The sequence below is a fragment of the Pituophis catenifer genome, unplaced genomic scaffold (assembly GCF_029215685.1).
Source record: "Pituophis catenifer annectens isolate HBS135680 unplaced genomic scaffold, rPitCat1.0.hap2 SCAF_13, whole genome shotgun sequence".
NCBI lineage: Eukaryota > Metazoa > Chordata > Lepidosauria > Squamata > Colubridae > Pituophis > Pituophis catenifer.
This window is the reverse complement of record NW_027256893.1, coordinates 17725225-17868157: the sequence shown is the minus strand read 5'-3', so window position 1 is coordinate 17868157 and position 142933 is coordinate 17725225. Positions and strand designations below refer to the sequence as shown.

The window sequence follows — 142933 nt, the reverse complement described above, 5'->3', positions numbered from 1 at the left end:
GATATAAAGATAGATGATAGATGATAGATGATAGATAGAAGATAGGTAGATGATAGAAAGATAGATAGATAGATAGATAGATAGATAGATAGATAGATGAAAGAAAGAAAGAAAGAAAGAAAGAAAGAAAGAAAGAAAGAAAGAAAGGAAGGAAGGAAGGAAGGAAGGAAGGAAGGAAGGAAGGAAGGAAGGAAGGATGGAAGGAAGGAAGAAAGAAAGAAAGAAAGAAAGAAGGAAAGAAAGAAAGAAAGAAAGAAAGAAAGAAAGAAAGAAAGAAAGGAAGGAAGGAAGGAAGGAAGGAAGGAAGGAAGGAAGAAAGAAAGAAAGAAAGAAAGAAAGAAAGAAAGAAAGAAAGAAAGAAAGAAAGAAAGAAAGAAAGAAAGAAAGAAAGAAAGAATTCTTTATTGGCCAAGTGTGATTGGACACACAAGGAATTTGTCTTTGGTGCATGTGCTCTCAGTGTACATAAAAGGAAAAGATAAGTTCATCAAGAATCATAAGGTACAACACTTAATGATAGTCACAGGGTACAAATAAGCAATCGAATCATACTAGGAAACAATCCTAGATTAATAACAAACAACAAAGATTAAAAGGCAATGTCGCCTCTGCCACGAAAAACCAGGGCTGCAGACAACCATGCCCACTTTTAAGACGCCTGGACTTCAATTCCCAGAATTCCCCAGCTAGCCAACGTTAAGAAATATTCCTTTAGGGCAGTGTTTCTCAACCTTGGTAGCTTGAAGATGGGTGGACTTCAACTCCCAGAATCCCCCAGCCGGCTGGGGGATTCTGGGAGTTGAAGTCCACCCATCTTCAAGCTACCAAGGTTGAGAAACACTGCTTTAGGGCTTCTATGATAAAGCTGAGGTGGGGAACGTTGGCCCCTTCATGACTTGCGGACTTCAACTCCCAGAATCCCTGAGCCCAGCATGAAAGTCCCACTGTCTACCTCAACGTACCGTGTAATTTCACTCGCTCCGCACTTCGTTCTTATTGGCGGCTTTCTTGCCTCCGCCTCTCTTCCCCTCTAAGCCTATCGGAGAGCGGCGGCCACGCATGCGCCTTTCATTTTACTTCGTGAAGCGGACAGGCGAGGGAGAGGCTCTTCAGCCGGGGGCTGATTCCGGCTTTTTTTTCGCGTTTTAGGATAAAATTTTTGACGGAGATGGAGAGTAAGTCTTTGCGGGAGCCTAAATTCGTGGCCTGTTCCTTTCTGTGCCGGCGTGCGCAGAGGGTAGCCCTTAATCCCAATTAATTAATTAATCCGAAGTGACTCCGGTTTGGGTTTAGGAGGCGCCTTTTTGGGGAAGTGGAGCCTCGTTTCTAGCAAGGGATGCAAAGATGATCCCTTTAACAGGGTTGAGCCAGGATTGGGTTGGGTGGATTTTTTGGGAGGGTTTTTTTGCCCCTTATTTAAGCAGTCTTAATCCGATTTAACTGACTTTGCAAATGTAATTTTTGGAACCAGATTCTTTCCAGGGGCTAATTAAGTGGGAAGGGAAAATTAGGGGAGAATTAGGATTAGGGAATCTCCAGGCACGTGTTTGGTCTGGAAGAAGGCACCACCTGAGACTGGAGAATCAGATCTTGTTAGCACGGGGATGGGGCACCACTTGGAAAGCCCAGGGCTCAGCAGGTTCTGGAGAACCGGTAGCGGAAATTTTGAGTAGTTTGGAGAACCAGCAAATACCACCAGTAAAATCTCCATTCCCGCCCCGAGAGTGGGGTGGGAATGGAGATTTTACAATATCCTTCCCCTGCCGCGCCCACCAAGCCACGCCCACGGAACAATTTTGGGAAAAATTTTGGATTTTACCCCTGCCAGGGCTACTCAGAAGAAAGAGGTGGCAAACCGTTTTTGTCCTGTTTTTGTACAGGTAATCCTCAATTTATGACCCCAATGGAGCCCAAAATTTCTTGTTGTTGAGTTCAGACAGTTGTTAAGGGAGTTTTGCCCCCTTTGGTGACTTTTCTTGCCACAGTTGCTAAAGTGAATCGTTGCAGTTGATAAGTTAGTGACCCTTTTTGTTAAGTGAATCTGGCTTCCCTATTGATTTTGCTTGTCCAAAGGTCGCAAAAGGGGACCACGTGTCCTTGGGACACAGCAACGGTCATAAGTATGAACCAGTTGCCGAGCATCTGAATTTTGATCAAGTTTTCATGGGGATGCTGCAACGATCGTAACTATGAAAAGTCAGAAAGAGAGAGAAAGAAAGAAAGAGAGAGAAGAGAGGGAGAAAGAGAAAGAAAAGAGAAAAGAAAAGGAAGGAAAAGAAAAAGGAAAGAAAGAAAGAAAAAGAAAGAAAGAAAGAAAGAAAGAAAGAAAGAAAGAAAGAAAGAAAGAAAGAAAGAAAGAAAGATGGATAGATGAGGCTATTGGAGATTACTGTGAATAAAATTATCACCTCCTGGATGCTAGAATATTGCTAGAAGAGTATTAAATGTAAAAAGAGAAAGCAATGGTGAAATCCAAATTCTTTTACTACCGGTTCCTTGGGCGTGGCTTGGTGGGCATGGCTTGATGGCCATGGCAGGGGGAGGATACTGCAAAATCCCCATTCCCTCCCCACTCCTGGGGGAAGGATATTGCAAAATCTCCATTCCCACCCCACTCTGGGGCCAGCCAGAGGTGATATTTGCCGGTTCTCCGAACTGCTCAAAATTTCCGCTACCGGTTCTCCAGAACCTGTCAGAACCTGCTGGATTTTACCCCTGGAGAGAAGGCAGTAGATTAGCAGTAGTCATTTTCCCAATTGAATTTTTTTTTTTTTTTTTTGCTACAATTTTACAAGTTACTTTTTATGGAGTAACTTTTCAACTCAAACAATAAAGTTGCCATTTTTGTTTGTTTAGCCTGTTTTGAAGAAGTATTTGTGTTGCAACCTACAGAAACAAAAAATGAATGTATGGCAGGAAGCATCTTTGTACAAAAACAATCAGCTTAGGCCTTAGGCCAATAGTCATTTTCCCAATTGATTTTTTTTTTTTTTGCTACAATTTTACAAGTTACTTTTTATGGAGTAACTTTTCAACTCAAACAATAAAGTTGCCATTTTTGTTTGTTTAGCCTGTTTTGAAGAAGTATTTGTGTTGCAACCTACAGGAACAAAAAATGAATGTGTGGAGGAAGCATCTTTGTACAAAAATAATCAGCTTAGGCCTTGTAACAAAATACATACTCTGAGTTGGCTTTGGCAGGCGTGCCTCATCTTGAAAAGTCCGGCATCAAATACAACCTGGATTGAGCGTGTTGGATGTCATACACCATAAGAGCAAAAACTCATGTTCCCTAATTGTTCTGTCTTTATAGCAACATAGTTTAGATCTCTGTTGTTTCATAACTTCAAACATCCCCTGGAAAAAGATGGACATATCCCTGAAACAATATACTTTGCTTTGTTTTTAAAGTTTTTAAAGTAAACACTATATTTTATTTTCCAGAAGTGTTATATAAGAAGCTGCCCGAGTCAACAGCAAAACTCGTGGACATTCAGGTATTTTTATCTTATGGTATTTATTAATTAGGGGACGTGGTGGCTCAATAGTTAAGACGCTGAGCTTGTCGATCGAAAGGTCGGCAGTTCAGCGGTTCGAATCCCTAGTGCTACGTAACAGGGGTGAGCTCCCGTTACTTGTCCCAGCTTCTGCCAATCTAACAGTTTGAAAGCACGTAAAAAAATGTTTATTTGTCCTCATCTCGTTCCCTCACCTAAAATGTCCTGCAAATGCAATGGTGAAGGACAACTGTGTGTAATTTCTACTGTGGACTCGGGTTAGGGTAGCTGTGGAACCCGTGCTCAGTTTTAATCATTAGGGTTGCTAATGAGTCCAGGCAATCAATATGGTTTCAATATTGATAATATTGGGACCTGAGCAACACGGTGGCCTATTGGTGGAGCTCTCGTCTCACAATCAAGAGGCTGTGAGTTCGATCCTAGGCAGCGGCAGATATTTCTCTCTCTGGATGCAATAAGTTATTGTCTTCTCTAAACTCTGCATAGGCGTCAGGAAGGTCATCCGGCCAGTAAATGCTCTAGCTCCCTTCAGTTCTCCCCTCCCCCCCATTCCACACCGATGCAGAGGATTTACAGGGTCATTAATAGAAAAAAAATGATAATATTGGACCTATTATTCACCGCCTGGAGTCTTCTTGGAGTTAGCAGCCTTAAACAAATCTAATAAATAAAATATTTCCATGGGGTGGGGGGTAAAGAATAACCTAATCCCCAAATTAGAATTTGAGCTTTGTTCAAGATGCTTCTTTCCTTTCTCTTTCTCAGCCACAAGCATCCAACAAGGCGGAGGCCTTTGTTAAGGCCTTTCTGAAACGCAGCATGCCCGGGAAGAGCGAGGAGGACATTGAGAAACACTTAAACCACAAAGTGGTCGTCCTTGAGCACCCGCAACCGAGGAGGACCCGGCAGAAGGTCAAACGGAGGAAAGGGTTATCGGCCAAACAGAGGCGAGAAATGCGTCTCTTTGAGATTGCTCCAGAACAGCAGAGGTGAGAAAGGCAAGCTGGCTCTCCTGCGATTCGGTTGGAGTGATTGATGATTGATTGATTGATTTGATTGTTTGGGTGATTTCATTCCCTCTGGGATTGCAAGAGCCGGGATCGGCTGTAATGATAAGTGGTTACCTTGGGAGACAGGAAGAAGAGCTACAGGCAGGAGAGTGGTCAGATAAGAAGCAGCTGAGCCCACAGAAAAGAAACAGGCATGGCAAATGTCTCAGAAGGGATCCGAGAGAGAGAGAGAGAGAGAGAGAGAGAGAGAGAGAGAGAGAGAGAGAGAGAGAGGGGTAGATAGATAGATAGATAGATAGATAGATAGATAGATAGATAGATAGATATAGCGATCGATCAATCGATAGATTAGAGAGAGAGAGGGAGAGAGAGGGAGCGAGAGAAAGAGAGATAGATAGATAGATATAGCGATAGATAGAGAGATATAGCGATCGATCAATCGATAGATTAGAGAGAGAGAGAGAGAGAGAGAGAGATAAGATAGGTAAGTAGGTAGATAGAGCGATAGATAGATTAGATAGAAAGATAGAATGAAAGAAAAAGAAAAAGAAGAAAAAGAAAATGAATTCTTTATTGGCCAAGTGTGATTGGACACACAAGGAATTTGTCTTTGGTGCGTATGCTCTCAGTGTACATAAAAAGTCAAGATACATTCGGCAAGTCTGTTGGGTAAGCTGCCTCTTATCCAACTGTTTTCCTCCCTGTCACTTTTCCTCCTATCTCCCAAGGTCGCGAGAGTGAAAAAAGTGCACCACCACCCCAAGTACATGAATGGGCCTTTGCGGGTTCTTAAACCCCTTTTGACCTCTTCGTATCCAAATATGGCACACCTTTCTTGGGGAATCCCTGCTATAAACCGTCCCCATATATAGCTGTTTTCTGGTAAACCCCTAATCTGTGATGGCTCATTTTGGGGGTTATTTTCTGGAATGGTAGTTCACCACAAGAGGGCAGTAGGTTATTTTTTTTTTTTAATTATTACTTAAGCTGCCTTCTTTTAAAGCTGTGACTGTTTTTGCTTTGTTGAAAGATTTAAAGAGGTTTGAAGTGTAGTTTAACGGCCTGCACTTGGCTGAATTTAGAAAGGAAGAAGAAGCTGGAAGCCTATCGCTGTGGATTGAGCCCCCCCTCCCCCCAACAGTCAACACTGCAGGGAGCAAGTTAGGTCTAATAGAAAAAGAAAAGGAGTCCAGAAGCAACATTAGCAGATAATTACCCTGTTTCCCCCAAAATAAGACATCCCCTGATAATAAGCCCAATCGGGCTTTTGAGCGCATGGCAATAAGGGCAAGCGCTTATTTCAGGGTTCAAAAAAATATAAGACGGGATCTTATTTTCGCTGAAACACGGTAGCTCAATTGCCATAGAGTTAGAATAGGTCTAAGGCAGGGGTCAGCAACCTGCAGCTCTGGAGCCGCATGTGGCTCTTTCACCCCTCTGCTGCGGCTCCCTGTCACGCAAAATATGCATCCCAACCGCCAATGTGCGACACCTGCCGGCACGCAATTTATTGAGCTTTTCAACTCCTGATAGGCCAACCATGGATAAATCCAAGAAAAGAAAAGTTTTAGAAGAAAACAGAACGTTTAATTCAACTACATGTGCTAGTTTAGTGGGCGCTCAAGAAATAGTCAGGAGAGGAAGGGTTTTGTGGCTCCCGGTGTTTTTTTTTCCTGTGGGAAACAGGTCCTAATGGCTCTTTGAGTATTTAAGGTTGCAGACCCCTGGTCTAAGATGTCAAGCAGCCTAAATTTTAAAAGGAAAATTAAAAGCCACCATTAGCAACATTGATTATGGGGCTGGTGGGATGCTACAATAGTCATAGGTGCAAAGATCAGTCACAAGTCACTTTTTGCAGTGCCATTGTGACTCGGTTATAAGTCAAGGGCTATTGTTAGTTAAACCAGGAACAAATTCCGTTCCAATGAAATACTTTACAGAGGCGCTGGACAATTGTCACATATGGTCCTTGCTTTTTTTTGCTTATTTTGCAGATACGAGATATTTATCCCATTGCATGAGCTTTGGAAACAGTACATTAGAGAACTCTGCAACGGATTGAAACCCGATGCGTAAGTTCAGTTCTTTTCATTCATTCATTCTTTTTTGTTGTTGTTGTTGTTGTTGTTGTTGGAAAAAATATCCTTCTGGGTTCAGTTCCAAGTAGGGAAAAAGACACTGGAGTCATGGAAGTTGCTTAGAAAGAAGGTTTTATTGATGAACAGGATCACATGGCTTGAGTTCCTGAGCAGAAAAAGGGCTGAGATGCTGAGAGTGCCTTGGTTTTATGCCCTCTGTTGGGCCCTGAACTTGAGCTTGTATTCTGATTGGTTGTCAAACTCCCATGGGGCCATGCAGGGGCAAGTCTGTAGGTTGTCTTTTGAGTCCCAAGCTTGGTTGAGCCTTGCTGGGTGATGTAATCTCCCCAGGTGCCATGTGGTGAGTTCTGTTGCTAGGTGGGTAGAGGGCTAATGCTACCTTTGTTGGGTCTTGGGTGAGGGCATTTGCCTATGAATAGACCTGGCTATCTCTTTATCTCTTAAGTGTGGACAACTTCTGTGGGCTATTGAGGAAGATGGGGCTATTAAGAGTGAGTCTGCTTCCTGCCTAAAAACATGTTTCTCCATTTCTCATCCAGGGAAATATAATATTCTGCCTTTTTAATATTTCCTAGAATATTTCATTTTCCTAGGAGAGGGTGGGTGCTAACTTCCTACATTGCAAACTGGTTGCGTATTTAGTGGGGATGGAGGCCATCCCTCAGAAGGCTGGCGATCTCTTCTCTGGTGGGGAAAAAAAAAAACACCTTTCAATAAGACCAAATGGCATTCTAGAATTGTTCCGTTTCAGAGCTTGAGAAAGGAAAAGTTTATAACGAGGTTTTTAAACCCTTTTAAAACTTTTTTAAAGTTTAAAAAGACGGCCATTGAACATCTTTTTTTAAAAAACACACACAAACACATTCACACACACACACGTGTGTTCCTGGAGTCTCTACAGAACTGGCTGTATTTGAGCGAAGGCCGTCTTGGTGGGAACCTTGCTTTTTGCAATACACATTTTTTAAAAAACCCTTGTCTATGTGAATGCGTCCTTAAGTCAGATTTCTTTTATATGAAAACCCAGCTGATGGGGAAGAGCTGAATCACAGGTTTGTGTGTATAACTATATTATATAGAAGAATATTTAAATCTGGAACCTCTTCATTTAGAATCTGACCTCAAATAGTTTTGGAAGTTTGTTTTATTTCGTCACTGGGTTGGGTTTATGCTCTGTATTAAATCACTACTGTGATCATTGCCGTATTTTCAAGTGAAAATTGCATCTTGTTTACCGTATTTTTCGGACTATAAGACGCACTTTCCCCCCCCCCCCCAAAAGAGGGTGAAAATTTGGGTGCATCTTATACACCGAATGTAGCCTCACCGGCCCCCACCCTTTGGCCTCTGCCTCCCAGCAATTTGCCTCCTTGCAGCAAACAGCAAACAGCCCGTTTCAGCTTCAGCACAGCCTGATTACCACAAGCACCTGATTGTCGATTGGATCGGCCTCCTGACCATCAGCTGTTTCAGGCTGCAGGGATCGCCATTGCCCATTGCCTCACGTCCCATTTGCTGCAAGGGGGAAAATTGCTGGGAGGCAAAGACAGATTTTTTTTTTCTTGTGCTAATCAGGCTGTGCTGAAACTGAAACTGAAACTGAAACTGGCTGTTTGCTGCAAGGAGGCAATTGCTGGGAGGCAGATTTTTTTTTTTCTTGTTTTCCTCCCCAAAAAAGGTAGGTGCGGAGCATCTTATACTCCGAAAAATACGGTAATTGTTTGCGGTGAGCAGTGTAACGTAACTCCAAAATTACATCTTGCACTCTTACCTTCCTTTTGTTTAACTTTCTGGAAGAATTTTTCATCTATTTCTACATGCGTTTTGCAGACAACCACAGATGATTCAAAGCAAGTTGCTTAAAGCAGATTTCCACGGAGCACTCATGACAGGTATTCCTCTGCCTTTTTTTTTTTTTTAATTGAAACTTACACTATACCCCCCAAAAAAATTTAAATCACATTTCCCTCCCCTTAACTTTACGTAGTAGATTTTGTTTGAATTTACTTGCACACCATAGGAAGAAGTTGTTGTTTTTTTGTCTGACCTGTATATCAACTTCATTGAGGATCCCTGTGAAAAGTTCTTACCGTTTATTTATTTTTTTTCTCCACACTGGGGATAATATTACACATCTTGCGGGTACCTTAGAAGTTAGGTTTTACAAGGGTGAGGAGGACAAAGGTCATGTTGAGCCTTGAGAAAGGTTGAAGGGGCAAAAGTTAGTTTTCTGGTATCTCAAAGGGTGTGCCAGGCTGCAGAGAAACCTGTTCTCCATTACTGCATTCCCAGAAACCAACATCTTAAGTTACAGGAAGAGAGAGTCCCCTTGAATGCCAGGAAAATCTTCCTAACAGTGAGCGCAATTTGGCCATATATCATCTTCTTTTAATGACCCCATAATCCCTTGCAGGGTGGAGTCTGGGCAACGGAATGGAGCTGAGAGTTTACTGGCCGGATGCCCTTCCTGTCACCAGTGCGGAGTTTTGTTCAGCAGATATATTCTCATTGTGCCCAGAGAGAGAAATACCTGCCTCTACCTAGGATCGAACTGACAGCCTCCTGATTGTGAGGCGAGAGTTCCACCTCTAGGCCGCCGCACCACTCGAGCAATTTGGTCATATATCCCTTTACCAAAAGAAATAGCGATGGGTTCTCTTTCATTGGATAGTGGCTGGCTAGCCATAGGATTGATATATTTTTATTTATTTTAAAAGATTGATACGGCCACCCATCTGGGGAGGCACAATCCTCAAGGACTAATGGCAGTAATAACAACAGAAATAAAACCATCCCTAATCCAGGAAAAACCCAGCATCCAATCCCTCCTTTTATGCAGTTCTCCAGGCTGCAGTCTTGTTATCCCAGAGAAAATGCCAATTCTCAATGGCTTTCCAGAAAGCTAAAAGGATTTAACTGGATTTCAAGGGGAAGAGTGTTCCCCAGAGCAGGGATCGCTACAGAAAGGTGCTGTCAACTCGCAAAGCATCCCTGGCCTGCTCTCGAGTTGCCATAGGCAAGGGGGGATGGGAAACAGATGATTTATTTTATTTAGCGTATGGCTGGTCACACACAATATTAAAACACTTCATTTTTACAGGTTAAAACAATTAAAACAATTTAAAAAAGAGCAGTAAGAAAACCTAAGAGGAAAATAGAAATAACATTTCAGAGTTTAATGTCGAGTTTGGAGATGCACATTCTAGACTTATCTCTCAAGGCTGTCTCCCAGGGTTACCCACAGCGGCCGGAGGGGAGTGATTTCTACAACCCATGAAATTGCTTCATTGCTGAATGTGATTGATGACACACCCTGGGGGGCGAGGGGGGAAACAGGGTCATGATTGGGGCGTAAATTACGTGGGGTCAGAGCTGGCTTCACTTGGGAACGTGCGGACAAGAAGCTCCTAATATCTGGATTTCTTCTGAAGCTTGGCTCAAAGCTCATGATTTAAGTAGGGCATCCATCAGAACCCTGACAGGTGCCCTACCCCAAGTTAGCATTTGAAGGGAGTGACCTGGATTGTGTCCTCTCTGTCTGATCTCATGGAGCCGATACCCTCAAGGAAAGGCAGTCCCATTGACCTTAATAGAAATTACTTTAATAGGGGTCTCTGTGCTGAACAGGAATTTGGACCCAGCCACACAGAAGACACCTTTCAAAGCTGTGATTCTGGTTTCCATTTTTTTTTTCCCCCGTGCACATATGCACAATCTTACAGTGCATTACAGCAATTGCAACAGGGAGCTCTTTTCAACAGATGGTCCAGTTTGAATGTTAGGACCTTCTCTCTTTTTTTTTTCTTTCTTTCAGTGACCAAATCCAGATGTCCTTCCTACGTTGGCATCACGGGCATTGTTGCCCAGGAAACGAAGTACGTGTTCAAAATTGTCACAAAAGAAGACAGGCTGAAAGGTAGGCAAACCTGACTCGATCAGTGTAGAGCAGTGATGGCTAACCTTTTTGCCGTTGCGTGCCAAAAGCGAAAAGCGGGGGTTGCGTGGGGGGGGGTCGCACGCATGCATGCCCACACCATAATTCAACGCACAGAGAATTTCTCTGTTCGTTCCTTGTAAGACCTGTGCCCTGTGTTAAACCATTTAACCAAAAGGTTAATTTTCTGGACTCCTTTCAGTTATTCCAAAGCGGAACAACATCTTCAGCATTGAAATGGATGGGTTTGTGTCTTACATCTACGGAAGCAGGATCCAGTTCCGAGCGAGTGAGCGTTCTGCGAAAAAGTTCAAGGGGCAAGGGACCATGGACCTGTGATTTTGCTTCTTTTGGTCTGCAAAATTGGAAACTTTGGTTTCCAAGGGTTTCCGAGAGTCCACCACAATCTTTTTTCTTCTAAGAAGAAAATGAGCACAAGAAGCAACAGCAGCAGGAGCAAAGATGATTGCCTCTGTATCCTCACGAACCCAAAGTGGGTTCTTGCTTGTGTTGATTTTGGCTGGCAAAGACTGGCAGTTTTTGAGACTGCAATTCTCCAATTTCCAAGTCTAGTTCTAATTCTACGCTTATGCCATGTCGGGTTTTGCATTATGTTATTGAAAATGTTCTTGTTTGTACTATGGAATGAAAAAATCTTTGATTTTTTTTTTTTAAATGTCCAAAGCAGCAATGGGCGCAGAGTTGGCTATTTCTGGTTTATAGTAAGCATTATACAGTTGGGTCAGGTTTCAGTGGTAAGCATTACACAGTGGCGTCTGGTTTCTAGTTAGACCATACAACAGTTAGACCATACAACAGCTGATCTAACTATGTTGGATTAAATGGCATTCTCATTCTTTGCACAATTGTCCCCGTTACATTGAGACTGATCTAGATAGATGATAGAGATGGATGGATGGATGGATGGATGGATGGATGGATGGATGGATGGATAGATTAGATAGATAGATAGATAGATAGATAGATAGATAGATAGATAGATAGATAGATAGATAGATAGATAGATAGATAGAGATAGACAGACAGACAGACAGACAGAGATAGATAGATAGATAGACAGACAGACAGACAGACAGACAGACAGACAGACAGACAGACAGACAGACAGACAGACAGACAGACAGATACTGGTAGATAGATAGATACCATGTTTCCCCCAAAATAAGACCCTGTCTTATATTTTTTTTGAACTCTGAAATAAGCGCTTGGTCTTATTGCCATGCGCACAAAAGCCCAATTGGGCTTATTATCAGGGGATGTCTTATTTTGGAGGAAACAGGGTTGGTAGATAGATAGATAGATAGATAGATAGATAGATAGATAGATAGATAGATAGAAACCGGTAGATAGATAGATAGATAGATAGATAGATAGATAGATAGATAGATAGATAGATAGATAGATAGATAGATGATAGATAGACAGACACACAGACACACAGACACAGACAGACAGAAATTATAGAGATAGATGGATGGATTTTTTATTCATTTAATTTTTACTAAATTTACATGTTGCTCACCTTGCAATTTGAGATTGATCGATGGAGTCACTTTGAAACGAGATGGGCATCAAATTTAATAATAAAGAGGGAGGGAGGGAGGGAGGGAGGGATGAATAGACAGGTAGATATAGATATGGATGGATAGATAGATACGGATGGATTTTTGTTTAATTTTCATTAAATTTACAGGTTGCCCATCTTGCAGTTTGAGATAGATAGACAAAATAAGTATGTAGTAAGTAGACCTGCTTTAATAGCAAGATTCAATACCGCTTGTTGCCGTCTCTCTTAACTAGTATGCAACCCCCTGACAAATTATTTTGATTGATCTGAGTTTTTGGAAGCCTATCCTGGAAAGGAAAAAAAAATATGTTTCTGTTCTCCGTGTTTCCAATATCTGGGAGAAAAAAAGAATGCCTTTTTCATTCTTTCATGGTAAGCTAGCTGTTTACTAACCGAACATATTTGAGGGCTATCCCAAAGGGAGGGGGGGGAAAAGAAAGATTATGTAAATTGGACTATTTTTCTAAGGTTAGAACATCTCTGGCATGTAACGGGGAGCCTTATAAAATTCAGTGCCTGTCATCCAATTGGTATGAAAAATAAAAACCCAAACTCTCGAGAGGCGTTTATGAAGCAGCCTGGGATGCCCAAAGCTTTGTAATGCAAAGCTCCTTTCTATTGTTTCCTTTCCCCCATGTCAAGGAAAGGAAGGGCGTGTCCCTCTTCGCCAGCATAATTCTCAAGAGGCCATGTGCCTTTCAATGATTAACTGAACCGAAATTTCTAAAAACAAAAAAACAGGATGCACAGTGACATTGAAACGAAAGAGAATACCAGGGCATTCATCAGGGTAGGATTATTTTAAAAAAAAGATATGGCTGAACGCAAGAATTTCTTTGCCGTCAGAGCGCTTCGTGCATAAAAACGTTCCTTTTCAAAGCCTCCCACCTTAAAATATTTTGTGGCCAAAAAGGGAGAGAAAGATGAACTTGGTCTACCATTTATTAAACAGTAACAGAGTTGTAAGGGACCTTGGAGGTCATATAGTCCAACCCCCTGCTCACGCAGGAGACCCGTACTAGGGATTCGAACCGCCAAACTGCCGACCTTTCTGATCAACAAGCTCAGTGTCTTAGCCGCTGAGCCACCTAGTCAGGAGTTATGCTCTTTTGTGCCATCCCCCCAATCTCCACAATGCTTTGTATTTTATTACGGCATATCCTCCACAGATGTCTCTCCAGGCATAACACAGTAAACTAAATTAAAGACCACTTCTGCTGATCACCGGCTGCCAGCAATTTGGCAGATCGAATCTCACCAGGCTCAAGGTTGACTCAGCCTTCCATCCTTCCAAGGCGGGTAAAATGAGGACCCAGATTGTTGGGGAAAATAGGCTGACTCTGTCTTACAGCCCTCTCTATCTTAGAGAGGGCTGTAAAGCACTGTAAAGCAGTATATATGTCTAAGTGCTATTGCTACTATCTATCGATCTTTATCTGTCTGTCAGTCTGTCTGTCTGTCTATCTATCTATCTATCTATCTATCTATCTATCTATCTATCTATCTATCTAATCTATCTATCTATCCAGGAACCCGTGAGTCCTAGTCCCGCATTAGGCCTGAAAGGCAGCTAGATGTCAAGTGTGGGAAATCAGGAAATCCAGGCAGTTCAAATGAATATATGCATTGATTGTATGTTAAAGCTCCCTACAAGAATCTGAACTACTAATGCTCAAAGCAAGTTGGCAGTAGATAGGAGTCAATGGAATTCAAGGTTGGACTTAGATCTCTTTGAGCTTAAGGAACTTAAGTTCTGATGATGCGTTTGACTCCTCCCTCGGGTTCAGCCTGGTCCTCTCCTACACTAGGTGACTTTGGGCCAATCACTTAAGAGTCGGTGAGTGCTAGTCCCGCCTTAGGCATAGAAGTCAGCTGGGTGTCCTTGGGCCAATCACCAGGAGATGGTGAGTTCTAGTCTTGCCTTAGACATGAAAGCTGACTGAGTAACCTTTGGCCAGTCTCTCTTTTCAGCCCGAGCCACCTCACAGGGTCGTTGTGGGGAGAATAGGAGAAGGAAGGAGCATTAGGTATGTTCGCTGCCTTGCGTTATCTATAAAAATAATAAAGGCAGGAAATAAAAGTAGATCCATATTGGTTATAATATCATATATGTATATATAGCACAAACTTCCCTTTGAACAATGACTTGACTCTGATTTACTTCATTCCATGATGTAACATCTAATTAGGACATCTGTTAAATGCCTACCATATTAATTTAATAGGAAGGGCTAATAGAACTTTATTGGCAGAGTCCAGTTAATTAACATTATGGGCCTTTTTAATGGATGTCTTAAATCAACATCGTTAGTGAAGATGCTATCCAAATTAAAGTAAGGACTGTTTCATTGGACTGTGAAGGGCACACCAAGTGAGGTGTGGATGTGCGACTTGGATTTATGCCCAACATGCACATTCTGAAACTTATTCTTCAAGGATATTATTTTAACAATAATTACGTATGGTGCAAGATTTCAGTCACTTCTTAAGATGGTGGTTTTGACAGCGCTGAAATCCCAAGAAAAGTGCAACAGACATCCTCACAGCAGAAAGAGGATACATTTCACAGATTTTTCTCATCTTTCCTGAGAAGCGTTAAACTACTCATGGAGAAGGACAGCTATGGTTCCAGGGGAGGGGTAAAATGAATATTAATAACCCTGGATCCGATCCAGGGTGGGCTTCAGTTGCTTCAGACCTGTTTGGGTAAACCAGATACTAATTTTTTAATTAATTTTTTTAATGTGTTTTTAATTAGGCTGTACACCGCCCTGAGTCCTTCGGGAGAAGGGCGGTATAGAAATAAAATAAATAAATAAATAAAATTTTACATCTGGTTTGCCAAACCGGTAGTTGCAAGGTCTGGCTGGCCCCGCCCCTCCCTCCCCTCCCAGGAGTCTCCATGCAGCCCATTTTGGATGCCAGGTAAGTGCAGGGCCCACGTGGAGGCTCTGGGAGGGCGAAAAACAGGCCTCCCGGAAGTTCTGGAAGTCCAGAAACGGGATCATTTCCGGCCTCCGGAGAGCCTCCAGAGCCCGGCGGAGGCCGTTTTCGCCCTTCCAGAGGCTCAAGGAAAGCCCTCGGAATCTGGGGAGGGCAAAAAAACAGGCCTCCCAGAAATTCTGGAAGTCTGGAAACAGGCCCGTTTCTGGCCTCTGGAGACCCTCATCCCGCCCAGGAATCCCCACGCGGCCTGTTTTGCATGCAGGTAAGTGCAGGTCGCATGCGGAGGCTCGGGGAGGGGAAAAAACAGGCCTACCGGAAGGGGTCTCCGGAGGCCGGAAACGGGCATTCTCAAACTTCCGGTAGGCCCGTTTTCCCCCCCTCCCCGAGCCTCCGCGTGCGACCTGCACTTACCTGCATGCAAAACAGGCCACGTGGGGACTCCTGGGAGGGGTGGGGTGGGGTGGGGAAGGCGTGGCCAGCCAGGAGTGGGATTTGGGGCTTCTCCGAACTGCACAGAATCTTAGCTAGAGGTTCTCCCGAACCCCTGCGAACCCCCAGCAGCCCCACCCCTGGAATTGGGAGGAAATTAATTCAGTCTCCAGAGAGACCACACCGAGCTCCCAATCATGTCAAGCAGGAGAAAAAAAATAACCAGGAGGCAAACCATAATTCATTGCTTCCTTGTTACTTGCCTGGCTAGTCACGTTGGCCGTCTACTGGCTTGTTTCAAAAAATGATGGCCTTGGAACGTTCAAGCCGGATAGCTGGAACCACTCGCGGAAAAATTCCAATGCTGTTGCTGCTTTTGAACACTCCATTAGGTGCCTGCCTAATTAATGTAAATGATCATTATGCCTCTCTCACGGAGGGTTATTTTACTCAGAGGACCACCTACCCGCTGCCACAGTAGCCATCGGAGGGGGTTTTATAGGGAAGCTGGCACGGCGGTTGCCCGTTGAATAAAAGGTAAGGAGCCATCCTAGATAATGCAGATGGAAGGTTTAACGGTCTCCATAACATATTCCGGCAGTTATTTGATTCCAGGAATTAAAGAGTTTGATTGCAGCCCTGCGCTAATGAGGGGGAAGCCGCGTTGGCAAATGGAAAGCTTTCAGCAAGGCTGAATCTGCGAGAAAGGCTCAGGCAGAATATTTTGATAGAGCGGCAAGAAGCAAGGTAAAGGTAAAGGTTCCCCTCGCACATGTGTGCTAGTCGTTCCCGACTCTAGGGGGTGGTGCTCATCTCCGTTTCAAAGCCGAAGAGTCAGCGCTGTCCGAAGACGTCTCCGTGTTCATGTGGCAGGCATGACTCAACGCCAAAGGCGCACGGAACGCTGTTCCCTTCCCACCAAAGGTGGTCCCTATTTTTCTACTTGCATTTTTACGTGCTTTCGAACTGCTAGGTTGGCAGAAGCTGAGACAAGTCACGGGAGCTCACCCCGTTACGTGGCGCTAGGGGTTCGAACCGCTGAACTGCCGACCTTTCGATCGACAAGCTCAGCATCTTAGCCACTGAGCCACTGCGTCCTACACACTGACCCACCATGTCCTACTCATTCTGATTAGTTCTGGCCAAATAGCAATAGCATTTTTTTCTACTTGCATTTTTAACTGCTAGGTTGGCAGAAGCTGGGACAAGTCACGGCAGCTCAGCCCGTTACACGGCACTAGGGGTTCGAACCGCTGAACTGCCGACCTTTCGATCGACAAGCTCAGCGTCTTAGCCACTGAGCCACCGCGTCCCTTACGGCAAGAAACAAAGTGAGCCACAAATCACTTTTGGAACTCAGGTGACACTTCTAAATCAAAGAAAAACAAAATCACACAGCCTATAGACTTTATCTCTTCTTGATATAGGTCTGTGATGGCGAACCTATGGCAGGCATGCCAGAGGTGGCACGCACAGCCCTCTCTTGCTGGCACATGTGCCATCGCCCGAGATCAGATCTCCATGGCATTTCTTTCATGAACTTCTGTTTTCCTGCAAATGACGGAACAGATGCTCGCAAAAGAAAAAGATCTTACCTCTTGCCGCGCTGCTGGTGTTGGGATACCACGCCTCTCGCCAACCAGCTGGTCTTCAGGTCTCTGCTGCACATGCACGCTTGTCTGTACATGTCTGCACATGTGCATGTCCACGCATGTCCCCCAAGCATGTCCATGAATACGAACAACCGTTCACCTTTCAGTTTGGGCATGCATGCGCACGCAGTTTGGGCACTCGGTGCCTAAAAGATTCACCATCACTGATATAGGTTGTCTCAAGTTGGAAAGAACTGGTATTTTGGCTTTGGGGTAAATCAACCGAAGGCAGAGTCACCAAGAACAGATCCATTTTTTATTTTTTTGGCCACTAAAAATGTAGGAATTCTGAAAACAAAGCTGGTCCATCAGCCCCAGCAGGGAGAAGAAGTCAGATCACAATAACCCACAGAAGGGAATATTTGTAGCTCAGGGTTGAATTACAAATAGTTCAATCTCTCGCAGCTTGGTTGTTTGCTTGCAGGCGTTTCATTACCAAACTAGGCAACATCATCAGTGTTAGAAGGGAGCTAGGCAGGGGTGAAATCCAGCAGGTTCTGGAGACCCGGTAGCAGAAATTTTGAGTAGTTCGGAGAACCGGCAAATACCATCTCTGGCTGGCCCCAGAGTGGGGATTTTGCAATCTCCTTCCCCGAGGAGTGGGAAGGGAATGGGGATTTTGCAGTATCCTTCTCCAGGAGTGGGGTAGGAATGGAGATTTTGCAGTATCTTTCCCCTGCCACGCCCACCAAGCCACGCCCACAGAACCAGTAGTAAAAAAAATTTGGATTTCACCACTGGAGCAAGGTTTGTTTATATACAAGCCGCTTGCCTTGACAGCATTGATGAGAGCGGACTTGATGGCTGTTCGAATCGGCTGTTGTTTTACTATTAGCTTGTTTGGCTGAACTGCCAATCAAAGAATCATCAAGATCACTCCCAACCAGGTGATTCTGGGACACTACGAACAGTCATAAATGCCAACCAGTTGCCAAGTGCCTGACATGCAGTCATGTGTCCGTCAGAACTTTGGAACCAGGGCATAAGTATTCCCAATAAGATGCATTGTAACTATAACCAACCAGTTGTAAGCTGAGTAAATTTATGTCATCTGTATTTCATTCTCTGAGTCATGCGGAATCTAATCCACAAAACAAGAAATATTCCTGCTTCCTTTTTATTTAAAGCAAAAACACTTCTACATTATTAGGAATAAAAATGAAGCTTGAGCCAGGTTTATGTAGTGTACAACGCTTATTACTGATACAGGCATCCGTTGAGTTAGATTCTCTCCAAATCTCAAGATTCCAATAATAAAACCGTCTCGAGATTTTTCCCGTCTCCTGCCCAATCGTTTTCTGAAAACCGGGATGTTCCTATTCCTCCCACAAGGGGGCAGAGCATGCTTTCAAAGTCGCTTCCGTGCATCCTCTGAACCTCATCTGCCAGTTCCAGAACGATATTAAAAGGCAATTTTACATATAATTAAACAAGTCACCCAAATAATCGTAGAAGAACCTGGGATGATAAAAAGAGAAATACATCTATTGCTGTGTCGTTGGCTGCGTCTCCTGGAATCTCTCAAAGAAATAGGCCCATTGCACACGGAGAAACCTTTGGAATAAAATTTTTTCTTTAAAAGTCTGCATCTCTCATGCCTCCACTTTCATTCTGCTTAAAGGTAAAAGGTAAAGGTTCCCCTCGCACATATGTGCTAGTTGTTCCTGACTCTAGGGGGCGGTGCTCATCTCTGTTTCAAAGCCAAAGAGCCAGTGCTGTCCGAAGACGTCTCCGTGGTCATATGGCCGGCATGACTCAATGCCAAAGGTGCATGGAACACTGTTACCTTCCCTATTTTTCTACTTGCATTTTTTACATGCTTTCGAACTGCTAGTTTGGCAGAAGCTGGGACAAGTCACGGGAGCTCACCCCATTACGCGGAGCTAGGGATTCGAACCGCTGAACTGCCAACCTTTCAATTGACAAGCTCGGCATCTTAGCCACTGAGCCACTGCGTCCTACACACTGACCCACCATGTCCTACTCATTCTGATTAGTTCTGGCCAAATAGCAATAGCACTTAGACTTATATACTGCTTCATAGTGCTTTTACAGCCCTCTCTAAGCGGTTTTACAGAGTCAGCATCTTGCCCTCAACAATGTGGGACAAAATGGAAAATCCTTGGTCTTGTAAGCACCTAGAAGCCTTACGCATCAGTGTATGGCTGCCAATACTCTAGAAAAAAAAGAAAGGGAAGACTGCGAAGAGCTTAGAGCAGTATCTTTCTCAATCTTGGCAACTTTAAGATGGGTGGACTTCCAACTTCCTGAATTCTCCAGCCAGCAGTCCACACATCTCACAGCTGCCAAGGTTGAGAAAGTCCGACTTGGAGGCTAAGTGTCATATGAAGAACGGTTGAAGAACCTGGGTAACGCTTAGCCTAAAGAAAGGGAAGGTTGAGGAGCAACCCAACGGTCATCTTCCAATTGTTGAAGAGATGTCGCTAAGGAAGAAGGTGGAGATTTCTTCCTCACTAGCTCTCAAGGGTAGGACGAGAACGGTTGGGTGGAAGCATTAAAGAGGGAGATCCGGATTCAAAATCAGATGATAACTTCCCAATGGTGGATCCCGTCGTCCTTGACATTCAACTAAATGTTTGATACTAAGTGATATTATTATTTTATTATTATTTTTATTAATCATATTTCTATGCCGCCCACTCTCCGAGGACTTTGGGCGGCTTACAACAATCGACAGTATACTAAATAGCATATTGCCCCCAACAATCTGGGTCCTCATTTTACCCACCTCGGAAGGATAGAAGGTGAGTCAACCTTGAGCCGGTGAGATTTGATCTGTTGATCTGCTGAACTAGCAGTCAGCTGAAGTAGCTGCAGTACAGCACTCTAACCACTGCGCCACCTCAGCTCTTAAGTGATATCTAAGTGATATCATCGTTTCAACTCCTACCCTCAAAACGACGCTATAGAGCACTGCATACCAGAACAACTAGACACTAGGACAGGTTTTTTCCCGAACGCCATCACGCTGCTAAACAAATAATTCCCTCAACACTGTCAAACTATTTACTAAGTCTGCACTACTATTAATCTTCTTATCATTCCTATCATCCATCTCCTCCCACTTATGACTGTATGACTAACTTGTTGCTGTATCCTTACGATTTATATTGTTTCCTAGTATGATTCGATTGCTTATTTGTACCGTATGACTATCATTAAGTGTTGTACCTTATGATTCTTGACGAACGTATCTTGTCTTTTTATGTACGCTGAGAGCATACGCACCAAAGACAAATTCCTTGTGTGTCCAATCACACTTGGCCAATAAAGAATTCTATCTATCTATCTTAAGCGAATTGTGCTTGATTCTAGGACCTCAAGTTTATTTTTGACTTTTTTTTTCAAGCTAAATAGGCAGCCATGCAGCTCCGGCTTTCCTTACTACTCGAAAAGAGAAAAGAAGTTGGAAGCTGTTCCTTTGATTCATGCTTACTTCTCTCCTCTCCCAGTTGTTTCTTTTTCTTACATTAAAATTGTTTCTTAAAAAATGGTGCCTGCCCCCGGGCACCGCGTCGCCCACCTGTGCCCCTAGCCTCAGCTACCGCTTTCCTTTTTCTTCGTCCCTCCAAGAGATCCTTCGCTTCTTGCCGTTCTTCCTTTCTCGCCATAAGACAAATCTAAGGAAAATGGGAGCTCCAGGGAGCCATCATCGTATCACAATCTGGGGGTGATTTGAAGCCGCTCATCGGAACCAAATGCCTTTCCTAACCTTCGCTAGGGGTGATTTTACTGCATGGCAGGGAGAGCCCATCAAGCCTGATGGCTTAATTAAAAACAAATTCTCCAGCAGTTTACTCCTCCTTTTTTCTCCCAGGGTTCCATAAAACCGTTGCCGCGTGGAGTGCGCCGAAATGCAAATCTGCGGGAACCACAGGCCCAATTCTTTCTCGCTTAGGGTTAAACGGGAAAGCGTTCCCCCATCTCCTGCTCACTGCTGGGACACCCAGAGGACAGGAAAGGAGGAGGCATCGTTCAGTCATGGGGGTTTAGCATGGGGGAGAAGTGAGGATTTCAAGGTTGACTCAGCCTTCCGTCCTTCCGAGGTGGGTCCAATGAGGACCCAGATTGTTGGGGGCAATAGGCTGACTTTGTAAACCACTGAGAGAAGGCTGTAAAGCACTGTGAAGCGGTATATAGGTCTAAGTGCTGCTTGGGAAGGAAGGAAGGGAGAAAGAGGGAAGGAAGGAAGGAAGGAAGGAAGGAAGGAAGGAAGGAAGGAAGGAAGGAAGGAAGGAAGGAAGGAAGGAAGGAAGAAAGGAAAAGATAGAAGGAGGGAGGGAAGGAAAGGAAGGAAGGAAGGAAGGAAGGGCTGTGGTAGCACAGTGATTAGAATACAGTATTGTAGGTTAACACTGCCGACAGCCAGCAGTTCAATCCTCATCCGATCAAGGTTGACTCAGCTTTCCATCCTTCCAAGGTTGATAAAATGAGGGCCCAGATTGTTGGGGGCAATAGGCTGACTCTAAACCACTTAGAGAGGTCTGGAAAGCACTGTGAAGTGATATATAAGTCTAAGTGATACTGCTATTGCTATTTCCTATACAGGGAGCCCTTGAATTATGACCACAATTGAGCCCAAAGTTTCCATTGCTAAGCAAGACAGTTCAGTTGTTCAGTGAATTTTGTTCCATTCTATGGCTTTCCTTGCCGCAGTTGCTGGGTGAAGACCAGGTTAAGAGTGACCAGTCTCAAGGTTGACTCAGCCTTCCATCCTTCCGAGGTGGGTAAAATGAGGACCCAAATTGTTGGGAGAAAGAGGCTGACTCTGTGAACTGCTTAGACAGGGCTGTAAAGCAGTGTGAAGCAGTACATAAGTCTAAGTGCTAGTGCTATTGCAGGCAAAACTCTGCTCACTGCCAGGAGTTCGATCCTGATTGGCTCAAGGTTGACTCAGCCTTCCATCCTTCCGAGGTGGGTAAAATGAGGACCCAAATTGTTGTGAGAAAGAGGCTGACTCTGTAAACCGCTTAGAGAGGGCTGTAAAGCACTGTGAAGCAGTATATAAGTCTAAGTGCTATTGCCATTAATGAGAATACTTCCAATAATATTGGGCATAATCGTAAAAATTAGGGAGACAAAAACCTCCTACAATTTTGGAAGTTGCATTCCATCTGCAAGGTTTCAGGAAGGGAATAACTGTATTTGGTGCTCTGTGCAACTTGGATACTATAAAACAGCTGTTCATGCCACGTGATTTTGGCAGTCTCTTAATCACAAGCCTAAAGTTCCCTTTACCTTTTAATCAAGGCAATTTTTTTTTTTTTGCTACGTACTCCAGTGAAGATTTGTGCCTATCGTGGCGAACACCGTTACAACTTTTTAAATTAACTTATCAAGATCGCACGCTTGTTCCTGGCAATATATTTTTTTTTCCTCCCAGTTCTAATATTTGCACTGGCTAATCTACCTAAGCTTTAGTGTTTGAAATATCTAATCATTTTGTCAGGATCTCCTTTGTACAATAAAAAAAAGAAGAAAAAAAAAGGGCATAAAAGATGGATTTTTAAATAAAACAGGTGCAAGAGAAGAATAAAAATTCGAAAGAGAAAAGTGCGCTCTTCCATAGTAAGGCTAAAGTCAACAAAGGCACAATAAGCGGCTCAGCTGAAGAAAAATGAAACCAGGTTGAAATATTGCTTGCAAACAGGCAGGCCTGGAAATTGATTTTGACACTGTGACAACGTCGGAGATTTACATTACAGAAATACATTTCATCAGCGGGGTGGAAAGCCACAAAGCTTTTGAAAGCTCTCAGCAGATGACTGTCCAACCATTCCTTGGCAACCATTGGTCTGAAATGGTACAGGGCAGCGGTCACCAACCGGTGGTGAGAAAATTTTGGTGGTCCGCAGAAAAATTATTTGCGTTGTTTAAATTGCACTAAATTTAAGGAAGAGCCTTGGTGGCGCAGCGGACTAAACTACTGTTAAAAGTAGCACTTAGCTGCCAGCTGCCTGCAATTACTGCAAATTCAAATCTCACCAGGCTCAAGGTTGACTCAGCCTTCCATCCTTCCGAGGTAGGTAAAATGAGGACCTGGATTGTGGGGGCAATAAGATGACTTTGTATAAAAAAAAAAAGAACACCGCTTGGGGTGGGGGGGCGAAAGCCCTACTAAGCAGGTATATACAAAAGGATGAAGGCTATTGCTTAACGCATTGTAAGCCGCCCTGAGTCTCCGGAGAAGGGCGGCATATAAATCGAACTAATAAAAATAATAATAAAATAAACCAGGGGTCCTCAAACTACAGCCCCTGGGCCGGATACGTGCATTGAAAGTTTATGTTGCTGCAGTGTCTCCCCCTTTGGGGTCTTTTTGTGCGGGTCGGAGGGGGCAGAAATTCCAACTTCAGCCTCCTGGTGTGGGGCTTTGGGCAAAGGCTGGAGGGAAACGCCACTGGTGGCTTGGAAAAGGCCTCCAGAGCCTGGGGAGGGTGAAAAATGGCCCTACTGGAAATCTGGAAATGGGCCCGTTTCCGGCCTCCAGAGGGCCTCCAGAGCCCAGGGGAGGCCATTTTCGCCCTCCCAGAGGCTCGAGAAAAGCCTCCAGAGCCTGGGGAGGGCGAAAAACAGGCCTACCGGAAGTCCAGAAATGGGCCCGTTTTCGGCCTCTGGAGGACCTCTAGAGCCTGGGGGAGGGCGTTTTCGCCCTCCCAGAGGCTTGAGGAAAGCCTCCAGAGCCCAGGGAGGGCGAAAACGCCCCCCCCTCCTGCTGTGTTGCAGGTTGCTAAAATTTTTGAATCCCATCCCTTGCGTGCATGCGTGGGGGTTGCATGCACATGCACGGGGTGGGGTGCATGCATGCAGGGGTGGCACGCATTGCATTATGGGTGCTGGCACGCCCGTGCACTATCACGAGTGTGTGCTTGTGCTTTTGGGCACACGAAGAGAAAAAGGTTAGCCATCACTCCAGTGTTAGAAACCCCCACAACTTCTGGAGGCGGGTTGTTCCACTGAGTAATTGTTCTGACTGTCAGGAAAAAGAGAAGAGGTGGAGAGGACACCACTTCTGGTTCTTGGTCTACTAGATTCTCGCCCTCCTCCCTGTGAAAGTTAATGATTAGTTGAAGTTATCAAGGACATCTTCTCAGTCGGTTGAGATCAGATTAAGGGCATCCCTTATTCTAAACACAGGATGGGACAACTACAATCTTTGGAAGGGACTCCAATCTTCTCTTCTTTTAGGAGATCCATTCACACCTTATTTTTTTGGGTCACTTGACTGAACTTCTGCCTAGGTTTCTCCGCTCCAGATTCTTCCCACCGGAAATCTTTTCTTATTATTTATTTGTTTGTTTGTTTGTCAAACACATATAAGATTGCAGATATAAGTATAAACATGATTATGAATACATAAAATGGATACAAATAAATGGGGACATTAGGACAGGGATGGTAGGCACATTGGTGCGCTTATGCACGCCCCTTACAGACCTCTTAGGAAAGGGGTGAGGTCAACAGTAGACAGTCTAAAATTAAAGTTATGGGGGAAGAAACCACAAGAGTCGGATAGAGCATTCCAGGCATTGACCACTCTGTTGCTGAAGTCGTATTTTCTGCAATCGAGTTGGGAGTGGTTTACCTTGAGTTTGTATCTATTGTGTGCTCGTGTATTATTGCAGTTGAAGCTGAAGTAGTCATTGACAGGTAGGACGTTGTAGCAGATAATTTTATATACTACGCTTAGGTCAGACTGAAGGCGGCGTAGTTCTAAGTTGTCTTAAGCCCCAAATTTCAAGTCTGGTGGCATAAGGGATTCTGTTCTGAGCAGAAGAGTGGAGGACTCTTCTCGTGAAATACCTCTGGACTCACTCAATTGTATTCATGTCCGATATGCAATGCAGGTTCCAGACAGATGAGCTGTATTCGAGAATTGGTCTAGCAAATGTTTTGTATGCTCTAGTTAGTAGTACAATATTACCAGAGAAGAAGCTACGCAAGATTAGGTTTAGAACTCTTAATGAGGACCCAGTTTGTGGGGGCAATAAGCTGACTTTGTATAAATATACAAAAGGATGAAGGTTATTGCTTAACGCATTGTAAGCCGCCCTGAGTCTCCGGAGAAGGGCGGCATATAAATCAATTTTTTTTTAAAAAAAAATGCCTTTTTGGCAATGCCGTTACAGTGGGCTCTGGCACGTAGATCATTAGAGAGGAGTATTCCAAGGTCCTTGACAGAGTAAGGGTCGTCTACAAGGTCCATCCAGCTTGTATTTTATGTTCTGATTTATTTTATTTACTTTGCTTTTTTTTTTAATGTAAACTTCTGCCTAGGTTTCTCCGCACCCCAGATTCTTCCCACTGGAAATCTTTTCTTCTACTACGTGGGCTTCGCTACGTCTCCCGTACTTTGCTGTCACATCTCTGCCCCGACCATCCCCGTGCATCTTTTCCTCCTCCTCCTCCTCCTCCTCCTTTTTCTTCTTTTGTTTCTCACCCGCCCCACCCCAAGTAAACAAACAAATAAATAAATCACCAGGCTCCGATTGTCCCTTTTCTGATTGGTTCCTGTCGTTTTCTTCCTTTCTTTCACGATTGTCCTCTCCTGCTGGGGGCGGGGGGGGGGGCGGGGGGGGCGTGGTTAAAGCGTTGGAACGCTGAGCCTGAGCGTTCCAGAACCGGATGATCTGGCTTCCCAGGCGCCGCGCTGATTGGTTGCTCAAAGCCCCCCCTCCCCACATCAAAGGGAGGGCGTGGAATGTTGGAGAGTCCGAGCGTTCCAAAGATACTTTTTTCCCTTCTAACTTTTTTTTTTCTGGTCTTCTCGCTGCGGAGCTCGCAGAGAACGCGAAAAGAAAGAAAGAATTTTTTTTATTATTTTTATTTTTTTAAAGCAGGCATTTGATCTTGCATCTCTATTGGGATCTACTCCGAAATAAGCCGCCGGGGACTTCACTGGATCTGGTTTCCAGCCGGGTTCCAGTGGATCTCTTTAGTTAGCCACTTCCAAGTCTCAGGGGTTGCCACTTCTCCGCCCTGCTCTTCTGGCTTCCTTCCAAGCGGATTGGAGCGAAGGGAATCTTTGAACTGGACCCTTGGGATCTCAGGGATCGAGAGAGCGGCCGAGGCCGCTTCGGTTTGGAGCGGAGCCAAGGAAGTCACAAGAAAAGGTAGGTTGGGAATTGGGTTTGGCTCGTCCGCCGATCTCCGCCCCGCGGTTTGCTTTCGGAAACGGAGAGGCGCGCGGGTTAAACGGAGTTTTAAACTTTGCACCACCGCTGAAGAAGTTGGACTTGGGGGAAAAATGAGAAAAAGGGATTTAAATACAATGCATTCCAATCCCATCCCTTCCTCCCTCCTCCCGCCCGCTCCCCCATACATAAAGTTCCAACTTCATCAGATGGAATTCTTATGGGTAGCTACTGGCTGACCTGTTGCAAGATTTCCCTCCTTTTCTTTGAAAAAGTACAGAAATAACCGGGATGGGGGCAACCTGAGGGGGTATTGTGTACAGGTATATCCCAAAGGTGCTTTTTTTCAAAAGGCAACTGGACTTCTTGTTTTTTTTTCCTTGAAGATGTTTCGCTTCTCACCCAAGAAGCTTCTTCGGTTCTGACTGAATGGATGCTCCTCCAGCAGTCAAGAAGCGAAGGAAGCTTCTTGGATGAGAAGCGAAACGTCTTCAAGGAAAAAAACAAGAAGTCCAGTTGCCTTTTGAAAAAAGCCTTCTGAAATGGTTTTTTCCCCCCACCTAGCTTGTCATTGTACTGGGGGGGAAATCCCACTTATAGAAAAGTTTAATAGGTTTAGCAGTGATGGTTAACCTTTTTGGTGCCGAGCGGCCAAAGCGCACGCATGCCCGAACCCCCAAAATGCAATGCAAGTGCCCCCCATGCATGCATGCATGCAGCCCAGCCCCCCTGCACCCTGTTTTGGTTTTGGGGCACGTTTTGGGCCTGGAAAGCTTCCTGCACCAACCTGGAAGCCAAAACAGGGTGCAGGTGCACAGCATGAGCCCCCCCCCGCCATGCCCCATTTTGGGCCTGGAAAGCCTCCTGCGCCAACCTGCAACCCCCGCGCGCACGCATGGCAGAGTCCCGAAGACCAGCTGGCTGGAAGGAGGCGCGCGCGCATGCACAGTGGGGCTGGGCTGGGACGATGGCTGGCATGCCCGCAGAGAGGGCTCTATTCGCCATCACGGGGTTATAGTATGAGTGTTTAGATACCTTGTTCAAGTAATGGAAGATAGCTTTTCTCCTCCTGAGGCCCCCTCTAGTTTCTACTTCCATGAAAGAGTGCTGGCTAGGACAGGGGTCTGCAACCTTAAACACTCAAAGAGCCATTTGGACCCGTTTCCCACTGAAAAGAAAACACCGGGAGCCACAAAAACCTTCCCGTGCCTGACGATTTCTTGAGCGGCCACAAAACTAGTTGAATTAAACGTTCTGTTTTCTTCTGAAACTTTTCATTTCTTGGCTTTATCCATGGTTGGCCTACCGGGGGGTTGAAAAGCTCAATAAATCACGTGCCGGCGAGTGTCGCACATTGGTGGTTATGACGCATATTTTGAGTGACAGGGAGCTGCAGCAGAGGGACGAAAAGGCCACATGTGGCTCCAGAGCTGCAGGTTGCTGACTCCTGGGCTAGGAACTGAAGCTTGGAAGATACCAGGCTGAAAATGATCATGTTAGAGATTCTAAGATCTAAAACATCGATAGACCCAAAGCAAAAAACTTGGGTTGCACCCAGTGCCTTCTCAGAAATCAATGATGTTGATCTCGAAGGAGACTTCTGATGAAAGTCCCTGTCATGGAAAGTGATTTCAACTTGATCTCAACTGCAGAGCCAACTTTTTACGCAGCTGGACTTCTCTGCCTTTCACAACAGCCTGAGTCACACAAAGACTCAGATCTTCCCACCAAACTCCGTCATATCCAAGTGCCCAAATAACTGTTTTAAAGGCAGAGACTAGAGCATCACCAACAAAATAGGAACATAACAAGTAATAAAGGCTTCGGCAGCCACTCTGTTGAGATTGAGGGTTAATTTAATGCAGAGGTCTTCAAACTTGGGAGCTTTAAGACTTGTGGACTTCAACTCCCAGAATTCTCCAGCCAGCTATGCTGGCTGGAGAATTCTGGGAATTGAAGTCCACAAGTCTTAAAGCTCCCAAGTTTGAGGACCTCTGCTCTAGAGAAATGGTTGCCCATTTGGGATGAAGATAATTTCTAACAGACCCCATACTTGTACTAAGCTTAGCTTCAGCCTATGTAAAAAAAATACATCATTGGATAAAAATCCCACTAAAATAACCCTGATCTTCCAACCACAGGGCTATTTCCCAAAACCACCTCCATGGTTCCTTACACCCATTTCTTTGAAAACACTACCGCTACCACCAACCCATGTGTGCATTGTTTTGGGTTGGCGGGGGGCGGTCAAAGTCTCCAGCAGATTGCCACGGTCATTTCCAGGGGTGGGATTCAACCAGTTTGGACCGGTTCAGGCGAAGCTGGCTGAGGAATTCTGGGAGTTGAAGTCCACAAGTCTTAAAAAGCTCCCAAGTTTGAAGACCTCTGATTTAATGGGTTCTAGACAACCCTAGATACCTATTTTCCTAAATAGAGAAACAAAATTAACACAGCTGGGCGGAAAAAAAAAAAAGCAGCAGTAACAGGACTGACTTCCGACTTCCTGCTGGCTTGCCCAGTGACGTTCCTTGTAGGAAACTGGCAAGGAACATTGGAAATGTTGACTGGCTGACCACAGCAATGCAACAGCATTTAAAGTGGCCAAAACTTTGCCGCATTTGAATTCTATGGGAGTCATGAGGTTTTGGTCTTTGGGTGCATTCTTTTAAGTTAGTTCATTTGAGGTAAATCGATTCAAAAATGGTTGCCTTAAGATGCATCAGTTATTATTATTTATTATTAGTTCGATTTATATATGCCGCCCTTCTCCGGAGACTCAGGGCGGCTTACAATGCATTAAGTAATAGCCTTCATACTTTTGTATATACCTGCTTAGTAAGGCTTTTTGGCCCTCCCGAGTGGTGTTCTATTTTATACAAAGTCAGCTTATTGCCCCCACAAACCGGGTCCTCATTTTACCTACCTCGAAAGGATGGAAGGCTAAGTTAACCTTATGTCAACTTGCAAAGCTTTCAAGTTTCCATGAGCAGGAGGGAGGGAGAACTGATAGAGCTGATTGATTTCCCTCACTGAAGTGCATTCCATATATTCTTCCTGACCGCAATCAGAAGGAGGGTGTTGGATTTCACAGCCAGCCAAAGTGGTTAAATGGAGAATGTGATTTATGACATGGCCAGAGAGGAGGGGAGAGACAGGGTCATAGGGGAACGTAAATCTACGTGGGATTAGTTCTAACTGCATCCGAATATTGCCGAAATGGTGCTCCTAATAAATGACTGTATTTCTTTTGAAGTTCGGCTCATGGCTCATGAATTAATTAGGGCATCTTTCGGAAACTTCACACCTTGAGCCTGGTGAGATTTGAACTCGCAGTAATTGCAGGCAGCTGGCAGCTAAGTGCTACTTTAACAGCAGCAGTTTAGTCCACTGTGCCACCAAGGCTCTTTTTTGGTTCCAACGTTCACCAGTTGAAGGTTACAAACAACCAAACGATGCAAGAATGTTGGTGGTACATAGATATTGTGAAGTAGAGAGCTTGCTTTGTGAGTCGCATTCTTCCGTTGGCAGAGAGACGCCAGCAACAAGAGAGTGGGACGAGAAGGGCATACAATGGTTGAATTGACTATGAAATGAAAAAAAAAAAGTGTCAGCTGAGGGAAGATGGACAGAGGAATGGGGTTTTTCATAATCAGAGGGTTAAAATCCAATACCCTGCAAGTCTGAGCTGCGAGAATAAGAATCCCTACCTTTTCTGCCCAATTTAGAGTTACGAACTTCTATTTTTTTTCCCGTCTACTTTTTCCTATTATTTTGAAATAATGGCAGAATTTGACGCAAATAGCTAGGCCTCCGCAGAAAGGGGTTGGGGGCCACTCAAAAAAGGAGGTTTTGCAAGCATTCTCCTTCTTTGCAGCTTTATCTCTGATGAGTCACAAATTACTCTGTAGAGGCTAACCTTTGGCAGATAACCCAGCAGCTCCCATCGATTGGAGGAGAAAGTTCTGGAGAAGTAAGTGGCTTTTTAAGTTAGTTCTAGACCAGGGGTGTCAAACTCGAGGCCTGGGGGCCAGATCCGGCCTGCGGGGTGCTTAGATCTGGCCCACAGGGCCATCCTGGAAACAGTGAAGGACTGGCCTCCAGGATTGCATGCAGCCCTCCCAAGCTCCGTTTTCAACGGCAGAGGGTTGCAGGAGGCCGTTACAGCTGAAAACAGAGCTCGGGAGGGCAGTGGGTGGCCCTCACAAGCTCCGTTTTCACTGGCAGAAGGTTGCAGAAGGCCGTCGCAGCCAAAAACGGAGCTTGCGAGGGCCGCGAGCAGCGCTCCCATTTCTGTTTTCACTGGTTGCAGGAGGCCATCGCAGCCGAAAACGGAGCTCGGGAGCCTGTTTTCGCTGGCAGAGTGCGTGGGCCGTCACCGTGATGTCGAGCTGGCCACACCCACCCTGTCCACGCCCCCCTGCCCTCCGCCCCCCAAGGGCAAACACAAACCCTGATGCAGCCCTCAATGAAATCGACGCTCCCTGTTCTAGACCTTTATTCTAGCGATTCCATCTCAGTGCCGCTTGGCTCGTGAAGTTTCTTCAGAAGCCAGTAGAATGGCAGAGCAGAGAGAAAGGGATTCCCCACCCCACCCGCCACCCACATCCCCAGGGAAGATGGAGTAATAGATACTCTTAGTCATTCTGCCCAAGTGACACGCAGGGAAGCCCGAGCTACGTTTCTTGACTCATCCTCTGATTTCTGAGCTAATAGCAACCACCCTTTTCTCTGGAATTAATTCAAGGATATTATTAAGTGAGGCAAAACAACTAAGGATTTGTTCTGGCCTTCATTTCTGAGTTGGCTTCTTGCACGGGGTATGCTTCAAGCTTGGGTTTTCAAGTCAACCGAGAAGAGTCCTCAGGCTGTTCTCCTGTGGCTCCTTTAGGTAAAGGTAAAAGTTCCCCTCGCACATATGTGCTAGTCGTTCCCGACTCTAGGGGGCGGTGCTCATCTCCGTTTCAAAGCCGAAGAGCCAGCGCTGTTCGAAGACGTCTCCGTGGTCATGTGGCCGGCATGACTCAATGCCAAAGGCGCATGAAACGCTGTTACTTTCCCAGCAAAGATGGTCCCTATTTTTCTACTTGCATTTTTTACGTGCTTTCGAACTGCTAGGTTGGCAGAAGCTGGAACAAGTAACAGGAGCTCACCCCATTAATGCGGCACTAGGGATTCAAACTGCTGAACTGCCAACCTTTCGATCAAAGTTATAACGGTGCTGGAAAAAGTGATTTATGACCATTTTTTTTTATATAGTTACAACCTTTCCAGCATCCCCCAACTCACAGGATTCCCCAGTCAACCAGGCAAGGCTTACTCTGTAATACAGATAGTCCTCGACTTACAACATCCATTTAGTGACCGTTCAAAGTTACGACAGCCCTGAAAAAAGTGACTTACAACCGCTTTTTCATAGTTATGACCATCGTAGCATCCTCACAATAAGATGATCAAAATTCAAACACATGGCAACCGGTTCATACTTATGACCGTTGCTGTGTCCCAAGGTCATGTTTTGGGACCTTCTGACAAGCAGAGTCAGTGGGGATGCCAGGTTCACTTAACCACCGGGTTAGTAACTTAACACCCGCAAGTGATTCACTTACCCACCAAAAAGTCATAAAACGGGGCAAAAGTCACTTAACAAATGTCTCACTCAAGAACAGAATTTTGGGGGTCAATTGTGGTCGTAAGTCGAAGACTATCTGAACAACGTTTTGAATCCAGTGCTGGGGTAAGTGGTGTATATTTAGAAGCTCAAAACATCTCTTTGTCAGGCACAAAGGATGAGGACTCTTCATTAAATTGCAGCTCAGAAGATTTAGTCAAGCTTATTACACAAAAATCTAGTTTGACTCTAATGATAGTTCGGCAAGCCACTGGAATTTGAATGTGCATTTTTTTCCCTTCGTTTGAATATTATGTATTCTTTCAGGTTTCGTTTATAGGCTGCCCTTTGGATGAATGAACCCAGTGTGTTGAAATTGAAATCTAAAGGATGGCTTTGTGTAAATTAGGCTTGGATTATTATTTTGTTCCGCAGGGAGTTGCAAACTTGCAACTCCTTTATCTGCAGATAAGCCTTCTCCCAATCTCAAGAAGATATGAACAGAAAGAAAAAACAAAATCTCTTGTAACTCCTTATCCAAAGGGTGAGATAGCTAGGTGAAATAGTGACCGTATCTGTTCACAAAACAAATAAAACCCAAGTTATTTATCTTACGGTAAAGGTAAAGGTTCCCCTTGCACACATGTGCTAGTCATTCCTGACTCTAGGGGGTGGTGCTCATCTCCGTTTCAAAGCCGAAGAGCCAGCGCTGTCCGAAGACGTCTCCGTGGTCATGTGGCCAGCATGACTAAACGCCAAAGGTGCACGGAGCACTGTTACCTTCCCACCAAATGTCCCTATTTTTCTACTTGCATTTTTTACGTGCTTTCGAACTGCTAGGTTGGCAGAAGCTGGGACAAGTCACGGGAGCTCACCCCGTTATGCGGCACTAGGGATTCGAACCGCTGAACTGCCGACCTTTCGATCGACAAGCTCAGCGTCTTAGCCACTGAGTCACCACGTCCCTTGGGAGGAAGATCTGGAAGTTGAAATTACCAGAGACAAAGGAAGTATACAGTGGGAAAAGCTATACTAAGCCATAGCCTTATAAACTGCAATGCAACTCATGTGCAAACATGTGACTTGAATTTTTCTTCTGCAAAATATATATATATTCTCCTCTTTTACTTTCAAAGCACTCAGTTTTGAAGGGGCTCTGGGTTTTGGGGTTTTGTGGGGGGGGTGTTTGCAGCGTTGGCTGACTCTTCGAACTCAAAGAGAACTAGTTATTGCAAAAGAAAATCTTTCTTACAAAAACCACGCTTTGGATTGGCTGAAGCGATAACAATAGTTCTTGAATTTTGCTCAGCCGATCCATCTGACGAAAGTCGCGATTCTGCAGGCTCTGGGAAGGAAGCCCGGCCGAAGAGGAGAAGCGTTATTTCGAAGAAAGACAATGTAGGGCTCTGTTGTGAAAGAGCCTCTTTTAGCACTTCAAGATCTCTGCAACGGTTCAAGCCAAGGAACGGGCGCTCTCTTGTTTTAAAGTGTACTTTCCAGAAATGTAAATGAAGGTTGAAGTCTTTAAAAAGCACTGTGTGGTGAGGAGAATAATTGCCTGCCCGTAATTGAAGAGCTGGAATTTTTAAGTCAGTTCCTGCAAAGGTGAATAAAATAATTGTCTGCTATGGCTCCTAAATCCTTTTTACAAAATTTCCTTCCTCCCTTCCTCCCTCCCTTCCTCCTTCCCTTTCTTTCTTTTTCTTTCCTTCTTTCTTTCTTTTTCTTTCTCTTTCTTCCTTCCTTCCATCCTTCCTTCCTTTCTCTCTTTCTCTTCCTTCTTCCTTCCTTCTGCTTTCTTTCTTTTCTTTTCTTTCTTTCCCTTCCTTCCTTCTTCCCTCCTTCCTTTCTTTTTCTTTCTTTTTCTCTTCCATCCTTCTTCCTTCCTTCCTCTTCCTCTTTTCTTTCTTTCTTCCTCTTCCTTTCTTTCTTCCTTCCTTCTTCCCTTCTTCCCTCCTTCCTCTTTCTTTCTCTTTCTTTTTCTCTTCCTTCCTTCCTTCTTCCTTCCTTCCCTCCCTCCCTCCCTCCTTCCTTCCTTCCTTTCTTTTTTGCTTCCTTTCTGTTTTTTTTCCTTTTCTAAATTGCCCCAGTATATCCTCTTTGTTGCTCTTCTCTGCACTCTTTCTAGAGTCTCCACATCCTTTTTACATCGTGGCGACCAAAACTGGATGCCGTATTCCAAGTGTGGCCTTACCAAGGCATTGTAAAGTGGTATTAACCCTTCACGTGATCTTGATTCTATCCCTCTGTTTAGGCAGCCTAGAACTGCGTTGGCTTTTTTGGCAGCTGCTGCACACGGCTGGCTCCTATTTAAATGGTTGTCCACTAGGACTCCAAGATCCAAGAGAACGGTATAATTTCTCAATCCCTTGAATCGGTCCCTTTCATGGGACGGAAACCTTCACGTTGCTGGAAAAAACCCCATCAGCAAAAGCGGCCTGTGAGAATCATGAAAGCTTGGCTGCCTTTTACAAGGACAAGTTCCCACTTCAAATGAGCCAAGAGGTTAGAGGTGCTGCCGGTTTTTGGTTTTTTCCATCCTGCTGGAGTGTGTAAAAAAATCATTATAGCTGTAAAGGAAAGAGCAGGAGGGGGAAAAAAAAAAAGGCTTGGCAAGCTTTATTGTGGTTTTTTTTTTGTTTCTCTTGAAATGAACATGATTCTTCTAAATGAGCAAAGGGAAACTCATCAGTCCTGAAAAACAAACTGGTTCTGAAAGCCAATTTGAGCTAGTGGTTAAGGCACCAGGCTGGCTGGGTGATTTTGGGCCATTCTTTTGTCTTTCAGCCCAACCACCTTACAGGGAGAAAAAGGAAGGAAGGAAGGAAAGGAAAGGAAAGGAAGGAAGGAAGGAAAGGAAGGAAGGAAGGAAGGAAGGAAGAAAGGAAAGAAGGAAGGAAGGAAAGGAAAGGAAGGAAGGAAGGAAGGAAGGAAAGGAAGGAAGGAGGAAGAGAAGGAAGGAAGGAAGGAAGGAAAGGGAAGGAAGGAAGGAAGGAAAGGAAAGGAAGGAGGAAGAGAAGGAAGGAAGGAAGGAAGGAAGGAATATTCTGTATTCTATTCGGTAAACTTCAATGCCATGCACCTTCCTCCCTCCCACCTTCTCCTGTTTGAGCGGGGGTTGGACTAGATAACCTACAAGGCCCCTTCCAACTCTTACTCTGGTACAAGTGACTATATTTGTTCCAGCTCTTTTTTTTTTTTTTTGCCAAATTGTGGGTCTTGTGAAAAGTTATGAAAATTAAGAAAGTGTAAGGAGAGCTAAATTCGATTGAATGCCAAATCTGTTGCAACTCGAGACTTTCCACTGCAAATACATTTCTACCCTCCAAGACAAAAGTAAAAGCTGGCTGGCATATGGTTTTGAGCCGGATATAACGAACCACAAGATTGAGATTATGCTGTAGGTTAGCTTTTCTTTGGTTAGAAACTTACTGTTCTGTTTCTTACTTTCTTAAGATGACGATGTCCCTATTACACTCTGTACACTTAAACCACTTAGGGATGTAACATTCATAAAAGTCTCTTCTTTTATATATATATATATAAAAAAACAATGCTTATTTACACACTCATTGTAGATAAGAATCCTGCCCCAATATGACCTTTGTATTTCTTTGTGAAAGACCAAGTTATATTAGCAATTGTATTTGTCTCTGGAAGGAAAATATGGGAACATTCTCTGTGAACTTCAGTTTACTTGGTTGATGAGGAAATGACTCATATATTTTTTTTCCATATCTAAGAGGGTTTTGCTTGAGACCAGCGCTGTTAAGCTTTGTTTAAGCAACCCAAATGTGACATCTAAGTCCCTTGAGCTTGCATATCGGACTACCTAATGAAGTTTGCCGTGGGTCGTATGGGATTCTTAAATGGAAAAATACTATGGAGAGGATCCCATTTTAAAAATCTTATATTGGGGAGGGACAATCTGTGAATGAGCCCTGCTTTTTAAAAACAAGGAACTCTCTCATACCCAAAGGAAAGTAGAACAATGTCTCTTTGCTAATTTTCTGTCTCTGCTGGACGTTCTTGAATCACAGGAAAACATGTAATTTTCCGTCCATAGTCTAGGAAGAGAAACACCAAAAGATACGGGCAAATATGTAGATTTGTTCTATGCAGACTTATGACCACAATTGAGCCCAAAATCCAGATTGCTAAGCAAGAGCGTTGTTGCCCCATTTGCCCCATTTTATGACCTTTCTTGACACAGTTGTTAAATGAATCACTGCAACTATGAAGTTAGTGTCTTGTTAAGTGAATCTGGTTTCCCCATTGACTTTGCTTGTCAGAGGATCACAAAAAGTGATCACATGACCCCAGGTCGCTGCAGCTGTCATAAATATGAACCAGATGCTAAGTGTCCAACTGAAAAACCGTAGTGGCACATGTGGTTAGAATGCAGTATTGCAGGCAAACTCTGAATTCCACTGCCAGCAGTTCAATCCTGATCAGCTCAAGGTTGACTCAGCCTTCCATCCTTCTGAGGTGGGTAAAAAACCCAGATTGTTAGGGGCAATAAACTCTGCAAATCACTTAAACAGGGCTTTAAAGTAGTAGGTTAGTTTACTTTGTTGTCATTGCACACGGTACAACGAAATTAAATGCCATCTTTGGTGTACATTATAACTATAAAAATAAAAACACAAACATACATCCTTTACATTCTGTATAATTGAAATTGAAAACCCAATATTGTACTATACAGTAGAATTCAATATGGTTATTGCCCTGGGATAGAAGCTGTTTTTCAGCCTATTTGTCCTTGTTTTTATTATCCTGTACCGTCTGCCAGATGGTAATAGTACAAAAAAAGGGTGCCCAGGTTGAGATGGATCTTTAAGAATGTTTTGAACTTTCTTAAGGCAGCGGGGGCTATAAAGCTCTTCCAAAGAGGGGAAAGAGCAACTAATGATCCTCTGGGCAATGACGTTGACTCTCTGGAGCCCTCTGGAGCGCTGTCCTATCTGCCACTGTGCAATTGGCAAACCATACACAGGCGCAGGAAGTTAAAATACTCCATGATGCAGCGTTAGAAGTTCACCAGCAGTTTTTCATTCAGTTGTTGCTTCCTGAGAAGTCTCAGGTAGTATAATCTCTACTATGGAACGTTATTAAGCCTTAGTGCTATTGCTGTTTTGTTCACCTGATCACGGGGATGCTGCAATAGTCGTAAGTGTGAAAAACAGTCGTAAGTCACTTTTTTCAGTGCCATTGTAACTTTGGTCACTAAACGAATGGTGGTAAGTTGAGGGCTACCTTGTATAGATTCTGTTCTTGACTTAACCTTAAAAGTTACACTCTAAGGGATGATTCAGGAAAGACTTTCAGTATCGTGTTACTGTAAAAACTGGTTGCTTTTTGAAATCCTGGATCTTGCCCATGGTGAAATCAGCTTTTAAGATCGAGGGGTTTATTTTTCATGGTTTGATGACACTGTAGAACAGGGGTGTCAAACTGGATTTCTTCGCGGGCCAGATCAGGGAGCCTCGATCTTTTGGCTGCAGACCTTGCCAGCCAAAAAGTTGCATGAGAGGGCTGCGTGAGGCCCCCCGGGCCAGTGGTGAAATCTGAACCAGTTTGCCACCAGTTTGCTGGCCGCGCACATGCGCTGCACAACAAATGCTCGCTGTGTGCACATGCGCATTGCGCACCAAACACGTGATGCGCATGTGCACATCCACAGCACAGCAGGATTTCCTGCTTTCTAGCACAGCTAAACTGCGCGGCACAGCTGATCTTCGGAAATACCGGTTCAGAGGAACCGGTTGCTTTTTAAACTACAGATTCGCCCGAACTTGTAGCTTTTTTTTTTTACTACCGGTTCGTCTAAATCGGTAGTTTTTATCACTACAGGTTTGCCCGAACTGGAGCGAACCGGTAGCATTTCACCCCTGCCCTGCGCCCTGTTTTGACCAGCAGAATGTTGCAAGAGGCAGTCCAGGCTGAAAATGGGGCAGCGGGGGGGGGGGGAGAGGGGGGTTAGGCACCACGAGCCGGTCCTTTGCTATTTCCAGGCCAGATTTAAACATCCCGTGGGCCAAATCCAACCCGTGGGCCTTGAGTTTGACACCCCTGCTGTAGAACAAACGGTACCTGGTCTTGTCATTTAATCTTTGGGTTCTCTTGCAGGTGACTTCTCAAGATGGTAGACTACCTGGCTAACACGGAGATCAACAGTCAACGGATTGCGGCAGTGGAAAACTGCTTTGGGACCTCCGGCCAGCCCTTAGCTGTTCCCGGAAGGGTTCTTTTGGGCGAAGGGATTTTGACCAAAGAATGCCGTAAGAAAGCCAAGCCTCGGATTTTCTTCCTTTTCAACGACATCCTGGTGTACGGCAGCATTGTGATCAACAAACGGAAGTACAGCTGCCAACACATCATCCCCCTGGATGAAGTCACTCTGGAGATTCTCCCGGACACCTTGCAGATGAAAAACCGATGGATGATCAAGACCTTCAAAAAATCCTTCGTGGTTTCGGCAGCCTCGCTGACCGAGCGCAAAGAGTGGGTCAGTCACCTGGAAGAATGCATTCGACACCTTTTGTCCAAAACGGGACAGCAGCCCCCGACGGAATACGCAGCCCCTTGGATTCCGGATAAGGCGACGGATATCTGTATGCGTTGCACCCACACCAAGTTCTCGGCACTCATCCGAAGACACCACTGTCGAAAGTGCGGCTTCGTGGTGTGCGGCAACTGTTCCCGCCAGCGTTTTCTCATGCCTCGGCTATCCTCCAAACCGCTGAGGGTTTGCAATCTTTGCTACAAGCAGCTGATGGCCAAAAAGAAGGAATCTGGAGACGAGGCAAAGCCACTTTATTCCCCTCTGCCTGGCTATGAAGTTTCTAGCGGGGATGAGAGTGACAGATCTGACGAAGACAAACTGGAACAGTGGCCAGCCGAGACAGAATTTTACACATCGGATATGAGCTGGTCATCCTTCCACAGTTGATTGCTCCATGGACTTTCTTCTCTTTAAAAGCTGTCGCACTTTTCAAAACGACGGAAAAGATGGTCATTCCTGGACTGGGGAGAGAACTAACTTCGTACTCCGCTTCATCTGTTTTTTGTTTTTAGGAATAACAAAGAAGAACTATCCTCAAGCCAATTTGTAAACTTTTGATCGGGTCCTCTTAAGACTGAGTCATTCTTCTTGGAGCTCCAAATTGGATTAAAATATATATATATATATTGTGTATTTTCGGAAAATGTTGGTCCTCTGTATTTAATTTTGAAGTTAGTCAGCATCCGTACTCATCAAATGTTGAATTTCCATCCTGGGAAATTTTAACAGAACTGTATGTAAAAATATTCCCGAGTTGTGACTCTTGAAGAAATCCAGTTTTTTTAAAAAACCAAAACATGAGTTCTGGCAATCCAGAAATCAAAAGAATAATTTCCAGAAGATCACTCAGCCTTGAAAATTGAGGGTACTTTTTAATGAAGCACTAAATGGAAGTTATTTGATGAAATTTACAATAGTATTACATTTAAAAAAACTGAGCTGCTTATTTAATTTTTTTTAATCAACTTGAGGAGATCAAGAAGAATTAAAAACTGACATTGCTTTGACTGCTTACTTTTGAGTAAATTTAAAAAAACAAGCTTGGGGAACTGGGTTTAGATATTTGGGGTCCTTTTCTAGGTTATGTCCATGCAACCCATGATACTGTGGTTTGTTGAATGAGTTTTTCACTTGGAGTGTTGTTGAACTTAACCAGTAAACCAAAGTTTAGTGCAATTTAGGAATACAACTAGTGACTTGTTTGTGATGAGCAGAGAATTTTGATAACTAATTATCTTTTATCACACGAAGCAGATGTCTTAGAACACTAAAAAAAAAAAAAAGAAGTTGGATGAACAGAAAACTGATTTGTAGGCGGTATTGAATTATATTTATGAGAAAGAGCCAATTATTTTTAATAAGCTGAGTGTATTCTAAATTATGCTTTTAACATATGCTACTTCCTGATAGAATAGTACCTCTCTGAATAGAGTTGTCATTTAAAAAACAACAACAACACACACTCTACATGCCACAGATATGGACTTTGGTGTTAAAGAGATTATTATTGTATGAGTTTACACGTAAAGACCTTAATTTTGCTGATCAGCTGAAAGCACTTTCATCTTTCCAAATTGCAGAGAAATATCAGACGTGGATAGCCAAAGGAAAACAATAGCTCTGACCATCTAGAGCAGGGGTGACAAACTCACGGCGTCATGGCTGCGTCACGTGATGTATCAGGACTTTTTTCCTTCACTAAACAGGGGATGGGTGTGGCCAGCGCGTGACGCATCTGGGCTGCGGGCCTGGGAGTTTGACAGCCCTGATCTAGAGTAGGAATGCATCTGTATGACCTGTGGACTTCGACTCCCAGAATTCCTGAGTCATCCATGCTCAGGAATCAGAGAGAGAGAAAGAGAGAGAGAGAGAGAGAGAGAGAGAGAGAAAGGGAGGAGGGAGAGAAAGAGATATATGATATATAAGATAGAAGATAGATAGATGATAGATAGAGATAGAGAGATAGACTTAGATAGACATTGATAGATGGAGATAGATAGATAGATAGATAGATAGATAGATAGATAGATAGATAGATAGAGACAGACAGACAGACAGACAGACAGACAGACAGACAGACAGGATATACGAACAAGCAGGCAGAGAGAGACAGGCAGGAGAGATAGAGATAGAGATAGATAGATGGATATAGATATAGATGGATATAGATATAGATCAGTAGATATAGAGATAGATAGATAGATACAGACAGACAGACAGACAGGATGGATATACAAACAAGCAGTTAGGCAGAGAGAGTCAGAGGCAGGATAGATAGATAGAGATAGATAGATGGATATAGATATAGAGATATAGCAGTAGATATAGAGATAGATATAGATAGATAGATAGATAGATAGATAGATAGATAGATAGATAGATAGATAGATACAGAAAGACAGACAGACAGACAGAGGATGGATATACAAACAGGCAGTTAGGCAGAGAGAGAGACAGAGGCAGGATAGATAGCTAGAGATAGAGATAGATAGATGGATATAGATATAGATAGATATAGCAGTAGATATAGAGATAGATAGATAGATATAGATAGATAGATAGATAGATAGATAGATAGATAGATAGATAGATACAGAAAGACAGACAGACAGACAGAGGATGGATATACAAACGCAGTTAGGCAGAGAGAGAGACAGAGGCAGGATAGATAGATAGATAGATAGATAGATAGATAGATAGATAGATAGATAGATAGATAGATAGATGATAGATGAGTTGAAGTTCACAGGTCATGAAGGCAAGCAAAAAAAAATAATCATTTTGTCGTAGCTGGTCCTTGCATGCTCCAATTCTCTAAAGCAGCCTTTCCATCTAGATACCCTTCAATTATTATGGGTCTTCCATCCCATAATTGTCACCCTGCTTTACCCATTGCCTCCTTGAACTGTCTGTAGGGAGGTGTTCTCAATCATAAGCCAAGAATCCTAAAGATAAATTAAAAACAGACCATCTTTCCTTTTTCTGATGTCAAAATATTTTTTTTCCCCAACTCAGTCCATAAAATAATAAAAAAAAATATGAAATTTTAATGAGGAACAGAACATCCTGTTCCAATTGCAACAGCATTGGATCAACAACACCAATGAATTCAACAACATTTGTGGGTTTTTTACTTCTTTACCTCCCACCGAGAAGTGAAGAAGATTCTTGGATGAGAAGTGAAGCATTTCCAAAGGGGGGAGGAACCCAAGAAAATTCAGTTGCCTTTTGAAGGAAACCCCCCCCCCAAAACCTTTGGGATGTTCCTAGGATGGTAGAGGGCAAATGCATAAAACTTGGCTCATGCACCCCTTTTGCAAAATCAGGCATTGTCTTACTGAATGCAAGGTACCGTTGTATCTCTTGGAAACCCATTCAAGCCATCTTGTATTTTGCAATGCTGCTTTTTTTTTTTATGTGCCACCCTGCCTGCAGAGCTCAGAGACAGGATCAGGGGTGACACAATCCAGCAAGTTCTGACGAACCGGTAGCAGAAATTTTGAGCAGTTCGGAGAACCAGCAAATAACACCTCTGGCTGGCCCCAGAGTGAGGTGGGAATGGAGATTTTGCAGTATCCTTCCCCTGCCACACCCACCAAGCCACGCCCACAGAACCTGTAAGTAAAAAAATTTGGATTTCACCACTGGATAGGATGATTGCAAGGCACACGTCTGGGGGAAGCTACAGTAAAATTTCTGCTGCCCTGAACGTTCCTAAGAGCTCAGTCGCCTCCATAATTCTCAAACGGAAGACGTTTGGCAAAATCAGGAGTCTTCCATCAGCTGGTCCTCTGCTCAAACTGAGCAATCAGGGGAGGAAGACCTTAGTATGAGAAGGGACCAAGAACCTGATGGTCACCCTGATTAGCTCCAGAGATCCTGTGTGGAGCTGGGACAGTTTTTGCAATGCTGTTTTTTTTTATGGACCACCCTGTGGCAAACCATAGTGGTCAAAAAGGCTTGCCACAGGGTGGCACGTCCCGTGGCTAGCTCTTGCCACGTCAAAGACAAATGCATTGAGGATCCACTCTCTATTCATACTCGATCAAATCATAGAAAAACAGCAGCGCAATTAAGATGAGCATCGGCCCAAAAAAACAAAAAACAAAAAGGGTGATCGTTGGGTAGAAAATGTGGCTTTGTGCAGAACAAAAACCAAAAGAAAAAAAAATTGGAAATCAGCTCTTGAGTTTAAAGGCTGAAGCTACTGATGAAGTGAGGCAGGCATGTGCTCAACTTACCAGTAATCAGATCAGCTAGCCAACACTCTATGCAGCACGCTAAGGCTGAACGGAAAAGAGGTTTCTTTTCTTTTGTGTAGTTTTGAGACATCTTTGGGTTTACACGGTTTGGATGTATTCTGCAAAACCGAAAATGAATTAATTCAGCAACGGGTTTAAAGCTGTGCGGAAATGATTTCACGATGGGTGAAACATAACGGGTAACTGACTTTTTAAAAATCTTTTTAAAGTTAATAATGAGAGTGACAGCTGCCCGGGCCCCAAAGAGCTTGTCATTCTGGATTGTGTCTCCACAATTCTTCTGTCTTTTGAAAAAGGTACCTTGCAGACAGCTGCTGGGGGTTCACCGGGGTTCGTGAGAACCTCTAGCTAAGATTCTGGGCAGTTCGAAGAACCTCCAAATCTCACTCCTGGCTAGTTGGGCAAGATTGTAAAATCAACAAGGATTAAGGTTTCGTTGTTCTCTTGCTAAATAAATGAAGAGACGTTGAAAATGTACTAATGGAAAATAATCAGAAACATAAGACTTTTGTTGGCTTTCTTCTGCTGCAATAAATGTGTTACAGTAACAACTGCTGCTGTGTGTACTACAATACAAACAACCAAAGGTTACACCAAGACATAAACAGGTTCAGGAATTACAGGAAATCTCCTGAAATGTCAGCAAATGAAACTTGGTGTGTATCGAAACAGCAGATTAAAAAAAAAAAATCGATATACAAATTTTAACTACTCTGTTTAAGGAATATAGAACCTCATCAAAGTTGGAAGGGACCTTGGAGGTCATCTAGTCCAACCTTCTGCTTTAGCAGGAGACCCTATATCATTTCAGGCAAATGGTTATCCAGTCTCTTCTTTAAAACCTCCAGTGTTTTAGCACCCACAACTTCTGAAGGCAAGCTGCTTCACTGGTTAATTGTCCTCACCATCAGTAAATTTCTCCTCAGTTCTAGATTGCTTCTCTCCTTGATTAGTTTTCATCCATTGCTTCTTGTCCTGCCTTCAGGTGCTTTGGAGAACAGGCTGACCCTCTCTTCTTTGGGGCAGCCCCTCAAATATTGGAACACTGTTATGTCGTTCCTGGTCCTTCTTTTCACTAGACTCGACGTATCCAATTCCTGCAACTGTTTTTCCTATGTTTTAGGAATGATGCTTAAGACATTTGGAAGGCCATTCCTCCACTGAATGCAGACTTACAACTTACCTCCTGGTACAATGGACTTTAAATAAGATAAAGATACACAATTATTAACTTACCAACCTTGTCACGATGCTTGCTCTCCATTGTACAAAAAGTATTGATTGCGCAACATGCTACCATTCCCCCTTAGTTGCAGCCTTGAAGTCCTTTTCAAAACCGCCTTTCACAGCAATTCCCTTGTTCCTACCGCCAAATTTATCTACAAGGCTACCAACCTCACCTAATGCCCTCTTAATCAGTTTTCAGCGTTTACATTGTCCCATCGTATCTGTCTTTCTGAAGATGTCTTCCCATGCCTCAATTTCTTGTGTGAGACAATGCGAAAGACAATTTTTCATTGCTTGATTTCTATGAGAGGTAGTCTTCGACTTATGACTACAATTGAGCCCAAAGTTTATGTTGCTATAAGTGAATTTTGCTCCATTGTACAGCCTTTCTTGGCACAGTTGTTAAATTAGTAACACGGTTGTTAAGTGAATCTGGCTTCCCAACATTGACTTTGCTTGTCAGAAGGTCACAAAAGATCACATGACTCCGGGACACTGCAATCATCATAAATATAAATCAGTTGCCAAGCATCTGAGTTTAGATCACGTGATGGGGATGCTGCAATGGTCATTCAATGAAAATGGTCATAAGTCACTTTTTCGGTGCCCTCGTAACTTTGAATGGTCACTAAATAAACTGTTGTAAGTCGAGGACTAGCTGTATTTTCATTTGTTTTTTTTTTTAAAAAAACCCAAACTGTAAAACCTGAATGTTGAACTTTTAATATTCTTTGCTACTCCCAGATCTTTCTTCCTTGTCTCCTCCTGTTGAACGTTCTCAACTGAAGGCAACTTAAATTCAAGAAACCCAGTTTGGCATCTCTAAAAGGAAGGGGAATAATGGCCATACAACCTTGGCAGTTCACACATTAAAATTCAGCTTTATTTGCATTTTATCTTCAGGAGAAATACCTAAGGTGAATCATCTGCTACATTTTTGGCTCTGGACTATTTCAACTTTTCACTCCTTCACCGTCTCAAAATTAAGGCAGAAGGAGAAGAATGGATAAGTGAAACCCCCCCCCCATCTGAGAAATTCCAAGTAATTTGACATTGATCATTCTAATGTGGTCAAGAGGACACCACGTAGTTCAACCACAATGCCGTGATCTACATTAGGTTTCTCCAACTTGGCATCCTGAAGATACGTTAACCACCAGCCTGTCTCTCTCTCTCTCAGCCAAAGAACATATTTGGGTAGGACAATTGGTCATAGATCCCACCCTGGGATAAGGCTGATGATACCTGGGCAGTGTATCATGATTCATCTAGAACGATGCACATCAAAGAGCAGCAAATGGTGACGTCATCATAGTGCCAACGCCATGACTTACATCCTTGATCACAATGCAAGGATGCAATGGTGGCACTTTCTTTGATGACGTCACTGTTACAGAAGCCGCTGCTTTAGGAGGTCTGATGAATGAGAGGTACTTACTCGGCAAGGCACTCCAAATCCAGTTTTTGGGGTGGCATAAGTACATTTTTAAATAAATACGGTAAACATTGAGGCTCAAACTGATCCACCCTTGGCTATTGAAATAAGGACTAATTATGAAGAAGAGGAACAACTTTTCCCAAACAGATTATTTGGGGTTAAAGAAAAATGCACAGTTGCCATCTTGTTATTCTTATAAAAACCACGATCTTAAGAAATCTAAAACACCCCAGAGAAAAGGACCAGAAGGGAGTCAAGGACACTCACAACCTCCTGAAACACAAATTGAGTCTAGTTTCCATACTGGATCTCCCCTCGGAGTTCGTTAGTGATATAGCTTGTCAGGACTCCAAGCAATTTCTCTTGAAGGGCCCCGTTGGCCATGACCAAGGCTGTGAGTTGGGCTACGTCGGTCCAGTCCAGATTCTGAATAATGGCACAGACGTTTTCGTAAAGTCGTTGCTGCTCCACAGGAGGCAGTTCCAGGATAATCTGAGGAATGGGCTTGAACTGTCCCGAGGTCATCCAGGCCCCAAGCAAGCCACCAATGGCACCTCCTAGAAAAACAGAACAGATAAGCCAGCTTTCAACTTCGACTGGCAAGCTATCATTGAACGGTAGAATCATTTGCGAAGGAAAGCAGCGTTGTTTTGGATGCAGGTAAGGGTTCTGGGATATATTTAAGTTGCATTGTCCTATTATATATCTATTTAGAACAGCATTCAATGAATTTTTTTACGACTGTAGAAACTTGAAGATTGTGGACTTCAGCTGCCAGGATTTCTCCAGCCGGCATGATTGCTGAGATCCTTATTTAGTATATTAATGAATATCTCTTTTCTATTTTTTTTTATACACAAAGTATACTTCAAATAATGAGTTTGACCCGTAGCATTTTATAGCCTTTAAATTCCCACCGGTTCTATATTTTATATCGTCTATATTTTATACCATTAAATTGTTCTGACCTAGGCCTCCCAAGATCATGAAGCAGACTCCTCATCCTGATAAAACCTCTTTTATTTAGGTTAAAGGGAATTCTTCTCCAGCAAAGTCCCAGCAAACAGTCTTTCATGAGATTTCACAACTACAGACCTTTATCAGGCTTGGAGAGCTGCCAGGCCGATATCTTCCAAACGCCAGCAATTACTTGGCAAGAAGTCAGGAACAGATCTTCACCCTCATGAATTGAACTAATTGTCTCCTGCAAACTCCCCTCCCCTTTCGCTCCTCTTTATTCCCTCTGGGAGGGGCTGTTCACCATATAGCTGTGCCTTTACTCCTGAGTCGGCCCTTGTTCCTTAGCTGTTCCCTTCTCCTGGCAGCTCCGTGCATGCAGACATTGGGAACAGGCTCCAGCTGTTCTTCTGCCCCATTGATATCTGACTCCGAAGGCAGCTGATAACTGTCGGTCGGCTCTGGCCCCATCTCTGCCTTCCCCAGACTCCAGGACTGGCCCATGTTCCTCCCCAACCTTTTCACTGTCCGAGTTTGCTACCAGCTCCACTGGCAGGCCACAACATAAATAATACAAATAGTTATATCACACATATAAATATATGTATTATTTTCGAACTTTACTTTTTTACAATGACTGTGCCCCACCGCTTTATAATCTTGAACGGTAAGAAAGATTGGTTTGACTTTGGAAAGTGGGTTCAATTTAAACTGAATGTAAATGCATTCATTAATGTAATTAACCCAGGGCTCCTTCCCAGTGATGAAATCCAATTTTTTTTTACTACCAGTTCTGTGGGCGCGGCTTGGTGGGCGTGGTAGGGGAAGGATACTGCAAAATCTCCATTCCCTCCCCACTCCAGGGGAAGGATACTGCAAAATCCCCATTCCCGTCCTACTCCTGTGGGAAGGATATCGCAAAATCCCCATTCCCACCTGCTCCAGGGAAAGGATATTGCAAAATCCCCATTCCCAACCCACTCTAGGGAAAGGATACTGCAAATCCCCATTCCCTCCCCACTCCAAGGAGAAGGATATTGCAAAATCCCCATTCCCTTCCTACTCCTGGGGGAAGGATACTGCAAAATCCCCATTCCCTTCCTACTCTTGTGGGAAGGGATATTGCAAAATCCCCATTTCCACCCCACTCCAGGGAAAGGATATTGCAAAATCCCCATTCCCTCCCCACTCCAGGGAGAAGGATATTGCAAAACCCCCATTCCCTTCCTACTCCTGGGGGAAGGATACTGCAAAATCCCCATTCCCACTCCACTCTGGGGCCAGCCAGAGGTGGTATTTGCCGGTTCTCCGAACTACTCAAATTTTCCGCTACCGGTTCGACAGAACCTGTCAGAACCTGCTGGATTTCACCCCTGCTCCTTCCCCTTCTTCAGTATCTCCCACCCCACCTTCCCTGACAGATTTAAAGCTACAATTTGGTGCACCCAAAGCTCCTGGATGCATTTATGCCCATATCCGAAGTATTAATTTACCGACAGCAAGGCCAGGTGGTCCTGCCATCAAACCTCCGAAGAAAGCTGTCGTTCCAACCACCAAGGCACCTCGCCCGGAGTGCTTGAAGGCTGCTTTCATTTTTCGCTCTTCAGAAACATGGCAGAGGAGCTGCATCACGTCTCTGATGTTGACAGGCATGGTGACTTCTCTGGACCTGCAACAGTTGTAAAAGAACCTTAATCCAGCTCTTTCTTTCTTTCTTTCTTTCTTTCTTTCTTTCTTTCTTTCTTTCTTTCTTTCTTTCTTTCTTTCTTTCTTTCTTTCTTTCCTTCCTTCCTTCCTTCCTTCCTTCCTTCCTTCCTTCCTTCCTTTCTTTCTTTCTTTCTTTCTTTCTTTCTTCCTTCCTTCCTTCCTTCCTTCCTTCCTTCCTTCCTTCCTTTTCTTTCTTTCTTTCTTTCTTTCTTCTTCACAGGTAGAGCTTAGAGCTGCTTGTTCATATTTGTAGGTGTGCATAGCAATTCATTCATTCATTCATTCATTCATTCATTCACTCTCTCACTCATACACACATATATGCACACACACAGAGAGAGAGACACTTAATAATCACTAACCAACCCCATGAGCTGTGGCGGCGCAGGGGTTAGAGTGCAGTACTGCAGGCTACTTCTGCCGGCTGCCTGCAATTTGGCAGTTGGAATTGCACCAGGCTCAAGATGGACTCAGCCTTCCATCCTTTTGAGGTGGGTAAAAGGAGGACCCAAATTGTTGGGAGAAAGAGGCTGACTCTGTGAACTGCTTAGACAGGGCTGTAAAGCAGTGTGAAGCAGTACATAAGTCTAAGTGCTAGTGCTATTGCAGGCAAAACTCTGCTCACTGCCAGGAGTTCGATCCTGATTGGCTCAAGATGGACTCAGCCTTCCATCCTTCCGAGGTGGGTAAAAGGAGGACCCAGATTGTTGGGGGCAAGAGGCTGACTCTGTAAACCACTTAGAGAGGGTTGTAAAGCACTGTGAAGCAGTATATAAGTCTAAGTGCTATTGTTTCCTTCCTTCCTTCCTTCCTCCCTCCCTCCCTCCCTCCCTCCCTCCCTCCCTTCTTCCCTTCCCTTCCCTTCCCTTCCCTTCCCTTCCCGTGATTAGACTCACATTGCAGGCTAACTCTGCCCACTGCCAAGCGTTCGATCCTGACTGGCTCAAAGTTGATTCAGTCAACCATCCTTCCGAGGTGGGTCAAATGAGGACCCAGATTGTTGGGGGCAATAGACTGACTCGGTAAACCGCTTAGAGAGGGCTGTAAAGTACCGCGAAGCAGTATAGAAGCCTAAATGCTTATTGCTATTGCTATTACCTGTTGGGTCATCCTTTCAGAGATATTTCCTTGCCAATTCGGAGAAACGGAATAATCAAGGGCAAAAGGAGAAGGGAAGTGACTTCTGACTTCCTGCTGGCTTCCCCACTGATGGCTTCCCCACTGATAGGAAGCTTGGTAGGGAATATTGGAACCGAAAATCACGAGACTGTGGCTCAATACAGCAGGGCAGCAAACTTTGCCAAACTTCAATCCCACAGGAATCATGTCCAGATTCTGTAAGTTAAAACTATTCGAGGCATGTATTGTTGACTCAAAAATTGTTGCCCTGTGATACACTATTTCACCCAAGTGAAATAGTGTATCACATTTAACTGTATTTAAATGTTATCTGTGATATGTATCATTCTTGAATACAAGAACGATACATGCCTAAACAATGAAATCTCCCTCCCTCCCTCCCTCCTTTCCCTTTCGCTTTCCCTTTCTTTTCCTCCCCAGAGTATTCTGGTTTTTTTCTCTTCTAAATTAGCAGGTCTCACAATCGTCCTATCAACAGTCGAAAGATTCTTTCTAGGGGGGGGGAGAAAAGCCCCAAATATCCAAGATTTAAAAAAAAAAAAATCTTAAAAAAGAAAAAAAGAAACAGAACGAGTCATTTCTGTTATGCCCTAACAACCACGGCCAACGACTAGGGAACATGGGATCTGTAGTCCAACTCCCGAAGGGCAGGGCTGCAAGAAGCACTTGGCGAAGTCGTTCCTTATAAAGCGAAGGGACTAGCGCCTTGGAATTCAAATTCTCTGCCGGTTGGGGGTGGGTGGGAGTGAGCCATCTCCTTTCTTTCCCTTTCCCGCAGCTTGCTCTGTTTCTCCAGCCGCCTCCCCCCCCCGCGCTTGGCTTTCCATGCTCCCTACCTCGGGCCGGCGACCCGTGTAGATCCCGGCGCCCGTGCAAGGCCGCGATGCCCGGAGATCCTGCAAACGAGCGCAAAGGGTGGATTTTGCCTTGTTTGGCCGCGGCTGGATCTCGGATGGTGGAAGGGCAGAGCTCCCGGGCCTTTAAACCTCCCTTCCTCGCCGGCTTCCTGCAGGGAGATTTGGCCAGCCTGGCTCCCCTTCAAAGGCGGAAAAACAGGGATTGTCTAGCTGCGCCTTCTGGGTCCAATTCTTTCCTGAAAGAGCGCAGGCGCCTTGCGCAAAGCAGCAAATCTCGTGTATCATCCGCTGGGTAGTCTCGGCGCCCGATAACTCTGTCAATGAGTAACGCTCATCGCTTGATTCCCCGGCCCCCGACAGCTCACAGGTTGCAAGGACCTTTGCCGGGTTGCGTCACGGTGCAAACGGGCGAGTAAACACATTCCGATCCGGGTTTCATATGACCAGCCGGGAAGAGGAGGAGGAAGAGGAGGAGGAGGAGGAGGAGGCGGGGTTGCCTGCTTTGGAAAAGGTGTCTCCCTTCAGGTGGTCCCTGGAAGCCCAGAAGTGTCTCACTGGCGTTTGGGGTTTGCAAAAAGAACCAAATAGGAAAAGAACCATCTGGGGGGGGGAATATAATAATATTCCCACGTTATAACTAGCAAGGTGAATCATAGCTTGTTGCCCCAAAGAAGAGGGAGTCAAGCTATTCTCCAAAGCACCTGAAGGCAGGACAAGAAGCAATGGGTGGAAACTAATCAAGGAGAGAAGCAACTTAGAACTAAGGAACAATTTCCTGACAGAACAATTAATCAGTGGAACAACTTGCCTCCAGAAGTTGTGAATGCTCCAACACTGGAAGTTTTTAAAAAGAGATTGGATAACCATTTGTCTGAAGTGGTGTAGGGCTGATGTCATCCTGGACAAATCCGTGGAGAATGATCCCCTCTCTTGCCTGCGGATATATTCAGGGGTTGCAAATGTCCGCCTTTGAGATACACCGGAGATACATTTTTTATGCCATGCATTTTTTATGAACTACATCTGTAGTTGTGGGCTGTTGTTTTTCTGTATTGTTTTGTTGGGTGAACCAGGCAGGAAACAAGACCGGATGAGCAAAATCTACTTTATTGTGAGGTTATATTCATAGATTCTTGCCAGTCTGAAAGTACAAACTTCCTGCCGCCCCTTTTAACTGCTAGATTCACTAGGGTGGGTCTTTCTTAGGTTTATTTCTCTAACCTAGAAAGAATAAAGTGTTATTCTATAACCATTATGCGACAGTCTGAGGGCTGTCTGATAGTTTCCTAAGGAGGGAGGGTAGGAAAAAGGAAGAAAGGAGGAAAGAAGGAGAAAGAGAGGGGGAAGGAAGGAAGGAAGGAAGGGACTTCATTCTAAAAACAGATTGTTTTGGAGAAAGAAAGGAAGGAAGGAAGGAAGAAGGAAGAAAGGAAAGAAAGAAAGAAACTAAGAAAGGAAGGAAGGAAGATATACTGGGAAATTTAGAAAAGGAAGAAAACAGAAAGGAAGCTAACAAATTTAGGAATGGGGTGAAGAAAAAAGTTTTTTTCAAAGAAAGGAAGGAAGGAAGAAAGGAAAAAAATAGAAGAAAGCCAAATCACATAGGAAAAACTGTTGCAGAAAAAGAAGACACAATGTCTCAGACAATGTCATTTTTATTACACAAAGAGCGCTCTCTTGTGGAAGCCTTAAAGGCAGCCTTATAATGTCTCTGAAACCATTTAAAATACTGTAGATCAGTGGCCCCCCAACCTTTTGGGCACCAGGGACCAGTAAATAACAATCCAGAGTGAATACATACATACATACATACATACATACATACATACATACATACATACGACGGATTGCCGGGATGTTTTAGCAAGCAGACAGACTTAAACGCAGCAATATTGCAGAGACACAAATACGGCATAAGTAAAGAGTTCCTTTGCTGATTGTTTATGCACAAAATTGGAAAGCAGAGAATATATCATCGAAGGGAGAAGTAATTTAAAAACATTTTTAGACTGTGCAGAAATGAATAGATGAACTATGATGATAAAGGAAAGAGAAGATTCAGAATATTTTAAGATATGGAATAAATTTTACTATTGGTTAGAAAAGAGATACAAGTAAGTTTTAAAAGAGATTGAAGCAAAAAAAATGTAATTAGAATATTATATTAATGGAAAAGCTTTGTAATGGATTTGGTGAGATTGAAGACAGAAGAGCAGAAGAATTTTTTTTTTAAGTTTTTTATTTTTATTTTTCATAAACACATCCATATGTACAGTCATTTCCATCATTTTTCATTCATCTTTTCTTTTAACTTTCATTTTTCATTTTTACTTTTTTGGGGCTGCTTTTTTACCCTTTACGTTTACTCCAACCTTTCTTCTTCTCCTCCCCTTCTCTTCCCCTATTTCTCCTACTTCCTTCGTTCTTCCTCTCCTTCTCTTTCCTACTTCCCCTTCTCTTCCCTCACTCCTCCCTTCCTCCCTTCCTTCCTTCCTTCCTTCTAACCTTCTCCTCTACTCCTCTTTCCCCACCCTCTTCTTCCTCTCCTTTTCCCTTTCTTCTTTCTCCAGATGAGAAGACATTTTTGAAGATAACACCGAATTATCACATGGAAGAAATGAATGATGTACTAAACGTTTGTTTGTCTTAAAAAATAAAAAAAAACTTTATTTAAAAAAAAGAAGAAGAGTTCCTCTGCTATCTGTTCAGACAGTAGATGTCTCCCTTTGCTTGCGGCTGTGTGTGTGATACACTTCGCCACGCACACCAGGCAAACATCAACAGGCAATATGAATTATTTTCCTTTTCCAGGCTAACGTTCCCATCATGCTTTGTAGAAAACCCACCAGGGAGAGGAGATAATGTGGAGTACAAGCACCGCAGACACAGCATCATGAAAGCAACAAATTATAACCTTCAGTAAAGAGCAACACACATACACACAAACACACAAACACCCTTCGGTTAGCAGGATCACAAGCCCAGTTCTTGAGTTGGGAGCTCGCTTCTTGCCAGCAGGTTCAAGAGAATCCTTGGCACGACTTAAGTGATTCCTTTCAATCCAAAGATTCTCGTGACAACCTCGAGAGTGACTGAATGGATTACAGGCACAAACGGGGAAGAAATGCAGCTTGAGAATAATGCAGCCGAGATAATAGAGTTACTGTACCGGGTAGCAGAGCAAAATGCGAGGGGAATTGCAATGAAAGGGAAGCAACATAGCTGTAAACCTTGGAGGACTCTTGCACATTGTGAAACTTGGCAGAACTTGGGTTTTGTTTCGTGGCGGCTCTAGTCCTTGAACAATGAGGCTAAAACCCATGTGTGTAAGAGTCAGCGGTGTACTAGCAAACCCCCCCCCCAAAAAAAAACACCCAACCCCAAAACAAAACCCCTTATCTAATCACATTGCATGAAAAATCAGGAGAACAAAAGCGCCATGAACCGTTTTCTCCCAACCCTGGGGAGATATTAAGGATGAATGAAACGCTGGGGGTTTGAACGGAATGTGAAAACCTTAGGAACAATTGTTTTCTTGGAGCGAAAGTGTCCTCCCGTCTGCAAAACTCTTCTGCGAGTAGGGGAAAAAAATAAAATAAATACGCCCTGCATTTAAATAAATGATTTGCATGAGGGTAAAACGTTTTGTTCTGGTTTGCCTAAGCACACAAAGCTGTTCGCGTTATTGGGCACATAATCTGGCATCCATGAAAGAAAGAAAAGAAAAAAAAAAGAGGAAGGGTAGATTTAGAATCTCTTAAGGCGACAAATAAAATAAAATAAAATAAATAAATAAATAAAATAAAAGGGACGTGGTGGCTCAGCGGTTAAGACGCTGAGCTTGTCGATCGAAAGGTCAGCAGTTCAGCGGTTCGAATCCCTAGTGCCGCGTAACAGGGTGAGCTCCTGTTACTTTTCCCAGCTTCTGCCAACCTAGCAGTTCGAAAGCACGAAAAAAATGCCAGTAGAAAAACAGGGACCACCTTTGGTGGGAAGGGAACAGCGTTCCATGCGCTTTTGGCATTGAGTCATGCCGGCCACATGACCACGGAGACGTCTTCCGACAGCGCTGCTCTTCGGCTTTGAAACGGAGATGAGCAGCGCCCCCTAGAGTCAGGAACAACTAGCACAAATGTGCGAGAGGAACCTTTACCTTTAAGGCAACAAAAGACAGCCAGTTTAGTTTAATAGTTATAATGCTGAATTAGGAGACCATGAATTCTAGTCCCACTTTAGACATAAAGCCAGCTGGATAACCTTGGGCCAATGCCTCTCTCTTAGGCCTACGAAGAAGAGTAAGGATATCATGGAGATAGAGAACTATTGAAAAGAAAGGAAAAGATAAGTTTCTCCTGCCCAGTTGTGTCAGACTTAAGGGAATGGTGCTCATCTTTTCTTGGGCAAGGGAGCTGGTGTTGTCCGAAGAAATTTCCGCGTTCATGTGGCCAGCATGGCTATATGCCGACATGCAGGGAATGCTATTTGTACCCTGTGACTATCATTAAGTGTTGTACCTTATGATTCTTGATGAATGTATTTTGTCTTTTATGTACACTGAGAGCATATGCACAAAGACAAATTCCCCAATAAAAAATTCTATTCTATTCTATTCTATAATTTCTTGATATCACTAGAGTGTGCTGCAGTTCACAAAATCTTAAGCGAGCGACGGGGTTCTTAATGAGCCATCTTAGTTAGGCTATTCTGTATTTGAAATTCAGTCAAAACATCTCCAACTGAACAGGCATCTAGGTCTGAAGCCATGCATATTGATGAGAGCCCACGAGCGGAACACAATTGTGTTCATCAACCTGTACTATATTTTAAAAAACACAGCATGTTCAAGTCTCCATAACATTTATATCATCATCATCCTATTTAATCCCATCTGTCCAGTGAGAACTCAAAAGTGGTTTGTGTAGAGAGGGCTCGCCCTAATTTTATACCCAAACAGCAATCCTATGAAGTAGTCTCAACTTTTTTTTTTTTTTAATTTGATTTATATGCCGCCCTTCTCCGGAGACTCAGGGCGGCTTACAATGTGTTAAGCAATAGCCTTCATCCTTTTGTATATTTATACAAAGTCAGCTTATTGCCCCCATAAACTGGGTCCTCATTTAACCTACCTTAGAAAGGATGGAAGGCTGAGTCAACCTTGAGCCTTGGTGAGATTCGAACCTGCAGTAATTGAAGGCAGCTGTGTTAATAACAGGGTGCATTAAACCACTGTACTACCAAGGCTCTTTTCAAACTTTCAGATTGACCCTCTTGGTCAGCTTCGTATTCAAGGAGAGATCAGAACCTGGATCTTTCCAGAGTCCAAAATAGTTCACTACTATAATACATTGCTACACATTCTCTTACGAATGCCTATAAAATCAAATCATGTTGACTATGCAGACTGTCACACTAAACTCTTTAGAATGACCTTATATACGGAGGACCGGATTATGGTATAGATAACATTGCTATTTACGCTTGGTAGATGAAGCAGCAAACATCTGGAGACTTGGTTTTCATTGAAGGATAAACCCAGATCTTATCATTTCAGTCTAAAGATATCCCCTAGGTATAAAATGGAATCATAACATCCTCTAGTTATGGACTTATAGGTTGGAAAAGACCTCAGAAGTATTAAGTTTTCCCTTCCCTCAACCTTCCCTCCCCGCCCTTCCCCTGCCCTTCTTCTGCTCAACACAGGTTCTACAAGATCCAACTCTGACAGATGACCATCCATCTCTCTTGGAAGATCTCTAGCGAAGAGATCTTCTCATTATTCAATTTGGCAGTCTCTGCCATGGTGGCACTTCATATCGTAGGTGTCCTCCTTGAAATGTCTTGGAATCTCCATCCTCATTGGTTCTGTTCTGCATTCTGGGAAAATGGAGAAGGAGTCCACTCCTTCTTCTGCATCATAACGCTTCAAAACAGGCTACAAACTAGGAGACTGGGAGTTCTAGCCCCACCTAAGACCCAACCAACAGCTGGTTGACCCTGGGCCAGTCATTCTCTCACATCTTTAAGAATGAGGCAAAAGCAAAACTTATATGAAATCTTCAAGAAAACTGCATGGATTTGTCCAGTCATCGGGAGTCAAAAACATTCAAAAACACTCCTTCCCCCCCAAATCATACCAGACATCGGTGTGAGGTTACTTAGTTCAAATCCAAAGCTATGGTTAGTAAACTTATACAGCCAGTATGATGTAGTGGTTAAAGCATCAAGCTCGAAGCCAGGAGACTGAGAGTTCTAGTCTCGCCTTTGGCCCAAAGCCAGCTTGACCTAGTCACTTTATCTCAGCCCTGGGAAGGAGGCAATGGCAAACCACTTCTGAAAAAAACCTTGCCAAGAAAACTGCAAGTAGCCTCTGACAATCAGATCTGATTGAAGGGGAGGGGGAAAAAAATAAGTACACCTATACAAACTGGGCATAAGGTGCATTGGCTGAGAGTCAGCCACAACGCAATCTGCTTTAGTGCTGGAAGCGAAGTGTCGAAGGAGACACTTGCAAAGTGTTAAGGACCACTGATCTCCCCTGAGGGGCTTCTACGAAGGGAGAGAAGGACCTCTGCGCCAGAGTAAGGAACGGAGTATAAGTGGTGTAGCTGCTTCAGGCTGGTAAAAGGAACACGCTGCTTTGACTTCCCGATTGAAACAGACCTGCTACTATGCCTCATCCTCTTTGGTCAGCATGTCAACTGTCAAATGTTTTGAGCCTTCTATTAATAGGCAATTAAAATGCATCCCTTTTTCCTCAGGAAAAAAATCCCTTTTAAATTCACGTTATTTTATTTCCTGGCATTTACAGGATGCTCTCCGGTCCTGTTTTCTGAAGCTGGGTCGAAAAGTGAGAAAGAGAAGGCTGTGCGTGCAAAAGAGAGCAAACAGAAGATGGCCACAGTGCCCCATGACCAGGGGTGGGATTCTACCTGTTTGGACGAATTGGTAGCTCCGACGATCAGCTGGGAGCGAACCGGTTTGTTCCCACGATCAGATGGGCCCCCCTGCCCTATTTTCCTACCTTTATCTTTTCAGTGATTTGTGCGGCAGAGCAGATTGCCATGCCTCTGCTGTGTTTTTCCTCTGAAGAAATGTGGAAGTGAAGATTTCTTCAAACTGCGCACTTGTGTGCAAAATCACCGAACCAGTTGTTAAATTGGGAGGATCCCATCATTGCCAGTGACACATGGATTTTGGCCCTTTGAGCAATTGCTTGCACAGATTTAATGGATTACAGATTGGGACATATTATGGGTGGCAATTATACCAATCCAAGACAAAGGTTTGAAACAATGGACAATGTACGCTAAAACGTTTGTTGTCAAGGATGAGACAAGAATTGTGAAAGAAAAACAGCTCATAGGTCCCGAGATACCCCTTATTAATTTTAGGGAACAGTTCCTAGGCTGTGTATTATTTATCACGTCCCATTTTTTGTTAAGATACTGCCTTTCAAACTTAATTTATTGGAAACTAAAGATGTTTTCTAAAAATAACTTTGAAGCTGCTAAAAAATGCAGCTTTCCACTTGTAAGTTTCCACCAGCTGGGCCTGTCTGGTTTAGAACTGACACCCTTGAGAATTCAAAATAAGATTTAAAATTGCAAGGGGCGGGGGAAGCAGAAGGAGGAATGGCTTATGGAAAAAACGATAGATTCTATTATCATCCCATTACCTAAGTATTACCCAGAATCCACTTTACGAACAACTTAGGTGATTTTTCAGTGCTGGGTTAAACAGGGTGATGGAAAGAGGGCTATTGTCAGGCCCAAAGAACCAAGAATGACACAAGGAGTAACTTCTATGGACCGTTGTTTCTTTCAGAACATTATCTGTTTTTGGAGATATTCCACCTTATTTAGGAGAGGAAGGAACACCTGCCATAAGGTATCTTCCGGTGTGACTTACATCTTTAAACCAATATGTTTTGTCCTTGCCGTTGTTTTAGGGTGTGCAAATCTGTGCAAATGATTACTACATTGATATAATTAGTTGGCTAAAATGCTTTTCACAGCATAATCACACTGGTACATGACTACATGAATCCTCACACAGAGCTGTGAAAAGAAAAACAGATTGTGAACGCAACACTCTCTCCGTCACGTAAAGTAATATTGTGCTATTTTTAAGTGCGGGGCAAAACGCTTTAACTAAATAAACACAGATTTTTTTTCCCCAAATCAATTTTTCCTTGTTCATCATCTTCCAAAACATTTTTAGATGTTCCTTACGAATGCGATAGACGTGAAAAAAACTACTTCTAATCTAATCCGAGCAGTTCTCTACGGCATCAACTTTGGTATTGAACAAAAAGAGGAAGATGAAAGTAGAAAATGAAGGGAAAACAGATTCCTGTTCCTTGGCAAAACCCCTTCTGCTTTTCTTCTTCATCGTACAAATAATCCTTGACTTAACGACTCCAATTGAGCTCCAAATTTTAACCACTGAGACAATGGTTAAAAGTGAATTTTACAACCTTTTTTGCCACAGCTGTTAAGTGAATCACTGCGGTTGTTAAAAGTTAGTCACACAGTTGTTAACTAAATCTGGCTTCCCCAATGACTGCGTGTCAGAAGGTCGCAAAAGTACCTTGCTCAATAGTAGAAACTGTGAGAGGGATCTTGGAGTCCTAGTGGACAACCATTTAAATAGGAGCCAGCCGTGTGCAGCAGCTGCCAAAAAAGCCAACACAGTTCTGGGCTGCATTAACAGAGGGATAGAATCAAGATCATGTGATGTGTTAATACCACTTTATAATGCCCTGGTAAGGCCACACTTGGAATACTGCATCCAGTTTTGGTCACCACAATGTAAAGAAGATGTGGAGATTCTAGAAAGAGTGCATAGAAGAGCAACAAAGAAAATTAGGGGACTGGAGGTTAAAACATATAAAGAATGGTTGCAGGAACTTGGTATGTCTGGTTTAATGAAAATAAGGACTAGGGGAGACAGGATAGCAGTGTTCCAGTATCTCAGGGGCTGCCACAAAGCAGAGGGAGTCAAGCTATTCTCCAAAGCACCTGAGGGCAGGACAAGAAGCAATGGGTGGAAACTAATCGAGGAGAGAAGCAACTTAGAACTAAGCAGAAATTTCCTGACAGTTAGAACAATTAATCAGTGGAACAACTTGCCTCCAGAAGTTGTGGATGCTCCAACACTGGAAGTTTTTAAGAAGATGTTGGATAACCATTTGTCTGAAGTGGTGTAGGGTTTCCTGCCTAAGCAGGGGGTTGGACTAGAAGACCTCCAAGGTCCCTTCCAACTCTGTTATTCTGTTCTGTTCTGTTCTGTTCTGTTCTGTTCTGTTCTGTTCTGTTCTGTTCTGTTCTATTCTATAGTGGATCACATGACCGCGGGACACTGCAGCCTTCACAAATACGAGTCAGTGGCCAAGAGTCTGAATTTTGATGACGTGACCATGGGGATGCTATAACAGTCATAAGTCTCTTTTTTTCAGTCTCGTCGTAACTTCAAACAAACAATCATTAAACAAAGGGTTATTGGTCAAGATTACCTGTATGCTTAATTCTCCAACAATTGAGCCTCTACAGGGTGTGATCCATAAAAGTCAGATTGATGGGCATCGTGGCTATAGACTTCCAGGACTATAGGTATTCCTTGACTTACGACTGAAGTTGCAAAATGCCACTTTACAAAACCCTAGTAAGACCACACCTGGAATACTGCAACCAATTTTGGTCACCTTACTACTTAAAAGATGTTGAGACTTTGAAAAAAGTGCAAAGAAGGGCAACTTCTTTTAAATTGGGTTGTTTTAATTTACGGCCAAATATTTAATTATTTTAATACTGTTTTTAAATTTTGTATGCTCTGTTTTTACCTTGGCTGTGCACCGCCCTGAGTCCTATTTGGAGAAGGGCGGTATAGAAATTTAATAAATAAATAAATAAATAAATAAACTAAGACTATCAAAGGCCCGGAGACTAAACCATATGAAGAATGGCTGCAGGATTTGGATTTGGCTAGTGTAAAGAAAAGAAGAATTAGGGATGACAAGATAGCAGTATTCCAGCATTTGAAGGGCTACCACAAAGAAGGGGGCAAATTATTCTCCAAAGCACCAGAGAGCAATGGCATCCTGCAGTAAGACATACTGAAAGTCCTGCGAAGTTCAGTGGTCTCAGCTAATAATGAAAGTAAATCATAGCCATACACCAATTTCCACCAGTCTTACATGGAGTTTAAACCTTCTTCCTACATAAATATTCACCACCGAAATAAATCAGGCCCATTAGCAGGAGGCCTGCCAAATGAAACAGCAGAAGTCTTGACGGTTATCAAGCCAGTTAACAGAATAAACCTATTAAATAAATAAACTCGTTCTCTCTCCCCCCCCCCCAATTTATGGTGGTGCTATACTTAAAATGAAACCTTTTAAATGAACAGATTTACTGTGCCCGGAGATCTCCACGGGGTCTGGATAATTATGCAAAAGCAAGGCGTTACTTTTAAAGAGGGAGGAATAGGGTTGGGTACTTGTCATGATTTACGGTCAGACACCAGAAAAAAATGGTAATGGCACAAAATAAGCTTTTGCAAACCTCTTCTGGCAGACGGAAAATGCTTGATTTACCTAGGGCATCCATCAGGTTCTATATTTTAGATTAAAGCAGATAGATAGCAAGGAAAGTGCGCGTGATTATCCTGCACGAACAGTTGAGGGGTGGTACGGCTTTTGCTGTTCTTATTGGTATGAAGGGGGACTGTGTCTATGGAAGGGAATCAACCGTGATTTTCTAGGCTCCTGGCGTTGGAGAACATGAGCTGTGGTCCATCCTGTACAGTTAAACTTCAGGCCAGTTAGTAGAAGAAGCTGTTAGATGCAAACAACCATATTCATACATGTAAGGTATGCTAACAACTTTATTACATTCTACCTATTATACAGGAATCTTCCCAGACTGGGAATAGCTAGATAAATGTTCTAGAGGGAGCTTCAAGCGGAGATCAGTCCTGGGTCTTTTGCAGCTGCACAAGGATGCCAGGCTAATTTCCTGCTTGAGACTTCCTCCCTCCCTGGTTCGGTGAATAATCTTATTCGATCAATAAATTTGTTCTCACTGATTTGTGGCATTTCCATCGGCACCAACGATGAGTTTTCGGCCTCCTCGTTTCCAGCAGCCCAAGTGGGACATCCCAGGCAGTGACAGAGTTCACTCATGGGGATGTGACATGCCTCTATCTCACCAGCTGCTGCACCATGTGGTTTTTCTGGGAAGATTTCTGAGAATTTTGAGTATATCCATATGGTACCCAAGGGAGCTTCCAATCATGACTTTGTGTAATTGTCCTGCCTAACTCATGGAATTTTACTGGGGGGGGGGCAGGAAAAAAAACCCTTAGGATGAAAGAGGGGGGGAGGGAGAGGGAGAGGGAGGGAGGGAGGGAGAGAGAGAGGGCGGGGGGGAATGAATGAGAATAACTAGTTAACTAGAATAGTTTATCTGTTCTGGAAGTAAAGATTGTACAAAGGTTTTCCCACAATCCAGACGCTTTATTTCCAGCAATTATTGTGCCACATTTTTCAAGGCTAGAAAGAAAAATCCATGCAATTTGGAAGCATGGGAATTTCTGGACTGTACCTAACAGATTTATGTAGCTAAACATGCTAACGTCCTTTGACCTGCTTAGAAATAAATACAGCTGACCAAATTGTCATTTTTATGGATATTTACAGCCAAGTACTTTGTAAACTTAGGAACTAATTTCCCCCAAAGGAAATCTGTACTCTATAACCTTGATAAACTGTCAAAAACTCAAACCATGACTAGACCTGCCATTTCTCTTGCCAACAATGTGCACTTTCCAGAAGCTTATGAAGATTCAGTGGGATGAATGGGTGGGATTAACATCAGTGGTGAAATGTAAAATTTGTTACTACTGGTTCTGTGGGCGTGGCTTGGTGGGGATAATGTAACTGGGTGGGCGTGACCAACTTTTTTTTTCCTTTTAAAAGCATTTTTTCTACAACCTCTTCGGCCAAGAGGTTGTAGGAAAAATGCTTTTAAAAGGCTCTGACGATCCCAGCTGAGTTGCCTGATCGTCAGAGGCTTTTTTTTTTAACTTTTAAAAGCATTTTGAATTCAGAAAAAAAAAAAATCCTCTGTCTTAAGTATAAAAAGACCTGAAAAATTGGGTATGCAGGAACTGGGTATGTCTAGTCTGATGAAAAGAAGGACTAGGGGTGACATGATAGCAGTGTTCCAATATCTCAGGGGTTGCCACAAAGAAGAGGGAGTCAAGCTATTCTCCAAAGCAACCGAGGGCAGGACAAGAAGTAATGGGTGGAAACTAATCAAGGAGAGAAGCAACTCAGAACTAAGGAGAAACTTCCTGACAGAACAATTAATAAGTGGAACAACTTGCCTCCAGAAGTTGTTGATGCCCCAACACTGGAAGTTTTTAAGAAGAGGTTGGATAACCATTTGTCTGAAGTGGTGTAGGGTTTCCTGCCTAAGCAGGGGGTTGGACTAGAAGACCTCCAAGGTCCCTTCCAACTCTGTTATTCTATTCTATTCTATTCTATTCTATTCTATTCTATTCTATTCTATTCTATTCTATTCTATTCTATTCTATTCATTGCAAGATAAAATATTCGGTGCAGTTGCGCTTCAATTGTAAACTCAGAGCAGAAGCAAACAAATTTACACTCTTACTTTCCCAATATAATCCATAAACCTCTTCACCCGATCAAGATCAATGCCATTTGCCCAATGGCCTTCTTTCTTGAAATAGGAACCAATGATCAAGGCATTTGCACTTAAGTAGTCCTTCACATTATCCAAAGTCACACCAGATCCCACCAGTATTGGAATCTTCACCGCAGATCTGACTTCTAGAGAAAGTAAACAAGAAAATTCATAACGGAACTTAATAATAAAATTTGTAAGGGAGACTAATTGAGGTTATAATGACTCTACATCAGGGGTGTCCAACCTGGGCAACTTTTAAGATTTGTGGACTTCAACTCCCAGAATTCCACAGCTGGCTGGGGAATTCTGGGAACTGAAGTCCACAAGTCTTAAAGTTGCCCAGGCTGGACACCCTTGCTCTACCTGTTCCAGCAGTTGCTTTTCTTACCATTCTCTCCTTACACCAAGGAATGACTCTAGTATTTCCCTGATCCTAAGATGATCCTCTTATACAGATAGTCCTTGACTTACAACCATTTGTGTAGTGACCATTCAAAGTTACAACAGCACTGAAAAAGAGGGACTTCTTGTCCCAAAATTTCCTAATCTTAGGACAAGTCCACCACATGTGGTAGAATGTCCCTTGTTTGTGTCCATACCTCCAACAATTCGGATACATCCTGGCCAATCTCGTTGGTGGCAAATGCCATCGGTAGAACATTTTGTAAAGATTTTCTTTATAAGCAGCTGACATCGCTGGCCATTGCAGCATCCCCATGGTCATGTGATCAAAAATTTGGATGCTTGGAAACCGGCATGTATTTGAGACTTTGCAAGCTGGCTTCCGACAAGCAAAGTCATGGGGAAAGCTGGACTCGCTTAATGCCTGCCTGGTTCACTCACTGGCAGCGTTGCAGTTAACAACCATGGCAAAAGGGTCGTAAAATTGGACATGACTCACTTAACAACCCACCTTGCTTAGTAACGGAACTTCCCAAGTGTGATGGTTAAGTCAAGGATTACCTGCAGATCCTTTGCATTCTTCTTGATAACAACAAATATTCAGGAGCAGTCAATCACGGTCAATTTTTTTGTTTTGTTTGTCTTTTAATGACCCCGTAATCAGTGGTGGGATTCGGCTGGTTCTATCCGGATTTGGCGAACCGGTAGTGGCAACTGCGGGAGGCTCCGCCCACCTGCCCAGACGCAATGTGTGAGCAAAAAGCATGCGTGGAAGGCCACATGCATGTGCAGAGGAGGCACGTGTGAGCGAAGCGAACGCGCGCTCACATTTGTGAACTGGTAGGGAAGGTGAGTGAATCCCACCTCTGCCCGTAATCCCTTGTATCAGGGTGGAGTCGGGGCAACTGAATGGAGCTGAGTGATTACTGGCCGGATGCCCTTCCTGTCGCCAATGCGGAGTTCATAGCAAATAGTTTCTCACTGTGCCCATACACACAAAAAAAATGCTGTCTCTTAAACTGCAAATGAAAAGACTGCACTTTTAAGTTATTTCATTAACGTTTTACTCTCTCCAGCAAAACCACCAACAAGAACTCAGGTGCTTTGACTCTTCTGCCCTACGACTAGCGCCAAAAGCAGCATTAGCCATGCTGGAAACGAGATAATATCATCTCCCCCCTTTTCAGCGCAGCTCTCAAAGAGACAAGCACGGAGATCAAAAAAAAAAAAAAAAAAAAAAGCCCATCGGCGTAAGCTGCTCAATGGGCTTATTCGGTTAGATGATGAAAGGAACCCAAACGGTCTACGCTTAAGCAGCTGCAGGGATTCCCAAGGCAGAGTCAGGATCAATTTGCTCGCGTAGAACGATTACATGGCCATTTCTTCTTTTTTTTTTCCTGAAGAAAACCCGGCCCACTAAGCTCTCTCTGATCTATTTTCATTGTACAGAATTGCAGCATTTAGGGTTCCATTTATCTTGGTTACTTGCGTTGTCGCTGAAGAAAGACTGAATGTCCTCAGGCAGATTTAATTTTGTGTGTGTGTGTGTGTGTGTGTGTGTGTGTATCTCTCTCTCTCTTTCTCTTTTCATCTAATTATCTATCTATCTATCTATCATCTATCTATCTATCTATCTATCTATCTATCTATCTATCATCTATCTATCTAATCTATTTATCTATCTATCTATCATCTATCTATCTATCTATCTATCATCTATCTAATCTATCTATCTAATCTATCTATTTGTCTGTCTGTCATCTATCTATCTATCTATCTATCTATCTATCTATCTATCTATCATCTATCTATCTATCTATCTATCTATCTATCTATCTAATCTATCTATCTAATCTATTTGTCTGTCTGTCACCTATCTATCTATCTATCTATCTATCTATCTATCTATCTATCTATCTATCTATCTATCTATCTAATCTATCTATCTATCTATCTATCTATCTATCTATCTATCTATCTATCTATCTATCTATCTATCTATCTATCTAATCTATCTATCTATCTATCTATCTATCTATCTAATCTATCTTTTTGTCTGTCTGTCATCTATCTATCTATCTATCTATCTATCTATCTATCTATCTATCTATCTAATCTATCTATCTATCTATCTATCTATCTATCTATCTATCTATCTAATCTATCTTTTTGTCTGTCTGTCATCTATCTATCTATCTATCTATCTATCTATCTATCTATCTATCTATCTATCTATCTAATCTATCTTTTTGTCTGTCTGTCATCTATCTATCTATCTATCTATCTATCTATCTATCTATCTATCTAATCTATCTATCTATCTATCTATCTATCTATCTATCTATCTATCTATCTATCTATCTATCTATCTATCTATCTATCTATCTATCTAATCTATCTTTTTGTCTGTCTGTCATCTATCTATCTATCTATCTATCTATCTATCTATCTATCTATCTATCTAATCTATCTTTTTGTCTGTCTGTCATCTATCTATCTATCTATCTATCTATCTATCATCTATCTATCTTCTATCTATATATCCATTTTCTCTCCATCCATATATATATACTTACATCTCTCTTTCTCTGCATCTCTCTCTCTAATCTATATATCTAACCATCCATTCTCTCTCTCTCTATATATATATATAGAGAGAGAGAGAGAGATAGATGATAGATAGATATGTGTATATATGTATATGTATATGTATATGAAATAAAATTATTTCTTTATCAGCAAATATAAATTTGGTATAAAATGGTTTGTTGTGAATGCGACTGCTTGAGGGCTCCTGGATTGGAGCTGAAAGGTGAAAGGGAAGCAGTATGCTTTCTCCCACATGTTGGGGTAGACCAGGTGCTTCGACAGGAAAACACACACACACACACACACACACACACACACACGCACGCACGCATGCATATATATAAATTATATACACACGCAGACACATATACACCCCCCCATATCTATCCCCATCTCTCTCTTTCTATGTATCCCCATATCTATCTTCTCCATGCATTTCTCCTAGCCACCTACCTATATCCATCCATCCATCCATCCATCCATGTCTACCTTCCTCCATTTATCTACCTCTATCTCTGTCTGTCTCTATTTCTATCTCTATCCCTGCCCTCAAACAAGCATTTCCCTTGTATTTCTGTTATCCCTTTTTCAACTATTTCAAAAGAAAAATAAAACAAACACAATGATTGAACTTGATCCCCTGGTGTCTAGAGGTTATCGCTGGTGCAACGTTTCTGAAGATGTTGTTTTTCCTAATGGAGCATCCATTTCCAAGCTACTGTATATATACCATTTTCCACCTTCTGCACTTTTAATGTTTTTTTATTAGACAAAACCTTTCAAAAAAAAGGTTTTGAAAAGATCACGAAGAGTGCTGTTATTAATGCCTTACAGCTATTATCAGTAATTAAGCCTTTCTATTCCCCCCTTTTTTATTTAATTAAGAAAAATGGGAAATATATACACTCTATTATACAGTTATATACTTCAAACTAAGTTCAAGCATGTCATGAGATAACTAACACAGCTGCCCTAACTAACTGGTTACGGCCATAAAAGGTGCTAATAATATTTGTTTTTAAATGAGCTACTTAAAGGCAACCTATAAAGAACATGCTCAAGAAATATTTTTCATAGTTGCAGAAATCAGAACCAAAAAATAGCAAATTTAAATTGCAACTGCCAACATTTAATTTAAATAGGAGGAAAATAGTGGAATAGTCTACCTATGGGGGTTGTGGATTCTCTGTTTCTGAGGGTTTTATTTATTTTTATTTATTGATCAAACTTTTAAAACCAACCAACCATCTATCCCACAGAGAGACTCTTAAGCACAGCCTAGTTGTCTATCTCTCACAGATTGGCTTCATCAGTTTTCCTGAATATTGCAGAGGGGTGGACTAGATGATCCTTATGACCGCTTTCTACAATTCTGAGATTAAAATGGATCCAAGTCAAATCACACAGTGGAAGACTCAAGCAGCTCACTATAGTTTATATTTGGATATTTGGAAATATTTTCTTTTTCAGTAAAGATAAGTAGGTAGGTAGATGATAGACTGATAGATAGATAGATAGAAGATAGATAGAATCTGTCTGTCTATCTCTATCATATCTATATCTATCTGTATCATCTATCTATCTCTATCATCTATCTATCTATCTATTTATTTATCTATCTATCTATCTAATCATCTATCTATCTATCTATCTATCTATCTATCTATCTATCTATCTCTATCTATCTATATCATCTATCTATCTATCTCTATCTCTATCATCTATCAAATCTATCATCTCTCTCTCTATCTATCTATCTCTATCTCTACCATATCTATATCTATCTATATCATCTATCTCTATCTATCTCTATCTATCTATCTATCTATCTATCTATCTATCTATCTATCTATCATCTATCTATATCATCTATCTATCTATCTATCTATCATCTATCTATCTATCTATCTATCTATCTATCTATCTATCTATCTATCTATCTATATCATCTATCTATCTATCTATCTATCTATCTATCTATCTATCTATCTATCTATCATCTATCTATCTATCTATCTATCTATCTATCTATCTATCTATCTTTATCTATCTATCTATCTATCTATCTATCTATCATCTATCTACCTATCTACCTATCTACCTATCTACCTAATCTATCATTATCTATCTATCTATCTATCTATCTATCTATCTATCTATCTATCTATCTATCTAGACCAGGGCTGTCAAACTCAAGGCCCGTGGGCCGGATCTGATCCATGGGGTGCTTAGATGTGGCCTACGGGGCCGCCCTGGAAACAGTGATGGACCGGCCCACAGTGCTGCTGTCAGTGAAAACGGAGCTTGGAAGGGCCATGTGTACCCCCAGGCTCCATTTTTGCGGCAGAGGCTTGCAGGAGGCCATCGCGACCAAAAACGGAGCCTCGAAGAGTGTGGTGTGGAGCTGGCCATGATCCCCAGCTCCTTGAGGTCAAACACATCCCTGATGCGGCCCTCAATGAAATCCTGATCTAGACCTTGATCTAGAGAGACAGACAGATTTCAACAGCTCTGAAGAAGGAGCAACTGGATGTTGAAATGTAAGGTATTACAAAGATGACAAAGGCTAATAAACTACGAGAGCAGTGTCTTTTGGAGCAAGGGATATAGAAATGTCTTCATACATAAATAACCAACCAACCAACCAATGGAATCCCTTCGTGTGGCCTTTACAGGTCTTACCTTCTAGTTCTTTGGGATCTGTCTCTGATCCAGTTGCAGTTCCAGTCAACACAACCCCATCAGCAAGAAAGAATTCAGCAGCCTTAGCGGTTTCCGCCACCGTGACGTCAGCTGTCAGCACATGAGCACTGGGGAGAACACCGATACAACCTTTGTAAAGTTATCAGTGGTCATTTTACTCATTAGGTCTCTTCTTATACCAATTCCTTATAATTTCCTTGATTTGATAAACCAGGGACAAGTGCAATGGCATTTGCTGATTAGTCGTTGCCAAAACATAAATAGCCAGAAGGTGCTGGCATGGAAACTAGGAGATAGTGAGTTCTAGGCCTCCCTCGGGTATGAAAGCCGCCATTTCCACCCCACTCCTGAGGGAAGGATATTAGTTTAGTTTAGTTTAGTTTATTTGATTTGTATATCGCCCTACTCCCGAAGGACTCAGGGCGGTGAACAGCCAACAATAAAATACATAAATACAAAAAATTTAAAACCAGATAAAATCAAATTAAATCATTTTGGCCCAGACAGATTAAAACACCCCGATAATTTAAAAACAAAATCTCCATTCCCACCCCACTCTGGGGCCAGCCAGAGGTGGTATAATTTGCCGATTCTCCAAACTACTCAAAATTTCCGCTACCAGTTCTCCAGAACCTGTCAGAACCTGCTGGATTTCACCCCTGGGATAACGTAATAAAAATGAACATTTAAAAGACTTCAGAAATTAAAACCACACCAGTCGGAATGCAGTATCAGGCATCTTGTTTTCAGAAGGGATCCCATTTACCTGTGCTTCTTTTTAACATCAGCAAAAACCTGGATGTGTTCAGCTCCGATTTGCTTGCGGTATCTTAGCAGGTTCCCAGCGCAAGCGTTCAGCATCCCTTCGTCAGCCACATGGGAGAAAACGAAGCCTTCAACTCGAACAAAATCCGCACCTAGAAATAGCAATAAACAAATAAATAATCAGTGCTGTTGATAAAGCTAATTAATTTTGCTTGGTCCTCAATTACGTCTAATTAAGTTTCCCAGATGATGCCCAAAATAAAATAGGTTACGTTAGAAAGACCAATGGAACACAGATAAACATGTTGCGGGAATAAAATGTCAGTTCAATCTTTCTCCTCTTCTTCCCCTTCTTTCTTCTATCTTCTTTTCTTCTTCTTCCCTCTTCTCCCCCCTTCTTCTTTCTTTCTTCTCTTCTTCTTCTTCTTCCCCTTTCTTCTTCTTCCTCTTCTTCCTTCTTCTTCTTCCCCTTTTCTTCTATCTTCTTTTCTTCTTCTTCCCTCTTCTTCTTCTTCCCCCTTCTTCTTTCTTTCTTCTTCTCTTCTTCTTCTTCCTCTTCTTCCTCTTCTTCTTCTTCCCCTTCTTCTTCTTCCTCTTCTTCTTCCCCTTCTTCCTTTCTTCTTCTTCCTTTCTTCTTTGTTCTCCTCCTCCTTCCTCCTCTTTTCTTCTTCCTCTCCTCCCATCTCTTACCACGTAAGGTTGTTTTAAGAATGCATGTGGAAACCTCGCAATTCTGCGTATAATTTTAAAAGAACACCCCAAAAGGAAGACCTTTGCAAAACAAACAGGACCAGGCTGTGTTTCAAGGACACAAACTCAAGAGTGGTCCCTGAAACAAAAGAGAAATTTTGTAGCACAAGGAGATTTTTTTTTTCCAGTAGCGAAGGCTATTCAGGAATGTATCTGGCGTCACCCAATTTAACAAGCCAGGTGTCTCCTCTTTCAGCAGCTTGTATGAACAACAGCTTGCTGTTTTACTTTGCTAAAAAGTTGCTCTTTAGCACAACACTTTACACTGTCAGGTTTCAAGGAAAGGGAGGCCTTGGTGTACTGTAGGCTCAGCAGTCTCATTTGATTACTGGAAACTCTTAGGATCATCGATGAATTTATTTATTTATGGCGCTTTTAAATCCGTTTTGGCCTAGGGCGACTTCAATCCGAGTCTCTGCTGTTTTCAAGTCTCTGCTGTTTTCTTGGCAAGGTTTTCAGAAGTGGTTTTGCCCTTGCCTTTTTCCTGGGGCTGAGTGTGTGTGACTGGCCCAAGGCCATCCAGCTGACTTTATCTCTAAGGTGGGGCTCAGTGGTGAAATGGAAAATTTGTTACTACCGGTTCTGTGGGCATGGGTTGGGGGGTGGTGGTAATGTGACTGAGTGAGCATGGCCAACTTTTTTTTTTTACTTTTAAAACCATTTTTTTACAACCTCTTCGGCTGAAAATATGCTTTTAAAAGCCTCTGACGATCCCGGCTGAGTTGCCTGATCGTCAGAGGCTTTCTTTTCTTTTAAAAACATTTTTTCTACAACCGAAGAGATTGTAGAAAAAATGCTTTTAAAAGCCTCTGACGATCCCAGCTGAGCCGCCCGATCATCAGAGGCTTTTTTTTTACTTTTAAAAGCATTTTTTCGGCCGAAGAGGTTGTAGAAAAAATGCTTTTAAAAATAATAATAATAATAAAAAAAGCCTCTGATGATCGCGCGGCTCAGCTGGGCATGGGGGAGGGCAGGGATTTTTGCTACCGGTTCTCCGAACCACCCGCTGCCATCGCTACTGGATTGGGCGATCCGGTCCGAACCGGAAGCATTTCACCCCTAAAGCTCAGAGTCTCCCAGTTTGTAGCCTGGTGCCTTCATCATTACAGGTAGTCCTTGACTTACGACTGTTCATTTTGCAATGGTTCGAGGTTACAACGGCCTCAGTGACTTCTGGCCTGAAGTTACAGCCACTGCCCCACCCTGATGGTCAAGTGATCGCAATTTGGATGGCAGTGTCTTGTGGGTCATGTGATCCCAACCTGCAACCTTCGAAGCTGACTTCTAACAAGCAAAACTGGTTTAGCCAGATTCGCTTAACAAGCTTGTGCTTTACCGAATGACGCCGATTCCCGTAATCCCCACGGCTGGTCCCTTAATGTCCATAGTAGAAATGGTCATAACATCAGATCTGGTCATGTGATGATTCACTTAACGACCACATTGTTTAGCGACCAAAATTCTAATCCCGATTGTGGTCCTAAGTCAGAAGTGGGTTGCAAATGATTTTTACCACCAGTTCGCCGAGCGCACACATACTCACTTCGTGTGTGCGCCTTCCACGCATGTGCCCTAAACTAGATGAAATGAAATTGGTGACTTTAGATGATGATCACAATGCAGGCATAATCTATAAACTAGATTACCAGCTGCAGAGCATTAGAAGATACAAGTATCGGCTTTTGACTTTAATGTAACATGGTGTAATTTTTCAATTACAACATCAGATAGGAAAGAAACGGAGAAGAGGAGGAGGAGGAGGAAGAACGAACGAACGTGTTTCTAAGAAATGGGACCCGAGTGCTTTTGAGCCCTATCAAGAAGATAATCAAAATAATAGCTGCCGAGCAGAAGACATTTATAGCTGTATCTTTACTGATGCCAGAAATAGTCCACAAGTCAATAACGCACACCCTTCTACGCAGCCTCAAACAGATGTGGTTAATTAAATCGGGAACTCTGCGCAGGAAATTATGCACTGCTGAAAAACACATGGTACACCTGTTAATAATGAAACAGTTGGGAAGACAGCTTGGCAAACGGTTCCAGACCCAGGAGAAACGCTCAACTGTGTTCCCGCTCAGAAACAAGGGGGGAAAAAAATCAAGAGAAAACACACTTCTGGATAAGCCAGTGAAATACAGAACATTTGATATTAAAGACAAATGATTGTTCTTTACAGGCATTTCTCAAATCAAGAAAGAGAATAGGTTGCAGGGATCTGCGCTCCCCCCCCCAAACTGTTTGCCAGTGCAGTAATTGTATAACAGCTGTCCATCCTTATGAGCTCCTTTATTTCTGTTCCTACTCTTCCTAACTGTAGGATTGATCACTTTGTTCAGAAGGGACCTTGGAGGTCTTCTAGTCCAACCCCCATGGAATCCCATGGCACCGGAAGTTTTAGAAATCTTTGTATGTTTCAAAGCTACAGGTATTTGTTGATTTACAACCACAATTGAACCCAAAATTTCTGTTGCTAAGCGAGATATTTGTTCGGTGAATTTTACTCCATTTTACAACCTTTCGTTCCACCATTGTTAAGTGAATCACTGCAGTTCTTAAATTAGTAACACGGTTGTTAAGTGAATCTGGCTTCCCCATTGACTTTGCTTCTCAAAAGGTCACAAAAGGGGATCACATGATCCCGGGACATTGTAACCATCATAAATATATATTTATTTATTTATTTATTTATTTATTTATTTATTTATTTATTTATTTATTTATTTATTAAATTTATATACCGCCCTATTCCTAAGGGACTCAGGGTGGTGAACAGCGAAAGATAAAAATACATGTAATACAAACGTTAATAAAAAAACAATTAAAATATACTAAACACTCTGGTCCTAGATAATTCAAGACATCCCAGTTTAAAATAAAATCAAAAAGCAATATAAAGGGAAAGTTAGGCCAGGCCGGCCTGCTGAAACAGGAATGTTTTGAGGGCACAGCGGAAAGTGCGCAGATCCGGAATCTTCTGTATCTCTGAGGGGAGCTCGTTCCAGATGGTGGGTGCCCCCACAGAGAAGGCTCTCCCCCTGGGGGCCGCCAGTCGACACTGTTTGGCTGACGGCACCCTGAGAAGCCCCTCTCTATGGGAGCGTACTGGGTACATGTAATATGAGTCAGTTGCCAAGTGATTCACATGACCATGGGGATGTTGATCACATGACTCTTCGAGACCGACTTCTGCCACCAACAGCCTCCCACCGGCCAGTTCGCTCCCACAGAGAGGGTCTCCTGAGGGTGCCATCAGCCAAATTATGTCGGCTGGCGACACCCAGGGGGAGGGCCTTCTCTGTGGGAGCCCCTGCCCTGTGGAATGAACTGCCCCCAGAAATGTGTAAGATCTCGACCTCCATGTATTTTGCTATGCCCTCAAGACCCTGCTGTTCTGCCAGGCCGGGCTATCAATGTAATGATTTTTAAATAGGGTGTTTTAAATTTTGGGGGTTTTAAATCTAAGCCGAAATTATGTAATAATTTTAATGTGTCTGTCTTTGTGTTTTTAATAGGCTGTACACTGTCCTGAGTCCTTCGGGAGAAGGGCGGTATAGAAATTAATTAATTTCTAATTAATTAATTAATTTATTTATTTATGACCACGGGGATGTTGATCACATGACCATGGGAATGTTGCAATGGTCGTAAGTGTGAAAAACGATCAGAACTCGCTTTTTTCAATGCCGTTGTAACTTTGAATGGGCACTAAGAGACCGGTTGTAAGTTGAGGACTAAGGTACCTGTACTAGAAATTGCACAAATAGGGAGAAAAATATTCAGAAGTCACCTTAATTCAGAGTAAATGAATACGAAGAGCCATCCCTAGGAAAAAAAAAAAAAGAGCATTTGCATTTAAAGTCTTTTAAAAAATTATAAGAAGAATATGAGAGAAAACAAAACAGCCGAGTTATAAAGTGCATTTTAATATGAAGACGTATCTGCTGCCTAATCAATTCTGCTTATTGACTGAAGTGCCTAATTGTTTAAGTAAAGCGACGCAATCATCTGCAACGCTAAAGGGGGGATAAAAATGGCATTAGCGTTTCTGAAAACAAAATGCAATAGAAAAAGTAGTGCCGAAGCTAAAGAACAGATGTTAGGTATAATGGACAATTCATCCGTCACAGTCAACATCAAGATACATTAAAAAAAAAAGTATAAAAGTAATATAGGTCCTCAATATTAATCATCTTTTATACATACGCCGTATACCGTACAAATGAAACGCTTAAATTTTAATTCACTGTGCCAGCCAAAGCTCTGTGGGTAGAATTTTTTTATTATTAATGCTCCAGCCATAAAGAAAGTCGGCTTCGTTAAAACACGCAGTCATCCTTTCTGTCTGAAATGCACCAAAAGCAAATTAAAATCTAATTACTGGTTCGACAAAGGATGTCTTACTGGAATGGTGCCTTCAAAGGCAGAGTTTTCCGAAGCGCTAAACACAACATATTTCCATCGGACCTACAATAACCCTGTGAAAAAGGTTGGTGATTTATTGTTCCCCTTTTACAAAGACACAAAGGCTAAAAAGTCTATCTGTACCAAAGTCCACCTCATTGGACAGGTTATATCAGGTTATAATGAAATGCAGTCATATGATCCTATGTGCATGTGCGGGTACAGATGTCTGAACTCCAGAACTGGGTCATCAGTGGTTTTCACGGGAATCTTTATAACTTGGAATAACAATAAGCACTTAGACTTATATACTGCTTCATGGTACTTACAGCCCTCTCTAAGTGGTTTACAGAGTCAGCATATTGCCCCCAACAATTTGGGTCCTCAATTTTACCGACCTTGGAAGGATTGAAGGCTGAGTCAAATTGGAGCTGGTCTGGATCGATCTCCTGGCTGTGGGCAGAGTCAGTCTGCAATACTGCATTCTAACCACTGTGCCACAATGGGAAGGAAGGAAGGAAGGAAGGAAGGAAGGAAGGAAGGAAGGAAGGAAGGAAGGAAGGAAGGAAGGCAATAGCCTTAGATTTATATACCGCTTCACTGTGCTTTATTGCCCTAAGCGGTTTACAGAGTCAGCCTATTGCCCCCAACTAATTGGGGGCAATAATTTGGGCCCCGATTAATTGAATTTATTTTTAGTTATCTTAACTTTTATATTGTATGTTATTTTAATTTTCGGCTGTTCACCGCTCTTAGTCCCTTCGGGGAGAAGGGCGGTATATAAATTCAATAAATAAATAAATAAACTATCTGGGTCCTCATTTTACCGACCTCGGAAGGATGGAAGGCTGAGAGACTAAGCAATTGAGTGCGAGTCAAGGACTACCTAAGGTTGGTAAACTGAGGACTCAAGATTGTTGGGGGGCAATATGCTGACTCTGTAAACTGCTTAGACAGGGCTGTAAAGCACTGTGAAGCGGTATATAAGTCTAAGTGCTATTGCTACCTGTACTTGCAAAATACAAGTAGTTCTTGACTCACGACAGTTCACTTAGTGACCTTCATTTGAAGTTACGACGGCACTGAAAATAGTGCCTTAGGACCATTCTTTCACCCTTATGGCCATTGCAGGATCCCCGATGGTCACATGATTTGACATTCAGATGCTTGTCAACGGACTCATCTTTAGGACGTTTGCAGTGTTCAGGGGTCATTTTGTGACCTTCTGACCAGCAAAATCAATGGGGAAGCCAGATTCACTTAACAACCGTGTGACTAATTTAACAACGGCAGTGATTCAACTTAAGCCACGGGGGTGCAGTGGTTAGAGTGCAGTACTGCAGGCTACTTCTCCCGACTGCCTGCAATTTGGCAGTTCAAATCTCACCAGGCTCAAGGTTGACTCAGCCTTCCATCCTTCCGAGGTGGGTAAAATGAGGACCCAGATTGTTGGGGAAAAATAGGCTGACTCTGTAAACCGCTTAGAGAGGGGCTGTAAAGCACTGTGATGTGGTATATGAGATTCAGGTGCTATTCCTATTGCTATTCCTCCCTCCTTCCCTTGGTAGTGCGGTGGTTAGAATGCAGCATTGCAGACTAATTCTGCCGACTGTCAGCAGTTCAATTCTCAATGGCTCAAGGTTGACTCAGCCTTCCGTCCTTCTGAGGTGGGTAAAATGAGGACCCAGATTGTTGGGGGCAGGAGGCAGACTCTGTAAACTGCTTAGAGAGGGCTGTAAAAGCACCGTGAAGCTGTATATAAGTCTAAGTGCTAGTGCTATTAACAACGGGGACAAGTAAAGTCGTAAGACAGGACAAATTTGTTTAAGAATTTTTTTCACTTCACGAGATAAATTTTGGGCTTAATTCAGTGGTGGGTTGCTACCGGTTTGCCTTGGCTCAGACAAACTGGTAGCGTCGTCATCGTCAGGTTCCGCCTACCCACCCAGACGCTTCTGCGCATGTGCAGAAGTATCACATGTACGCACGAGCAAACCAGTAGCAAACTAAATTGAAACCAATTACTGGCTTAATTGTGGTTGTAAGTTGAAGACTACTGTAATGCCTAATTATTTTCCATCCTCAAACGAAGTAAAGAGCTCCATTACATCACAAGTAGCACTCGTGTTAATATTATCCGCGGTCAGCTCTGAAATGCACCAAGAAGAAAGTAACTTTGATGTCCCGATAAGACTTATTTACGTTGAGCTTTCAATCTGCCGCTCATAAAACTCCGCACCAACGAAAGTTGTGCAAAGCGGTGTGCAAGAGGGAAGGAGGAATAGGGCTCAGAAAGCTGATGGCCTAATCCAGGCCTTTGAACTGTGTGCTCCTAGAGCTGATTTTTTTCTCTGATTTTTTTTTTCCTGTAAAGTTAGGAATTATGCCAACATCAGGAGAATACAGAGGCTGGGAAAACGAGCATTAAATAATCACAGAGAGAAAGTCGGGGCTCTCAAGTTGGTGCTATAACATAATTTATTTCATGAAAAGACAGCAAAATGTGTTGCAACTTGTGTCTTTCTCGGGACAAAGTTGATATATTATTTTAAGTGAATTGCTTTTGTTGTGCTGAAAAATAAAAAGGGCTCCGGAAGAAGAAGAAGAAGGGAGGGTAGAAGAAACAAGACAAACAGCAATAATAAATACAACTTTGTAGCTATTCCATCTGTCATTCCTTAATGGATTTTTTTTTTTTTTTTTGCTGGAAATAATAATAAAAAAAGAGACCACAGTGGTAGAAAAACAAAGGTTAGGAAATGAAAAATGACCCTGTTTGCGTCTCTCTTGTGTACCATGCTTGAAGCAAAGCAACTGCTCCATAAAAGCCATAACGAGAAGCATTTGAGTCATATGAAACACTTCTAAGGAAACACACAGTAAAAAATAAATAAATCCAGGCAGTATTTATGAAATCACAAGTTTCCATCATCGGTTGAGATCAGTCAACTCTTTCCCCTTCCAGGTGAGAAAGATAAAACACACATTAGAGATATTCAGAATCAGAATAGAGCTGGAAGGGACCTTGGAGGTCTTCTAGTCCACCCCCCTGCTGAAGCAGGAAACCCTATACCATTTCAGACAAATGGTTGTCCAGTCTCTTCTTCAAAACCTCCAGTGATGGAGCATCCATAACTTCTGCAGGCAAGCTGTTCCACTGATTAATTGTCCTCACTGTTAGGAAGCTTCTCCTCAGTGTCAGGTTGCTTCTCTCCTCCTTCTTCGAGTTACGACCGCTTCGTTCAGCGACCGTTCAACATTATAACGATGCTGAACAAGGAGGAAGGCTTACGACCTGTCCACAAAGTTGCGGTCATCGCACTATCCCTGTGGACTCGTAAGGTTACCATTTGTGACCTTCTCTGGCCACTTCCCAAAAGCAAAGACATTTCAATCCTATGTGACTGGATCCAATTTTACAAGGTTGTTTTTTTGTGGCAGTCATTAAGTGAACACAAATGCTGTGATCATTAAGCAAATGAATGCACTTCTGTGGATGGTTTTTTTTTTTTGCGGAACATTGGAAATTCCAGAAGATGGCACGGAATGTCACAAGTCGCTCCCGTTAGTCGCCTTTGTTTTTTCTTCCAAGGAGCCCCACAAGAGTATGAGACTCCGGGGATGTCATATCCCACAGCACACCTCATCCATGCTCTGTAACGCCCACCTGTCCACAGCACACAGCCCATGCTTATTGTTCTAAGCCAATTCCCCAAACACGACAAACCCTCTCAAGTGAACTCAAAGATTCCTTTATTAGGAGCGCCAGCAGTCCCGGCTAAAAGTTTCTCTCTCAACACAGGCTAACAAGTCTCTCCAGCCGGAAGATGAATAGTTGCCTGCCACATCTATTCAACTCCACCCTCTGCCTTTTATTCCCAGAGCTAGGATGGGGCTGTGCTAGTAGCAGTGACTCTTCCATCCCAAGAATCAGCCCATAGATTTCCACTGCTCTCCTCTCCTCTGCCTTCTGCGCATCTGCGTGTCAGGCACTGGACCCAGCTGTTCCTCCTCTTCCTCATCAGCCACCTCCAGACCTGGGGGCTGTTGATTCTCCATCTGAGGGCTGACAGACAGCCAAGGCTCCATCTCTGTCTCTTTCTCTCTGACAGCTCTATTCCTTCTTCCCACTCAGAGCTCTCAGGTTGCCTTGATGCTGACCCCAACTCCCACCCCTCCTCCTCCTCTGATTTGGCTGCTGGAGGGGCCGGCGGCCGACAGGACACAACACCTATGTTGGTCTGCCCATGTTCCCCATCACATGCCTGAGGCCTTCTCGGGCCTGCCTGTCCTCCCATCCCCTCCTACTCCTTACCCAGAATTCCTGCCTCTTCCTCCTTAACGACCCACATGGTGCTGGGACTAAGATGGCCACTAGGACAGCCAGGATTAAGACTGAGCAAGATGCAGTCTCCAAAAGGTGCTTTGAAGCAAAGCACTGGTCTGCAACTCTTTTAAAGCAGTTGCACCTTTAGACAGAACAGCGATGTTCCAGGAGGAGGCTACATTCATACTCCCATGTTGCACAGCCCATGTGACACTCAGCTGCACAGTCAGGTGGTGTCTATGGAGTTTGTGCTTGAGGTGGGGAAAAAATGAAACTCTGATTTTGGATTTTACCGATTAGATAGGTTTGTTGTTATAGAAATGGCTAGTTTATATTATTATGTACAAGTAAAAAGTTGAGGTTTGATGCTATTACCCTGTTTCCCCCAAAATAAGACATCCCCTGATAATAAGCCCAATCGGGCTTTTGAGCGCATGGCAATAAGGCCAAGCGCTTATTTCAGGGTTCAAAAAAATATAAGACAGGGTCTTATTTTCAGGGAAACACAGTATCTTATTCTACTGCACCAAAGGGAGTTGAAAATCAACAGCTTTTCTTTCTTTCCCCCTTTTTTTTCTGCACTTTTCCCTTCGCTTTTCTCTCCCTTATTTTTCCTATTATTTGCTTTTGTATTTTATATTATAAATTAATAAAGGAGAAGGAGAAGAAAGAGGAGGAGGAGAGGAGGAGGAGGAGGAGGAGGAAGGAAGGAAGGAAGGAAGGAAGGAAGGAAGGAAGGAAGGAAGGAAGGAAGGAAGGAAGAAGAAGAAGAAAAAGAAGAAGGTTCCTTCACTCACCTGAAGCAAGGGCAACAGCTAAAGCTTGCTGATTTGCAGCACATAGTATTTGAACCCCAATGGGGAGCATGGGACACGCCTGTTTTACTGAGGCACAAATCACCGCCATAGCTGCTGTAACCTCTGCACCAACGTCAAATGTGTAAGGCCGGTCATGCATATTTTCAACAATCAAGCCGTCCTGTGGGAATAAATGCAGAAGACGCTGTTCAAGTCAGAAGAGCTTCGGAAAACGGCCGGAGAAAAAAGGAATCAGAACTACTATGAAGCAGATAGGACAGGACAGGTACTTCCTGACTTATGACCGTAATGGAGCCTGCTTGTTGAGTGAATGCGTGATTGTTAAGCAAATGCCACGGTCTTTAAAGCAAAGCCGTTTTTGGCAAAAACAATAATCAATTGTAGTCATGGGACCACCGATGCTGCAAACGGTTGAAAATGCAAACTGGTTGCCGAACTGGATTGCAAGTTCTTTTTGGAGGGGTCTGTCATAACTTTGAATGGTTGCTAAGAAACCAGCTGTAAAGTCTGTAGAGATTCTCAGTCATGCAGGTCATGGTTGTCCCAAATGTGATTTTTCAGGAGGCCACTGGACTTTCTTGTTTTTTTTTCCTTTGAAGACGTTTCGCTTCTCATCCAAGAAGCTTCTTCAGCTCTGATTGGATGGTGGGGAATAGAAGAGCTGAAGAAGCTTCTTAGAATAGAATAGAATTTTTTATTGGCCAAGTGTGATTGGACACACAAGGAATTTGTCTTTGGTGCATACGCTCTCAGTGTACACAAAATAAAAGATACGTTCATCAAGAATCATAAGGTACAACACTTAATGATAGTCGTAGGGTACAAATAAGCAATCAGGAAACAATATCAATATAAATCGTAAGGATACAAGCAACAAAGTTACACTCATACAGTCATAAGTGGAAGGAGATGGGTGATGGGAACGGTGAGAAAATTACTGCCCTTGCTTCAGTAATGCAGACTTACTGAATAGTTTGACAGTGTTGAGGGAATTATTTGTTTAGCAGAGTGATGGCATTCGGGAAGAAACTGTTCTTGTGTCTACTTGTTCTGGTGTACAGTGCTCTATAGCGTCGTTTTGAGGGTAGGAGTTGAAACAGTTTATGTCCAGGATGCGAGGGGTCTGTAGATATTTTCACAGCCCTCTTTTTGACTCGTGCAGTATACAGGTCCTCAATGGAAGGCAGGGTGGTAGCCATTGTTTTTTCTGCAGTTCTAATTATCCTCTGAAGTCTGTGTCTCTCTTGTTGGGTTGCAGAGCCAAACCAGTTATGGAGGTGCAGATGACAGACTCAATAATTCCTCTGTAGAACTGGATCAGCAGCTCCTTGGGCAATTTGAACTTTCTGAGTTGATGCAAAAAGAACATTCTTTGTTGTGCTTTTTTGATGACAATTTTGCTGTTTCTTAGATGAGAAGCGAAACATCTTCAAAGAACGAACAAGAGAGTCCAGTGGCCTCCTGGAAAAGCGCATTTGGGGAAACCAGCTGTAAGTTGGGACTATATTTCTCTGTCTACTCAGAAGCCTAAAGCAACTCTCTGGAAACTCTGTTTTGGCTACCAAAAGTCACACAAAGAGACACATCATCCATTTGGGTGTATGTGGCTAAACTTCTGGATTAATGCTTCTCGAAGGCGTAACTACGAAGACTTCTAGGTCTCTATGTAGGAGAACTCGCAGAAGTTAGCAGCAAAAGCTTACACGATGATGGAGAAGGATATTTTCCCAATATGTTTCAAACAGCTTGCTAAAATGAAAACAGCCACTCGGCTCCCTGTTCAGCAGCCTTCCTTCCACCATCTCATATATCCTATATATCTCATATATTTTCTGGCTGTGTTTGAAGGATCACATCCTAACTTAATAAAGTCTTAATAAAGACTTAATGTGAACAAGTTTTTTTTTTTTTGACTTGTGCACGTTGCTTTTTCTCATTCTTCCTTTCGAGCATGTAATAATTAACCTCTGAAGTTCTCAATTAGCTAAACTTCTTCGTGATGTATGAACTGGGAAACGATGGTTGCTGGTTTCAGAAATAGGTAAAAAGAATTTGGAATCTTCATCTATCTTCCCTGGTTTAAGATCCTAATGCATTTCCCAATTATTTCCCAGTTCAGGCATAACAAGAAAACTATTAATGGAAAGCTCCCTGAATTATTTTAGTCAAATCATGTCTGATTTGGGGGGGGGGGGGAATTAGCTATCGCATGTCAAAAATCATGGGGTGTAGAAATTCTTCTGTTCTCCTCTTCAGCTTTAAATCAAGCATAACAAGAAAGGAAGATTGCTCTTAAATATGGGTGCTCCATCAGTAGAGATTTTTATTTTTATTTTTATTTTTATTTTATTTTGAATTTGTATACCGCCCTTCTCCCTGAGGACTCAGGGCGGTGAACAGCCAAGTAAAAACATCAAGTACAAATATTAAAATACAGTTAAAATATACATATATAAATTTGGCCCCATTAATTAAAAACAATAAACAAAACACTTAAAAACACTTAAAAAAATTAGGCCAGCCCGGCTTGCTGGAAAAGGAAGGTTTTAAGGGCACGGCGGAAGGCACCGAGGTCTTGGATTCTCCTTATCTCTGGGGGCAGCTGATTCCAGAGGGTAGGTGCCCCCACAGAGAAGGCCCTCCCCCTGGGGGTCACCAGCCTGCACTGTTTGGCTGATGGCACCCCGAGGAGGCCCTCTCTGTGGGAGCGCACGGGTCGCTGGGAGATCGTCGGTGGCAGCAGGCGGTCTCGAAGATAGCTAGGCCCTAGGCTCTTTTAAGAAGAGATTGATCTGGAATGGTATAGGGTCTCTGCTTGAGCAGGAGGGTGGACTAGAGACCTCCAAGATTCCTTCCAACTCTCTTATTCTGTATTCTGTAACATTTTCATAGAGGAACTCAATAACAGAGCTTTGGAGGTTAGTATCACTATTAATGAATTGAAAATAATACTAACAACAGACTTAAGATATTAAGGTAATATTAGATAGAGAGAGATATTATATTAGTGTCTGTGTCCCGATCAGAGAAAAGCAGCATATTTAACCCAAATGTCATCAGTAATCCTCATCTTCAAAAATGTAACTTTTACACAAGTAGTCACAATCAATGTGTAAACATAGTGAAGTTCAACACACCAACGCTTATAATTAGGTCAGCCACATCTTTTACAAATCTATCTAACAAAACGAAATTCAATGTAGAGAAAAGTAACGTCCTACACTTGGGCAAGAAAAAACAAAAGTACACATATAGATTGGGGGAAACCAGGCTTAATAGCAGTAACTGTGAGAGGGATCTTAGAGTCTTAGTGGACAACCAGCTAAATATGAGCCAGCGGTGTGCAACAGCTGCCAAAAAAGCCAATGCAATCCTAAACTGCATTAACAGAGGGATACAATCAAGATCAAGTGAGGTCCTAATACCACTCTCTAAAGCCTTAGTAAGACCACACCTAGAATACTGCATCCAGTTTTGGTCACCACACTATAAAAAAGACATTGAGACTCTAGAAAGAGTGAAGAGAAGAGGAACCAGGATGATTAGGGGACTCGAGGATAAAACATACAAAGAACGGTTGCAGGAACTGGGCATGGCTAGTCTAGTGAAGAGAAGGACCAGGGGAGACAGGATAGCAGTATACAATATTTGAGGGGCTGCCACAGAGAGGAGGGGGTCAAGCTGTTTTCCAAGGCACCTGAAGGCCAGATAAGGAATAATGGATGGAAACTGATCAAGAAGAGATTCAACCTAATAAGGAGAAATTTTCTGACAGTGAGAACAATCAACCAATGGAACAATTTGCCTTCAGAAGTGGTGGGAGCTTCATCACTGGAGGTTTTCAAGAAGAGATTGGACTGCCATTTGTCAGAAATGGTGCAGGGTCTCCTACTTGGGCAGGGGGTTGGACTTACAAGATCCCTTCCAACACTGTTAATCTGATCTAAAGAAGTAGCCACAAACAATTCATAAAGATTGTACACTTCAACCCATCGACACTTAATTATATCGCTTGATTCTTCCCAAAGAAGAGGTTAAACTCTGTTGGTCTTGAATGATAGCTGCCATTTTCACTAATAGTAATCCTTTCTCTTTACACTATGGGTAAATTTCAAAGGAAGAATTAGGATTGAATAAAAATGTTTAGGGATGATACATCACCGACATTTGGAGTTATGGATTCTCCAGTAACATTAATGATGAGTTACAGATATTTTACAGACAAATATTAGTAATTCTATAAAAATGCCACTGTCTTTCCACACACACACACACACACACACACACACACACACACACACACACATCCCATTCCTTTTAGAACAACAATATCAGAAACTGGCAAAACTGAGAGAGCTCTAAACTCCTTGGGATCTGTCACCGCATATAATCTTGTCATGGCAATTTTGATTGTGTTTGGCAAAACAAGCACAGAGCAGCTATAATTTTTCAGCACAGATGGCATCATGTCTGAGCATTCACTTGTTTTCATTTATGCGCTCCAACATTATAAATCTTCCATATTTATTACGTTCTTTTTAAAAAGAATCACTAATGCATCAAACGAGGCACCTTAAAAAGAAAAACTGAAGATGTGCTTTCATCAGTCATGTCTGCACACTCTTAAAAAAAAAAAAGCATGATGCACATGTGATTTATTTTTTTGGGGAGGGGCTAGTTATTTTTCTATTTCAGTTTCAGCACTCCTTATCCCAATTAGAGGCTAGGAAAGAGCCCAGGATCGCTGCAAAAAGAAATGGTTATCAACTAAAATGTGATAAAATTGGAGGCAAGCTTTTCAGTTCTCCAGAAAGCCTATAAAGTGTTGTGATCCGCCAGCAGCCTGTGGAGCTGGCAGCAGAGTCGGACAGTGAGGAGTCTGGGGAAGGCTCGGACAAGGGCTCTGCGTCGGAGGCAGAGAAAGGGCCATCTGGGACGTATGTACTGCCTCCAGAGCCTCCAGAGTCAGACATCAGAGAGGCAGAAGAACAGGAGGAGCCTATTCCCAGTGCGCGCATGTGCAGAACTGCCAAAAGGCAAGAACAGCTAAAACAAAAGGGACGACTCAGGAGTAGGGTTGGGAGATGATTGGCCCCTCCCATAAGGCTTAATCAGAAGCAAAGGCACATGGACCTTTGCAGGAAGCAACATTTGTTCATTCAGTTCAGCTTAAAGCCTGAAGCTCTGTTTGATTCTGGATCTGTGTGGCTTTGCCAATTAGGTCTTTGGCAGTGTGTCAAGGGAGATAAAAGTGGGTGATTATCCCGAAGGACTTCTCCCGAAGGAGTCTTTATAACTAATTGGGACTCATCTGTGAATGAACAGAATTCACAGCTGTTTCAATAAAAGAGGCTTTTGGGACTACTTGTGTTTTTTAATGACTCAGGAAGCCTAGATCAGAACATAAAGCTAAATATTAAACAGAACAGAGTTGGGGGAAATATTAAGAATTATGGACTTGCATCCCAAGTCTGCAAATTACAGGTGTCTTATACTGAAATAAGTTAGCAGTTCAGCGGTACGAATCCCTAGTGCCGTGTAATGGGGTGAGCTCCCGTTACTTGTCCCAGCTTCTGCCAACCTAGCAGTTCGAAAGCACGTAAAAAATGCAAGTAGAAAAATAGGGACCACCTTTGGTGGGAAGGTAACAAAGGTTCCCTGCACCTTTGGCATTTAGTCATGCCGGCCACATGACCACGGAGACGTCTTCGGACAGCGCTGGCCAAAGGTGGTCCCTATTTTTCCACTTGCATTTTTTATGTGCTTTTGAACTGCTAGGTTGGCAGAAGCTGGGACAAGTAACGGGAGCTCACTCCAATATGCGGCACTAGGGATTCGAACCGCTGAACTTCCAGATGTTCAACTTCCAGTGACTTCATGTAAGATGTCCATGTGTATTGTTAGCAGCATTGCAAGCATGGTTTGCCAATGTCTTTTTCTAGAATGATTTTTAAACATTTTTTCAACTGCTGAATCACAAGATATGTTGGTAATCCCCAATCTAATCACGATGCTATCTAGCCCTGCATAGCTTCCAAACCAACTCAAATCAGTCAAGCTTTGTTATCCTGAATGCTTTGCACTCACATCTATAAAAGAACTAAGATTAAGAACTAGGAACATTCAAAAACAGGAAAGAAAGTAAAAGAAAGGACTTACGACACCAGCAGCCCTATACATTTCAGCCTCTCCACAGGCTTCTTCAATGATCTGAGCCAAAGGCAATGTACCACATGGTGACCCTGCAAAGATGATATAGACAAGTGCGTTCATTAAACTTTGCCATACTTAAAGACAAGTCTATTCAAAAAGGAATCAAAGAGAATTGGGAAGAGCAACAAAAATGATTAGGGGACTTGAGGATAAAATGTATAAAGAACAGTTGCTGGAATTGGGTAGGTCTAGTTTAATGAAAAGAAGGACTAGGGGTGACATGATAGCAGTGTTCTGATATCTCAGGGGTTGCCACAAAGAAGAGGGAGTCAAGCTGTTCTCCAAAGCACCTGAAAACAAGACAAGAAGCAATGGGTGGAAACTAATCAAGGAGAGAAGCAACTTAGAACTAAGGAGAAATTTCCTGACAGTTAGAACAATGAATCAGTGGAACACCTTGCCTCCAGAAGTTGTGGCTGCTCCAACACTGGAAGTTTTAAAGAAGAGATTGGATAACCATTTGTCTGAAGTGGTGTAGGGTTTCCTGCCTAAGCAGGGGGTTGGACTAGAAGACCTCCAAGGTTCCTTCTAACTCTGTTATTCTAATTACCTAACATCTTCTTTTAAGTCACTTGTATGCTGATTACTTCCTCTAGCATTAAAAAAAACTATATTGGTACATATGGTGGAATAATAGAATATGACTATAAGGATATACCTATTTCTAAAAATGATTAATAATAATGATTGATTTGAAGATACTTGCTGTGTATATACTGTATATATGTAATCGCACGATACCTCAGATGTTACCTGAGATTTGATATTTTATTTTTTTAAAAAAAACCTTTTTTAAAACTCAATAAAGTATATGTTTAAAAAAAAAACTATATTTTATTTATTTGGCCAATTGTGGTGAGACACACAAGGAATTTGTCTCCAGTACAAAAGCACTCAAGTGTATTACTGAACTGAGTTAATTTGATATTACATAATATGATATCCCTATTTCATATTATGTAGACCGCCTTCAGAAATAAATGCAAAGCACCGAGAATGCTCAGAAAGATAAATCTATCTCAGCATCTATTATCGCAGCACCATTGAGAGTGTCCTGACATATGGCATTCTTGTATGGTATGGGAGCAGCTCTGTAGCGAACAAATAAGCTCTACAGAGAATCATTAAAACTGCCCAGAATATCATCGGGCTCCAGCTACCAGCCCTAGATGACATCTTCGAATCTCGCTATTTGAGAAAGTTGCATAACATTCTCAGAGACTCTTCCCATCCTGCTTACCATCTTTTTGGACTGTTGCCTTCTGGCAGAACATACAGAACAATTAAAACTCAGACCACATGTTTTCTGAATAGTTTTTATCCCAGAGCTATAATTGCACTCAAGAATGAACTAAAGGGCCACCATCAGTGAGCTGTTGGACAGCATTACTTGGTCTGTTGTGTGGATGTTTGGGTGGTTCAGGGCCGGGGAATTTGTGGTGGGTGGGGGGTGCGTTTGGGATTGTTTTGTGTGTTGGGCCTGGTCTTTGGGTGTTAAGTGAATTTCGTTGTATGGGTATACTGTGTATACACGTACAATGACAATAAAGTTATTATTATTATTGTTATTATCCTATTTATGAATTTCCTTTCCTTCAATACTAGATCATATAAGTTGATACAGCTTTGGGAGTAAGTTTTAAGGTAGACTTACTCTGTAAACACAGTGGAAGAAGAAAACTTGTTGGAGAAACTGAGGCAAACCAACCTAATGGGCACAGTTCACTATAATGCAAGGATCCAGTGGTATTGTCCATACTTTGCAAACAAAAATTCCCCAATTTGAACTCCAGGTTGGCTGGGAGAGATATTAGACATAAATTTATTGGAGATTTACTTTACATCCACCGAGGTAGGCAGATCAATAGGTTCTACTGGGCCATGAGGGCGCAGTGGTTAGAATGCAGTATTGCAGGTTAACTCTGCCGATTGCCAGCAGTTCGATTCTCACCGGCTCAAAGTTGACTCAGCCTTCCATCCTTCCTAGGTCAGTCAAATGAGGACCCAGATTGTTGGGGGCGATATGCTGACTTTTTAAACTGCTTAGAGAGGGCTGGGAAACACTATGAAGTGTGCTATTGCTACTGAATAGTAGGAAAACTATCTTCTACTTTCCCACCGCTCCTTGGTAATATCCCCATTTTTCCTATGTCTTTTAAAGAGAAACAACAATGAGAAGGCATTTACCTGGCAATGCTCTGACATGCACCATGCCAAGGATGACCGATTTCAGACGCCCAAAAAGCTGCAGGAACTTCTGCATCTGGAGAGAAGAGAAACACATTGAAATCAACTCCTGCCCAGCCAACTGCCTTTAAAGGGTCTATATAAGCAAGAGATTTATCTCCTATTATTACATGCTCTAGTAATACAAAGGGGATATACATGGATATATCAATGTATATCAATATATCAATGTATATTGAATTTGTGAATGTAATATAGGTTTATTAAATACATGCATAGTTGTTTAGGAAGTAAAACACTGCATACTTGATATATAATGAAATAGGAGATATGTAAATGTGTATATAGATCAAGGAACAGATTACTTATTAACTTGATTTAGACGCAAATGTTAGAAACCAGAGACGTTGAGCAATGTTCATTGTTTTACTTTTAAAACTAATGAAATATTTAAAATTAAACAAAAAAACCAACAAAAACAAAGGGGAGGTGCACGCGTGCGTGTGTGCTTGTGTGGGTATATGTGTTCCGCGCACACTCAGAACTTGTTTTCAAGATTTACAACTTTCTAGCACTCTTGTTTCTACTGAGATTTCCCCCCCTGCCCCATCCAGAGTTGGCCACTTGCCTCTGCCAGATGCACCGTCATGAAATTATAATTGATCTAAGAAGTAATTGTCATTTATCGCCCAAAATAATCAGCAGATTTTATTATTGAGCCCACTAGCAAGTGATCCTTTGGACAAAGCTCTTAGGATGATATCCATCCAGCCAAAACCCTGTTTCCCCAAAAATAAGACATCCCCCGATAATAAGCCCAATCAAGCTTTTGAGTGTATACGCTAAAATAACCCCCCCTGAAAATAAGCCCTCCTTGAAAATATTTAAACGCAGAGCTGGAAATCAGGTAAGATAGCAAGAGGAGCCCCATCTTGCTCCAAGCGCCCCCAAATAATAAGACCTCCCCAAAAATAAGGCCAAGCGCTTATTTCAGGGTTCAAAAAAAATATAAGACAGGGTCTTATTTTGGGGGAAACACGGTAATAATAATGTAAATGTAATTTAACGAAGAGCAGTCATGGACAGAATGCAGTACAGGTAATCCTCGACTTACAACAGTTCATTTAGTGACCATTCAAAGTTACAACGGGATTGAAAACAGCGACTTATGTCCTATTTTTCACACTTATGACCCTGAGGTCATGTGATCAAAATTCAGACACTTGGCAACTGGTTCATATTTATGACGGTTGCAGTATCCTGAGGTCCCGCAATCCTCTTTTGTGACCTTCCGACAAGCAAAGTTAATGAGAAAGCCACATGTGCTTAACAACCGGGCTATTAACTTATCAACTGCAGTGATTCAGTTACCAACTGGGGCCAGAAAGGTCATAAAATGGGGCAACACTCACTTAACAAACGTCTCACTTAACCACAGAAATTTGGGACTCAATTGCGGTCATAAATCAAGGATTGCCTGTATAGTAAACATTTGAATTTTAAAACTAACTCAGGCTAGGGGAAAAACCAGACTAGTAAAATATATATACCAGCTGCAGCCTTTAAATATATCGAGGACAATTCATTCCAACCCTGAAAAGGAACCCGGAGCCACTGGTCTATTTTGGGAAAATGATGAGATGCCGCGACGATTTGGCATCTCCCGCCTACAGATGGGCTGGGGGTGCAGCGGTGGGATTCAAGTAATTTAACAACCGGTTCTTTGCCCTAATGATTTCTTCCACAAACCAGCTTGCCAAACTGCTCAGAAAGTTAACCACCGGTTCTCCCGAAGTGGTGCGCACCGGCTGAATCCCACCACTGTGAGGGTGCAATTCCTAAACCCAGTTGAACGGAATTTTCCCATTTTTTTCCCTTTTTTGGAGGGGGCCAAAAAAATTGAAAACTTTTTTTTTTTTGAAAAAAAATTGAAAACTTTTTTTTTTGAAAAAAAATTGAAAACTTTTTTTTTTGAAAAAAAATTGAAAACTTTTTTTTTTTTAATTTTCAGATTTTTGCTGAAAATTTTTTTTTGCAAAGGGAGCACCCGGGATCTCTCCAAAGTCTGCGCCCAGGAATGCATTTTGGCAGCCTCCCCCACTTTTCCCTTCCACGGGATTCCCCCCTCCCCCCCCAAAAAAAAACTGTGGACGCAGTTTCCTCCCACCCACCTTCGGGGATTCCCCACCCCCACCACCACCACCCCCACCCCGTCCTTGGCTCCCACGCGCGCTCGCCCAACGCGGGAGGAACCTCCCCGCCGCCGTCTCCACCGCTCGCTTATTCGCGCTCAGCCCGAGCTTTACGCACTGGCTCCCTTGCGCCCCGCCTCTGCAGAAGCCCCGCCTTTCCCGGGGGGGGGTTTCCCCTCCGCCTTCCCCCCCCTCCCCCCGCGCTCCGGAGCCGTGCGGGCCGGTTCCCCGCGCTCACCTGGATGGGGGTCCCTCCGCCCTCCACCTGCCGGAGCCCCGGCGCGGAGAGGAGGCGCGCGCGGCTGGTTCCACTTGGAGAGACCCGCGGAAGGCTGCGGGCGCTGCGTAAATGCCCTCGCTCGGGGACCTGGGCCCGCCCTGTGCGCCAAAAACCGCGCTTTGCGAGCCGCGCAGGGGACCCGCCGCGCTTGCGAGGAGGCGCCCAAACGCAGGCCCAGACGAGCCCGCCTTCCTGCCTCCTGCCCGCCAGCCAGCCCGCCCGCCAACGCCGCAGGGGCGCACGCCAGCGCCGGCAGCCTAGAAGGGGCCTCCCTTCCCTCCCTGCCGAATTGGGGAAGGGGCTTCTTCGGGGGGGGGCTGTTTGCAAAAGAGGTATCTTTTAAAGAGGGGAAGGGGAGGGGGGGATGGCAGGGCCTGTCCTAGCCATCCAACCCCCCCACCCTTAAATTATTTGCATGGATGGATTAAATGTATTATGCTTGAATAATTGGAGGGGGGGCCTTCCTATCTACCGTCAGTCGCCGGCAGATGTTGGCTGAGCCATATTTGGGGAGAAGGGCTTCATGGGGGTCTTTGCAGAGGTATCTTTATAAAGAGGGGAAGGGGGGATGGCAGGGCCTGTCCTAGCCATCCCCCCTCCCTTAAATTATTGCATTTATGTATTAAATATATTATGCTTGAATAATTGGGGGGGGGCTTCTTATCTACTGTCAGCACATGTTGGCTGAGCCATATTTGGGGAGAAGGGGCTTCATGGGGGGTCTTTGCAGAGGTATTTTTTAAAGAGGGGAAGGGGAGATGGCAGAGCCTGTCCTAGCCACCCCCTCCCTTAAATTACTGCATTTATGTATTAAATACATTATGCTTGAATAATTGGGGAGGGGGCTTCTTATCTACCATCAGCACATGTTGGCTGAGCCATATTGGGAGAAGGGGGTTCATAGGGGGTCTTTGCAGAGGTATCTTTATGAAGCAGGGAAGGGGGATGTCGGGGCCTATCCTAACCCACCCCCTCCCCTTATAAGCATTGCATTTCTTTAGTATGTCTTGTTATATGGTTTTGATTGAAGGCTGGGGAAGGAGAGGTCTTCCTAGCCACCATCAGTGCAGGGCACATGTTGGGGGAGTTGTGGCTGAGCCATATTATTTGGGGGGAGGGGGTTTCTGGGGTTGTGTTTGCAAAGGTATCTTTAAAAGAGGGGAAGGGGATAGTAGGGCCTGTCCTAGCCTCCCTCCCCTTATAACCATTGCATTTATTATGTCTGATATGATAGTCCTTGAAGGCCAGGGAAGGGGTTGTCTTGCTGGCCCCATCAGTCATGGGCACATGTTGGGAGAGTGGTGGCTGAGCCATATTTGGGGAGGGGGGAAGGGGCTTATCTGGGGTGCCTAATTATCTGGGGATCCTGTGGGATTTTGATTGCTTTGGAGGGTGGGTGAACTTACATGGTCCTTGAGGCTTGCTGATTTTTTTAAATACATATATAAATAAGTGTCACATTTTAAATATAGGATACAACGTTTCTGAATGGTTTGTTTTTCTCTTTCTTGTTTTCAGTTCTTTGCTGTTAAAAAGCTTCTGGCTTCTCTTGTTAGGCCATCCATTTTTCTTTTTCTTTTGCTTTCCTAATATATTTTTTTTTCCTCTGGCCATGCTAAGAGTCATATCAGTGGTCTCTCTTTTTAAAAAAAAAATACACCAATCCCTATTCTGGCTTTGCATCTTTGCGTCTAGGAATGATTGTTCTTTCTCTTCCCTTTTTTCCTTTAAAAAAAAAAATCAAGTCGCCTTAATAGCTTGCAATACTTTTACAACTGATTTAGTGAAGAAGAAAAAAAAATCTGCAAACCATTTTTTTTTCCCTTTCAGTTTCTGGCTGGGCCTTATCTTGATTTCTCCAAACCACCATGCCTGGTGAGAGGTGAGTTGCATATTTGTCTATGCTCCACCCTTCCGAAACTTGGTTTCTGAAACTAGGCTCTCCTTTGCTCTCTTCAGTAAATTAGAAAGACATTTTCTGACTCCAATTCAATCATGAAGATTCAGCTTATTGCTAAGTGTGGTTGCTCCTTTTCCTCCTTCCTTCCTTTATTTGACTTTTATCCCACCTTTATTCCTTTATAAGTAACTCAAGGCAGTAGTAGTCCTTCCTCCTCCTATTTTCCCTACAGCAACCCTGTGAGGTGAGAGTTGGGCTGGGAAAGTGATGGGGCCCAGTGGACTTTTATGACTAAAGTGGGACTAGAACTCACCATCTCTGGGTGATTCTCCCAAAGTCACCCATCTGGCTTCCATACATAAGTTAGGACTAGAACTCACCAACGCCTGGTTTCTAGGCCATTGTCTTAACCTTGGTGGACTAGGAGCCTTGGTGGCGCAGCGGACTAAGCTGCTGTTAAAGTAGCACTTAGCTGCCAGCTGCCTGCAATTACTGTGAGTTCAATTCTCACCAGGCTCAAGGTTGACTCAGCCTTCCATCCTTCCGAGGTAGGTAAAATGAGGACCCAGTTTGTGGGGGCAATAAGCTGACTTTGTATAAAAAAGAACACCGCTTAGGGGGGGCCAAAAAAGCCCTACTAAGCAGGTATATACAAAAGTATGAAGGCTATTGCTTAACGCATTGTAAGCCGCCCTGAGTCTCCAGAGAAGGGCGGCCTATAAATCGAAATAATAATAATAATAATAATCATCATCATCATCATCATCATCATCATCATCATCATCCATCACACTAACTATGCTAAGAAGGGAGATGATTAAGTTAGGTCTATTTATTTATAAGGGACGCGGTAGCTCAGTGGCTAAGATGCTGAGCTTGTCGATCGAAAGGTCGGCAGTTCAGCGGTTCAAATCCCTAGTGCTGCGTAACAGGGTGAGTTCGCCTTACTTGTCCCAGCTTCTGCCAACCTAGCAGTTCAAAAGCAGGTAAAAAATGCAAGTAGAAAAATAGGGACCACCTTTGGTGGGAAGGGAACAGCGTTCCGTGCGCCTTTGGTGTTGAGTCATGCCGGCCACATGACCACGGAGCACACGTACCTCCTCCAAGCATGCACAGAACCTTGTGTGCACATGCAGAAGGTCAAAAACAGGACGTGATGTCGTCCAGGCCAGTGGGCAGAGCCTCTGCCGGTGCTACCAGATCATGCGATCCGGATAGAGCCAGCTGAATTTCACCACTGATCTAATGGGAGAGGCAGAAACCACTAGTAGAATGATGGTCTCACAAATAAGCTGGTTCTATGCTATGGAGGACTTTACAAGCGATGACAGCACCTTGAATTATACCTGGGAGCCAATGTAACTTGCAGAAGTTAATGGCATAATGAAAAATACCCAAGACTGCTTACTGCCACATTCTGGACCAACTGCGGCTTCTGAGTGCTCTTCAAGGGCAGGCTCATGTAGAGTGTGTCGTAGTAATCCAAATCTCTCTTGTAGTGACTGCCAGGACAGGAAACTTGAGAAAACTGAGAGGGATGGTGCTCCTGAGTTTGTTGTCCGGACCCGCAAAAGAAAAGCTGACGTCGTAGTAGTAAGTACCCAATTGTAATGGATTGCTCTCTGCTGTAAAATCCCCACGTGGCTGTCCGAGCTGAGTAAGGTGATGGTGTAATCCAACACAACTGGAAGGACGCAGGGCTGATGGAAATGACCGCTGGCTGAAAAATGGCTTCTGATTCCTGGGAGGGAGGGGGTGAAAGAGAGGGAGAGAGAGAGAGAGAGAGAAGGATTTATTGGCCACTAACCACACCAGACCAGGCCTCTCATCTCCCTTATCTGCTCTGTTTTACCCAGAAGGATGCTAAATTCATGGTGGGGAGGAAGGAAGGAAAGAAGGAAGGAGGAAGGGAAGGGAAGGAAGGAAGGAAGGAAGGAAGGAAGGAAGGAAGGAAGGAAAAAGAATAGAGAGAAGAGGGAGAGAGAGAGAGAAGATGATAAAAGTAAACTTTATTTTTAATCATACATTTGACCTGGCAATTACTTGCTCGATATTTAAAAAAAAAAAATGCTACTTGCACAAATGAAAATCTGGGTGAGCTTTGTTTCATTCCTAGCATTTCTCATTATTGTCTCTGCCTGAGATGATTCTACTAGGAGTTGTGACCAATTAGTATTTGGAGCTCCTTAGGTTCTCCTCTAACTTGAGGGTGGGGAGATCTTACTAATCAGTAGAGTTCAAGCAAGAATCTTCTCCAAATATTTCTGGAGATTATACCAGGGATTGGAGGTGAAATCTTTCTGTGTCTCTTTTTACATACACACAGCAAAACTGTTTGACCGCAATCAAAGTTTTTCCTCTTGGCATCCATTTTCCTTGCCGTAGAAATGAAGGGCCTGTTTTCTATCTCCACTGTGTTGATCTATTCTGTGAAGGATTTGATTCCGGTCTAGAAACATTAACTTCTTAACTGCTAATGTTGTTGCTGCAGGCTATTGAGTTTGTTTTTGTATTTAAGAGAAAGTAGCAAGTCATCTGAAGTGAGGCAATACATACCAAAGTAGTAACAATTGAAGTAACTACTTTTTAACTGTGATAACAAGTGGTGTTTCAAAGTCAGCTGAAGGGACTTAACTGTATTTTTTGGAGTATAAGACGCTCCGGATTATAAAATGCACCTACCTTTTTTGATGAGGAAAAGATGAAAAAGAAATCTCCCTCTGCCTCTGAGCAATTTCGTCTCGTTGCAGCAAACAGCCTGCTTTACTTTCATTTTTGTTTTCAGCATAGCTTGATTAGCACAAGGAAAAAAAAAATCTGCTCCAGCAATTTACCTCTTTGCAGCAAGCAGCAGAGGCCCTGTGCAAAACAGCTGAGAGCAAAACAGCTGAGAGTCAGGAGGCTGATCCAATCAACTTGTGCTAATTAGGCTGTGCTGAAGCTGAAAGGAGCTGTTTTTTCTTGCTGTTTGCTGCATGGAGGTAAACTGCTGGGAGGCAGAGGCCAAAGGGTGGGGGCCAATGGGTGGGCGAGACTACATTCAGTGTATAATACGCACCTAAATTTTCACCCCCTTTTAGGGGAGAAAATGGTGAGTCTTATACTCCGAAAAATACGGTAGGACAAGGAGTATACAATCTAATTTCAGTAGTACATCTATCCTATTTTTACACTGCAAATCTTAGTCCTGAATTACTCTTTTCTTTCAGTTTTTACAAGATCCAGATGAAGATACTTCCAGTATAAATACAACCAACAGGAAATCAAATGAAAGTCAGGTAACTTTCGCACTTTCACATCGCCGGACATATTATGACGAAGTTTTCACGAATGGGAAGTTACTTCGTAGGCATGAAACCTGATTCTTTTTCTGTGCATAAATCTGCAAAATAATATTTTTTGTTCAATTTTTGTGTCCGCCATCTTTCTTCTAACGTATCTTGATTGTATGGGTTGGGCATGATGTTTAGGTTATCTTAATTGTTTTTAATTCACATTTTCTCTTACCGGTGGTAAGCTGCCTGGAATCTGCCACGAATTAGGTAGCATGTGATACGGTGGAAAATTAATTAACAAAATGCTCTTACAGCAAAAAAAAAAAAAATGCTTTTGGTTATGGATTGACTTTGATCAGAATAAACTGGTCTAATTGTCAATCAGCCTTTAAAATATTAACTTCTTGAGCTTTCCCAAATGAAAAGAACACTTGCCAATGTTCAGCGCCAAGTAATATAGATTTAATTCTATTTGAAAAGAGGCTGTGAGATATCTTTCATCTGTTCTTTTCCTCCGTCTGGCCTATTTTGCTACTCGTGAAACAGGCATCCTTGTTTCAGTGAATAGAGCCTGAGTGGCGCAGCAGACTAATGCTACTGTTAAAGGTAGTATTTAGCTTCCAGCTGCCTGCAATTACTGCGAGTTCAATTCTCACCAGGCTCAAGGTTGACTTGGCCTTCCATCCTTTCTAAGTAGGTAAAATGAGGACCCGGTTGTGGGGGCAATAAGCTGACTTGGTATAAAATATACAAAAGTATGAAGGCTATTGCTTAACGCATTGTAAGCCGCCCCGAGTCTCCGGAGAAGGGCGGCATATAAATCAAAAATTAAAAAAATAAAATATAATCAACTTGTGTCTTAGTATTACATATTGCTGTGTATCTCAATATTGCAATACTGAAACACAAGTTGCTCCTTTCTCTGTTCCTTACAAAAGGCAATATGTAAGTATGTACAGATCTATACATATGTACAATATATGTATAAGGAACGTGTATTTTAAAAATACAGTATTTTTCGGTGTATAAGACGCACTTCCGCCCTCCCCCCCCACAAAATGGGTGGAAATGTCTGTGCGTCTTATAAAGCAACTGTTGCCGAAGTCCCGCCCACCCACTGGCCCCCACCCTTCAGCCTCTGCCTCCCAGCAATTTGCCTCCTTGCAGCAAACAGCCTGGTCAGCTTCAACACAGCCTGATTTAGCATAAGCAGCTGATCTGCAGTTGGATCTTCCTCCCAGAATGCTGCCTATCAGCTGTTCCAGGCTGTGGGGATCGCCACCACCCATCACCGCTGTCACCGCATGTCATCGCCCATCACTGCTGCCGCCTATCGCTCACTCCCTCTGCGCGCCCCATTTTTGGCCTCCATGCGCCGCATTTTTGGCCCATTCCAGTGGGTGGGGATAGGCGATGGTGATCCCCACCACCTGGAACAGGCCAAAAATGGGATGCACAGAGGCCAAAAATGGAGCACACGGAAGCCAAAAACAGGACATGCAGAGGCGGTGATAGGCGTCAGCAGCAGTAGGTGGCAATGGCAGTGATGGACGGTGGCGAGCCCCGCAGCCTGGAACAGCTGATAGGCTATATTCTGGGAGGCCGATCCAACCGCCAGTCAGCTGCTCATGCTAAATCAGGCTGTGCTGAAGCTGACCAGGCTGTTTGCTGCAAGGAGGCAAATTGCTAGGGATAGAGGGAGATTTTTTTTTCTTGTTTTCCTCCCCAAAAGCGTCTTATAGTCCGGAGCGTCTTATAGTCCAAAAAATACGGTAGCACTGTTTAGGTAGCCGAGTCCTTTGGTGATTACAGCTCATGAATGTTTGCTGCCATATATTATTTCATAGCTTCTTTCAAGTATGTGCCCTTTTAATGATGCTATCATGTATCAAGCAGAACAGTCATTTTCTGGGCTTGCAAAATACTTAGATAATATTTGGCAATTGGAGAAATGGCTTTCATAACTTTTTAGACCTTCCGTTTTCCTTCAGTGTACAATGTACAGAACCAGGGCTTTGCAACTCTTAACAGATTACATGGCATCTTTTCCAATACTTAAAAGTGCTTTGCAGTTAACATGATGTCATCCTGATCACCTCGTACGCTTGTGAAGTCAAAGTTTAGATAGCTTGCTACTCTCTACAGGAATTGCTGCCAGATCCTTGCAAAAATTGAAAAGGCTTTAGAAGAACACATCTGAATTCCAGACTGAAATGCAAGGTTTATTCATTTAGCATGTCTTGCTTGATGGCTTAAGTTTATCAAAAGGCCAATGAAGTGGTCAGTTTCATTGAGTATCTGAAGCGGAATGTTTTGGCAACTTCTCAAATTTTTGTGAAGGTACATAGCAATGATGGCTAACCTTTTTGCTAACCTTTCTAGGAGCCTGGGGAGGGCAAAAACAGCCTTCCCCAACCGCCTGGAAGCCCTCCGGAAGGCCGGAAACGGCCCGTTTACCGACTTCTGGTGGGACTGGAAGGCCCATTTTTCGCTCTCCCCAGGCTCCAGATGCTTTCTAGGAGCCTGGGGAGGGCAAAAACGGCTCCTCCCCCCCCCCGGAGGCCCTCCGGAGGCCAGAAACAGCCTGTTTCCCGACTTCCGGTGGGCCTGGAAGGCTCAAAAATCAGCTGGCTGGCTGCAGCTGAGGTAGGGCCATGCTTGCGTGCCCACCGATATGGCTCCATGGGTATATAGGAGCAGTGCGGCATCCATATTTATAGTGCCTGTAGCAGAAATAATCTTTACCTTGTGAACTGCATCTTTTTTTAAAACTACAATGAGAAGTAGGGGAAGTAGAGTGAATTGACGTGATTTAATTAAAAAGTAAATTATTTTTTGTTTCAGATGGTAGGTGTCGGTGAGGAAACTTCACCAGTCTAAAGAAAGTATTCCTGTTCATATGACTGGCTATCCAATTAAAATACCTTATGCACCAAATGTGAACTGTTCTTTTTTCTTTTAAATAAAAAATTCCTTACAACTTAAATTATCAGGGACTTCTGTGTTTCACTGGGGTCACAAAAGCATCTTAAGTTTATTTAAATCCTTTGCAAGAGTTAAGTCCTTTAACTCTTTGGCATGCTAGTAGCGCATAATGTATTCAGAGCATGTATTTTCAGAATGTAAAGATTAGTGTAGACGCTGGATTACAGTCAGCACCTGCAATTCCTTCGGTACACAGCAGTACTATTATCTTGAGATGGCTAAATTCATATATTTTGTGTCTGGCTTGTACATGCATTGAATGGAAACAATCTTTTTAAAAAAAAAAGAGAGAAGAAGAAATTGTGTTTCTACTCTTTCAAAGTTTATTTACCCTTAAAAATATCAGAAGTAGCAGTTTGGAACTTTCATATGTTTTCTTCCCACCCAAATCCCTCTGTATCTTATTTTTCTCCATCACAACGGAATTTTGCCATCAGATGGAAAATAAACAGATGAGATTCTAAAGCAAAAGTCCTGTTTTCCTTCTGCAGAATATCTTTTTCTCTGGTGAAGCAACTCCAGCATGGCAAGTTCTCTTAACTATATTAGCTCTGCTGACCGTTTTTCTGTTCTCTTGAAGTCACCAAAGTTTTTGTGATGGGAACATAAGCAGAATAAACCCCCTTGTAAATAATCATGTTGGAGAAACAGTTACAGAGTAAAGGGGGGGTGGGGGAATCCCAATCTTTAACTTGTTGGAACTTGTAATCGTTGGAAAATTAATCTGTAGTTCAGTAAACCTTTTTGGAACTTTGGACTTTGACACTCTGCTGTTGTTTTTCTTTCGATAGTCAAATTATGCCACTTGTCCTTATTCGCACTTGCTGATCCCTACACCAGAGAAAGATGAAGAACTTGAGAATGCAAACTTTACAACTTCCAAGCATCAGAGGCTGGTTTCGGCTAAGGAGACACCATTGCCTGTTTTGGGGTAAGTTTCTCACCATTTTGATACATTCTGTGTGTTTTTTTTCCCCCTTGTTATTAAACTGCTTAATTCAGGTGATGAAAAACTGAGCATTTTTACTTTTCATTTTGGTTTGGCATTACGAGAGTGAGCAGGAAGTACATTTTCACGAGGCTTGGGGGGATCGTAAGCTTTTAAATGACCTTAAAAGACTATCTGGTGGCTTGTAAACTGGTTTTGTTTGCCTTTTAAGAATCCATGGCAAATTTTGCTTCCATTCCAGCAATTGGCTGCACTGTCTCAAATTTCTATGAGATGCTGAAGGGGAGATTCAGAAATGGTGGGAAGTTTAATCCAGCTCTGTTTTAATGTTCTTTCTTTTCTTTTGGTAGTTGGGCAAATAGAGATGAACTATGGCAAAACATGCTCAATAAGGAACAGAAGTACGCAAGAGATAAACTTTATATGGAAAAGCATCCGCTCTTGGAACCTAAAATGCGAGTAATTCTCCTAGATTGGCTAATGGAGGTGAGGCATGGTTTTGCTCATGCAAACATACGAGACTGATATAATTGTCTATTTTGGGCTTTTGTCAAGGTCTGTCATTCTCGCCGTATAGTTTTATCTGTGGGGCTTGCTACCTTGTTTAGTTCCCCTTAGGTTGAAAGGTGCATCTAATCAAACCCTTCAGCTGATCAACCTCTTGAGGTGGTTCATTGAACCACAAGCATTTCTTATATGAAACTAGTAACACTATAAATTAGACAAATTCACCTTGACCATTTTAAAGACCTGCGGACTTCCAACACCAAAGAATTCTCCAACAAGCCATGGGAATGCTGGGAGTTGAAGTCCACAAGTCTTAAAGGGGCCACGGTTGCTATAAATGATCATCTCAACAATAATATCATACTCAAGGCTGATTTTTGCTGATGGCTAACAATTTCCATGCAGTGGCTCAGTGGCTAAAACGCTGAGCTTGTGGATCGAGCTTGTCGGTAGTTCAGCGGTTCGAATCCCTAGTGCCGCATAATGGGGTGAGCTCCCGTTACTTGTCCCAGCTTCTGCCAACCTAGCAGTTCGAAAGCAGGTAAAAAATGCAAGTAGAAAAATAGGGACCACCTTTGGTGGGAAGGTAACAGCGTTCCGTGCATCTTTGGCGTTTCGTCATGCCGGCCACATGACCACGGAGACGTCTTCAGACAGCGTTGGCTCTTTGGCTTTGAAACGGAGATGAGCACCGCCCCCTAGAGTCGGGAACGATTAGCACATATGTGTGAGGGGAACCTTTACCTTTACCTAACCATTTCTAATTACCACTTTGTATTCAATCCTTACGTGGATGACTCTCGTAGCATCCCGTGGTCACTATTTGCACCCCATCGGCTTGCAACAAGCAGAATTAATGGAGAAAGAAACACAGAAGTAAAAAAAAAAAATCACAATTTGCGATCACATGATTTTTCTCTTAATGACTGTGATTCTGGGTAGTGGAGTTGCCAGTCCCAATTGTCGCTAAGCAAGGACTCCCTGTATTTCTTTATTTAACTCTGAAAAAAGATAGGCAAGGAACTTTACTATAAAGAATAAATAGCTGCTGGGTTGCAAGAATGTATTTGTGTTACAGAGAAGGCAAGTGTAGATTTAATTTGCTGTCTTAACATGCATTCCTGTGGATTTCTAACCATGGCAGAGTGATGTCAACGTTGTTCATTTGTGTGTTGCAGGTTTGTGAGGTCCACAGACTTCACAGAGAGACGTTTTATTTAGCTCAGGATTTCTTCGATCGGTTCATGGCAACACAACAGAACGTTGTCAAGACTCTCCTTCAGCTGATTGGGATATCGTCTTTATTTATTGCTGCTAAACTGGAGGTAAAGTCTCGCTCCACGGTGCTTGAGCCATGATGTAGAGCAGAGATCTCTAACCTTTCGGACCTCAGGGACCACTAAATTTCATAATTTTAAATCCCACGGACCACTAATATGATCTGCCTAATGACCAGCTAGGTGGGCGTGGCTAGGTGGTCATGTGACTGGGTGGGTGTGGCTGCCTCCCCGCCCGGGCTCCTTAGGGCCCCAACAGGAAGCAGTTGTTGGAGCTAAGCAATCACCATGAGAAAGAGTTAGCAAAACAGCTCAGTTCATATTGGATCACACTGAGAAGGAGGCTCAGCAGAAGCACCTCACTGAGGACTAGGAGCATAGGCTTTCCAAGCAGAGGGAAGACCTGCGGGAGTGCAAGACCAGGCACCGGCGCCTGCAGGCTCAGCAGGCTGAGATGGTCAGCCAATTCCAGGCCATGATGCAGTCCCACTGGAACAAGGTCCTCCAGCTCTTTGCCACCAGCAGCATTTCCCTCCAGCCTTCGCCCAAAGCCCCACACCAGGAGCCTGAAGCAGACCCCAAGTCGGAATTTCTGCCCCCCTCCGACCCCCACAAAAAGACCCTGAAGGGGGAGACTCTCTGCAGCAACACAAACATTCGTTGCATGTGTCCATCCCAGAGGACCCCTGATTTAGTGCAATAATAATTAAAAAGGCAAATAATTTTTCTGCGGACCACCAGAATTTTCTTGCAGACCACCAGTTGGTGACCACTGTTGTAGAGCAGTGTTTTTCAAACTGGCAAAGATAAAACTGGATGGACTTCAATTCCCAGATTTCCCCGAGGAGAAGAAAAGGTAGAAAATACAACCAGTTGAAGAAACCTGCAGGAAAAGAGCAGTGCTGTTTTTTGGTTTAATGGCTTGTTTAACAAAAAAAAAAAAAGATATATCTTGGCTGGCTTTAAGACATTTTTATATCTGGCAAAACCCAGGTTATATAAAGTTGCGATTCTGTGTTATTTGTCATTACGGTTGGCTTTGATGACAGCTCAGAAAAAGTTTAATGGTAAAATGCTAGGGACAGGGTGGCTCAATGGCTAAGACGCTGAGCTTGTTGATCGAAAGGTTGGCAGTTCAGCGGTTCGAATCCCTAGTGCCGTGTAATGGAGTGAGCTCCCGTTACTTGTCCCAGCTTCTGCCAACCGAGCAGTTCGAAAGCACGTAAAAAATGCAAGTAGAAAAACAGGGACCACCTTTAGTGGGGAGGTAGCAGCGTTCCGTGCACCTTTGGTGTTGAGTCATGCCGGCCACATGATCACGGAGACATTTTCGGACAGCGCTGGCTCTTCAGCTTTGAAACAGAGATGAGCACTGCCCCCTAGAGTCGGGAACAACTAGCACACATGTGCAAGGGGAACCTTTACCTTTTTAATGTTAAAATAGTTTCATTATACAAAATGTAAATCCGTGAGAGTTATTCGTCTGGCTTGCTGTCTTTTCAGACTACCGAATGGGCCAGTGTATTGATTCTCTTCTCTGTTGCAGGAGATCTACCCGCCAAAGCTTCATCAGTTCGCCTACGTCACTGATGGTGCTTGCACAGAAGACGACATTATTAGCATGGAACTCATTATTATGAAGGTTGGTAGGACTATATGTGCGCTTTTGAAAGAAATGAAGAAAAGCAACTGTACCGATAGAATATTTTGTAGCTCAGGTTGAACTGTGGGATCCTTGGTGCTCTCTGAGCTTGGCTGCTTTCTTGCAGACATTTCATTACCCAGCTAGGTAACATAATCAGTGTTAGGGTTTGCTCTTATTTTTACAGTATATACTAGTGGCTTACCCTGTCAGTGTTGACGCAACTGTGCAAAGATAACTTGTTTCAGTGTTGGTGCAACTGTGCAAAGATAATTTGTTTCGAAAAGTTTTATCCTGCAACACAGAAAGAATGAGAAAACTCACTCCAAAGAATTGCTTTCAAGGTTGCCTCTCCAAATTCCGCCTTTACATACATGCACATTCCACTTTAATGTGCGGCCCTCCTGAGCTCCATTTTCGCTGGCAGAGGGTTGCAGGCAGGGGTGGGCTGCTGGGGGTTCGCAGGGGTTCGGCAGAACCTCTAGGTAAGATTCTGTGCAGTTCAGAGAATCCCCAAATCCCACTACTGGCTGGCCCTGCCCACCCCACCCCGCCTCTCCCAGGAGTCCCCACGTGGCCTTTTTTGGATGCAGGCAAGTGCCGGGCATGTGTGGAGGCTCAGGGAGGGCAAACAACGGGCCTACCAGAAGTTCGAGAAGGCCAGAAATGGGCCCGTTTCTGGCCTCCAGAGGGCCTCTGGAGCCTGGGGAGGCCGATTTTGCCCTCCCGGAAGCTTGAGGAAAGGCTCCAGAAACCGGGGAGGGCAAAAACGCGCCCCCCCGGCCGTGGTGCAGGAGGCTGACTAGGCCACACCCACTATGGCCACGCCCACTCAGCAGCCGGGCAGAGAACCCCTTGCTAAAATTTTTGAAGCCACCCCTGGTTGCAGGAAGCCATTCCAGCAAAAAAAGAGAGCTCGGGAGCCCATTTTCACTGGCAGAGCACTCGGGCCACCACAGCCCCCCCCCAACATGAGTGACGCCCACCATAGCCACGCCCACTCCAGCCCCCCAAGGTCAAACACAACCCTGATGCGGCCCTCAGTGAAATCGAGTTTGACACCCCCGATAGAGAGCGTGTCCACCTTGCCCCAGCATATCTTTTCTTCTTCTTCTTCCAGGCGCTGAATTGGAACCTGAGTCCCCTGACGATGGTGTCCTGGCTAAATATATACATGCAGGTTGCATATCTAAATGAGATTTGTGAGATGCTGCTGCCCCAGTACTCTCAAGAGATATTCGTGCAAGTAGCAGAGGTAACGATAGAATCTACCTGCAACAGGTTTTCCTCTCTCAGCCTGAAAGTGGTCTTCTGATCGTTGACATTCTTCTTTTCTCAGCTTTTGGACCTGTGTGTCCTTGATGTGGGCTGTTTGGAGTACACGTACGGGGTCCTGGCTGCTTCAGCGTTGTATCATTTCTCCTCTTGCGAGTTGATGCAGCGAGTTTCCGGTAAGGCTTTGCGTAAAATTATCTAGAGTAGAGTAGAGTAGAGTAGAGTAGAGTAGAGTAGAGTAGAGTAGAGTAGAGTAGAATAGAATAGAATAGAATAGAATAGAATAGAATAGAATAGAATAGAATAGAATAGAATAGAATAGAATAGAATAAAACAGAACAGAACAGAACAGAACAGAACAGAACAGAACAGAACTGAATTCTTTATTGGCCAAGTGTGATTGGACACACAAGGAATTTGCCTTAGGTGCATATGCTCTCGGTGTACATAAGGAGAATAAAATACATTCTTCAAGAATAAAAAGATACAGCACTTAGTGATAGTCAAGGTTACTAATAAGCTATCAAATCGTACTAGGAAACAAATAAAAATGATATAAATTGAAAGATACAAGCAAAATGTTTATAGTCATAAGTGGGAAGAGATAGATACTAGTAAGGAAGAGAAGAATAATAGTAATACAGTCTTAGTAATAGTAATACAGTCTTAGTAAATTAAATAGTAAATTATTTGACAGTGTTGTGGGAATTATTTGTTTAGCAGAGTGGTGGCGTTCGGGGAAAAACTGTCCTTGTGTCTAGTTGTTCTGGTGTGCAGTGCTCTATAGCATCGTTTTGAGGGTAGAAATTAAAACAATTTATGTCCAGGATGTGAGGGGTCTGTAGATATTTTCACAACATGTAAATAATAAAATTATCTACTTTCAGGACTGGGAAGTAAAAGCAGTATGGAAGATGCAGGAATTTAGTTTCTGGGTTGTTGTTTTTTTCCAGGATATGAACTGAGTGACATTGAGAAGTGTGTGAAATGGATGGTCCCCTTTGCGATGGCTATCAAGGAAGTGGGGAGTTCGGTGCTGAAGCACTTCAGAGGAGTCCCTGCTGAAGATTTGCACAATATACAAACGCACATAAACAGCTTCGACTTGCTGGTAAGTTAACACGGAACCAGAAAAGATTGTTAACCTTGTTAATTACTGGTAGGTCCTCAACTCATTAACCGTTTGGAAGTTACAATGGTGCTTACAACTGATAAAAGTAGTCGTTCCCAACTCCAGGGGGCAGTGCTCATCTCCGTTTCTAAGCCGAAGAGCCAGCACTGTCCGAAGACGTCTCCGTGGTCACGTGGCCGGCATGACTTAACGCCAATGGCGCACGGAACACTGTTCCCTTCCCACCAAAGGTGGTCCCTATTTTCCTACTCGCATTTTTTTACGTGCTTTCAAACTGCTAGGTTGGCAGAAGCTGGGACAAGTCACGGGAGCTCACCCCGTTACGCGGTGCTCGATATTCAAACCGCTGACCTGCCGACCTTTCGATCGACAAGCTCAGCGTCTTAGCCACTGAACCACTGCGTCCCTTAGACCCTCTAGTCTAAGAGTATAAAAATAAATTGAATTGGTTGCCTCCTAAGACTCTTAAGATCCCTTTCACAGTTACTGCTTCTGTAAGCTTCTTGGATGAGAAGCGAAATGTCTTCAAGGAAAAACCAGAAAGTCCAATTGCGTCTTGGGGGGAAAAAAAATTAGCACTACCTTTTTATTTGTATATGTAAAGCAGGGCTTCTTTGCACATCTCATAGCTGTACAATCGATCGGTGGACTTGAATGACTGAGTAATGGTTCCCTTTTTGGTATTCTTCTCTTCCAGGACAAAGCTCGATCCAAACAAGCTATGTTAGCTGAGAAGAACAGGTGTTCCCCTTTGCCGGCAGGTGTGCTCACCCCACCTCAGAGTAGCAAGAAACTCTCTCGGACCTCGAAATAGCTAAGGCTATGGAAGCTGCTCCTTCTCCTAATTGGCTGCTTTTTTAAAAAACACACACACACACACACACCTCCCTTCTCCTATATTTTTATTTTCACAAGCCTGCATTTTTGCGTGATGCTGCCAATAATGGGGGGGAAATCCTTTATGTATTTTTATGGAAGAAATCGACCAGATTTGAAAACTGGTTTTTCTTTTCTTTTTTAATGGAATGTCTTGTCTTTAAATGAACTCTTCGAATATATACCAGCCGCCTCAAACAGGGGGATGTGCTTGGATTGCTGCTAAGGAAAGAGTTATTTTTGATGTGCTGATCGAAGAAAAAAATAAAATAAAAGAGGTTTTGCCGTCTGGTGTTGAGAATCCCAACAATGCACTGGTTGCAGTTTGCCATGGAAGGCAAGCCTCTGCAGATTTAAGTTTACAGCCTGATTTTTTTTTTTTTTAAGTAAATGCTCTTATGTATCTCTAATTTTTTTTTTTTTTAAATAAAGTGCGGTCTTTGGTAATGGCACTTTGTATTAATGTCTGTTGTGACCCAGAACCAAGTAGGTAGTACTTCTGGCTTCCCCATGCACTCAGGAGGTCGCAAAAGGAGATACTGCAACCGTCATAAATATGAACCAGTTGCCAAGTGTCTGAATTTTTGATCACGTGACTATAGGGAATGCTACAAAGGTCGGGTAAGTCGCTGGCGTATACAGCTAGTTCTTGACTTACAACAGTTCACTTAGTGAGCTTCAAAGTTCATTCAAAGTTACAACGGTACTGAAATTCAGACGGTTGGCAACTGGCTCATATTATGACAGTTGCAGTGTCCTGGGATCATCTTTTGGGACCCCTCTGAGAACCAAAATCCAGCAGGGAGGCCAGATTAACTGAAGGACCCTGTTACCAGTGGTGGGTTCCTCCCGGTTCGGCCCAGTTCTCCCAAGCCAGTAGTGGTGACGATATGACATCACCGAACCGGTTCTGCCCCCCCCCCCCACATTATTCTTACCTTTTATTTGGCCCCACCCCAACTTAACAACTTAACCCCAACTTAACAACTGCAGTGATTCACTTAACGCCTGTGACGTCAAAGGTCGTAAAATGGGACAAAACTCGCTTAACAACAGAAATGTGGGGCTCCCTTGTGGTGGTTAAATTCGAGGACAACCTGTAATTCGTCTGGCCCCAAAGGAATTTTTTTTTTTTTTAAGCTGTGCAACTTCTCAACTTTCTAGTAGATGTCAAGTTAGGAGAATTTGTAGGTTTAGGTTTGGTTCGTGTTGTGCAGGGAAGCAGCTGGAGTTTCTGATCTGCGGAAAAAAGGAGACGGTGGTGGAACTAAGTATAGCCTTGGCTGAGAATCGAACTGCTCGCTCGCCGCTGTGAACGTCAGGAGCGGCAGAAGCCAAAGCGCTTCCATGTCTTTTGAAAAGGTGAGAAGCGGCTCCAGCTGCTTTCTAGAAAAAGGCTTGCAGAGTTGTGTGTTGTCTCACAGTTGAACAACTCCGGGTCGTGTCAACAAGTTCCGCATATTTCAAGTCAAAAGTGTTTTGGGGGGTTTTAAGGTTTCTACGCCGCGTTGTTAGATCGATGTTAACTTCCAGCAGTTTTTTCAGAGAGGGCAGAGTGAAGGTTATTTTTATAGATTCCATGCAAAGCTCTTATTATAAAGCGAAGGCGATAAAATAGCCCAGAGCTGATGCCTTGCCTTGTATACATACGCTTAAGCTTATGGGGATCGGTGGCCATCAGCCGGCATTTGTCAATGTTCTTTTTTTTTTTTTTTATTTGATTTATATGCCGCCCTGCTCCGGAGACTCAGGGCGGCTTACAATGCGCTAAGCAATAGCCTTCATTCTTTTGTATATTTATACAAAGTCAGCTTATTGCCCCCACAAACTGGTCCTCAATTTACCTACCTTAGAAAGGATGGAAGGCTGAGTCAACCTTGAGCCTGGCGAGATTCGAACCTGCAGTAATTGAAGGCAGCTGTTCTTAATAACAGGGTGCTTTAGACCACTGTACTACCAACAGAAGAATACCCTTCTGAAGAATAGTAGTTAGTGCCCAGACAATCCAATAGTAGGTAGTAGTAGAATAGTAGCCCAGACAATCCAGTAGTAGGTAGTAGACTATTACCCAGACAATCCAGAAGTAGTAGTAGAATAGTAGACCCAGACAATCCAGCACTAGGTAGTAGACTATTACCCAGACAATCCAGTAGTAGGTAGACTACTACACAGACAATCCAATAGTAGGTGGTAGACTACTACACAGACAATCCAGTAGTAAGTAATAGTAGAATAGTAGACCCAGACAATCCAGCACTAGGTAGTAGACTATTACCTAGACAATCCAGTAGTAGGTAGTAGACTACTACACAGACAATCTAGTAGTAGGTAGTAGTAGAATAGTAGACTCAGACAATCCAGTAGTAAGTAGTAGACTACTACCCAGACAGGTGGACAGGAGCTGGAGCAAGTAACAGGAGCTCACCCCCATTGTGCAGAGCACTGATCTCGAACCCGAGCTATCAGCTCTCCAGGTGACAAGCATATAGCCATGCTGGGCACATGACCACAGAAATTTGTCTTTGGGCAAGGCTGGTTCCCTCGGCCAAGAAACGGAGATGAGCACTGTGCCCTATAATCAGACATGACTGACAGGGATACCTTTACCCTTTAGAACAAGGGTGTCAAACTAGATTTCATTGAGGGCCGCATCAGGGTTGTGTTTGACCTTGGGGGGGGCAGGGTGAGCGTGGCCAGCTCCACATCACTCATGTTGGTGGTGGCCCGAGCACTCTGCTAGTGAAAACGGACTCCCGAGCTCCGTTTTTGGCTGCAACGGCTTCCTACAACCTTCTGCCAGCAAAAACGGAGCTCGAGTTCCATTTTTTGTTGGCAGAGGCACTGCAGGCTGGGTGGCCCAACGGGCCAGAACTAAGCACCCTGCAGGCCGGCTCCAGCTCCGGCTCTGGCTCCCGGGCCTTGAGTTCGACACCCCTGCTTTAGAATGCAAAGAAGAACCTTGTCCAGATTAATTAAAGGACAGCAGAGAAAGTTAGAAACCACCGAATGAGATTGACGGCGTGCTTCATTTGTTACCCGTCATAAGATTCTGATTCCATCTCTTCCTCCGCCCCCCCCCCACAGCACCGTGAAAGCTCGCACACGCTAGCTTCTTGCCATACATTCACAAGGATTTCACTAAAATATTTCTTGTTTTCTCAAGTTTACATCTCCCAGCCTTTCACGGTTGCTATGAGGCAGTCTGCCCGAGAGATGAAAATAAATCTGTGTCATTTTTATTTCTCTCTCTCTCCCCCCCCCAACCTCTTATGTGTGAAGTTCATTTCCGCTTATTTCTCCCACACATATATCTACGGTTTCGCTGGCTTTGTAAACTGCTTGCGTTCTTCTAATGCTCTTTCTGTGAACGGATACATATGCAGGAAACTCTGTTCTTGAGAGACCATATGCTCAGGTCTGTCAGCTTAAAATACCCACGCCAAGTGATGCTTTTATTCCAAGAAACGTCGCCTTTGTCACCATCTATCTTGCGAGGTTAATTAATCGGGCCTTAAAATACTGAAAGTGATAGGCAGGAGCGAGAAGCTTCCAACTTGTCCAAGTTTCTGGCTCCTTAAATGCTTTACTTTCCTTCCAACTGCAAGATGTTTGCTGCCCGGTTTGACTGCCGTTTTTTCTTTGATACGACAGGACTGAAAATCAATTTTTAGCCGTGCTGGTATAAAAATGGGCAGGGTTCAAAGATGGCGGCAAGGCAGAGTTCACCGCTGGGGAGGGGCGTCTCCTTCACTAGCCTCGTTTTGGTGAGGCCAGAAGTCTCCTGGAGTGGTGCTTTCGGCAGGGGTGAAATCTACTTACCTTCCCAACCAGTTTGGAAGTGCACATGATGTGCACGTGTCACATGCACGCACAGACCCTTTTCGCATGCACAAACCTTTCTGTGCATGCGCAGAGGGTAAAAACAGGTTACTTCCTGGTTAAAACCAGGAAGTAACGACGACCAGGTGGATGGGCGGAGCCTCGCGCCGCCATCACTACCGGTTCTCCAAAACACCGGCTGCATCGTGGGGAAGGCGAGAAAGGTCGTAAGTGTGAAAAATGGTCATAAGTCCCTTTTTTCCCCAGTGCTGTTGTAAGTTTGAACGGTCACTAAATGTACTGTTGTAAGTCGAGGACTACTACTCCTTTTATTTACCCTACAACAGGGGTGTCAAACTCGATTTCATTGAGGGCCGCATCAGGGTTGTGTTTGACCTTGAGAGGGCCGGGGGTGGACATGGCCAGGGTGGGCGTGGCCTTGTGTTGGGGGTGCCTGTGGTGGCCCAAGCGGTCTGCCAGTGAAAATGGGCTCCTGGGCCCCATGTTTAGCCACACTGGCCTCCTGCAGCCCTCTGCCAATGAAAATAGTTCGGAGGGCCACACGTGCCCCCCCCCGAGCTCTGTTTTCGCTGGTAGAGAGCTGCAGGAGGCCGTCGAGGCTGAAAACGGATCCTGGGATGACTGCGCGCGGCCCTCCCGAGCTCTATTTTCACTGGCAGAGGCACCATTTTCTGTTTACACGGCGGCCCTGCAGGCCAGATCTAAGCACCCCGCAGGCCTGATCCGGCTCGCGGGCCTTGAATTTGATACCTGTGCCCTTCAACAATAAACCTGTGAAATGAGCTGAGCTGAGAAAAAGGGACTAGCCTAAAGTTACTCAATAGGCTTTCATGCCTAGGTGGGACTAGAATTTACAATCTCCTGTTTTCTAGTCTGCTGCCTTAACCACTCTAGAACATCCCATTCGTACGGCTTTCCAGAGGTTGCTGAGCCACTGGCTTTTCCTGAAAGCTGTTGGGTATCGCTTGCAGAGCCTTCAGTCTCAGTGTTACTGAACTGGCGTTATTGCATTCTTTTTTTATATTATTATTATTATTATTATTTACTTTATTCATTAAACATGAAACTCAAGTCAATTGAACATTCAAAAATGCATCACAAATACCACTGACTGGTGCTAATGGTTGATACAGGTTGCTGCCAGCGTCCTGTTACATGTTTCATCCATAGCCATGTAGTTTCGATGGCCAGGTCGCGATATTTCATGATTTTTTCCAGTTCTTTTTCTTCGACTCTGGCATCTCCTGGTACCGCGATGTCAATAAATTATATGTTTCGGTTTTCGACAACTCTGATATCTGGCGTGTTGTGTTCCAAGTGATGATCCGTCTGTATTTGAAAGTCCCACAAGATCTTCACCTCCTCATTTTCTATAACTTTTTCCACTTTATGTTCCCATGACTTTTTGGATCCAGGAAAGTCATATTTTTTACATAATGACCAGTGGATTAATTTAGCAACTCGGTTGTGTCTAGCTTTGTAATCAGTTTGTGCGATTTTGCTGCATTCACATATTAAATGTGAAACAGTTTCGACTTTGTTGTTGCAAAGTCGGCAGTTTGGATTGTCGGTGGATTTTTGTATCTTTGCTTTCATCATCATCATCATCATCATCATCATCATCATCATCATCATTATTGGTTAATCTTTAGTGAGATTCACAGCCTTTAAGGCTGGTTAATAGCTCAGCAGCTCGAGTCCTAACCAAGGACCTAGGAACTGTTAAGGTATCGTCGGAGGATGTAAGCTGTTCCGAGTAAGGTGGTTTTTTGTAAATGTTCAAGTCCGGTAAATTTAGAATTTCTAAATAATGGGGTAGCCCTTTGGGTATTGCTCCAAGGGCTCCAATTACAATCGGGACAACATACGATTTCTTTTTCCACAGTCGCTCAACTTCAATGTGCAAGTCCCGGTACTTTGTGATTTTTTCTTGCTGCTTATCTTCAATCTGTGCATCACCAGGTATTGCAACGTCAATGAACCATACTTTTTTCTTTTCAACTATTTTATGTCAGGTGTGTTGTGGACCAAGTGCCTGTCAGTCTGAATCCTAAAGTCCCACAAGATCTTGAGTTTCTCATTCTCTAAAACTTTCTCAACCTGATGTTCCCAGTGGTTTTTGCTGTACTCAAATCCAAACTTCTGGCACAATTTCCAGTGATGATGGTGATGATGATGATAGGGTTGTTTTATTTTATACTGAATATCCGTTCCCTTCCTGCAGTCTGTTAGGCATGAGGGCAAGCAGCCTCATCAACTAATATAGCTTGGGGAAGTGTGAACCTCATCTGTTTTCTGCTTGCTTTATTTCCGCACCTACCAGGAAATATTTGCATTTTTGCCTAATATTAAGGGTAAATTTGAATAATGGCTGGATTGTATGTTTTCCGCAAGGACTGATTGACACATTGTACTAATCCTAGCACAGTTGGGGAGCAGCACCTATTGTGTGAAAGCAATCATTGAGTGATTTCCCCCCCCTCTCAAGAATACAAGAATACTTGAAATTTGCCCAATATTTAGCAATACCTAATACAGCTTGTCTCCTCTGGTAACTTCTAGGTGTGGCATTAAAATTTCCATATTACGCAATGTCTCTTCTCCATTCCTTCTTTTTCTAAATTGCCAACAAAACTACTAGAAGTAGACAGGTTTGAAAAGAAATATGTGGGAGATCGAAATCTGGTATTTAAAATTCATTCTTGGGGGGAAAAAGCTTGTAGATTGTTTTCTTTTTTAAAAAAATATATTTTTTATTAAACATTTTTTAAAAAAACAAAAAAAGGAATCCTTAACAATTTTTTTCTTTCCAACAAGTTTGCATCGGTAAAACATGTCTTATCCATTTTTTCTCCCTTATTTCAATATAACCTTTATACCTATAATTCCAATATTAATTTATTTACATATATACATATAATTAACGGTGTACACAATTTCATTTCTACAATTTCTGTTTCCTCTTGTTTATTATTACATTTCTGCTCCTATATCTTCCATTATTTGATCTTTCCTTGCCCTTTATCTCTCTCCTCTAGCCGTTCGTACCATTTCTCCCATACTATATAATATTCTGTCTCCTCTTTTTCTTGTATCTCCTTTGTAAGTTTGTCCATTTCTGCATATTCCAAAACTTTTCTGATCAAATTATCTTCAGTTGGTATATGATTGTTTTTCCAATTCTGTGTGTAAATTATTCTTGCTGCTGTAGATTGTAGATTGTTTTCTTACTTAGTTCTACACCTTTTGGAATGTGGCTCTGTGCTAGGTTTCACAGGCTGACTCCTGGGATTTGGGGGTCAATTTTTTTTTTATTTTTTTTTTTTTGCAGAAGATGGTTTAATGTGGGAGGTCTCTAAACTTGGCACCTTTAAGCCTTGTGGACTTCAACTCCCAGAATTCCTCAGCCAGCCATGTTGTTGAGTTGAAGTCTGCAAGTCTTAAAAGTTGCTAAGCTTGGAGCTCTCTAGTTTAAGATTTTTGTGGGGCTATTTTTTTTTTTAATAAAATGTTTTGCACTGCAAGAAATCTGTTGTGGTTTGTTTACCCTTTGGGTTTGCATCCCTCAAAAGAAAATGTGTCCCCTGCTTGTTATTTATACAGAAACACCTACAATTCAATCATGTAGGCAAGAAGAGAGCAGATAACCTTTGTGTCTCCCTAATCTTTTGTCTAAATCTTCTTCTTCTTCAGCTTACTATTCTTTATCTCTAAGTGGATTTGCATCAGAGAGCATTTAAGTAACAGGATTATCCCCAAAGGACTTTCAAACTGAGAAAGATCTGTAAAGTAAGGAGGCATTCCTTGTGACCTAGGCTTACTGAGTAATTACAATACACAATTAGTCCCAAACAGACCTATTTTATTGTAACAGCTGAGAATTACGTTCATTCCCAGCTGAGTCCCAATTAGTTGCAAAACAAGTCCTTCAGAAGAAGTCCTTCGGGATAATCACCAACCTTTATCTTCTTTGACATCCTGCCAAAGGCCTTACTTGGCGAAGTCCCATGAAGTTCAGAAATAAACAAGAGATGCCAACTGGAAACAGAGTTAGCAATGTTGCTTTCCTGCAAAAAGGCCTAAGTGCTTCTGTTTCTCTTTTAAGGCTATGGGAGGGGCCAATCATCTCCTGGCCTTACTCCCAAGTTGTCCCTTTTGCTTTAGCTGCTCTTGTCTTCTGGCAGCTCTGGCATGCGTGCACTAGCAACAGGCTCCTCCTGTTCCTCTGCCTCTCTGCTGTTCTGCTCTGGGGGCTCCAGAGTCCGTGCATCACTCCCAGATGGCCCTGGCCCCATCTCTGCCTCCAATGCAGAGCCCTCATCTGGGCCTTCCCCAGACTCCAGGACTGGCCCATGTTCTTCCCCAGCCTCCTCACTGTCTGACTCTGCTGCCAGCTCAACAGGCTGCTGGCGGACCACAACAACATTTCACTTAGAACCTGGCTGAACATTTCTACTACATTCTTTAAAATTGTTCTTGGTTTTTTTCCAAGTGGAAAAGAAATTGCTTATATTTTCCGCCATACCACCAAAGAAAAACTGGTCTCAGGGGTGCGGTGTATGTTCATTTGCAGGTTGCTGTCCTTGCTGGTTTTATTTATTTATGTGTATTTATTTATTAAACTTGTATGCCACCCATCTCGCCTAGTTATTGCTCCAACCATCAGATGGAATTGTTCTCTCATTCCTTGTCCAATCCACTTCCCGATAATCCGTAACTACCCATCTTTTACTACAAGTGCAGATGTCAGTAGGGGACAGATCTCATGACCCATCTGGAAACCCAGGAGTTGTTGGGTCTGGTTAGCCACAAAGAAGAGGGGGCTGACCTATTTTCCAACGCACCAGGAGGCAAGACAAGAAGCAACAGATGGAAATTAACTGTTGTGGCCCGCCAGCGGATCTGGCAGCAGATTCGGACAGTGAGGGGGTTGGGGAGGAACATGGGCCAGTCCTGGAGTCTGGGGAGGGCTCTGATGAGGGCTCTGCGTCAGAGGCAGAGAGGGGGCCAGGGCCGTATGCCAGTTATCAGCTGCCTTCGGAGTCAGACATCAGTGAGGCAGACGAACAGCTGGAGCCTGTTCCCAGTGTGTGCATGTGCAGAGTTGCCAGACGAAGGGAACAGCTAAAGAACAAGGGTCGACTTGGGAGTAAAGCCACAGGTGGACGGTGAATGGCCTCTCCCATAGTGGATAAAGAGGAGCGAAAGGGGAGAGGAGTTTGCAGGAGACAATGAGTTCAATTCATTAGACTGAAGATCTGTTCCTGACTTCTTGCCAAGTATTGTCTGCTACAGAGTTGCGTTTGGAAGATATAGGCCTGGCAGCTCTCCAAGCCTGATAAAGGTCTGCAGTTGTGAAATCTCTTGAAAGACTGTTGGTTGGGACTTTGCTAGAGAGGAATTCCCTTAAAACTAAATAAAAGAGGTTTTATCGGGACGAGGAGTCAGCTTTGTGCTTTTGGGAAGCCTAGGTCAGAACACTAAGCAAGGAGAGAAGCAACCTAGAACTAAGACAAAACTAAGACAGTGAGAACTATTAGTGGGACAGCTTGCCTTCAGATATTGTGGCTCCTCCATCACTGGAGGCTTTTAAAAAGAGACTGAGTAGCCATTTGTCTGAAATGTTATAGGTATAAGGTCCCCTGCTTGATCAGGGGGTTGGATTAGAAGACCTCCAAAGTCCCTTCCAACTCTGTTATTCGATTGCACATTTTCCAACAACAGGGCTCCACAGTATCTCCAGCGACGAAGCTCGGATAATGCAGATACCTCAACCCCCCCCCAGTTTATCTATAACATCTAAGGCACTCTGGGAAAGACACAGAAAAAAGCTGGAGCGTCTTTCCAAGGGGGCTTGGGGTGGAAAAGTTTTCAGGAGATTTTTGGCACGGCGCTAAACCAAGCAGGGAGCAGAAAGTTGGCTGCCTAACTTTTCAACGACAGGGCACACCAATTCATCTTGTGTCCATCTCATCAACCGTCTGGATCGGAGAGACTCGCGTCCACCGGAGGGACATTAACATTTCCGTTAATAGGACTAGCCTAGCTGATGTTGAGCTTGGATCCAGCTTTGGTTACTTATTAATGAGGCTGCAAAGTGCCTCCACTTTAGACTTCACTTAGCTCGGGGGGGTGGGGGGGGTGGGGGGCTGCCTTCCGCACATCAATTTGACTTCTATTAAATGACTAATGGCCACCGAGGCAGAATGTCCTCGCAGCAGAGATCACGTCCTATTTAGGATTTAATGTTTAAATATTTAATTAATTTAAACACTGCCAAATATTTAATTAAATGCCATCAAAGCCATCCTGACATTTCTGCTCTGCAAAAGGGGGAATGGGGAAGGGAGAGAAAGAGAGAGAGAGAGAGAGAGGAAAGGGGAATGAGCTCTCCAGAAGAATTGGGAATTTTGGTTTGTGATAACAGCACATCTGGGAAACACCAGGCAGGAGAAGATTGCAGGGTTGTTGTTGTTAGTTGCGAAGTCGTGTCCAACCCATTGCGACCCCATGGACAACGTTCCTCCAGGCTTTCCTGTCCTCTCCTATCCTCTGGAGTCCATTTAAACTCACGCCGACTGCTTCAGTGACTCCATCCAGCCACCTCGTTCTCTGTCGTCCCCTTCTTCTTTTGCCCTCAATCTTTCCCAGCATTAGGCTCTTCTCCAGTGAGTCCTTCCTTCCTTCTCATTAGGTGGCCAAAGTATTTGAGTTTCATCTTCAGGATCTGGCCTTCTAAAGAGCAGTCAGGGTTGATCTCCTCTAGGACTGACCGGTTTGATCTCCTTGCAGTCCAAGGGACTCACGAGAGTCTTCTCCAACACCAGTAAACAAATCCCTTGTGAGTCCAATCATACTTGCCCAATAAAGAATTCAATTCAATTCAATTCAATTCAATTCAATTCAATTCAATTCAATTCAATTCAATTCAACTCTACTCTACTCTACTCTACTCTACTCTACTCTACTCTACTCTACTCTACTCTACTCCACTCCACTCCACTCCACTCCACTCCACTCCACTCCACTCCACTCCACTCCACTCCACTCACAATACTACAATCAAGGAACTGCCCAACAAGCCAACAGCCCCACCAAAGAACATCTAAGACAATCCCAGGACAAGCCACTAGAATATAAACCGAGAGCAAACCCCACTCCTTACTAGCAGTGATGATGTTATCTAGTTTGGGTCATGAAACTTCTGCAAGAAAACAAGCAAACTCAGAGAGTACCAAGGACCCCTCCTCTCAACCCTCAGCTACCAATATTCACCTTTATTTGATCTCTCTCTTTCTAATCAAAGCTGGAATCTCGACAGTTGCCCAATAAATCTGGGAATATCAAGGATGGTGTGTGTGTGTGTGGGGGGGGGCTGGGCTTCTGCTGCAGCTATTCACAAAGGCTGTTTAGAGAAGATGGTTCTGTGGGGGTGGGGTTGGGGAATGGTTAAAATCGGAGGAATGCCTTGTAGAGGAAGCTTTATGCTGTGAATTGGGGTCCAAATAAGCATGTAGCCTAGCCCGAGGCATTTAATTCTGCCTCGGAAGGAGGCACGTTGGCAGAAAGTGGGCTTTTAAATATTTAAAAGTAAACGAGTGCTACTTGTTAGAGTAGACCTGCCAAGAGTTTACGCTAGCCTCGCTTAAATATTTACTTTGTTGTTTGTTAAAATGCAAAGTGAAATATTTACTTTGCTGTTTAATAAAAAATGAATTTGTTAAGGGAATAGGTGCAAGACACACCGTAAGACCATGGAACAGCCTGAGTCCTCTGGAAAGTTGCTGGTTTTGTTTTATTTTATTTTTTTTTGTGAAAAAGAGATCTAATGCTAGATGGATGCCTCTGTTCTGTTTAATGTAGTAGGCCTTCTTGGCTTAATGTTGGTTTATTAAATAAACCACACGTGGATGGGTACATTCACACAAAGCCACAAACTGCATTTGGGGAGTGTAATGGTTGAATTCTACTGGAATCATCTTTTGAGCAGGGGAAAATGCACAGTCCCTTGCCAGTCATCTTCCTGGTGGGCCTGATATATGATAAAATGCATCGACAATGAATTTTGTCCTTGATTTCCAGACCTATTGTGGAAGAAGGAACCATGTATTTTTCATTTCTCTCTCTCTCTCTCTCTCTCTCTCTCTCTCTCTCTCTCTCTCTCTCTCTCTCTCTCTCTCTCTCTCTCTCTCTCTCTCTCTCTCTCTCTCTCTCTCTCTCTCTCAACAAATCCGTACTTCTGAATCCTGAGTTCCATAAATACTGGAAACTGGTTGGTTTCACCTACCCTATTAAGCCAAAACACCGTTTCTTTCTTTATGTCTGAACAGAATAATCTGCAAATTCAACTAATGTGGTTTATAAACTACAGTTTATGGGTGAACAGGTGACTCAGAGGTTTGTTATTCCATGAAACATGGTTAAACAATTCAAGAGTTTACTATGTTGGATGTATGTACCTATTTGATGACGTTTGTCCGTAAATAGGTCTCCTAGCTTCCTAAATGGGATAACAATCCATAACAATATAAAATTTCGCAATTTTATTGATAAACACGACAGCTGGTATTCCTGCTTTCTCAATGTCTGTGTCCCCTTCCCCCACCCCCAAATGAATGGTTATTCAGCTGTAGTGCAAACAGGGTTTGTGTTCTCAATGGAGAGGCTCGACAGACATACCTACTCAAGCATTACTCATACCATAATTGGAATAGGAAGTTACCTGCTCTTCCTTTGCTAGAAGATGTTGGAGAGACACTGTTGATTACCCAAATAGAGCATTTCAAAGATTCTACTGCCACCTTGTGGGCATGTACACCCTATATTTATTTAGGCTACCTATCAATGAAATGTCCTTTTTTTAAAAAAAAAAAACAATTAGAATTGAAACATTATGGATGAGCTTTCAGGAAAGATCTTCACCATAATCCCAGGATTAGATTTTGGATATCATTTCAAAGGTTATGAAAACAGGTAAGGCTAGATGATACAATTTTTTTTAAAAAAACAGCTGTACTAATGGAGTTTATCTGATATATTTATTATACGATGGCTGGTATATGGCCCCACTTTTTGTCACTCGAAGTTCTAGTGTAGCCAAGACTTGGCTGTGTTCATATATCACACAAAGTCTAATCTTATTAACCGTTGTTAATTGTGTAAATCATCATTAGCTGGATTCACACAACACTCTACTCCAGGGGTGAAATTCAAGGGTGAAGTCTGCTACCGGTTTGTGAGTCTGCTACCGAGTATGTGTTTTGTGTGCGTGCGCGCCTGAGGGGCGGCCACGCAGTGCTAAAAAAGGAACATTTTAAAGCCTTCTGAGTCTGCAAAGGTAAGTAGAACAGCGAGGGAGGAGGAATCTGCTGTGCCACATGATTTAGATCAGCTAGAAAGCAGGAAATCCGACGATTCTAGCTAATATAAACTGCGCGTCACAGCTGATCGTTGCCCAGCTGATCGTCGGAAATTCTGGTTCTCCCGAACAGGTAGCATTTTTTACTACTGGTTCGCCCGAACCGGTCCGAACCGGTAGCATTTCATCCCTGGCTCTACTCCCTAAACTAGGAGTTCTGAGTCACATTAGGAAGTATGGTGCAGGCACTCTCACAAAATGGTTGTTGAGTCCTGCCCACTCACAAATAGCTCCCACGAAGCGCAAGGGGCTTAGATACCTGAATGTTCTCAACAACATCTTAAATCAGATTTTGCAGATGAGGGACAACCTGTGACATAAACCACTTAAGTGACCTAAAATCCCTTGGGAGTTAAGATCAGCACCATCTGTGTGAGGATTGCTCATGAATCATCCTTGTGGTAAGATGAGTGGGAAATAAATCTAATAAATGAGATAGGAGCCTGGATAGCTCAGCAGACTAATGCCTTGTAATTTAACTCCAGCTGTCTGCAATTAGTAAGTTCGAATCTTGCCAGGCTCAAGGTTGACTCAGCCTTCCATCCTTTCTAAGGTAGGTTAAATGAGGACCCAGTTTGTGGAGGCAATAAGCTGACTTTGTAAAAATATACAAAAGTATGAAGGCTATTGCTTAACGCATTGTAAGCCACCCTGAGTCTCCGGAGAAGGGTGGCATATAAATCAAATTAAATAAATAAATAAATAAATAAATACATTCTGTTTGATGCATTGGTTGAGCACTAATGTTGGTGATGAACAGTTGATAATAGATAAGTTTAAAAGACTAATAATGATTAGGCACATGTTATATGTGCAAATATGTGCCTGATCATTATTTGGAGAGAGGCCTTAATGGATAAACTTGGCGAGCTGCGGTGGCGCAGTGGTTAGAGTGCAATACTGCAGGCTATTTCTGCTGCCTGCCGGCTGCCTGCGATTTGCCAGTTCAAATTTCACCAGGCTCAAGGCTGACTCAGTCTTCCATCCTTCCGGGGTGGGTAAAATGAAGACCCAGATTGTTGGGGGCAAGAGGCTGACTCTGTAAACCGCTTAGAGAGGGCTGTAAAGCACTGTGAAGCGGTATATAAATCTAAATGCTATTACTACCAAGGTTAAGGCACCAATAAGGCCTCTTCAAAGCAATCCAAGTGCAAAAAACCAAACTTCATTGGGCTCTACCAAAGAGAACTGGGAAGACCAAAGAGAATTGGGAAGAGCAACAAAGAGGATTAGGGGACTGGAGGCTAAAACATATGAAGAACGGTTGCAGGAACTGGGTAAGTCTAGTTTAATTTTAATGAAAAGAAGGACTAGGGGAGACATGATAACAGTGTTCCAATATCTCAGGGGCTGCCACAAAGAAGAGGGAGTCAAGCTATTCTCCAAAGCACCTGAGGGCAGGACAAGAAGCAATGGGTGGAAACTAATCAAGAAGAGAAGCAACTTAGAACTAAGGAGAAATTTCCTGACAGTTAGAACAATTAATCAGTGGAACAACTTGCCTCCAGAAGTTGTGAATGCTCCAACACTGGAAATTTTTAAGAAGATGTTGGATAACCATTTGTCTGAAGTGGTGTAGGATTTCCTGCCTAAGCAGGGGGTTGGACTAGAAGACCTCCAAGGTCCCTTCCAACTCTGTTATTCTATTCTAGTCTAAGACCTTAAACAGAGGCTGGTCTACACTTTTTATAACTTGGTTGTACATCTTCAAAGTTCGTTGGGCAATTGTGGGCAATGCAGGATCACTCTACCCGCTGATCTGAGCAGAATGGTTAGCTGATAATTACCCCTCCTCCCTTACAGGGGCTCCTGTGCCTTGAATTGCTGTGAAAACATCAGAAATTCAGGAAAGGAATAACGTACCTGCCTGAAAAGAAATTATTCTCTCATTTATATGAAAGACTCCTCCTGAATTTTGAAATGTTGGCAAGTAGGAACCTGTGGTTTTTTTTTTTTTTTTGAATGGGCTGGATTTTTCTGTTCTCCTATTACGGATGAACATCTTTTTTTAATAGAGGGGAGCGACGAGAAAGGATCAGGATTCTGCAGTTGCAAATTGATGTTTTGGCAAGTACAACAGAGTTTTTACTGGAAATGGTAGAATGGCTTAAGAATCCCCACAATTCTGTTGTTATTTCCGATGGAAATAGTAAATTACTTGGTTGTTTTTTAGTGGGTTTTCTTCCCCCCATCGGTAGTAATACATGCATCTCAGTTAAGAGATATGCAAAATCGAGGCAGAATGCCAGATTTTCAATAAAACAGTCACATAATGTCGTTCAAGCGAACTGCCAGCTTCCTAATACAGACGTATGTCAATAGTCATCTCTGAAAAAACAGTAAAACTGTAGTGAGGTAGCTAAAGAGAGCAACTACAAAAAACCATACTGTTGGTTCTAACTTTGGAGTAAAATAATGGTTGGACTGGAAGACCTCCAAAGGTCCCTTCCAACTCTGATTCTATTCTATTCTATTCTATTCTATTCTATTCTATTCTATTCTATTCTATTCTATTCTATTCTATTCCATTCCATTCCATTCCATTCCATTCCATTGGGTGATGCTAGTAAAGATAACAGTTTCTCCTCCACTTGTGTCCAACTCTAGTGCTCATGTCCGTTTCTTGGCCAAGGAAACCAGTTTTGGCCGAAGACATGTAGCCAGCATGACTATATGCCAAAGGCACATGGAACACTACTGCTTTCCCACCAAAGTGGTACCTATTAATCTACTCACATTTACATGCTTTCAAACTGTTAGATGGGAAGGAGCTGAAGCAAGGAACGGGAGCTCACCCGTTCCGCAGTGCTCAGATCTCGAACCTGGGATGTCAGCTTTCCAGTTTATAAGTTCAGTGTCTTTAACCCCCGAGTTTGGCCCTAACTGTAGAGTAAAATAATGGACTCTGGTGGCTGATGCTAGAGAGTGATTATTTTCCTCTCATTCTTGACCATTCGTCTACCTTTGGAGGTAGAGCTGGGTTGGTTACACACTATCTCATTTCCAGGGCTGCAATCATCCTTCAGGGATTGTAGTCACAAAAATGTAGGTGACCTCAGAGAGCTTCAAAAGATGTCACCAAGTTGTAGGAAATTATGAACTGCGTGACTAACAATAATATTATTCACTAAATTTAATATTTAATGCAAAGGGCATAACATTAGAGCTGGTCCCATAATTGTTGTGACCTTGGCTTCTTGAGTCATTAAAACACACGAGTAGTCTCAAAAACCTCTTTTATTGCAACAGGTGTGAATTATGTTCATTCACAGCTGAGTCCCAATTAGTTGCAAAAAGTCCTTCGGGATAATCACCAATCTTTATCTCCCTTGACACGCTGCCAAAGATCTACTTGGCAAAGCCACACAGAGTCCAGAATGAAACAGAGATGCTGACTGGGAACAGAATTAACAACGTTGCTTTCCTGCAAAGGGCCCACGTACCTTTACTTCTCTTTTAAGCCTTATGGGAGGGGTCAATCATCTCCAGGCCTTACTCCCGACTCGTCCCTTTTGTTTTAACTGTTCTTGCCTTCTGGCAGCTCTGTGCATGCGCGCACTAGGAACAAGCTCCTCCTGTTCCTCTGCCTCTCTGATGTCCGATTCTGGAGGCTTCAGAGTCCATGCATAACTCCCAGATGGTCCTGGCCCCATCTCTGCCTCCGATGCAGAACCCTCATCCGAGCCTTCCCCAGACTCCAGGATTGGCCCATGTTCCTCCCCAGCCTCCTCACTGTCCGACTCCGCTGCCAGCTCCACAGACTGCTGGTGGACCACAACAATAATACAATAATAATGTTATTGTATAATAACATCAATAATATTAGGGCTGGTCCCATCCCATGATCCAGAAATGGGATACATCCATGAGTTTAATTCTCTTAAGCATCCACAGCTGGAATGGCAAATGGTGAAAGATTCTGGATGATGTAGTTTGACAGCATCTGGAGAGTAACACTGCTCTGGAATAAAGTTTGGCTTCTAAATATTATCTTATTGAATTACAGTCCACAAAGTTTCAGGCAGTGGTAATAAATCATCAGCGTCATATTATAGGATCCCCCCTTCTTCCATTTTTGTCACCCAAGTGATAACATTGGCAAAGCTAAATGGGAAATATTAGTGGCTTAACACAGTTGTTATTGTTTTATCCTTTTTCTAAATTATACAGAGGTTAAATCTCTCTCTCTCTCCCTCCTTCCCTCCCTCCCTCTCCCTCCCCCTCCCTTGAAATCTCTCTCCCTCCCTCCCTCCCTCTCCCTCCCTCTTCCTCTCTTTCCCTCTCCCTCCCTCCCTCGCTCTCTTTCCCTCTCCCTCCCTCTCCCCCCTCCCTCTCCCTCCCTTGAAATCTCTCTCCTTTCCTCCCTCCCTCTCCCTCTCTTTCCCTCCCTCCCCATCTCTTTCCCTCTCCCTCCCTCCCTCTCTCCCTCTCCCTCTCCCTCCCTCACCTTCCCTCCCTCCAGCTCCCTCTCCCTCCCTCCCTCCCTCTCTCTCCTTCTCCCTCTCTCTCTCTCCCTCCCTCCCTCTCTCTCCTTCTCCCTCTCCCTCTCCCCCCTCCCTCTCCCTCCCTCCCTCTCTCTCTCTCTCTCTCTGTGTAAAGCTGGAGATTTTTTTAAAAAAAACCACAGCAAGCAAAAAAACCCCATTTGCCAGTCAGTTTACTGGACGCAGCAAAGATCAAACTATTTGATCTCTAGTTGAGAAAGACCTCAGCCTTATAACACAACACTGAGTGCTCCTACCGAAAAGGGGGGGGGGAGAAGAGAAGAGGAAATTTATGTGTGAGCTCTTGAAGTAATGAGACAAAAGTAATGTTGATTGGCCTCATTTATTGCAGTTCAAAAGCTGGTTATCACTGCTGTAATGATGAAGGGCCAAGCGGAGATCACTCTGTATCACCAAGAAATTAGTGCTACCTCCACAAAGTGCGTTCAAGAGTCCCCCACCCATTTAATCTGAAGGCATTGGAAACTAAACCCACTCCCAGTTTAGATGCTGTTAGACCAGGGGTGTCAAACTCAAGGCCCACGGGCCGGATTTGGCCTGTGATGTGGTCAGATCCGGCCCACAGGGCCATCCTGGTCTAAACCCAATGCAAAGAGGAAACATGCCAGTTTGGGGGGTGGCATCAAGCTGGCTATGCCTACCCAGTCAGCCACACCAACCCAGTCACCCCCTCCCCCGAGGTCAACCACAGCCCTGATGCGACCCTCAATGAAATTGAGCTTGACACCCCTGTGTTAGACCAACCATCAAATGCATCTAATAATGATCATTTCTTCATCTCAGAGAAACTGTGAATATTATATGTTTGTGGGCTAGGAAGCAGGGGTGAAATCCAGCAGGTTCTGACAGGTTCTGGAGAACCGGTAGCGGAAATTTTGAGTAGTTTGGAGAACCGGCAAATACTACCTCTGGCTGGCCCCGGAGTGGGGGTGGGAATGGAGATTTTGTAATATCCTTCCCCCTGGAGTGGGGTGGGAATGGAGATTTTGCAGTATCCTTCCCCTGCCACGGCCGCCAAGCCACACCCACCAAGCCACAGCCACAGAACCAGTAGTAAAAAAATTTGAATTCCACCACTGCTAGGAACGTAGGGAGTTAGAAACTATTGGCTAATGGCGACTAGATAGTTAATTTTGCTGTAAAGGATTACTCAATATGGCCGACGGTAAATTATGGTTACAAAGCCGAATTGTGTGGATCCACACAACCTTGTTCCAAAATCAAACAAACACATTGTGGGTAATGTGTGAACCAGTCATATTCTTTACATAAATGTGTGTACGTACTTTCTTCGGTAACACAGTTCAGCCATGGATTAGGACATGCCAGTCAATCAAGCCTCACACTGAAGTGATTTGGAAGTTTCCAGATCTAATGTTTTTTTGTCAGCTGCATTTAAAAAAACAAATAATCAATGAAATGACGTTGATAGAATTAAGAATTTGGCTTGTTTAATATGGAATAAATGGTATTCCTGGCTGGAGAGTAGACATAAAACTTAAGGGATACTTTTGTTATGAGGTCGAATTGTAAATAGAAGTTAAGATAATTTAAACCAGGATGTAAGTTTAAGATAGAGATATTTTGTGTAAATAGGTTAAATAGGTTAGAGATACCGATGCAGAAAAGTTGTTACTAGTATTGAAAATTTGATATGTTTGTTTTTGTTTGTTTATATTTTTTGTGTGTGTCTTGTTTTTTTGTGTATGATGTTTCTTTTTGTATTGTGTATTTTAATTTTTGGAAATTTAATAAACATTATTTTTTTTTAAAAAAAAGAATTTGGCTTGTTGCTGTTGTCTGTACAGTGAAGGAAGGAAATAAGGGCATGGACCACTCTATAAAATATTCTCCCTAGAATTGTGCATGATTTATATCGCATTCCCATTCCTTTAACAAAATCATTCCAAAGTGAAAGTTTGGGTCAAAGTTAAATTCAGCTGCAGGGAAAGTTTATGAGTAAAAAAAGAGGCTCATTTGAGGGGAAAAAGTCAATTTTATGGTCCTAATCTCCTGTATTACGTGCAGAAACAGTCCGTAAATCGCACAAAAACTTCAGCAGTCTTGAACCTTAAGTGACTCTTTTGTATTAATAATAATAATTTTAGGATTTGCAAACCTGGGGCTTTCTTCACAAATATATCAAAGGGAAAAACTTCTGGCATCTGTTTCACTAGATCTTTGTTATTTGTGAGCTATTGTGTTGCAAATCACAATCCTAAACATTTTTAGGCATTCTATTGTTAACTCGGGGTTTTTTTGATCCACTCCATTTTCTAAGAAACTGTCAATCACTGAACAACAGTTTGGCACTTTTATTTATTCTTGCATATCTTACAGGGGAAATATATTGTCTGCTTAGCATCCCACTGAAGCACCCCTTCGCTATTATTTATCTAAAATCTAAACCCATCTAAAATACAAGATTTTGGGACAGCTAACCATACAGGTGGTCCTCGGCTTACAACAGTTCCTTTAGTGACCATTCAAAGTTACAGCAGCACTGAAAAAAGGGGCTTAGGACCGTTTTTTTGCATTTATGACCATTGTAGCAGCCCCATGGCCCCATGATCAAAATTCAAACGCTTGCCAACTTATGACGTTTTTCATGTTGCGTGTCCATTTTAGGTCGTGAGATATGGTAGATATGGCACAAGAAGAATAAGAAGAATTGTTCCTTTCTTTTTTGATCACCTTTATATATTTCTTCTACCTGCTATTTACATGTGATCCAGATGGCACCCAAGTAAAAATATCCATGCTAGATTTTGCTCTTCCTTATGCCAAAACCAAAGTCAGGAACTCACATGGATAGGATTTTTCCCAGGATGATTGGACAGTTAAGAGCCATCTTTCCCAATTTGGAGACTCCCAAATAAGGTTGGACTGTTAACAGTTGTCATTTCTAACCTGGGCTAATGGAAATGGGTCATGGAGGACATACTGGAGATGGGTCTAGCCAAAAACAAAACAGATCATTGCTAGTTTGTTTATGTTCATGTTTATGGAATAAGTCCTTGTTGTCTGAGTTAATCCATGTTGGAACAGCACCATCCCTGAATAGCCAATTTCTATAAAGAATTCTATTCTCCTTGTTGTTGTTGTTGTTGTTGTTGTTGTTGTTGTTGTTGTTGTTCTTCTTCTTCTTCTTCTTCTTCTTCTTCTTCTTCTTCTTCTTCTTCTTCTTCTTCTTCTTCTTCTTCTTCTTCTTCTTCTTCTTCTTCTTCTTCTCCTCCTCCTCCTCCTCCTCCTCCTCCTCCTCCTCCTCCTCCTCCTCCTCCTCCTCCTTCCAGCACCATCCCTGAATAGCCAATTTCTATAAAGAATTCTATTCTCCTCCTCCTCCTCCTCCTCCTCCTCCTCCTCCTCCTCCTCCTCCTCCTCCTCCTCCTCCTCCTCCTCCTCCTCCTTCTTCTTCTTCTTCTTCTTCTCCTCCTCCTCCTCCTCCTCCTCCTCCTCCTCCTCCTCCTCCTTCCAGCACCATCCCTGAATAGCCAATTTCTATAAAGAATTCTATTCTCCTCCTCCTCCTCCTCCTTCTTCTTCTTCTTCTTCTTCTTCTTCTTCTTCTTCTTCTTCTTCTTCTTCTTCTTCTTCTTCTTCTTCTTCTTCTTCTTTTCTCCTCCTCCTCCTCCTCCTCCTCCTCCTCCTCCTCCTCCTCCTCCTCCTCCTCCTTCCTCCTCTTCCTCTCCTCCTCCTCCCATTTGAATCCTACTGTATTTAACAGCTGGACAAGGTTCTGATAAAATTCAAACTGTGGCACAATGCAGCACAAAATAATATCCATCATATAATGCGCCTCTCCTTTTCTGTAGCTTAATTCCCATGTTTTTAAGTGTCTTGCTTAAATTCTCAATGTACACTTGTATTCCCAGGCTTATGCTGTAGTCTGGGTTTAATATACTATTTGCTTAATGGCCCATTGACATAATCATTTGATATAGATCCTAGTCATACCACATTACCAGGTTGTGATATATTAATATAGCTACTTATTAATGTTGGATGAGAAACCTATTACATCATTATCCATGAGCAATTAGTTGCTATCTATCGCAGGTATATACATTTAGCACAAGTCATTAGGAGACTGGCGGCTTCAAACTGTTGGATCTTCTCAGTTAAGATGGAAATCAACTGGAAATCTTTCCAGTTCCATCACTGAGTTGCATGTGGAAAACAGCCCTTGCTGCAATTTCACCATAACTGCTTACCGAAAGAACTACAGTCTTTGACTTTTTCGACCACCATTGAGCCCAAAATTCCGGTTCTTAAGCGGGACATTTGCGAAGTGAGTTTTGCCTCACTTTACGACTTTTCTTGCCACGGTTGTTAAATGCATCGCTGCAGTTGATCAGTTGGGAACCCGGTTGTTAAATGAATCTGGATTCACCCTTGGACTTTTGCTCGTCAGAAGGTAGAGCCTTGGTAGTACAGTGGTCTAAAGCACCCTGTTATTAAGAACAGCTGCCTGCAATTACTGCAGGTTCGAATCTCGCCAAGGCTCAAGGTTGACTCAGCCTTCCATCCTTTCTAAGGTAGGTAAATTGAGGACCCAGTTGTGGGGGCAATAAGCTGACTTTGTATAAAATATAAAAAAGGATGAAGGCTATTGCTTAGTGCATTGTAAGCCGCCCTGAATCTCCAGAGAAGGGCGGCATATAAATCAAATTAAAAAAAAAAAAAAAAAGGTCGCAAAAGGGTGACACCCCCCCCCCACCAGGACGTTGCAACCGTCATAAATATAAGTCAGTTGCCAAGCATCTGGATTTTGATCACGTGACTACGGGGAGGCTGCAATGGTTGCAAGTGTGAAAAATGGTCATAAGCCACATTTTTTTAAAGTGACGATGTAACTTTGAATGGTCACTAAATGAACCGTTGCAGGTTGAGGATGAACTGTATCTTGTTTCTTTAGAAAGTAGAGATAGCAAAAGAAGTGCGTGCACGAAGAGAACCAGTAGTAAAGCCGGTTAGAACCTACCACTGCATGGAGACGTCTTCGGACAGCGCTGGCTCTTCGGCTTTGAAATGGAGATGAGTACCGCCCCCTAGAGTCGGGAACGACTAACCTTTACCTTTACCTATGTTTGAAAGCTGTACACTGTGGTTCTTTCAGTGGGTGTTCCTATGCATGACAAGACACGCAGCCACAGAGAAATGAAGGCTCATTTCTCAAAAGGAAATGCCAATTAGTTATTGTATAAGAGCTATTTGGCTTATTAGCCCAAGAGGAGCAACACATTTTGAAACAGCTTTTAGCAAATATATATACTTCCCACAAACCACGTCCTGAATAATTCCTTGTTATTGGAATGTAGCCCGGATTTCATCTGGTTTTGGTAATCATTTTTTTTTTTTTGTTTTGTTCGAACTCCCCCGTCCTCTGCCTTTCCATTGTTTCTTACGTTGGTTATGATTCAATTGCTTTTGATTTAATTAGTTGATTTTTTTAATGAATTGTTAAGATATTTTGCAGGCTTCTTTTGGATTGTAGAATGGGATAAACATGTGTAAAATAAATCCATGGCTTTGCAAAAAAGGGAAGGAGAGGGGCCAGGAATTGCAAGATCAAGTTGTTCTAAAACCATAACAAAAAAAAAAAAAATATCTATGGGCAAACCATGTTATACGAAATTATTACAGGCTGTGTTATCCAAGATGAGAATCATATTAGTACATGATCCAGTCCTATACTCAATGTGACATTTTCACATCATAATTTTGGAAGATTGAAATTTCCCAGTTCTTCTGGAAGGATGATCATAGCCCTGCTTTTAGCTTTGGAACTTAAAAGATGAACAATGATCATCCAAAAATGTTCTATTTGGGGGGTTCTCTGGCTTGAAGGTGAATATCCTGATGTTCTCCAGCTAAAATGGATTACAATTTGCATCACCTCAACTGGTGGGATATACTTTCATTTCAGAATTTCTGGAAAACTCCAGGCTGAAGAATGTTTGACTAAAGGAACTCGAATCGTTGGGTTTTCTGATTACATCAAACCATAATGTAGTTTGTTCGGTTGAGACATTATGGTTTGTAAACAAAATAACTGTGGCTCGTAAACCATGATTTATGAGCGTACTGCAAACCAGTTGTGCCGTAGTAATAAGGTATAGTTAAAGCGAGCCCTGAGTTAGTTCTGCTTGTGAACCAGGCTATTTGTTGACTTGCTGACAGCTAGAAAACATGAATGCGATCCATCTGCCGATTACCAAACCACAGAACAAAGAGGATTATGTTTAAAAAAAAGGTACGAGCAGCTTCTTGCATATAGAATGTAAGAAAAATGTTAATAATTTGTCCATTTATGTCAACTATTCCACCTTAAGCATTATGATGATCATAATAGCTTGATAAAAGATGAGTGCCAGACAAGGTGCTTTTGAAACGTGCCCATTGGTGTATCTATCAGCAAATCTTACAGTGTTATGGGAGCAACACACAAACCTAGAGATTTTCTATTTGTAGCAACTTCGCTGAGCTCAACAGAGCCTATTGACTGATAATTGCAGAACTGAAGCCATGTCTTGGTATATCTGTGCTGGTGAAAGATTGATCAACTGATAGATCGCAGATTGATCAGAGCAGTGAATGCAGTGCAGAAATAAAATGTTGAATCGAGCGGGGTCACAAAGTAGAGATGAGTGTGAGTCGAGTTTCGAAAAGCGAAGACATCAGCATGGCGATTAAATGCAGATTACTCCGTACTGTGGTATTTTCCATACCAATCTATGGTTGAGAATCTGATAGCTTATATAAAGTATGGCAGCATTTGATGGGGTTTAATTCAGTGGTGAAATCCAAATTTTTTTAACTACCGGTTCTGTGGGCGTGGCTTGGTGGGCATGGTGTGGCTTGGTGAGTGTGGCAGGGGAAGGATACTGCAAAATCCCCATTCCCTCTGTGCTCCTGGGGAAAGGATACTGCAAAATCACCATTCCCACCCCACTCCGGGGCCAGCCGGGTTCTCCGAACTACTCAGAATTTCTGCTACCGGTTCTCCAGAACCTGTCAGAACCTCTGGATTTCACTCCTGGTTTAATTCCTAGAGAAGACTTCACTCAAGAGCCCAAACCCAATTTATTTTAGTTTGAGCTAATATAAATTAATATTTAAAGAGAGCATCCTCTTAAAGCCAGTTGAAGATCACTTTCGGAAAGGACTACAGTATTCCCGACAGCTCAATGGAACACACTTATCTCTGTTTCCAGGTGATTTCCTTTGGAAGCATTCCCATAATCCAACAGCATTTGGGTCATTTAAATAACAGTCCCCAGCCATGTGGGGTTTAATTGTAGAACAATGATGCTCACACGGTCAGGATTACGTTTAAAGGTCATTAAAGGCAGGATAGAAAAGAGTTTTTTTTTAAAAAAAGGACCAGCAATTTTTCTGGGTGCCAAATATAGATTAAAAACAGTTGTCTCTTCTGCTTGAACTTAAACCGCTGGCAGCCATATGTGTAAGCAAATAAAGTTTTTCTACTTTGCTGTTATACAGATTGTTCACTGATCTTTATTTCTTTGCCAGTTGGCTGTGGAATGAGAAAGAACAATAGATTCAAGATAAAGTTATTTTGCATTTGTGATGAACGCAAGTGCTGTACTATCTACCTTGCATTATACTAAAATGCACGTGCACACACTCACACACACCGGAAAAAAAAAAAGGAGAAAAATTAAACCACATTTTTAATTAACTGATAAACTATTAATCAAATTTTTGCAATGTTAGGTGACACATTATTCATTTAGATAGAATGACTGTGAACTTAACTAATCAAATCTGATTTGCTCACATATGCTTGATTGAAATACATTTTAACTAGCATATACAAAGAGAAAAATCTTGGATTTCTTACCTAATCTTCAGAGTAGGCTGCTGAGTTAATAAGGGCAGTATTTTTTTTTTTTAGATGAGACCACCATTTCTTAATCTGCATATCAAAATCAAGGGCAACTTAATTGCAAAACACATATTCCTGAAATCTAATCATTATACTGCTTTAGGGTATTTTATTGAAGCATGTTAAATTATGGACAGAATATTAATGATGAAGCTAATCAAACCCAATTAGTCACTTCTAACAATAGTCACATAAATATACAAGTCAGGTACTAAAATACCATAGATGAGATTTTAATTTTTTTTATATGAAATTCATGGGGTATTTATGAATTGCATACTTGTTATTTTTAATCTAAAATCCAAGATGGGTCATTTCAAAGAAAATGAGGTCCTGAAGACAAATGGCTGCCTTTTATAGTTCTTGTATTGATATTTTCGATTTTTTTTGTGTGTGGTGATATATGACGTAAGTACTAAATTTGCTTTACTATTACATTTACGGGGAAGTGAACTAATGGGTGATATGCTGAAAGATTAGTAAGCAAAAACACATTTAGGATTTTCCTGTATAAAACAGTTTCCCTGTCACCATATCAGCATGGGTGAAAGTGGTTTGACTTTTAAGGTTTGATATAGTGATCAATAAAAAGTGAATAAGTTCTAGGCCCAGAATTGTGATCCTATTATTAGCAGCTGCTTACTAGTATTGGAAACTCTCGTGTATAGGCACTGTTGCCTTGTGTGTTAAGTTATCTAGGTTTTAAGTTGGAGTATTTTTATGGACTGTGTAGATTTTTTCTTCGGGTACCAGTAGAAGAGAATATTTGTAGCTCAGGGTTGAATTCTGGGATCCTCAGTGCTCTCTGAGCTGAGCAGACGTTTTATTACCCAGCTAGGTAATATCATCAGTGCTAGAGGGGAGATTTTTTTTTTTGCTTCTTGCTTCTATACTGTGGCTTGCCCATCAGTCTTGGTGGGAGGGTTGTTTTCTTCTTTGATAGTTACCGTGAGGTAAATGGGCGGGCTGTAAGTTTTATAAATAAATAAATAAATAGTTCCTTGATTAGGATGTTGTGTAGCCTGTTCAATCAAATGCTAAACAACTAACCTAATCAAAGAGCTACCCAGAAGAAAACAAGAATCCCACCAACACTGACAGGGCAAGCCACTGTATATAAACAAGAGAGCAAATCCCACTCCTCTGTAACACTGAAGATCTTACCTAGTTGGGTAATGTAACGTCTGTAAGAAAACCACCACATTCAGAGAGCACCAAGGACTCCACTGTTTTTCCTTGGGCTTTCCTCTCCAGGTGATTTGTCCTACTGTTGGGCAAAGCGAGACAATGACCCGAGATGGCAGAACTTGTTGGAAGAGAGATCCAGTATTACACATAGCAAGCATCACAATCTTACTGTCTATCCTAAGGTAGCTTGTTGCGAAAAGATACACAAGTGTTTCCCTGAACATAAGACCCTGTCTTATATTTTTTTGAAACCCAAAATAAGCGCTTGGCCTTCGGGGAGGTCTTATTATTTTGGGGCGTGTAGAGCAAGATGGGGCTCCTCTTGCCATCTTACCTGATTTCCAGCTCTGTCTCCCTAAACCTAACCAGAGGAAATGGCGGGGATCGGCTGCGCATGTGTTTAAATATTTTCGGGAAGGGCTTATTTTCGGGGAGGGCTTATTTTAGCGCATGCGCTCGAAAGCTTGATTGGGCTTATTATCGGGGGATGTCTTATTTTTGGGGAAACAGGATATTAAAACACATTGCTCTATCACTAGTACTAATTAAGCTTTAATGGCCTTCTGAATATATACTTAAGAGCATCGCTCACAACTGAGCAACACAACACAAAGAGGAAGCAAACCACTGACAGAAGAGTTTCCAGATCTGATTACCAATTTTGCTGGTCTATTTTGAATTATTTTGAACTTCTGGATGGTTTTCAAAGGCAGCTGTACTAACAAGAACTAACGCAGTAATCTAACAAGAGTTCAGCAGGATACGTATATAATCCCTCTCTTTCACTCTGGAAATCCTCAAGTGAGTAACAGTGATGTAACAGAAACATGCCTGAAGTATTAAAAACCAGCCAGCAAGTTCTGCTCCAAGAGTAATCAGCGCTGACCTCATCACCTGAACAGTTCTGCCATATTTATTTATTTACTTGTCAAACATGTACAAGATGGCAGGTATAGGTATAAACATAAACATAAACAAAGGAAGTAAGTACAGATAAATGGGGGCAGTAGGACAGGGACGGTGCGCTTATGCACGCCCCCTTTATGGACCTCTTAGGAATGCAGTGAGGTCCACGGTAGACAAGTTTGAGGTTGAAGCTGTGAGGGTTTGAGGCTGTAACAACAGAGTCGGGTAGAGCATTCCAGGTGTTGGCCACTCTGTTGCTGAAGTATTTTCTGCAATCGAAAATACCTTGAGTTTGTATCGATTGTTTGCCCGTCTATTATTGTGGTTGAAGCTGAAGAAATCATTGACAGGTAAGGCGTTGTAGCAGATAATTTTGTGTACTATGCTTAGATAGGACCGCAGGCGGCACAGTTCCAGATTGTCCAAGCCCAAATTTCAAGTTTGGTGGCATAAGGGATTCTATTGTAAGTAGAGGAGTGGAGTACTCTTCTCGTGCAATACCTCTGGACCCGTTCAATCATGTTAATGTCCGATATACAGTGTGGATTCCAGGCGGATGAGCTGTATTCAAGAATTGGTCTGGCAAAGGTTTTGTATACTCTAGTTAGCGGTACAATGTTACCGAAGAAGCAGCTTTACAAGATAAGGTTAACAATCCTTAATGCCTTTTTGGCAGTGCTGTTACAATGAGCTCTGGGGCTTAGATCCTTTGAGATGAGTACTCCTAGGTCCTTGACAAAATGCAGAAAGCTAACTTTGGTTAACTTTTTTTCCAATTCTGACTTTGGCCAAAGCTGGATAATAGCATGAGAAAACCAACCATCAACCTGGTTTTGCAAGCGAGATAGTCAAAGGCCTTCAGGGTGGAACGAAAATAACATTTGCTTGAATTTTCGGAGCTCTCTGCAGAGAAGTCTCAGGGAGGGTTGCACACATAATGTTATTATATATTAGCATTGCCGAACAGCATTGGTGGAGGGTTTTGTTTTTTTGTCACCCAAAGTTCGTTAAAGAACCAAAAAAAAAAAAAAAAAAAACCCCATCCCCAAACAAACTCTGAAAGGAGTCATAGGTTCTTGAACCATTTCCTAGCTCTCTTTTTAAAACCATAGATACCACCCACGAGACTGATTTTTGGTTTTGGCATAAAGACGAACAGAAATCTTGTGGTTTCTCTCAATTTGTTTCACAGCCTTGCGTACAATTTCTGTTTTTAATAAAGATTAATGCAATGCTCGGTAGCATTTGGAAGTTGACTGGGAAGAATTAAACAAAACTGGTAGGGAGTCGGTAAATAGATGCCTTGGGCAAGAGAATACGGCTTGGTGGAACAGAACAGATGGTAAGGAACAATACAAAAGGTGAAAGAAATGAAAGGAGTAGTGGGCACTCAGGGAAATAGATTGAATTTTAGCTGTTAAAAAGGGTCGGGCTTGTTAATGAATATATGATATCAAGCGAACAGGGAAAATGCATTGAAAGGGTTTGCGTCATTGTCAGAAACAAAACATAATGTCGTGCAAACAAAAGGGCTAGGTAAGAATTTTAAAGTAAGCCGTTGGTAATGAACTCTTAAAAATGGAGCTGTTTATTATGGGCTCTTTTCCTCCTGCTCTGGGGTCATGTAGTTGCATGAATTCATAACATTCTAGGCAAAAGGGCTGGTTTAACTTATTTTCTGAGGACGTCTTGTCCATTTTTTCCCTGTTTAAAATAACGGAACCCAGAGTGTACACTTGGAACTGGAGGGGGCCTGTGTGTAAATAAGATTGCAACCAGATGCAAAAAGAATCACCAAATTTCTTCTTTTGGTATGGAAGAAAAAAAAAAAGCTGATTTTTTTTGGGGGGGAGCATGATAGATAAGAAAATAAGCAACTGTTGAGTGCTTCTCTCGATAAGAAAGACAAGGTATGGATTTAGTCACGTATAAATTAAAAGCACCGATGCTTGGATCACAAAGCTATATACTGTATACCAGTGATGGCTAACCTTTTTGCCAAAAGTGGGGAGAGCGCGGGGGGGTGTTGCTTGCGCATGTGCCCACACTCGTAATTCAATGCCCCCCCCACTCCCGGCACGTGATGGCAAAAAGGTTACTGGTGGGCCCGGTAGGCCTGTTTTTCGCCCTCCTCAGGCTCCAAAGGCTTCCTTGGAGTCTGGGGAGGGCAAAAATGGCCTTCCCCACACCCTGGAGGACCTCCGGAGGCTGGAAATGGCCTGTTTCCTGACTTCCGGTGGGCCCGGAAGGCCCGTTTTTCACTCTCTCCAGGCTCGAGGCTTTCTTGGAGCCTGGGGAGGGCAAAAAATCAGCTGGCCAGCACATGCATGCGCACTGGAGCTGAGCTAGGGCAACACACCGTACACTAAAGATGCACAGAACTCTGCTACCTTCCCGCCAAAGGGGTACCTATTTATCTACTTGCATTTGCATGTTTTCGAACTGCTAAATTGGCAGCTGAGGCATGTAACAGGAACTCACACTGTAGTGCGGCACTCAGGTCTCGAACCCAGGTTGTCAGCTTTCCTTAACCACTGAGCCATCGCACACACCAGACAGAAAAAGATACTGAAGAAAGAAAAACTAGGAATGGAAATCCTTAATCTTCTTTACTCAGGATCAAACAAGTCCCATCTATACCCACATGCTTCAGGTTAATGTCATGGGTTAAATTAACTACCACACTGAATTTTGGTCTAAAGATACGTTTCATCTTCTTAGAGAAGCATCTGCCTGATCTCTCATTTTTTCTTTCGTATGGAATTTTTAATAGAGGCATTCGGCAACCATCTCATTTTGTCTGTATCATGATGACAATATAGTAACTCGTTTTGCCTTGTGAAATGCTTGTCGATTGCCAGCGCAGAGCAAGACTGCAGATGCAGAATATTTTTGTTACTCGCTAAAGCAACCATTAATGGCACACCCACTGGTGAAAAGTTGTATGAATTGACACAACTGGAGCCATTGGTGCGCTTGCTCACTGTATTTAACAGATGCAAAATGGTGAGCCTTGCAATAAATTTACTACACTGTATCTCATTTGTTTACTTCATGCTGGGTTTTGCTGTATAATGGATACAGCTATTTACAAATACCGTTGTTGGGTGTTTTTTTTTTCCTGGTGGTTTGCTCGTTTGCTTCAGTAGATTTGTGAAACAACAAGACATTTCGGGGACCTTCAGTATCCTTAGCATCTTAACGCCACATATGAGAGATTCCCTGATTATAAAGTTGATTATTTAATTAGGGCCTTTCTCATAATGCTGCAGAGCTAAAGCAAGATGGAAAGGAAGGTCTTTAGCAAAAAAAAGAAAAAGAAAAAGAAAGAACTACAAAAATAGGAGTTATATAAAATGGTAAGAACTCTAAGTCAACTTGCCGGTGAGGGGCGGATGATTATATAATAAGCACAATCCATGCTCCTGTTCTTAAATATATTATTTAGTAGTATATTTATCCATCAGTGGGGTGAGAACTCTAAAATGAGTTTCATTTGGACTAAAATCAAGGTTTCTGTTCTAGTTAATTATGACCATTGTGTCACAAGCTCGGTTCATATCAATAGCAAAGTGCTTTGAAAACCCGACTTTTAAATCGGTTCTCTTAAACAAGTTCCAGTTAGCAAAACATGTATTATCTGGTTCATTAAGTTCTTTTGTTCATTCCTAATTCTATCAACAGGCTGCTTGAGGTTCTGCGGCTGTTTTTGTAGAATCTGCGGAACTTGCAAACTTATTTTGTCATAATACAACGGTTTGACCATTTAGCCGCACAGTATACAGTGCATATATTTTGAAGATGTGATGTCCTTGAACCTAAAGGAGGCTGGGAAAACATTGTCTGAGGAAAGGCACTTAAACTAATTGAAATAATATTTTACTGATTGAAAACATTTATATACCTATCCATCTTATACAGTATCAAACTCTGGGCAGCTCTCAAATGATAGGAGTGACATCAAGTGAGTGTCTAAAACATGTCCTATAAAGTATAGGAATATATCCAGGGCCATATATTTATAAAAATCTCCCATCTCCAGTCCTGGAATGCACCTGCTCTGGCTGTGGATGATGGGACTGGCCTAGGACAAACTCAGCTGGGAACAACATGAACCCATCTCCATTCCTGGAGTGCGCCCTTGCTCTGGCTGTGGATGATGGGACTGGCCTAGGACAGCCAAACTCAGCTGGGAATTAAATGAACCCAACTCCATTCCTGGAGCGCGGCCTTGCTCTGGCTGTGGATGATGGGAAAGGCATAGTGCACACAAACTCAGCTGGGAATAAAACGAACCCATCTCCAGTCCTGGAATGCACTTGCTCTGGCTGTGGATGATGGGACTGGCCTAGGACAGCCAAACTCAGCTGGGAATAAAATGAACCCAACTCCATTCCTGGAGTGCGCCCTTGCTCTGGCTGTGGATGATGGGAAAGGCACAGTGCACACAAACTCAGCTGGGAATAAAACGAACCCATCTCCAGTCCTGGAATGCACTTGCTCTGGCTGTGGATGATGGGAAAGGCATAGTGCACACAAACTCAGCTGGGAATAAAATGAACCCAACTCCAGTCCTGGAATGCACTTGCTCTGGCTGTGGATGATGGGACTGGCCTAGGACAGCCAAACTCAGCTGGGAATAAAATGAACCGAACTCCATTCCTGGAGTGCGCCCTTGCTCTGGCTGTGGATGATGGGAAAGGCATAGTGCACACAAACTCAGCTGGGAATAAAACGAACCCAACTCCAGTCCTGGAATGCACTTGCTCTGGCTGTGGATGATGGGACTGGCCTAGGACAGCCAAACTCAGCTGGGAACAAAATGAACCCATCTCCTGTCCTGGAGTGCGGCCTTGCTCTGGCTGCGGACGATGGGCTCCCTCAGCCCCTTTAACCAGGCCCTCCGACTCAGCTGCCACTGCCCTCCAAGCACCAGGGCGCCCATGCTTCCGCCGCGCACCATGGGAGCGCCTTCTGTGCGGTTCCCCCACCTCAGAGGGCCCGTCCGGCGGGGCCACCGCGGGCTGCGAGCGAGGCCGAGCGGGGAGGCGCGGCGAGGGGAGCGGCTCTCCTTCTCCTCCGCCTCCTCCTCCTCCTCCCCCGCCGCTTCCCAGACTGCGTCGCCCGAGCGGAGCATCGGCGGCGGCGGAGGCCGTCCCAGCATGCGAGAGTGAGATGCCTGCCCGGGCGGCTCCGGCTACTCCGGCATCATCATCATCATCATCGGCAACGGCAGCAGCAGCAGCGTCGGCGACGGTGGTTGTTCCCCCTCGGGCCGAAGCGCCCCGGATGCGACTGCGAGGCCGGCGCCTGGCGCGGCACAAACACTTCTATAGGACTCACTCGCCCCGCTGAGGCCCGCTCGCCCGCCTCATGGAGCCCCACGCCTCCGCCTCCGCCTCAGCCCGGCTGGGCCGCCTGCGGGACTCGCACGGGAAGGTAACCCCCGTTGCCGGGCAGGCCGAGGCGGGCCGCGTGCGCCGTAAGGAAGGGCCCGCCGGGGGTGTGTCAGGCAGGCGAGTGGCGGTGGAGGGAGAAGGAGGGAGAAGGGGGAAAAAAAAGGAGGCGGCCTTGCAACGCCCGGCCGGGCCTGGTGGTTTTCCTCACCCCCCCCCCCGCGCCGCCTCTTCCGCCTTTCCTGGGCTTTGGCGGCTGCGTGCAAGGAAGGCCTCGCTTTTCCCCCTGGGCCCTCTTTGTCTCTCTCTCTCTCTCCTTTCTCTCCTTCCCTTCTTTCTTCTCTTCCGCCTCTGATCCATTTTCCTTTTCACTTCCTTCCTTCCTTCCTTTACTCTCCCTTTCGTACCTGTTCGTTCTTCCTGTCCATTCCTTCCTCCCATTCTCCCTTCCCTCCTTCCTTCCTTCCTTCCTTCCTTCCTTCCTTCCTTCCTTCCCCACTCCCTTCCTTTTTCCTCCCTCCTCCTTTTCTCCTTGTTTCCCTCCACCTTTCTCCTTCCTTCCTCTTCCTTCCTTCCTTCCTTTCTTCCTCCCTCCCTTTTTCCTCCCTCCTCCTTTTCTCCTTGTTTCCCTCCACCTTTCTCCTTCCTTCCTCTTCCTTCCTTCCTTCCTTCCTTCCTCCCTCCCTTTTTCCTCCCTCCTCCTTTTCTCCTTGTTTCCCTCCACCTTTCTCCTTCCTTCTTCTTCCTTCCTTCCTTCCTTTCTTCCTCCCTCCCTCCCTTTTTCCTCCCTCCCACTCTCCGCCTTTCTCCTTGTTTCCCTCCACCTTTTCCTTCCTTCCTTCCTTCCTTCCCTCCCTCCTTTCTTCCCCACTCCCTTCCTTTTTCCTCCCTCCTCCTTTTCTCCTTGTTTCCCTCCACCTTTCTCCTTCCTTCCTCTTCCTTCATTCCTTCCTTTCTTTCTTCCTCCCTCCCTCCCTTTTTCCTCCCTCCCACCCTCCACCTTTCTCCTTGTTTCCCTCCACCTTTTCCTTCCTTCCTTCCTTCCTTCCTTCCTTCCTTCCTTCCTTCCCCACTCCCTCCCACTCTCCACCTCTCTCCTTGTTTCCCTCCACCTTTTCCTTCCTTCCTTCCTTCCTTCCTTCCTTCCTTCCTTCCTTCCTTCCTTCCTTCCTTCCTTCCTTCCCCACTCCCTCCCTTTTTCCTCCCTCCCACTCTCCACCTTTCTCCTTGTTTCCCTCCACCTCTTCCTTCCTTCCTTCCTTCCTTCCTTCCTTCCTTCCTTCCTTCCTTCCTTCCCGTTTTCTTTTATCCCCTTTCTTCTTTTTTCCAACTCTTTCCCCTTACTCTTATATAATCTATTACCTTCCTTCTCCCTTCCTGCTTCTTCTTTCCTTCCTTAATTCTCTCCCTATTCCTGTGCTTTCTATTCCTATGCTTCCTTCCCTCCTTCCAGTCCATAATTGGTTCTTTCTTAGGTCTAATGTCTTCTAAAGAAATTGGCAGCTTCTAATTGCTTTGTACCATAAGACCAGGTTAGAATTTGAATAGGAGACTACTAGGAAATCTCAGAATTGTATTCTAGACTGGGAACTTAGTCTCTATGTCTGTGTCTGGGTATGTTCATGTTCATTCTGGAAGAAGGTGACAACCACTTTGGTATGTTGCCAGGAGAACATGGATTTGAAGTCACCCGAAGTCCAGCTGAACTCAATCAAGTCGGTGCCTTTTTAATAATGAGAAAAGTTGGATGGGAAGTATAATACTTTTCTCTGTTGCCCTGTGCAGATCTGATTGAGGGCCTTCAGATACAACCTAACAACCATGGTAGAGATTAAAGGATCTGTAAAAGAAAACGTTAAAAAGATATGTTAGGACAATACTGTTGTATGCACTGAATAGTCACAGGTCTAATAAGTAAAAGAAGGAAAATGTAGCTATGAAGTCTCATTGTATTTGTGCATCCAGGTAAAGTTTTCATTTCATTCAGCAATCGTGGCTTGCTAATGGTATACCCCATTATAGTAAACAAGATAAATAATGAATTTACGTTCAGTAATTCATATATGTCTAGGGCCTATATCGTTAGGCCATTTATTCAAACAGCAATGCTTGTAAAATATTTGTTTTGCTGAGGGCTAACATCTCATGCATTTATTTGGGACTGAACTTCAACCCCAAATCATTGGAATGTCCAAATGTATGATTTATGTACTACTTTGTATATCTCCGTATTTCATCCAAGGAGTGATCTGACCTTAATTCTCCCTGTTGATAATGAAGATATTTTTATCTATACATTATAATTGCATAAGATGTGCCTCTAAGCTCCTAGCTTATCTCTGACCTTGCAGGGAATGTAAAAAGAAAAACTAACAGTGTTTTAAACACAGTCTTGTTCTTTGAATCATTCTGATATGCTTATAGTCACAATGCTACTGCAATCAGTAATGTTTTTCATGCTTGGAGATTAAAGTCTCCCATTCTGGTAAGGTACATAACGGCACAGACACATTTCTTTATTCCAACTTCAATATTTTACTGTTCTAACTTCAAGACTACTGTGTTAGTCTATGCGCCTATAACAGATAAAAGTCCTTTTTCCCCAAAAAATATGTTGCTGGTAGCTGTAAAGCTTCTATACTACCCAAAAATATGGTACGAGTTGTTTCTCCTACTTCTTTGTATACATCTTTAACTTTATAGTGCTCCCTGTGACAGCCTTTGCATTATGTGATTATGAATGAAGTAAATTCATATATGAATGACTGTAAAAGAGAACAACTGGATTCAGGGCACTGTTCTAAATTTTGATGGGATTGTTTATATTGGGATTAGCATATGATGTCAATCAAAACGTTCTGGTTTATGATTACGCTTTAGTGTGCTGTGTGGACCCAGTCACTGTGACTTACTCATCAAATCAAAGTTTTAACAAACTTACGTATCCTTTGTTCTCTACAGATTGCCTATAGGGGTAAACTTTGTATATACAAGTATAATGTAATACAGAACCAATTCATGCAAAATACACTAGGTTAAAAAAAGAATGATAGTTATAGAAATGTATTATAAATTAATACATATGTACATGAGATAAGTATAATAGAATTGTAACTTAATTCTCTGATAAATATATTGTGTTTCTTTTCTGTTTTCCTTTTTCCTGTTCAGTTCCCTAATCCTGACTGAAACAAATCTTCCAGGCTTACTGTTACCTGTAAACTAGAACAATGTGTTATGATCAACTACCTGGAATTCATACCTTACTGGCTTATAAAATGCCTTTTAGAAAAATAATTTAAATTTGCCCTGAACATTCCATCAAGATTGTTAAGATCTGGTATCTCCTATTAAGAACAGTAATTGGCATTAGCTACTTTAGTTGCTATCTTCTATATATTTTATTTATGCTAAATGTATCAGTAAGGACCAGCCAGGTTTATTTATTTATTTAGTGTATGGCTGGTCACACACAGTAATAAACATAAACATTAAAACACCAGCCAGGT

The 142933-nt window shown here is 43.1% G+C and overlaps 6 protein-coding genes across 7 annotated transcripts in view; 4 read left to right on the top strand and 2 right to left on the bottom strand.

Annotated features, from left to right (window-relative positions):
• The first annotated feature begins 1098 nt into the window (after positions 1-1098).
• On the top strand, positions 1099-11403 carry POP4 (POP4 homolog, ribonuclease P/MRP subunit). The gene is made up of 7 exons (XM_070952934.1): positions 1099-1175; positions 3445-3497; positions 4284-4507; positions 6523-6600; positions 8458-8519; positions 10442-10543; positions 10764-11403. Exons 1-7 carry the CDS (start codon positions 1169-1171, stop codon positions 10898-10900), a joined length of 663 nt encoding a protein of 220 aa, XP_070809035.1. The 5' UTR covers positions 1099-1168; the 3' UTR covers positions 10901-11403.
• A 14660-nt stretch (positions 11404-26063) lies between these two features.
• PLEKHF1 (pleckstrin homology and FYVE domain containing 1) lies at positions 26064-39141 on the top strand. Its single transcript, XM_070952943.1, has 2 exons — positions 26064-26310; positions 38072-39141. Exon 2 carries the CDS (start codon positions 38085-38087, stop codon positions 38892-38894), a length of 810 nt encoding a protein of 269 aa, XP_070809044.1. The 5' UTR covers positions 26064-26310; positions 38072-38084; the 3' UTR covers positions 38895-39141.
• A 5724-nt stretch (positions 39142-44865) lies between these two features.
• CUNH19orf12 (chromosome unknown C19orf12 homolog) lies at positions 44866-50301 on the bottom strand. 2 transcript variants are annotated; one of them, XM_070952945.1, is made up of 3 exons: positions 50075-50301; positions 47885-48060; positions 44866-45991 (listed from the first exon to the last, which is right to left on the bottom strand). In XM_070952945.1, the coding sequence occupies exons 2-3, from the start codon at positions 48042-48044 to the stop codon at positions 45726-45728; spliced, it is 426 nt and encodes a 141-aa protein (XP_070809046.1). In that variant the 5' UTR covers positions 48045-48060; positions 50075-50301; the 3' UTR covers positions 44866-45725. The 2 variants fall into 2 exon arrangements, with proteins under 2 accessions (XP_070809046.1, XP_070809045.1); XM_070952944.1 differs by lacking the exon at positions 47885-48060 and having other exon boundaries at positions 50075-50122.
• A 12459-nt stretch (positions 50302-62760) lies between these two features.
• Positions 62761-90461, bottom strand: LOC139323357 (uncharacterized protein F13E9.13, mitochondrial-like). The gene is made up of 7 exons (XM_070952671.1): positions 90400-90461; positions 87970-88045; positions 85729-85811; positions 79549-79729; positions 69269-69419; positions 68482-68609; positions 62761-62951 (listed from the first exon to the last, which is right to left on the bottom strand). Exons 2-7 carry the CDS (start codon positions 88043-88045, stop codon positions 62761-62763), a joined length of 810 nt encoding a protein of 269 aa, XP_070808772.1. The 5' UTR covers positions 90400-90461.
• Positions 90390-106699, top strand: CCNE1 (cyclin E1). Its single transcript, XM_070952670.1, has 12 exons — positions 90390-90773; positions 92272-92323; positions 93841-93934; positions 95551-95619; positions 99393-99532; positions 99901-100036; positions 101236-101382; positions 102881-102976; positions 104097-104231; positions 104316-104427; positions 105205-105362; positions 106081-106699. The coding sequence occupies exons 2-12, from the start codon at positions 92310-92312 to the stop codon at positions 106195-106197; spliced, it is 1218 nt and encodes a 405-aa protein (XP_070808771.1). The 5' UTR covers positions 90390-90773; positions 92272-92309; the 3' UTR covers positions 106198-106699.
• Positions 106700-139135: 32436 nt separating this feature from the next.
• Positions 139136-142933, top strand: part of URI1 (URI1 prefoldin like chaperone) — a 47913-nt gene continuing 44115 nt past the window's right edge. Inside the window, exon 1 of the mRNA XM_070953011.1 lies at positions 139136-139467. Coding sequence (XP_070809112.1) covers positions 139402-139467 — 66 coding nt within the window. The 5' untranslated portion in view covers positions 139136-139401. The remainder of the gene's footprint in view (positions 139468-142933) is intronic.

Excerpts from the sequence above, each read along its gene's own strand:
- LOC139323357 (XM_070952671.1), bottom strand. The coding sequence starts at position 88,045 with ATGCAGAAGTTCCTGCAGCTTTTTGGGCGTCTGAAATCGGTCATCCTT. Across the intron at positions 79,730-85,728 it reads TGTATAGGGCTGCTGGTGTC|GACGGCTTGATTGTTGAAAA; the intron begins GTAAGTCCTTTC and ends TTATTCCCACAG. Across the intron at positions 69,420-79,548 it reads AGCTGTTGCCCTTGCTTCAG|GTGCGGATTTTGTTCGAGTT; the intron begins GTGAGTGAAGGA and ends TGCTATTTCTAG.
- CCNE1 (XM_070952670.1), top strand. Across the intron at positions 93,935-95,550 it reads GAAAAGCTGACGTCGTAGTA|TTTTTACAAGATCCAGATGA; the intron begins GTAAGTACCCAA and ends CTTTTCTTTCAG. Across the intron at positions 102,977-104,096 it reads TGGAACTCATTATTATGAAG|GCGCTGAATTGGAACCTGAG; the intron begins GTTGGTAGGACT and ends TTCTTCTTCCAG.
- CUNH19orf12 (XM_070952945.1), bottom strand. The coding sequence starts at position 48,044 with ATGCCTGTCAACATCAGAGACGTGATGCAGCTCCTCTGCCATGTTTCT. Across the intron at positions 45,992-47,884 it reads ACCACCTGGCCTTGCTGTCG|GAGGTGCCATTGGTGGCTTG; the intron begins GTAAATTAATAC and ends CTGTTTTTCTAG.
- POP4 (XM_070952934.1), top strand. Across the intron at positions 6,601-8,457 it reads AACGGATTGAAACCCGATGC|ACAACCACAGATGATTCAAA; the intron begins GTAAGTTCAGTT and ends TGCGTTTTGCAG. Across the intron at positions 8,520-10,441 it reads CCACGGAGCACTCATGACAG|TGACCAAATCCAGATGTCCT; the intron begins GTATTCCTCTGC and ends TCTTTCTTTCAG.
- PLEKHF1 (XM_070952943.1), top strand. The coding sequence starts at position 38,085 with ATGGTAGACTACCTGGCTAACACGGAGATCAACAGTCAACGGATTGCG.